We start from the raw sequence: 144179 nt of genomic DNA on the forward strand, positions 1-144179 counted from the left end.
AGTCACTGACTTATTTGGCCTTTTATAACTTTATATTCACAAAATAAGGGTAAGTCAGTATCTTGCCATACAGCAGCGAATTCTCGTTCACCAACCAGGGTTTATCAACTCCTTTATAAAATGAAAGGCCACCAAGATTAAGAAATTCTTATATTAATTTAATGATTTGTTTCTCTATTCATTAAGCACAACGATAAGAAACACTGATCTATTGACACCGAGGGAGACCGAAGAATTAACAAAGGTAAAAGAAAAAAAAGTGTAACACCCATCTAAGAAGGAGGGGGTGAGCAAATAATACACGTTCGAGAGCCTTTCGAAAACATCAGAAAATATCCCAGAAGCATTCATAAACATGAGATAACGGGAAATTGAAATGGTGACTTATTTTTTCTGCCCTTTTGGTTTTCTCTATTTCCATTTAAACATATCGGGGCAGATTTACAAGCCTCTTGCGCCACTTTTACACCGGTGGTGCGTCACTTTTGTGAAGCAACGGTGGCGCAAAAGATGCGCCATGCTGCGGGGTATTTGCAACATGACGCATCTGGGAGATGCGTGACGTTGTAAAGCCCTGCACCAGAAGGAGGCGTTCCTGTGCAGGGGGGAGGGGGGGGGGGGCGTTCAGTGCAGGAACGCCTCCTTAAAGTGTCTGAGTGTAATTTACAAGATTTCACTCAGTCACTTTTGGGGACATGCTGCGTCAAAACCCTGCGCCTGCTTGAAGCAGGCGTAAGGATTGAGGCAGCATTGTAAGAATAGGGCCCCCCAGAGCATTGGTGGAGCTGCGTTGCGCTTGCGACGCAACTCCAGCAATGCGCCGCCTTTTTGCCGTGCCGTTTTTGTACCATGGTGCGCCGCATTTACAATGCGGCTCATCCATGATGGCGGAGCCGCGGCGCACAATAACTGGCGCATCCCTGCTGATATGCAGGGATGTGCCAGTTATTGTAATTCTGCACCATCGACCTTACAGTCTGTCGCTAGCTAATGCAAACACCCCTGACATCCAATATCTTACCCAGTGTGCAGAAGGCAGTGGAAGTTTGTCATTGGTCAGCCAAAGGTACTTACATGAGAGGCTACCTCACATGGCTGCTGAAGCCATAAACACGTCAAAGTGAAATTTATTTATTTATCCCAGTAACGGAAGAAAACAATTACATTGGCGGATTGAGAGGGTGATTAAAAATGCCAAAATTCTCTGCTTTTATTAGAATATTGCAAAGTGTCCTTGTCATTTCCCAGTGGCGCATGCATATTTTTTACAATCAGTTTTGAGTAAAAATGAACGTGAGCGCCCGGAAGCGCCGTGTTGTTTTGACAAAAGCGAGCAATACCGAAGCAGGGAATGTCGATTGTAGTTTGGACCTGTAGGCCCAGTCGGGAGTTGCATTTGTACAGATTCTAATTTTACATCATGTTAACAAGCATTTTTTGTAATGAAACCGTGTGATGAATTGGTTCAGTAATTCCGAAATGTGTGCCTTTCGTGGATATTAATGTATAAGGGATATTCAATGTGATTTTTATTGTGGATTACTTACGGGCTTTTATTTAGTGTTTTTGCTATGGAAGCCTGGCTAGAAAGCAGTAAAACCCGAACAATTTGATAGAGCGTTTCACACTGTCGGTTTCAAGATTCTCTACTTTGGCAGATAAGGGACCTGAAAAAAGGTGTATTAAGTGATATGTCCAAGAACACCCATTTATGTGAAGTGTGGGACCTAGGTTTAGAAAAAACGGGTATATTCATTGACATGCCCAAGATCACACGTGGTCAAATGGGGAAGCTAGTGTTAAAACTCGAGTTGCAGCTTTCTTCAAGTCACAATGCATATGCTGAACTAATGACTACTTACAGATTTGTGTAGCTTACATGGCCTCACCAACTCAAGTCATTTTTTATTTTTTTTTACGTTAATCATGGGCAGAAAACTCGGGATTCGGTACCAAGGACAAGTGGACGATGGGGCGGTGAATCGACGGTCCGTTTTCCAGGCCGCAAAAAAGATGGCCGCCAGGAGGGTCAACACACCTCTCATCTGCCGCAGAGTTGCCTTGTACCTGCTGGTCAGCCTGGCACCCTGGTCTGCCTTCCTGAGCCCGATGCCCAAGTGCCAGCTCCAGACGGCGGAAGTGAGTGGGTTCTCGAGGGACGGGGACATTCTGATTGGTGGGATCTTCCCCATCCATGACCCCAGCATCTATCCCGACAACACTTTCGAGGTGAAGCCTGCCCTGCCCACATGTCAGACGTAAGCAGACCCGTCTTCTGTACTGTTTTGCATTTTGTGCTCTTATTTATTTCCAATTAGAACATTGGAAAGTTGGGAGCTCCATTGAAAACAATGGAGTGCCCTGGGCTTATAATGGCTGGCATAAGCCTGGAGCTCCAACATTCCAATGTTTCTTTGTTCACAGCTCTGGCTGTGAACAAAGGCTTCAGGGACCCTGAGGGGATTCCAATCCCCTCACGCTCCTAAAAGGCTTTGTTTTTTTTGTTAGAACATTCTGTCCTCTAGTGACAGAATGTTCTAATAGCCTTATAGCCCTTCGTAGATGGGCTATACCGCTATTAAAGTCTCTCTCCCTTGTTAAAGGCCCTCGCCTTCGGCTCGGGGCCTTTAACGCTGGAGAGGGCCTTTAATAGCCGGTATAGCCCTCTACGGCGGGCTATAGGGCTATATTATTTGACAAAAGGGAAACATTTACTGAATGTTCACACAACGCGGGGCAGCAAGGAAAGTTGCTGCATTGTGTGAAAGGGAGAGACCAGAAATGCCCCATATTTACAAAGATGTGCAGCAATTCTCCTTGCGCTTGCGCACAGTGTGCAGCTTAGAGCCAACACAGGCATCCGTGCACCAGAGTGCTAGGGTGACTGTGCAACCGCAGGATTTTTTTTTGTGCAGGATGGGACACCTTTCTGTACAAAACCAACCGTTAGCAGCATTTTTCACTTTCTATGTGTGCTTTAAAATGCAGCACACGCACTATGTTTCTCCAGGTTACGCCTCACTTGGGAACCGTAGCATACTGATGCATTCCTAGGTTTATAATTTTGTGTAAATCTGGGAGTTTGCCCTAATCTATGGTTGAATGCACTGGAACGCTCATGCTCCACCCATGGAACGGAACGCGAGTTGAAATGTAACCTAACGCAGCACAGGCAGCTGAGTTGTGTTACATCTCTTTGCAGAGCCATGCAAGACCACGCAAATCAAGGCTTGTGTGGCTTTATAAATATTACTGTCCTAGCGTTGCCTTCAGCGAGGCAGGGCAACTGAAATGATTCATAAATATTGGCTCTTGTTTCCACCTAGTGTCCACAGGGCTATCCTGGCCCCAACCCCACTTCTGCCTTCTCCCCAATAATTTTCCCATTTTCTCACCTTACACACATGTATTTTTACTGGGACTAAAGATCCCGACCAAGACTGGTATTTGCCTATTTTTCCATCTCTCAACAAGGGCCGCCGTCATGACAGAAGTGGAGGTCATTTAATGGGATGTGTGTAGGTCTCAGTAATGGGGACACAGAAAGTGTCACAGGTCAGGGTTGGGAGATTGGTTGGGTTGTGTGCTCCTAAGCACTGGAAACACAGAATCTGCCACAAAGGGTTGTGTAAAGGTCTCAGTACTGGCATGGCAGCTCATGCCACAGGTTAGTAACGATGATTAATGAGGTCTTGTGTGAATCACAATATGGGAATCACAGAGGGGGCTGCAGGTCAGGACTGAGGTAGATGGACAGGGCAGTGCAGATCTGAGCACAGCAATTACAGAGGGTTACCCCGGTGCATTGTAGGGCAGTGTGTGGGCCCCAGTACTGGAGCCACAGCGATTGCTGCAGGCCAAAGAAAGGTCATGTTTATTTCAGGGACTCAGGGGCATATTACCAACAATTACCGATAATTATCGCTAGGTTGGCTTAGCGGCAATATTTTTATCGCCGCGCTGCAGCGATTTTTATCGCTTAGGAACCTTGATATTATCAAGGTTTATCTCCTAAGCGATAAAAATCGTCCGAAATGCATGAATATCGCTGGAAAGTCGGCAATATTCATGCATTAGCGAGCTAATGCTCTTAGCCATGTTATCCACCTACCATTGGATAACATGGCTAAGAACTGCTCAGGGCAGGTGTTAGCTTTTGGAGATATTTGCGCTTAGCGCGAATATCTCCAAAAGTTGGTAATAGGAGATAGCGATATTAGCGACTGTTTCCAGTCGCTAACATCTTGGCATGCCCACTTTGCATCTCATTAGTGATAAATATCACTGACATGCAAAGTGGGGCCCAAGATGGTCGCTATCTCCTACTAGCTGTCGTTAACTGGTGTTAGCGACAGCTAGGTAATAGGGAGATAATTGTATCTCCGCTTTCTTGGCTTTTAAAGCCAAAAAAGCAGAGATAAACCCCCTTGATAATATGCCCCTCAGTTTCTGAGGGTGCTACAAGCTGTGCTTAATATAAGCTTCTGGGTGGCAGTGGGGCCCACTAGCTCTCCTTTTTAGGGACCAGGACTTCCTTTTTTCATTACTATAAGCTGAGGGGGTGCCCTAGGAGGGGGCAAGGAAGATTCAATGCAGGCTGGTGTAAAAACTTGTTCATGGAGCTGGGACGACTGCAGCGTGGGAGGAGAGGCTGAACATCGCACATCCAGGACACAACTTGAGATTATCCAGCGGTAAATGCATCAAATGGCAAGAGGAAAGTTGGGGTACACAGGGAAACGTATAACTTCCAGAAAAGGGAACAGCATTGGCACTGAACACAGCTCGCGTGAGGCCTTATATGAAGTTTTGTGCCACATCTGAATTTTTGTATCAATTTTTGGGAGCCACAGCTGAAATGTTGAGGCCTGTTCTGGAGTGTCGGTTCCTGGATGGTACATCTGTATGGTTGTGCTCACTTCAAGAAGCTCAGCTGGAATAGTGCTCAGAATCTGGAGTACTTCCTTCAATCACTCCTCCTCACACCTCCCCCTCTCCTCTCTCTTTTAACTCTCCCACAGTACCATGTTCGATCTCCCTTGCTCCTTGCTGTCTCAATGCTCATCGACCCTGTCTCCTACCCTCTTCGTCGTCTCTCACTCAAACGTGCCAGCTTTATTATTGGCAATATTGTCAGCTTAATGCTAGCTCTCGCCTGCAGCAACCTCTCTACCCCTCCTACCCCGTTTCATTCCTTCTCTTTCCACTCTTTCCAGCCCTCTTCGTCCTCTCTTCCTTTCCCCGCCCTCACTCCCTCCCCTGCTGTCAATGCCTCCTGAACCACCCTCCCCTTACTCTCCCTCTCTCTTCAGCCTTTCTCCAGGATGTATGTCAGTACAACGCGATCATTTTGATCGCGGTACTTTACATCACGGATTTTACAATGGCGGTCCTTACAATGACTTGCTTTGGAGGGCATGGATTGAGGAATATTATAATTTTATATTCCAACACCAGTCCACGTAACAGTAGGGAAGGTGTTGGAATATAAAATTACAATATTCCTTAACCAACAGCGCCATCCAGCGCAAGCCGCAGTAACGACTTGCGTTGTAATGGCAGCGTGGTAAAGGTCGTGCGGTGTAAACACCGCGTTGTAAATTACGTTTACCTTTCTCCCTCTATTCCAGCGCCGACTCCCTGCATTTCTTGATCACTCCTGCTCTGTTCTCTCTCCTGCATCCTTTGTTCTTCCCCTTCTCTCCCTCTTCTCCTCACCTTCACACTACCTTCTTTAACCTTTTTCCCCTTCCTCGACCTGCTTTCCCCCTTTACCTGTTCACTCTTCTTCTGTTCTCTCTCCTACTCACTCCATCCTTTCTTTCCTTCCTCTTCCTCACTCCCCCTATTCTCACACTCCCTCCCCAGCATGCCTCCCTTCACCCCTCTACCTCCCTTCCGACTCTGTCCTTCCTCCACCTGTTGATCACTGTGTCTCTCTCCTCTTTGTTTTCCTCTTTCCCCTCTTCTCTTCCTCTCCTGCTCTTTTGTTCTCCTCCTTCCCCCATTACTCGCGTTGTTGTAACCACTTCCTACTCTAAGATCGACACATACACCCACTGTCATGTTATCCACTTGACTCACATTGGAACACATAGCAAAAGTGATAAGCTAAAAACAAAATTTAAAGACATTTTAATTGCAGATTCACCTTCTAAACTCCAGTATTTTTATTTTGAGTGAACAAGGGTACCCCCAGGACCCCTACTTCCAGCACCTAAGGTTAGCAATGGTCTTCTTTGGAGAGTTAGATCCAGTTTTGGAGGCCACACCTAGAAGATATGCATACAGATTTGAGGGCAAAGCTGGAGTACAGTGTTCAGTTCTCGGGGACCCTTCTGTGGTATTGTGCCCAAGGGTCTCCCCTAGGGCATTGCATTTGGTTCATGAGGCCACATTTGAAATCGTGTGCCAGGGTCCAAAGGTCTCATCTGGACATTTGTGCCCAGTTATGGAGGCCATATCTTGAGTGTGGTATTCAGTCCCAGAGCTCTCATTTGGAGTGCGGTGTCCAGTTCTGAAGGTTGCATCTCCTTAATAAAAGGAATTCAAAAAACAGACTGCTAACAACACATTGTGCTTACTCCATACATCCTATAATGGGAAAAATAGAAATGTAAATGTTTGCTGCTTGCAGAAATAAAGGGTGTATTACTTAGACATTTAAATTCATTAAGCAGGTAAACAAAATACAAGGCAGTGCATTCTTCTAATTAAAAAGGCTTGCCATAGGACCGCCTCTGCATCTTTTCCCAGGCTGCTTTGTAAGGCCACGAAACAACCACTTAGCATAAGGTACATTTAAAACTGATTCTTTACAAAATATTCAGATCATTGGCACAGATTCAACAACACTTTCAGCCAGGTTTGTGTTTTAAAAGTGATGCAAACCCAACACAATATGTTGTTCCATGATTTACTTTGAAACGCATTTGTGTTGAAAAGTTGAGTAAAGTAACACTACTTTACATCAGGGGGCATTCCATAGGTGGTACCTGGGTGTTCCCATGCATTAACCCATGGGTTTTGATGCAAATCACTATCTACTACACATTGGTAGACAGAGAGTTGTGTCAAAAACCAATGCCTCCTCGAGGCAGGCATAAGGGTGGATCAGGTTGGAAAACTGTCCACATTTTTCCAACTTTCTTTGTGAGCTGCACTGTGCAACTCTTATACAAAGAAAGAAAAACATTAACATAGTTATTGTACTGGAAGGGAAGGGTACCTTCCATTGCAAGTATTATGCTTGACCGAAGGCGCACTCCTTTGCACTATGTTGAAAGGTGTGTTATCACCCAAAGACAATCCTCTGTCAATACCACTCATATGGGTTGGGTTGGAATATCCCAGGTGAACAACCTTTACAACGAAACTTTTACAAGGCAGTGCCTTTACAACTCGGTATTTACAACGAAAACCATTACAACGCATTGCGCTGGGGGCGCTCTATGATAGGGACTAAGTTTAATTTACTATCCAACACCTTCCCTAGTGTCCACGGGGACTGGAGTTGGAATAGTAAATTAAACTATTCACTATCCAGCACCCCAAAGCGCTATGCGTTGTAAAGGTTTGCGATGTAAAAACCGCGTTGTAAAGGCATGCGTGGTAAAAGTATGCGTTGTAACGTCATACATCTATATCTCAAGACATCCTTTCTAAGATTCCCCAAGGATATCAGCACACCCACCATTTCATGTCACAAAACCAACCTGAGTCAGGGCAATCAAACTCCTCCCTATACAGAGAACTTCATGTAGAAAAGCTCACAACAGAAGGCTGAAGTTTGCTCACTAAAGTGCCAAGACGAAGTCAGATAACTGGCGAAACTGTGTTAGGCAAATATCCAGTAACATAAACAAATATTCTTTACAGCAAAGCAACACTTGGAAGCTTCCCTAATGCTATACATGTGGACACCAGAGGCTGTTAATCAGAACAGTGTAAGCTTTAAGTATTACTGAACAGACTGCATATGTTTGAGTAAGTTTCAGTATGTGATTGTTGACCGCTTGTTGCAGGTTTGTGTATGATTACTACCTGTGGCTCCAAGCCATGGTGTTCTCCGTTGAGAGTATTAACAGAAACTCTGGCCTCCTGGCCAATGTCACCCTGGGCTTCCAAATATACACCTCCTGCCGGATGCTGTGGCCAGTGCTGGAGGGGACCCTGTGGATACTCACCGGACGAGGGCAGCCGGTGCTGAACTACCAGTGCTGGGGGAAACGACAACCAGCCGCCATCATTGGAGACTCGCTGTCGTCACGCTCCATCCTCATGGCACGGATCCTGGGCCTGTACAGGTTCCCCCAGGTAAGAGGAGGACCTGTTATGTGACATTTTTGACATTATGTTCATAGTATAGATCCTATACCCAGCAGCTTTAGGGTCAATGAGATGGACACAGAAAGTACTTCATTGTATTGACGCACAAGGTCCATCAGCTTCAGGGGCATCCCCTGATCTGCGGTGGATTCTGGCAGCACCCTCCTCAACAGGTTAGTACTTCTCCTTTATGTGGCACAGCTGCGAGCCATCCCTTGTTGGGTACATAGAAGGTATCATGCTGACAGGACCCCACAATTTATAGTAAGCAGCGACCAACCTCTGGCAGATGGGAAAAATAAAGGGAGAGAAATCAAAAAAATTCAAATTAATTTAAGGTCCTGAGAAAAATGGGGATAAGAGAGAGCAATATGCCTGTATGGGCTACACATTTCTCAGAGACAAGTATGAGATTCATAAAATTAATAGGGAGGGTCAAACTAAATATAAGCGAGGAGGAACAATTGGCTTCTCAGCGCTCAAGCCCAACTATCAAAATGCAACACTTATGAATAAAGAAGCAAACTGCTTGCAAAAACAGGATGAACATCTTTAATATTAAAAGGCATTTCATTATTTTTTGATATCTGATAACATTTCAGTGCAATATAAAACATCATATAATTGACAATTATTGAACTTCCTAAGTATTACACAAGAACTTAAAAAACAAATATGCACAATTTCCTGACACTATGCTTTGGAGTGTGAATATGCTGGGATTGGCTAAATCCATTCCCCGCTAGCTCTAGGAATACTCGTGCTTGATGCATGACTTGACTGAAGGCCACACTAAGGGGCCTATTACAATTGCATTTTTTCTGCATCGCCGGGCCGGAGGATGCGGAAAAACCGCAGCGCACCAACCAAAGACCCATCGCCACATTAGGATGGCTGGTGGGTCCTGGTTTCCATCCGCAGCTTTTCCGCCGCAGTTGCCTTACAACCGCGGCGGAAAAGCTCTAATATGATGGCGGTGTCTCTCAGACACTGCCAGCCATATTAGGATGGGCTTTAAAAAATGCTTTTCCGCGGCGGGTTTTAAGCCGTGGAAAAGCATGTGGAACTTCACTGCTGGGGCCCGTTGCGGGCCCCCTGGGTGAAGGGTGGGTGTGGGGGTGCACATGGGGGGTACCTATGGTACCCCCCTGCATTTGTATGCAGAAATCGGCAGGCACCGCACAGTGCCTGCCGCTTTCTGCATACAAATGCAATGTATGCATTTTTACCATTGCGGCGGGTGCAGCTTGAAGCGGCACCCGCCGCAATGGCAAAAATAGAGGAAGTGACCGCCAGGGTGGCGGTCACATCCTAATTGGACTCAAGTCAGTCCGCGATCATAATGGGCCCCAAAGTGTTCAAATCATGCTATCCCCTGTGGGACATGTGGCCCACAGAACCATGGTGCAGGTGACGCCATAGAACTTACTAAAGCTACCTAGCATATTTCCTTAACGTAATACAAATCCTATAGCTTTTTTTTATATGTATAATACTACTTGGCATTATATTTTTTTCAAGTACATGAGATTTATGATCTAGGTGTTCTATCTCACATTGACCTCCAAGAGTCAGCTTTAACTCTTCAACATCTCTGAACCTTGAAAGGCACAGAGCAAAGAGGGGCTGCTTACTTATTCAGAGTGCTTGAGGTAGTGCCTGTTTCCTGTGTAAACAAGGTTAGCAAGAGCTTTTACCAGGGTTGCCTAATTGTCTGTTAGTTTTACAGACCATGGAAAATTGGCCTGACAAAGATTCCTAGCAACATTGTTCTCTTCGCAGACCATTGATATGCCCGGGTGAAGGACATGTTGAGAGAGTGGTGGAGGCAAGCCCATGAAGTGAGGCTAGTTTAATGCATTGAGTGTGGATCCACTGGGCCATAAATTAGCACTCAAGTCATAGAAAAGTTGTTACACAACAAGTTCCATCGCCTTCATGTTTTGACACTGTAGACAGTCTATGGCTTTTAAACAGTGGCCTCAGTCATCAGAAACATTGAATTTAATTTGTGTTTCATCGCATACATGTTGTATCACTAGCTGTAGTTCTTAAATATATTTGTATGTGGGGTCATGTAAGTGTTAACAAACTAGTGGTGGGCGTAACTTGCATAATTCCAAGTAGTGTAATCATTGGAATTACCCAATAATTCCACATGTTTACTGCAAGAAGAGTAATGCTGCATTTAGTTAAATTCTTTCACGCAAAAATGCCCCCTCGCATCAAAAATGTTAATAAATTGTGCTAAATGCAACAGAAAATGAATAACAAGCACGAGCAGCCACTTGCACCCTGTAAATGTGTTTGTGGGGTAGGATTTTCTTCCAATAAACTACCAATGTTTAGCACTATTTTCTTAGAGCAAAATGCACCCTTGCAGCCAAAATGAACGCAAGCATGCATTTTGCATTAAGAAACAGTGAAAAATTAAACATCTCCCTAAATGTGTTCTCTTAGTAGGATTGTTATCCCCCAAATCACTCTTATTAATGTGAGCAGGAGTAATTGCATAGTTATCCATAATTCCAAATCAAAGAGCACACAGAATTAACAAACTCAGTCCAGTGTAATTAATATTCTGCCCAGGCCAATTAGAAAGGTTTGGGGCAAGAGCTGATCCTGGGTGGTCAGGTATAGTGAATGATTAGGATTGAAATGAGACTAGTTTTATGAGCCGGGACTGAGATAGAAATGGAGAAAACTACTCGAGGGTAGTTCCATCAACAACACATTTGTCCAAAAATTGATCAAAATATATGCCATAACCTATTGTGGCAAACACCACTAAAATAAATGTTTAAAACAACTTAGAAAAAGCATGTTCTTGATCCAGAGCAATGAGTGTGTTTCTTGGATGTTGAGGATGGCTCTCTGTATTTCGAGAAGGGTGGAATCTGGGTTGTGAGAAGCTTGGAATATAGTGCTGTTCCAGTATGCTCACAACTCAATCCTGGAACCAATTTCAAGAATTGGGTCCAGCAAAGAAGAGCAGATATCTGATTTTGGCTGATAAGAGGTTTTTGATCTGCACTCATGTTCAATAGTGGAGTAATTGTGGTGTGTTGGAGTGTCAGTGAGACTTTACCATATTCAGGAGAGGAATTAGTAACTTTGGTGATGATGGGATAAAAATGTTTGGGAGAGTTTGATACACTAAGTATTCCGGCTTTCTCAGTTATCAGCACAAGAACACTGATGATCTTGCTTACTTCTGATTTTTGAATGTGATGGTGAATGAGGTTTGTGTATGATTACGGCCTGTTGCTCCAATCCATGGTGTTCGCTGTTGAGAACATTACCAGAAACACTGGCCTGCTAGCCAACATCACTTTCGGCTTCCCTATTTACTATTTCTGTCGGATGCTACGGCCAATGCTGGAGGGGACCCTGTGGATACTGACAGGATGAGGCCAGCTGGTTCTGCTCATGAGGTTGGTACAACCAAGGGAGCCAGAAGAGTAAGAAAGAGGGTCTAAGGGTAGCTATTTTGTCATCAAAGTTGGTCATGTGGTCACCACATAAAGATGGGAATATTGCCATGGGAGAAGGAGTGGTATAGGAAGTTGTCAGCTTCAAATAGGCCTTGAAGAACTGTTAGGCAGGCATTTATGCTTTATCAGAGTGTGTTTGACAGTAAACGTTTTGGATCAAAAAGGGCATGCTAATCTCCTTGTGGTGAATGAGGCAAGCCGAATGACCAAAGGCAAGATTATGTTTTATAGAGTGTCTTCTAGGGAATCTACCATGTCACTTTAGGAAGTCTAAGTCATTAGGATTTTGTTTTTACTGTAAGACCCTCAGGATCTAGTCTTGGGCTATCAACATTGCATACTTAGCAGTGCAAGACCCAAATCTGACACAAACGGCTCCTGTGGAGCTTTAATGTAAGCAGCCAAGGCCTGCCGGCTTTCTATGGTACAGTAACAATGATAAACAAACAGATCTTTCAATTAATTAGAGGGCACCTGAATGATGGTTCGCAGAAATTTCTCTTTGGCCATTGGTTCAACAGCATTGTCCAGCCTCATGTTTCTGGGACGCGCCCCCTCCAAAATGACCCTTAGCTGTTATTCTGTGTGCTTTACATATTAGCCTAATACTCGAAGAGTTGTATATCCTGTTATCTTCTCTGAAATAGATGGCATCCCTTATTAGAGCTAAGCTTGAGTTATTCAAGCTCCCTTAAAAGAAGGGTGCATTAAGCCTTATTAGTTTTGACCTGTACTTCCTCATCTCACTGTTACAGTACTTATTGTATTGGTTGGATAATAATGGGAAACAAAAAAGATCCCAGTAAAACTTGTAAATACCTTGTGAATGAGCAACTATTGCATCATATGTTTGGAAGAAAGGGGAGTGGACAAAACTCATGAGATTACCTTTCTAACATTGTGGGCTATTCAGGGGTTACAGTGTGAGCTTCCCAGTATAAGATGGCACTGAAACATTTTCTTGTGATATCAGTTAGAGGACAAAGAAAATATAAAGGAGGAATCACTGAGTGATAGGAGTGGCGCAACAAACTGATCTCTTATTTTTCTTCGCATTTATCGCCAGCATGATACATGTTTGTCCCTAATTTTTGTTCCTTGCAGCCCAAATATTTTATTTGTGTTCTTTTCAATGCCCCAGCTTCATGCATTTCTCTACCTTGGTGTTAGAGAACGTTTTATCTACTTATGCATTATTCCTAATTTTCAGTCAAGAGCTGCAAGATTGCCAGAAGGGTTTTTACACTTGTAGCTTTTTCCTCCTAATTGGGGACCTCCTAAGGAGACCCATGACACCTTTTACATGTTCTATTAAGAGAAGATTGTGACAGTGACTAATGTATGGTACCTCCCTTTTTAAGATCAATCAAGAAGGAAATTTGTTGGGCCCTACAAAATCTAGTCCTTGACAGACTTTGACACTGACTCCGTAGGTTTAATTGTGGTATGGATGCTTCAAAGGAACTAGTATTAGTGTTATGCCATGAAAGCTCAATGTTAAGGCAGATCTTGGAGTCAAGATCAGCAGACATCCCAGTAGTTTCTTCAAGTGTCCCACATTTTTCTGGGACTCCATTGAAGTTGAGAGCATTTTGCACAATTGTGCAAAATTCTGTGAAGACATAGTGAAGGTGAGATACTTGATTGGATACCTTACTAGACTTGCTTAGGCCTAGGCAACTCCTCTAATTTTGGGTGCCTGGGTAGAGACTTGTGGTACCTTATTCTATTCATTTAGGTGGAGTGGACGTTTTGACTTATGAGAGCCAATTTAATCAGTTAGCAGCTAAAACTATTTGGGTGGAAAGAACTCAAATGACTATATTTGATGAGGTTTGAAAGACGAAATTAAGGACAGGTTCATTCTTTTGCAGCATTCTATTTAATTTTCTTAACTCATTGATTTAAGGCTGTTAATTGAAAATTGATTATATGGAAAATGGAATACCCGGAGAAGCCTATTTTATTTTTATTCGAGTTTCTCCATTTTTTCACCAAGATGTTCTGGTAGAGCCATTGCCTCAAGAAGAACTTATGTTGGTTGGGACTGCAAGAGGATCCTTGAAAAAGGATGAAAAGGAACAGCGGTATAAGACTGTGTTTTGTCTTTGTTGAGGTGATGATGGATATATGATTCAGATTTGGCCCAGGTGGCCATAAAGAAATGTAGGAAGATCCCACCCATCTCCCTGAAAAGAGAAGAAAACAGAAGTGCATTGGCTTCCTTTTATTGGATCCTATATAAACCTACAATCCTTTCTTTTTTTACCAAACCCTTTGACAATGAATAAAGGGAAAGTTGGTAATGCACCTGCATTCCAGGAAAGTGGTTCCCGTTGACCAGTGATTGAACTAGACAGGGCCACTAAGGATAATATTCCTATCAAACTTAAGAAAGCTCTTGAACTGATTCACACTGTTGAACTTACGGGCAACCTGCTTGCATATGTCGGAATGCCTTATATACCCCAGTGTAAATCAGATTCCATGACTTTCTATACCCTTCCGACAATCCCCCACTTTGAATCTACTGTGAACCAATAGCACCTGTATTGTGCTGTGCATTGTAATACCAGAGTGTAGAAACAACACTGTTACGTTTCCTAGTGTTCTTAGTGCATAAAGTACAAAGTCTGGTTTCCTCACTCTTAAGGTAAAGCAGCTTTATTAAGCAAAATAATGACATAACCAAAAAACAGGTACAAGAATTAGATAAAACAGTAAATTAAGAATCATTAGAACATTGGAATGTTGGGAGCTCCATTGAAAACAATGGAGTGCTCTGGGCTTATAATGGCTGGTATAAGCCTGGAGCTCCAACATTCCAATGTTTCTTTGTTCACAGCTCTGGCTGTGAACAAAGGCTTCAGGGAGCCTGAGGGGATTCCAACCCCCTCACGCTTCCAAAAGGCTTTGTTTTTTTGTTAGAACATTCTGTCCTCTAGTGGCAGAATGTTCTAATAGCCTTATAACCCTTCGTAGATGGGCTATACCGCTATTAAAGTCCCTCTCCCTTGTTAAAGGCCCTCGCCTTCGGCTCGGGGCCTTTAACGCTGGAGAGGGCCTTTAATAGCTGGTATAGCCCTCTACGGCGGGCTATAAGGCTATATAAGAAGCATAGAAATTGAAGCTGTTTAACAATTTTGAAACTATACTGAAAAGAAGGAGGAAGGGGAAGGATGGGAATAAATAACAGGGATACCAAGTTAACAGCAGTTAAAAAGGAGATAGTAAAATTATGTAATATAAACAATCAGAACAAGGCGTAACAAAATGTAGAACTTATGGCAAAGAAAAAGAAAATCAACGTGGTTTCAAATTTTCAGATGAAGTACAACTGGGATATTTATGAGTGACCTCATCCAGAAAAGAGGTCAAGGGTAACCAATATAAAACTCTGTTAGCGGAAGGAAAATATATAGAGAAAAAGGCTGTATCTAATCTATGATGATGACAAACATTATTCCACCAGGCTACATAAGTGATATTTGAAGCACATTTCCAATTAATAGCAATCTGTTGAAAGGCAAGAGTTAACATTAGGGCTAACAAGCGTAAATTAATGTGTGGTGAGTGGATATCTTCAGAGACACTACCCAAAAATAGAGTCAAGGGCGATAATTGACAATTTAGATGGAATAATAGGGATAATTGAGACCAAACCTTTTCCCAGAAGGAAGTCATAGGGGGACAATGGAACAACATATGCATAAGGTCACCAGATTGGTGATCACAGGACCAACATTTGGGAGAGGAGTCCATGGAGAATATTGCTAGCAGAGATGGGGTGAAGTAACGTCTATGATAAAGGAAAAACAAAGATTTGGAAGTGGAATTAATTACTTAGGTTTTAAAGAGTTTGCCCCAAATGTTATTCCAAAATGGGAGAGTCTAAGTACATCCCAAATCCAGTTCTCACTGTAATTCTAGCTTAGATTTGGATCTGGCATAAGCTGAAGAGCGGAGATGCTTATAAATAGGTGAAACCTTAGGAACAGAGGTGAGAAGTGAACCAAGGGAGGAATGAGAAGAGTAGGAAGGGAGAGTGTCAGGTAAAGAATAAAGAATATCAAGAAGAATATTTATAAGAAGAAGAAATTCAGGTAAAAAGAAGCAAGGATATTTGAATAAGAGTCGGAATTTTGAAAAGGTAGAGGATCGTTATTAGTGAAAAGGTCCTTGACCCAAATTATACCTCTTTGTCTCCAAGTTTTCCAAAAAGTCGGTTTGTTTTAATAAAAATAAGTTTCCTGTACCAGAGAGGGGAATGAAGAAATGAATCGCGAGTTCCAGGCTGCAAGTTTTAAATTGGTTTTAGAATATTATAAGTATTTTTAAAAAGGGAAAAGGCGTTATGGAGGTTTTAACTGAGAAGGCTATAACTTCACGAGGGATAAAAGGAGAAAAAAAACATTTAGTGTCCAACCATAAGGGGGTAAACAAGGATCGCATCAAAGAAAGCCATCTAAGGCTTGTTGGAGACAGAAGACCCTGTGGTATAACCAAAAGTCAGGAAAATTGACTCCACCACCTTGATTAGCCTTCCTGGTATTCCTCACTCTTACTCTGCAAGTATGCTGTGGACAAAGCCTTGTCTTCCCTCATAAAGTTGGTACTATGCAACAAAAAAGTTTATAAAATAAAAGGTTGTTTTACTTGCCAAGTCAGGCAAAGCTCACTTAGAAAGTGGTAGCTATGCATCCATCTCTTTAAATAATGTTGGCGCAAAATTACTTACAAACATTGCGGCATCCAGACTTGAAATAATAATTTATTATTTAGTATACAAATTCCTTTTTTTTTTTTTTTTTTTTAATTTTTTGTGTCCTCATATATGCCACCAGTAAATTGATACTCTGATTTAGCGCTCTTCAAGCCACTGACACAATCTTCTGTTGCGGCCCTTGTGATTGTGGATAGCCTGTGAAGATTGCCCAGAGGTAGGGTTGTTACCCGTCCAACTTCCTCTCGTAGTGGTGCTTGCTGTGTAGGAAGGACAGGACCACAAGACCTCTGGCATAATCATTGGACTATTAGGATTATTTTTCGATCCAAGTTTTTAGCTTCGACCATAATTTAGCAGACTTTTCACCCCCACACAAAGTATCCAATTTACTCACCCCCATGATGTTTTTGAGACAATCTGCAAACGTCGGAGAGAGCGCCGACTTCCAAGCTTTACAAATCTCTCTTCTAGCGATCACTATTACGTAAAAAATGAATTGTGTTATGTAATTATTGACAACATAATTCGGAGTTAGACCAAAAAATACCAGACTGGGGATACATATAATTGGAAAAGATAGTACATCCTCCAGAAACTTACACACTTGTTCCCAATAGTTGCTTATATTGGGGCAATCCAAAAACATATGTATGTCATTTGCATCCTGTGAGTTACATCTGGGACAAAGGTACGAGGTTACTGACAACTCGGAAAGCTTAGCTGGAGTCCAATATACTCTATACATTGTATATAGGTGGTTTCTTCTTAAGTTGGACGGTTTAATTATTTTCTGAGATATCAAGAAGGAATCTGTACACATTTTCTCCAAATTTTCCAAGTTATCAGCAATCGGGACCATACTCAGACCCCATAGCCTGGTGATTTCTAACTCCAAGTTATCTTTGTGATCTAAAAGAGTTTTATAGCATTGGGCGGTCTCTCCTTTCTTACCAGTACAGCTACTAATGAATCTCAAAAAAAGATTGTCATCTTCAGTTCCCCAATACTGGGTTCCCCACCAGGCAGAGAGTTGATAAAATTTAAATCTCGTAAGAGTTCCGCCGGTTATACCGACCAAAAAATCCCAATCTAGACTTCTTGATTCATCGCAAAAATCTCCCCATCTGAAAAGACCTGCTCTCTTCAGGGGAAGGGCCAATTGGTCCGTTAAACATTCAGGAGTGCCGGGGGAATCCCAGATTGGGGCGTATGAATGATAATAGGGAATATGCAATAACTTACAGCTCTGTGTCCAGTAATATAGAGCAGCCTTCAAGAGCTTTAATCTAACCTTTTTGAAAAACTTTTTATCACCAAATTTAAACAAAAAAAAATCTGCATCATATGGTAGATCTTGCAGCATTGCCTGAAACAACAAACTATTGGAAGTTGAGTCCAGTTTGTTGGCTAATAACCGAAAATTTTTAAGTTGAAAAGCATAACAGTAAAATAATAAATCCGGAAGAGATAGTCCACCTACTTTCAATCCTCTCCTTAACTTCTTCCAGGCTATCCTTGGGGTTTTAGTTGCCCAAATAAAAGATCCTATCCTGCTTTGCAGATTAGTAATGACTTTTTTATTAAATATTAAGGGAATAGAATTGAACAAAAACGTCACCTTAGGTAGGATAATCATTTTAACTAAATTGACTCTACCATAAATATTGAAAGGTAGTGCATTCCACCTTGACAAAAGTTTTTTAATCTCCTTTATTACCTCTTCCCAACTAGTATTAGGAATTTCCTCCAATTTCTGAGTTAGATAGATACCCAGATATCTCATCTTTGGTTTGGCTTCTGGGATGCGAACCGGGATGTTCCAACACATAACCTCAGTTTTATCCCGATTGATGGAATAACCGGAAACAGTACCAAAATCCTCAGCTAAGCTAAATAATCTTGGGATTGCTACTAGTGGATTAGAGGTGTAAAGGAGAAGATCATCTGCATATAGTGCCGTCCTAATAGATAATTCCCCAATACTAAATGAAGAGATTACGGGGTCTTGCCTTAAAACACAAACAAAGGGCTCAATATATATGTCGAACAATAATGGAGACAGGGGGCATCCCTGTCTCGTCCCTCTGCAGATATTCAACCACTCTGACAACCCCCCATTCACCAAAATCTTAGCTCTCGGGCCCCTATATAATGTTTCAATACCTTTTATATAAATCTCAGGGAAGCCAAATTTCTTCATCACTCTCCATAGATAGAGCCAATACACTTGGTCGAAAGCTTTGGCAGCGTCTATTGCCACAATTGCAAGTGGCTTTTCCTTGTAAATTGCATAATCTATCGCTCCAATCACTTGAAATGTAAGTTCATTCAGTTGTCGACCAGGAATAAATCCTCGCTGATCGGGATGAATAATAGTCTTTATAACCTTAGCCAATCTAGTTGCTAGTATGCCCGAGTAAATTTTTAGGTCAGAGTTCAAAAGTGAGATGGGTCGGTATGACCCTATTATTTCCGGGTCTTTATTCGGTTTTGCGATTAGTGAGATTGTAGCATCTAACCAGGAGGGCGGAATTTGTTCCCCCTGAATAAAAATATTGTTAAATAATGTCTGTAGTGGGCCCAAGATTTCATCTAGGTTATCCCTATAGATCTCTATTGGCAGACCATCTGGGCCTGCTGCTTTGTTCCTTGCCATCTTTTTCACTTGCAGTCTGATCTCCCCCTCAGTTATTTCTTTTGCCAGGAAGGATATGCCATCATTGGATAGATGTGGTAAGTGTTCCAAGATCATCAACTTTTCTAGGTCATCAATTGTGTTATTAATATTTTCTGAATAAAGTTCTTCGTAGAAGGATCTAGCTTCCTCCTTTATCTCACCATCTTCAGACAAAACAATACCCGTTCTTCTTTGTTTTAAAGTTTTGATATTATTCCTAGTCCTCTCTGACCTGGCTTTCCAAGCTAGCAATGACCCACATTTTTCCCCATATTCGAAATTTCTTAGTTTGCTTATTTCCCATTTGTCTCTAAGTATTTTTTCATTTCTTAACCTAAACTTTGTTTGTAACTCAGAAAGTTCTTTTTCCAATCTTGATATACCAACTTGATCATTGGGGGTGACAGAAAGAAGTTGCTGTTCTTTTAGTTTAATCGCTCTAAGATCGTTGGTATCCATTTCTTTTTTTAGCTTTCTAGTCAGAGCCATTTGGGAGATGTATATTCCCCTTAATACGGATTTAAATGCGTTCCATATTATGCAATCTGGGGCAGTCTTATGGTTAAACAGAAAGAACTCTAGTATATTCTCCTTGACTTTAATCTTATACTCTTCATTTAACAAAATGGTCCTATCCAAAGTCCACCTATATTCTAAGAAATTCTTCTGGAGACTAATATTTAACTCAACTACTGAGTGGTCAGACAACCCGGTTGGAATATAGGAAATGGATTTAATATCTGCAAGCAATGATCTGTTAACCAGAAAGAAATCTATCCTAGAAAATTGGTGGTATTTTTTGCTATAAAAAGAAAACTCACTACGGGTACCATGCTTAGCTCTCCACACATCACACAGCAAATGCTCCTTCATGATATTTTTCAAGGCTAACAAAGATTTCTTAGGGCAGTTATATTTAGATTTAGAGGTGCGGTCTACTGCAGGATCTAATAACAAATTGAAATCACCTCCTAAAATGATAGGTATAGTATATTTCAACATATGTTTTTCTAATTTCTGTAGAAAACATGGCTTATCTTCATTTGGGCCATAATAAACCCCACATAAGAATTTAACAGTACAAATTGAAACAACTACGACTAACCATCTACCTGTTTGATCTGTGGCCCAATCATGCATAACAATTCCTTTATTTGCACAGATTATTATTGCCACCCCTCTTGTGTTACCTAATTGTTTAGAACAAAAAACATCTTGAACCCATTTGCTCTTAGAAATTTTTTTCCTACATTCGTCTGCTTCCAAATGGGTCTCTTGTAAGAAAATCAAAGAAGCCCCTTTATTCTCCAAGAAGTGGAGAACATTTAATTGTTTCTTGCGATTTCCTAAACCGTTCAAATTCCAGGAAAGGATTTTAGTATGCCTAACTTGAGACATATTGAAGTTTTAAACTATAAATTGTGGCTTGTCCAGAGCATATGTATTGACAATTGAATTAAAAAAAAGTAATATTTTAAGGCACATGAGGACTTTTTTAACTGCTTTTTTCCCCTAACCCTTGTGAACCTACCCCCCCACCCCCCCCGGGAACCCTTCCCTCCTGATTGGCGAAATACGCCCTATGAGGCCCCGAACCACTAATGCCCACCCCATCCCGAAAAGTCGGTCTCTATATCCCCATCTATATCTGTTTTTATTTGTTTATTTACTTGAAGTTTTCCCCTTTTTTTTTTTTTCCCCCCCAACTTAACTGAGTCTCCCCTCCCACACTCATTATTTTTCGTGATTCTTATATATTTTTTTTTTTTGAACTCTCATTCTAACTCTAATCTGTTTTAAAGGCACTTGAAGTTAGACGAATAATAGGAGATATAATGGATACCCTAATGGGCACCCTAGATAAACTCTATTCCTCCTGTTCTTCCGATTCTTTCATCTTAGTCAAAACTGCATCAACTTCCTCGGGGAAATGGCAAGTGTACATTTTATTGTTCCACATTATTTTGAGGAGCGCTGGGAATTTCATCTGGACCTGTGCACCGTAGGAACGTAAATCTGGCATCCTAGAGCCTAATTCCCATTGTCTTTGAGCAGTTTTGCTACCAATATCCGATCTGATGTGGTAAGGATTAGCACGAAAATGTAAGGAAGTACGAGATAAACACCTAGTGAGAATCAACTCTTTTATGCTATAAGTCTGAAAATATACCAGGATCTTCCTAGGCGCCTTTCGATCTGGATGCAACCTAAATGGATCTCTATGAACCCGCTGAATTTCAGCTTCCAAATTGATGTCTGGTCTGTCTTTGAGAATATCCTCTCGCAATAATCTGCAAACAAATCCCTTGATATCTTCCACTTCTGCCCCTTCCGGAATTTTTAAAATCCTCAAATTATTACGTCGTTGTTGAGTCTCTAACCTCTCCAGATCCATTGTTAGAGTCCGATTCTGAGCCTTTAAGGCAGCTACATCTTTAGAGTTAGTTTTTGAGGACTCTGCAAGTATCGATACTTTCCCCTCTAAAGTGCTTGTCCTGACACTAATACCCTCAATTTTTGCCTCCAGAAGATCAAACCTGTCATGCAGCCCTTTCTGATTCTTTTCAGAAATCTCAAATCTTTCCAACAAATCACCTCTCAGTGAGTGAAGTAAAGAGCCCAGACCTCTCTCTCTCTCAACCCTTCCTCCGAGGCCCCCAGCCTCCTCGTTTAAGGGTGAGAAGGGACCATCGTTTTCCAATCCCGATGCATACGCTATACGAGGGACTGCCAGAAGAGATTGGGGTGCTGGTGTCTGAGGTATTTGATCACCACTTCCTGAATGCTCACCGGAATGTATATCACCCTCAGCTACCTCAGCTACCTCAGGTACCGCAGGTACCTCTGTAGAGTCAGCTAGATCCAGGGCTGTGTATTTATTGCTCAGAGGAAAAATAGCCAAGAGAGGGGAAGCTATAGTCGTGCTCGTACCCTCAGCTAGATTTCCTGCAGACTTCACGAGCCCATTCTGATTATTTATATCTCTTATCTCTCCTTCCTCTGTAATGTTAGTGTCGATATTTGCCTCTATGTTGTTGGCTCCAGATGAAACTGCTTGCTCCATGATTTTAAAATAGCTTTTAAGTGAAGGAGTCCCTTTCACAGTTTGAGTCTGCTTTGAGCCTTTAGTCTTCCCCCTTCGTGCCCCACCTTTCTTATTTTGCTTACAGGGTGAAATAGGAACCGGACCACTACTTCCACCCTCGTGCAAATCAGCTGTGTTTAGAACCCCCTTCTTCTTTAGTTCTTGCTTAGAGCGTAGCTGATAACGGTTCCTAGCCACGCTTCTTTTCTCACTACTATTAGCGGCAGAAGTCTCCTTAGCGGGCAACTCAAACAGCTCAGGTGGCTTAGGAGAGCCAACTGTGAATTCACCACTGAATGCAGCCTGTGAGTCAGGAATATTGCACTGGAACTGGAACTTCTGCGCTGCTTTGTCTGCCTCCATGCACCTAGCCAGATCACCACAAGCAGGAGACACTGTAACTATAATAGGGACGCGGCGTGTGAATACTCCTGCTGCCCGGTACCAGAAGGCTGCCCTCGAGCGCAGCCTTGCATTATAACAGCTTACCCGGACTCCAGAATACCGCTCTACTTGCGTGTGGTTGCCACCGAGTATTAGACCGTGCCCTGTCTCCCCCGGCTTCCAATTCTCCTCGTGTCTCTCCACCCGATGCAGCTGCCCCGTTCTGGGCTCTTCCGCATACCTCCGCACGAATTCTCGGTCCACCCCTCTCATTCCAATGGAGCGGGTCCTAGCGCCTCCAGCTTCTCCGCAGCCTTTGCTAGCCGAAAAAGGAAAGAAAAAGCTCAACAATTGCGGAATGCATTGTTGTTTTAAAAAGTAAACTCCATCTCACCGTGTAGTAAACTACGGTCCACCATAAAAATGCAGGATATGAGACCTGCCGAAGAGCTCTGTGGGGCTTAGGAACGGAGCCTCGCAGCAGCCGTTAGCCTACCGCCGCCATGTTCCCCCGTGTTCCTAGTATACAAATTCCTGAGGAGAAAATAATTGAGCAGGTCTCTGATTTGATTAAGTTTACTTGCGATAGGTGGGAACCTCAGCTACTGATTTTAAATATCATATCGAAAAAAAGGGCTTTTATGATGTATATTAGAGATAATTGCAATAATTGCTAAAAAGAAAGTTCCAGCGATTTCATCAGCACAACTAGCTTGCTCTCAAGTGGTGCTACTTTGGATAAGGAATTAAACACATTTTCACTCTATCTTCTCTTTTATTTAGCTTTGTACTGGTGCTTTAAGCAATTATTGTTAGTCTAACACTAATATAAAATTAGTTTTCGTTGCTCTGATAAATTTAGAACTCAGTTATTTTCAGAAAATAGAATGTTAACAATTTACAAATCTGTGTCTTTAAGTCTTGCTGTACTCAACAAAGTTATATATTAAGTATCAAACCATTACTGAAAATGATTAATAAACCAACTAATGACAACCGCTTCGATGTGAAACAAAATTTGAATTTATAGTCACAAAAATTGAAATGTAATTACATTAAATATGAACAGAATAAGGCACCAAATTTAGCATGGCTTTCCAGTGGAAGCACATTGTGCCTAAGGGCCAGATTTAGATGTTGGTGGACAGGTTACTCCGTTGCAACGGTGACGGATATCCTGTCCGCCAAACTACAAATCTCATAGGATATAACGGGATTTATAGTTCGGCGGACGGGATATCTGACACCTTGTGATGGAGTAACCCATCCACCAATATGTCAATCAGGCCCTTAGGGCTATATTATGATGTCAGGCGGAAGGCCATCCGACAGCTCGTTGGTGGCCGTCCACTAGACATCTGAGGCATCAGTGTTACCACCGTATTATGATACAGGTGGTCCAGCCAAAGCTTGCAGGGGGTCCGCTCCACCTCCGACAGGCTCAAGGAGCCCGCCGAGGTGGCAAGCAGATCATAATCTCCAAAATGGATTCAGTGCACCGCCACGGGGAATACGATGCACCATTCCGACAGCCTTTTCATGTCGGTTCTTCCGCCATGAAAAGGCTGGTGAAAAGTGTCTTTTGGGGTCCCTAGCAGGGGCCCTGCTCCCCATGCCCCTGTTGCCTGCCACATGTTGCATGGATGTTTAAAAAGTGTCAATTTCCTATGTCGCAAACCACAATAGGAAAAATAGACTTTCGGACCACAGTCGCATCATAATTTGGGAAGCGGGTTTGCTGACTCCATGCCAGGCAGCCCGTTTCCAACATGAGCATCCGACTGGCTTCGTAATGAGGCCCATAGTTGTTGAGCTACACTCCATACAGTAAAAGTTACCTTCTACACAAGATTTTTTATATCAATTAATACTCAACAATATCCTGCAATAACAAGCTCTGGAAAAAACTGTTTTTTCTTTAAGTTATCCTGCAACCAAATTGTAAACCGATTGTTTTTTGCAATAATCTAAAATGAATGCCAGTATCCTGGCTTTGGATACTTACATCTTAAAACCCATTACATGTCATCTATATTGTTCACTGCTAGACACTGGTTGAGACCCTCCACCCCGCCCAAAAAATGTCCAATTGACTCTTTATATAGAAGAAAGCCTATTCAAATATCTCCCTACACTTACAGTCCTCTTTACAGTCCAACACTTGCTCAGAATCACACTTTGACTTCCAAAGTCTATAAATGTAGGTCTCGCCACTCTTTGGTTCATCATTGCAAAGGACAGCGCACACTAAAAATAATAATAAATATCACACGTGCTGCCACATATCTTTCTGCGTAGTCCTTCCCCAGTCAGTGATCTTCACCCTCTTGTACTGCAAGTTTTTTGAGAGCACTCAAAAGCCTTCCACAAATGATGACCATGACCCCAGTAGCTCCCATTGCTGCATGCTACTGGTTTTTGCCACACCCTGGAAATTCCTCTTGGCCACAGGCAGTAACTTTGTACCTAGCTGCCATGTGGAGAAATAAAAATGGACATTTGCCCCAAGGCCCGTCCCAGCCATATTTTAACTGATGGAGGGCTCATTGGTGGCTTGACAATCAGTCCTGACAGAGACCGAATAAATTGATGGCGAGTTACCTTCAGTCTTCCACCTGGACAGTGCATTCAAAGAAATATATTTATTTATCAAGCGCAATCTGTCACCCTTAGACATCCCGGCACTAGAACTGCAGAGATGCACCCAACTTAGAAGTTCACAACCTATGGATTTATATACCAAGGTCTTGCATCATACACCATTTTGCTCAAACCGCATGTAGAAAAAGGGTAATGAGTTCTAGAAATATATTGGCAATAGCAAATAGGAAAACATACACAATATAAAGAAAGTGAGCATAATATTAGTTTATATACTTTCCTTCTTATGTAGCCTCATGCCAATTACCAATAGTTACATAATCTGCTGCAGTGAAAGATGAAATAAAGTAACTCGCATAACCGACTGCCATGGTTGGTTGAACGTCAGAATGTTGTATACAGAAACATTGTTTGGCATACATGTTATCGTCCTAAATATCATTTACAAAAATATCATCGTATTGGGTGTATATTTTCCATTTTTTACTCCATTGGTATTTTTGTAAATTATATTTAGGACACAAAATGTATGCCAGACAATATTCTGACTGCAATATTCTGGTCCCCCAACCCAAGATTTGTAGCAGAGTATCAGGGACATGTGCCAGTGCCCTTGGAGATTCTTCTCCTGGGATTGAACAATCTCTTCTGCCTGAAGTCACCATACAATGGCCTATTGGTTGATTCTGAAATGACTGAGAAAGGCAGTCTTGTGATCATAACGTGTGGTCTAAATGGTCCTATGTGATAATGTAGTTTCATAGCACTTTTCTACAACACCTATTTTGTTTGTAAAATAAAAGAGTAGTATTGGGCGCTCCTAAAAGGTAGAAGTTGGAACTACTACAATACATGCGACATAGATATAAACATTGACAAACTATTATAGTTAGTAATGATAAAACCCCATCATAAGGTTGTAGTGACTTATAATAATCATGCACAACAAGAAATACATGTCAGATAATGGAAGGCCTTATAGGCCTAGCATATTAGAACAATGTGCATGGGACACCAGGAGCAGCCTTCCTCCATATTGTCTAATACACTGGACTACTCAGAGCACGAAATCCTTTGGCTCAATAGTCACCATGAGACGAGAGAAAACACTAAGAAAATTGTTGCACAAATGGTTCACTAGTCAATAGTGTTAAGCACTGCAAAGACGCGTGTTACCTAAAATGAGTGCCTTACAAATATATTTTCTCTTTTTCAAGATCAGTTACTCAGCCTCAAATCCCATCCTAAGTGACCGGATCCAGTTCCCTTCCTTCTTCAGGACAGTCCCCAGTGATGACTATCAATCCAATGGACTCGCCCAATTAGTCATGCATTTTGGATGGGTCTGGGTGGGCCTTTTGGCTGAAGACAGTGACTATGGTCAACAGGGGATACGCCTACTTCAGGATGAGCTTATCAAAGCTGGGGCTTGCATAGCATTCTCTGAAAATATCATATCAAATAAAGCTGACAAGAATGCCCTGCACATCACCCAAGTGATCAAAAAATCAACAGCAAATGCCATTGTTGTCTTCTCATTTGACCCTGATCTGGCTGTAGTTCTGGATGAACTGCTGAAACAGAATGTCACCGGGAAAATCTGGGTTGCCAGTGAGGCGTGGTCAACATCAACAATCCTTTCCATAGAAAAATATTCAGATATCCTCGCTGGCACAATCGGCTTTGCAACCTTCAGAGGTGAGATGCCAGACTTTAAAAATTATCTCACCAGTGTCCAACCATTGCGCTCTTTGGGATTTATTACGGAGTTCTGGGAAGATGCTTTTGGCTGCAAGTGGCTGGATCACAACACCACTCTTAATGCTACTGATATGAGCAGTGGACAGTGCACTGGGGCTGAGAATTTGGAAAGTCTTGAAATGTACCAAAATGATATCACCAGCTTTACAGTGTCCTACAACATATACAGATCAGTGTATGCCACTGCGTTGGCTTTACACGACCTAAGCATCTGCGTACCGGGTCAAGGACCCTTCCATCTTGGTAGCTGTGCAAATATAACAGATTATCAGCCATGGCAGGTAAGAACTGGCACGTTACTAATATAATAATATAAATTTCTTTATTCGGTTTTTGTCAATTATAAAACCATAAAAGCAGCAATATGAAATTTACAGCATTAAAACAATTCATACAAAAAAGATTTCCTTTTAAAGATTCCTTCGATGTCTAATAATGCATTTTAAAAAGTTCAATACATGATAGCAGGTGCTAATATGTATTCTCATATTAACTGCAGTAAATACTAAATATTTTGTTCATGTGAACAGCAATGTTGGATTAGTGTCTATGTATATTGCATAATCCGCGAGTCCAAAGAAGGTTGGATGTCGGGGATGCTTTCTATACATTTCCTAGGTGTCCATCACAGACCTGATTCTGAGTCATCTCCTTATGATGTGTTTGGTGCTGGGTTTTAGTCTATCTTTAGGTTGTGTTTCTTATGCAATTCAAGGAACTGAGGGTGTCAGTGAATCTAGTGAAAGCATATCTCAGGTTGGTAACTTGTCCAGCGCCCACATATCCAAAGTAACCTTAATTTAGTGTTTCTAGTTGCGTGGCATGATTGCAGTGTGTTTTTACATGTATTGTACTGTAAAATGGAGTCCTAGTGAGCTAAAGGGGTGGGGCACCCGTGCGGCGGCTCCATACTAGTGACGGAACCGCTCCGTCACGGCTCGCGGGCGAGCAGTGCTTGTGATGGAACGGTTCAGTCATGAACCCGCCCGCCCATTAAAGTGTCAGCGCAGGCGCGAAATCAGCGCTGCGCAGGCGCGGCGAGCGGGCCGTGACGGAACCGTTCCGTCACAAGCACAGCTCACCCGTGGCTTGTGACGGAGCGGTTCCGTCACAAGCATGGGAAGGGTTAATATGTGCTCGTATGTGTGAATATCACCATTATGTTGATGTAACCAAGCTGTCTGGTGAATGGATGTGTGTTAGGTATTCAATCTATTTTAGTTTACTCTGAGTTTGTTTGGTGTATCGTGGTGTTAAGTGCTGTGGGGGTCCATAATAAACAACAATATGGAAAAACGGTCTGAATTTCATGTATGAGAAGGTTTCTCTCTAATGTGCTGTGGTTTATGTTTGGCATATGTTTATTGTAAAGGCTGTTCAGAATCACATGATACCACACTCAGTGGTGGCATTTTTTGGTTGCATTCCAGTATGGAAATGGAAAAAATAGCAAGGCATTTGTGCAAATTTTACTGCAGCTGAAACAGACTGAATTGTGTTGTATGGAATTGTTTATTTCTATTATATACAAGTGTATTGTGCACTCCTTTCTTATCAATTTCGTAAAAACGAATGTTATTAACTTTTCAGTTTTGTGCTTGACCGAAACGTATGATGTCTATCATAAGTGTATCAAAATGACAAGATTAGCCAAGAATTACTGATATCTTGGACTCAGCACTACTAGAAAGAATATATCATTCAATATGATTCCCTTTCAAAAAATAATTTATCTATATTGTACCTTTCAATTTATTTTTCATGGTTTTCTTGTCTATTCACTCATTTTATGAAAAAATAATCGTAATTTTTCTTAATTTAATAGATTGAATCTGTTACTTGTTTATGACATTAATTTCATTACATACTTTTTGTTATAACAACAATGGATTCTTGTGTCATATTCCATTCCTATAGCAATATGCCCAATGCATTTCTTCAGGGGCTGCTCTAAACAAAAAGAATACAATAATAATGCATCAATTTGGAGGAATTCACAACTAACATCTACATTTACTGTTGTTATTTGTCTAACATCAACGCTTTTGACCATCAATACAATAAAGCCATGCTGCTTAAAGTGCATAATGGTAGATTCCTTAGACTATGTGGCCCTCAATCTTGAATTCATCATGCTTGAAAGTTGAAAAGTCACAGTGGAATTAATCAGCAAAGAGAAGTGAGAAAAGAAAAAAACAAGTACCCAAATGGTATCCTTATAGTATACTGTGTCATCGAATCACCACATTAAATGAGCATAGAAAAATCCAAATACCCAAATAATGCCTTAAGAGTATGTCGTAACACCTGATCACCGTGCGGTTTTATGTCAGTGACTAATACTTAAGCATGGGCGGAAAATCCGTTTCGCTCGCGGATTTTGCGGATTTTCGGTAAATTCGCAATCCGCGGGATTCGCGAATCTCCCGCAAAATCCGCAAATCCGCGAGCAGCGGATTTTGCTCGCACTGCTCGCACTGTTCGCGTGAGTTCGCGGCTTCCCAGTACAACTTCGCGCCCCGCGAATAAGTGCAAAATTGCAGAAATACGATTTTAGCAAAACTGAAACTACTTACCAGGTTCAAAAGTTCAGGCTCATCATTAGTAGCCATTTCCTGTAGTGCTTCCTGAGGGGCCCCTCCAGAGTTCAGTTGCCAGTTGCAACTATTATGTGACCCTGCTCTGAACCTCAGAATAGTTACACATATGCCACAAAGGTCCTGAATTACAGCTAAGGGAGACAAGCAGGAGCCAGGCTGGAAGTTCAAATCCATTAATCAGCCCCTAATTCATTATTGTCAGTTGGGGCAGGGCAGGTGTTGTAACTAATTTTGCAACAATGAAAGCACTTAGCAAGTACAAAAGATCACTAATCAGGAAGCACTAAGGAAGCAGGTGCCAGCTAAAAAAATATTCTGTGACACATTAATCAGCCCCAAATTAATTCAGGTCACTTGAGGCAGGGAAGGTGTGCTTGCGTTGCCACAATAATGTACACTGACTGGACAACCAGAGGGTGCTGTGATGAAACAGAGGGTGGCATGGGTGGGCCAGAGGGTGGCATGAGTAGTCAGAGAGTGGCAGTGGTGACAGAGAGTGGCAGTGATGAAGAAGAGTGTCCCAAACAGGCTGGACACGTAGAAACAACAAGTTCGCGAAACTTGCGACCCGACAGGTAAGTTCGCAATTTGCGAAAGTGTACAAAACCCTCGCGAACTGGCAGAAACCCGCGCAAACACAAAAAAAAAAAATCCACAAATTCGCGAGAATTCGTGGATTTTGCGGATTGCGAGTTCGCAAATCCGCAAAATTCGCGAACGCGAGATTCGCAAAATTCGCCCATGCTTACTAATACTAAAGCGAATTAATAACTGACTTACTAACTTGTTCTTTCATCAAATCACCTCTCCTGCTGCTTAGCACTGCATCTATTGACATATATGCAACCTAAGTTCAAATAATGTAAATTTTCACTTCCTGCCTCATCCAGGTGTGAGCTTGTTCATACCCTGCATTTCAGCCTAGTTTGCCAATGGCAACAACAATAAGATTTGCAAAACCCATGCAAACTTCTCAACCAACCACCAACTGCACCTGTCTCCAAGCAACAACAATACTTCCTATTGTCTCCTGTGCACCACTTCCAATATAAAGCACCCTGCAAGGCTATGCAACCAAATATCAAGGAATTGTCTCTAAAGTGCCAGAAAAAATGGATTAGGAGTGGGCAACACGTTTTGCCTCTACCAAGGCCCTACCAGTTACCAGGTCACCTACCATCAAAATGGGGACACATAGCCCAATTAGACTGGTGCTATGGCCGATTTGCTCAACGCCCTACTGAAAGTGGCACAAAGACCTACAGCTGTCGACCAGACAGCAGCACTCCCCAAACATCCTGGAAGGCATACATCCCCCTATTTGTCCTCAAATCCGTATTAGGTGATAGAGGTACAGCACAGACCACTGACCAAGATTTTTGTGTGAAAAAGGATGCTTTTATTGAAACAGTTGCACATTGCACATTTCCCTAAGAATTCCACCTTGCAAAACTAATGCCTCACTATACAGAAATGTCACCTGTAAGTTATCCTACCCACATCCCTAAATGCCCCCCACCTAACCTAACCCTGTATCTATCTACATCCTACTGTAACGTTTAATCTTTCACGTCCTACCTAGCCAAGGTGCGAGCTTGTTCACACCCTCCCTTTCCACTTGGATCACAGATGGCAACAATAAAAGTAGCTAAATCCATGCAAAAGTCTAGGGCAACCACCACTCAGAAAAAGGCCTTAACCCCAGATTTGTTCTGCCTCACAATACTGCTGCCAAGAGCATCACTCAATATCTAGAACTATTTAATATCCTCTCTGACTGCCAACAACTCCCTTAATTGTAACAGATACAGATCAATACAGTATTGGGAAAGATGCACACCATCCCAGTGTAAAAATTCAGCACTATCATACTTCTGATCCGCATGCCGGCCAAACCCCTCATTCCTACAAAAATTCCTCATCTATTTATTGACCTTTCATCGAGCCTTATCAATGGCTGAGGGCCTCTGGGAACCCCACCATATCAACCTGGGAATAAACTCTGTCCAAGTGACAAAACAACCTGCCCATTGCTGCTTAATCTCTTTAGATACCTTTTAGTTGACCGCAGCAACGCAAAACCTTTTTCAACTGAGAAGTAGTTTTTCCCCAAGATGAATCACCATCACATCAGGACATCATTTACCCACCAAAAACCAGTTTAAATTTGTCAGCAATTCCTTCCATCATGTACCTCTCTTTCCCGGCCAAATAACAGAGTACTACAGAGGGTCAAAACCTAAACTGATTTCATTGCCCCTCTGCACAGCTTGACTTTTCTCCCATGTTACAAAAAAATGGCCCACGATCCAGATGGATAGATCCTCGAATTCCGCACAAGGAACCAAGCCTGCAGTAAATCAGCAACCAAAAGTAAAGGTCACGATTCCTCCCTGTCATTTCCCACATACCTCTTATAACAATCAGAGGACCACTGCCCCAGCTGCAAAATGTCCACTCAGTTCCAACTTCTCTTACCTGCCTCTATTACTACCCCAATTTAAAAAGAGTGTGTCCCGTATTCCCAAGCCGCACATCCCAATAAAACCAGATTCTTACTCAAAACTGCTAGCAGCTGAAATGCTGTCAAACTTAGACCAAAATATCCCACATTACTCTCCCCTTGTAGCCAGCAGCTTGTCCCCCCCAGTAGACTGGGCAAAACTTTTTTAAAGGATACGCCCACAAAATAACCCTCCTACCTGATGCCCTCTGATATATCTTAGACTTGTGAAACAACATTTGCAACTCAATCTGACTTCTCACAACTTCATTATAGTTCACCCCAGGACATCCTCTAGTCCCAACAATTAAGACACTTTAAAAAACCCATAACAAATCCATGTCATTTGCGTGGTAAATTGCACTGTCTCCTCATTACCCTTACACACTGCCGGAAGAATCCGTATGACCTTGTCAAGCAATTAGCATGTCAACGGCTTTCTCCTAGGCCCTGAATAGCCCGCTTCACTGGCCCAACCTTCCTGAATCCTCTTTCCCAGCTCCCTGATGGAAGGCGCATAGCCCCACAGCAGCTTACACTTAAATGCTATGCCCACTATCTTTCCTGCAATTGTGACCCTTAATACTCTCTTTTCTGTCAATGACAAAATAAACTGTACCACATCTTCTGCTCTCCATCACCCAGTTACCCTACTCTGTGCACCTGATTCCGAGGATTCTGCTCAAGCCTACGTATACATTCTCCTTGTGGAGTCAGTCAACAACCCTACCACCAGCTATAACATCCTCCTTTCCCTGTGGTCCAAAGTGCCACTAACATTGGTGTCTTGTATCAGTCTGCCTCCATGGCCAGTCCATAGTATCTCTCCCACTGTCAATAGACAAAGCATCCGCAATGTCATTGTCCACTCCTGGGACATGACGTGCCTTAAGCAAAACATCATGTTTATAAATGGCCCATCACAAAAGCTCGTAACAATCTCAACACTTGAGAATCTCTGGCCGACTGCCTGTTCACATTTTGCCCCACTGCAAATTCATCAGTTCAAATAAGCACTCTCCAATGAGCCAATTCATCAACCCATAGGGTGATAGCCACTAACAGTGGAAGAAACTCCAAATAAACAATACTACAGTCCCCATGTTTCCAATCAGCTGGCCACTCCTCTGCACACTAAAGGCCCCACCAGTACACACCTATGCCTCCTGCTGCATTAGAGAAAATCTGCACAGCTCACTCTGTCTCACATAGAATTAGCAGTGGAATGCCATTGAATGGTTCAAGAAGGAATTGCAACAACTGTAAGTCCTCCTTAACCCCTGCTGACAGAAGGGTCAACATCCCATATGTGGTAACTAGAAAGGTACATAAAAAGCGGGGGTTAAGCCTTAATATCCATGTTATTAATGTCTGTTGTGTAACTGAAACTTCCTCCCTGCTTGCCAGAGACATTTTCATGGTTTTCTGTGCAAGACTGCTATGAATTAAAAGTCACTTGCACACAGCAGTGGCACCACCAACATGATGGCAGGCTGCCCACCCTAAATCCTGAAGCTTCCCAGGAACCATTTCTGGTGGCATCAACTGTCATTAAAACAGTCTTCTCAATGTTGAAGCCAGCTGTGGCTCCACCTTAAGGAATTTTCCCTTACACTGTCCTCTAAAGGAATCAGGTGAACACCAAAGAAGGGGTGCGAGATATATGCCTCTTTTATGTTGAGTGTCTAATTTGTGCTCTGTGCCGAATTAGTCCACTCATCATCGAAACCAAAGACAGGGTAGTATAATTTACGATTGATATTTAGGTTTATCATATTAGAGCACAATAGCCTTTGAAGTGTGTAAAGCGGGTCAGTCACAATTGTGGATTTTAGTGGCATGCTTAAGGTGTCTTCTTTCATACCCTTCTTGTCGCCTATGTTTGGTAGAGTAGCTTATGGAAAATGGTCATCATTACCCATGTTGTGTCTCTGCAACCATCATAATGCAGTCACCTAAAATGTCTCAATCCTTTGTTCTGGTCCAGCTTCTTCACTACATCAAAAATATCCGCCTGCATGGAAGCACTAAGACCTTTTTCGATAGGCACGGCAATCCGCCGGCACGGTATGATGTTGTGAACTGGCAGCGCAGTCACCAAGGCACCTTCAAGCAGGTGAAGGTTGGAGAATATGACTCTAGTGCCCCAGCAGGAGCAACCCTATTCATCAACAATAGCGCCATCTTGTGGGCTGCAGAAAGCAAAGAGGTAAGAGGTTCTACATCAGTAAGAGAATGTACCTTTGGTTTTTTTGTGTGTCAGAACACAAATCCAGCTCTGTCAGCAATGAGAAGAAAAGTTCTTTTTTGTGGAACTCTATTTTGAGTCCCACTATAATAGAAATTGTGCTTGCATAGGAGAAGTGGGCTACTGACCTTGGAAGTGGATGTGTACAGTGCAGAACGTGCCCCATGTGCCCTCTGATTTACCTAATTATATTAATGAGGTGCCACTAATATAAGATTTGTAGCATGGGATGAATTTCATTGAACCTAAGTAGCTGGTATTGCAGAAAAGCTGGAGCTCCCTGGATATGCACAGGTACAGATGTGCTGCACATTTCTTTATTGGGATGTTTCAACTATGGGCATTAGGGTGGAATCCCATCTTGTAACACAATACAGAAACCAGTGATGGGGGTACATTGTGGTCCCACCCTGACCTTTTCAGACAGATGTCTTAGACTATGCGCATGCTAATTTCAGGAGTTGCATTCACTTTCTCAGCCATAGCACCTACAACACATATGAGGCATAGGTTGAGAAGAGAATATGACTTGTCTCCTGAGTTCTTCTCTTGCTATCCATATCCAGTCTCTTTCACTACCAGTGGGTGCATCCTCTAACTAGGGCAATGTGAAGATTTCCAGGGGAGAGGCAGCAAATTCATATGGGCCATATGAGACTACTCAGCACAAGATATGACCCTTGGCCACAGCCTGTGTCTATACCCACACCTCGTAACCTACTTGGCACCACCTGTGGCCATGTTCAGTGGACCATGAATGTATGGTGTGACCCCAGACAAATAATATATCCACTCATGTCGACAACATCACAACACATATCTTCAGTTATTCACAAAGCCGTAAGTGAAATCCATGCTGAAAGAATTCTGCACCCACTACTCACATCCCATAACCTATGCACTAACCTTTCCGCAGTTGGCTGCCAGTGCATTACATGACCGTCAACCACATACTGTAAATAGTCCTTGTCCCCACACCCAGAGCACGCTACCATTGGCCATGTGAAATTATCACTAGGCACAGGGTGTGAGCTCTGCCTATTCCATTTGCCAGTTTTCATGCATCCAAACCAACCTCACGTAGAATTCTGCTGAGTGCATTCAACACCATCAATCCACGTTTCTGTTTTAAAAAAATCTGTCCTGGTGTTTGAGAACAGCAGCAGACAGTTGTTTAAAAAAAAAAGATTAATGTCTGGCGCCCTACTTCCTAGGTTTCCCCTGCACAGCGCTTGTAAATAAACAAAAGCCTTAAAAAGGGTTTAGAGCCCAACCAACACTTACCTTAACTTACCAATGGTGGACTCCCACGTCACTCTCAATTCCAGTATTCCTATTGATCAGCAGGTCCTCCTGGGCTCTGGTTTCATCCTAGCCGTTGAGTTGATCCTTCATCTGTAGAGCTTGGACCAAGTACTCCTTCCGGTGGCCTGTGCCCTTACACTGGCCACTTGCTTCTGCAGATATTCTTTTTAACTTTTTGGTGCGACCCTACTCTTCTCTTCATATTTTTCTTTTCAGCACTCCCCCTTGTCTTTAACCCACTCAACATTTCAGCGTGACCCATCCCCCCTCTTTAAAACATTTTTTTTGTGGCAGCCTATATTTTACTTTTTGATGTCCCTCCCCCCTTCTCTTTAACTCACTTGTGTTTTCAAACAATGTGCCCTCTCCGAATCTTCATCTTCCCAATCCACCTTCGCTGTCCATCGCAATGCTGTCTGCTCCACAGTACCACAATCTGCCCTGTATTGTTAATCTCAATGCACAGAAGATATCAGGGAGATAGTTGCCTGAATTATTTGCAGTAGAAGCTGGAGAAAACATTGCCACAACCTGTAGATTCGACAAAGGCAAGACCTATTGGCTTTGCAAGTGCTTGATTATAATGTGTTTTTTATATAGCTCTGTGGAAGAGAGCAGCCTCACAAATTACTTTAATAAATGTTTGGGAACATGTTTCAGTATGGATTTCTGCTCCCACATTAGCCAGCAGCTGCCATGGTCCTCCTCCCACAGCAATTCGTGGGAGAGGACAGCCAGATTGCTGACCAAGTTGTTCTCTGTCTTGTTACTAAATAGACACCAAAAAACAACTATCCCTAATGCTATAACTGAGCAGTGGTTCCAATATTTAAGGGTAAATTTGATTTAATACTATTCTTTATACCATTGTGACATGGCGCCTCCTACTCCATCATCATTGGCATTTGCGCAGCCAGATTTCTAACAGATTCCACATGTGCCAGTTCTATGCAGGTTACCTGACAATTTCTCTGGCCAATACGTTATACTTCTGACAATGGGCAAGGACGTGAACCATCTTATAATGCAATGTCCAGCCCTTGAGTATGGCTGCTTGGGGGGCAGCTCAAAACTACCAGAGAAAAGGAACACTCATGTAACACTCTAGCACTTTGACCAGAATGCAGAGTTAGACATTTGTTTGGACTGAAATGTGGGGGACAATGAGAGTCATATTGATCTACAGTGGATTCGATGAGATATGGAGGTGATAAACAAATTATTGTTCCCGAGCACAACACCAACAATTTTTCTTTTAGAGTATATCAAGTCAAAGAAAAAAGATAATCCAAGAATATATCTGATTTTCAAAAGTTCAAACAGTAAATTCTTTAATTTTTCTTTATTTTTTCTTCACAATCGTTGGATTTTAAAGAATGATAATTCTTGTTGATAAGTTGATTGAAATCATACATAATGTAGCCAAAAAGCTGACACATGTTTCGTCTCGGAGAACAATCACCCAATGACTTCATTAGGGCACAATTAATCTTCATGATAGAGTTCACCACATTCCAAGTATGACATGTCTGTTGCCTCATACAGCTTGAAACTAAGTATAGTCGATTTTCCTCGTAAAAATCATGTATCAGTCATCTGTTCCAATAATAGGTAGATATCTCAAAAAGGACTATAAGTCCGATCCAATCCAAAGGGAAACACGTTTGTTTCTAGTAGAGTACTCCCGTCGGCATCTTCGGTATTCAATATATAAGCTCTTTTTTCTTTGACTTGATATACTCTAAAAACAAAATTTTTGTGTTGTGCTCGGGACCAATTTGTTTATTGCTTATTCGCTGTGTTTTACACAGAGGATTATCTGGAACGTGGGTGGCCATTGCTTTTTGTTCCCTGGAGCAATTTGTAATGGGATCTGTTACTAATGTATTGGCTTTGCGCAAGGTATAACCTAGCTTCGTAGTTCAGAGATATGGAGGTGGGTTTTGGTGAAAGCACATTTCGTAAGCATGCATGTCCCTTTGGGATACATGCCCTTTAGGTTTAACTGCTTCTTAGAACCTGCAGTATATATTTTTGCCTTTTCCTTGTCAATGTTGATAGGACCAGTTTAATTAGTATTTTTATTATTAGAGTCCTTCTCAGCTTAGAGGTCGCTCAAAGTTGCCGAGTGAGCACAACACAATTTTCAGGCAGGTCTATTTCAATGTTTGACCTAGTGTGTTTGTCCCTTGGGTTGACCTGTGAGTTTCACAGTTAAATGTCTAAAGTGAAGGGAATATAGAGGTGGACTGAATCAACAAGTATTGGGTCCTAATTTTAAATATCTGAATTATTTAAAAGGGACAAGGTTTAGGACAGTAAAATAATTGGTTAGTTTGATGCAATGTCAGGTTGGACCATTGACTTTCATGAGTCTCATATGGTTGAATACAGAGACAGGATCCTAATTGAGGTCACGATCCTGAAGAAAGATGTTGTCTTCTGAGTCTGAGAGTTGCATGGTTAACCTAAATGGCAAACACACTGTTCAACTAGTTTGTTTGGTCTTGGTTGATCCTTATGACTGGGTATTGTGTTTGACTCCTGACATTACAAATCTTGAAATTTGTGTAGGTTTATATATTTGCACCAATGTTAGTTTTGGTTGACTAATTTCTGAAGCAGTGCAGTACCATCCTAATTATTTTTAACACTTGTGCTGAATTATGGAGTAGTTCTGTAGTGGGTTGGACTCCATGGTAGTTCAAGAAGTAACAGTGACTACATTTTTTGGTCAGAATGAGGCAGCAATCTTTAAATTCCCAATAATGTCCACAAGTACTTTGTGGTAAACATGTTCTAATCTTTAGAATGTAAAACCAACCAAATGTGACATTGAATCAGGCAAATAGTCCTTCCATTACACTCTTGTGCCTCTTCAGTTAAGCAGGACAAAGAAACTTTTGTATTCAATCTAGTATGGATATTTATTTTATATATATTTCAGCTACAAACATAATATAGATTGGAAACTTTTATTCACAAGAAGTGGTTGATCCGATGTTTAGTAGCAGACCAAATCCTCATTGCCAGATCCCTTGAGAGCCGCTTGATTGTACTTTAAGACCAGCGCTGGAAAATGCCTGTAGAAGTCACAAGCCACATCTGTCACTGCATAAGCCACCTCCGCAACATTCCTGTGACCTTTCTCCACCCAGAGGAAAGCCTATTGCTCTCCCTGCCGGCTGTAGTTCTCTGATCACCAAAACATTCTCTGAGGCTCCCAATTTTGTTTATTTGCGAAGCTTAATGTGGCTGGATATCACTGCTAAAACACTTCAAGTCATAGCAATGTCTAGAGTCCCCTTTTTCCCCTGTTTCTTTGCATGCTTGACTGCTTGCATTTTCTCAGTGGAAGTCGTTGTCCTTATTTAGCTCAGCCACCAATATCTAACTGGAAAGTACGGAGGCGGCTTGTAGAAGTTTTAGAGGCTTGAGGAGAGTTTTTAGCGAGGAAGTTCCATTTAGACTCATCTAAGCCTCATATCCTGGTTTATTATTCAGCTGGTGGAAGACATCATATTGGGTCATATGATCAAACATCCATGGTGAATTAATCCAGTTTCAAAACATCAAAAAAGATTGTATTCCATTATCCATCATTATTACATTGTTACATTATAAACTGTATCCCCTATGCATTTCGAGCATAGCTCTTCTTCAGGGGAAAACTCTACAAGAAAACAAACGAAACAAACATGTATCGCTAATCCATAGGGAACAAGAATGCATGTAGAACTGAGGTATATACATGGCACATAAAGTGCTAGTTGGTATAATCATGCAGATGGAACACGGTGTGAACTACGAATAAAAGAAATAAAAAAACGAGTGCAGCTCAGTGTGCTGAGCACAAAGTTTGGAAAATGCTGCAGTATTTGAGTAAAGCAGAAATGGCGGCATGTAACCGGCTACCAGATTCATGTGAAGCACTACAAGGGAAACACAAGTGAAAGAGTTAGGTATGTGATTAAAAGAAACCGCAGTGCAACTGAGGTGCAAGAAATGTATCTAAAACCGTAGTGCGAATTGTGCGATACACGTCTATCCCGTATCAATAAGTGCCTGTCGATGCCGGTTTCAGAAAAGTGAAGGTAAAGCCCAGTGCAGTAGACGCTTACCTTAACGTAACACGGTAAACGTGTACCAAGGTGCAAAAATGTGACTGATTCCAAGTTAACTGGGGTCAGCGTGTTCTTGTAAAAACCCGGAAGACGCGAGGTGTTAATAAAGACGCGAGTCAATGAAACAAAGCAAGAGCTCAAAGTAGAAAGCGGTCTGTGCTTGACCCGATTACAGAGAGAAGAAACTGAAAAAAGACGCTACACTCGCGAACCAAAAGACTGAAGTGAAATCTTAACAAAGAAACAGGTGGACAGATGAAGGATAAAACAAGACTCGGGTGTGAAAAAAACGGTATAAAAAGGAAACTAAACTAAAAGTCGGTAGTAGGATGAAAAAGAAAAACATAGACAGTGAGCATGAAATGCAAAAGCGTTAATGTGAGGTACTGATGCAAAAAGGGATGAAAGAGAAAAACATTGACAGTGAGCATGAAACGCAAAAGCTTTAATGTGGTGTACAAATGTAAAAAGGTACAGAAAATGCAAAAAAGAAAATGCAATAAAGAAAAAGAATGAAGAAGTAGAGAACACAATGACATTTATGCAAGGATAGAGAGAAAAATAATGTCAGGATTGCAACTCTACAAAAGTATTACAGAAAACAACTGAATTCAAATCTCTCATTGAGCCCTCTCGGTTGTAGGGCATTCAGTTTGTGTATCCATTACAGTTCTCTTTGTAACAGGAACTTTTTATTGTCTCTGACTTCTATCTTATTTACAACCTCCAAAACCAAGAACCGAATCTGGATCACATTGTGAGAGTGATTAACATAATGTGCTGCCACACAGGATTTAAGATTTTTAGTGGGAATGTTGCTACGGTGTTCAGTCAATCAGATTTTTACCTTACGTTCTGTTTTACCCACGTACGGTAGGCCACATGGGCATTTGAGAAGGTATACAACGTTGGTGGTGTTGCATGTTGCATTGACTTTCAGTTTCGTGGGAGTTCCCTGGGTCAGGTGTGGTATTGTGGTGCCTTTTATAATGCTGTTACAATTGCCAAAATTGTGGCATGGAACTGTCCCCTTATATGTAGTTTCAATGGTACTTCCGCGTGCTTTCAAGAGTTGTTGGATATTTTTGGAATGTTGGTAAGCGAATATGGGAAAATTTTGGAAGATGTTATTGAAGTCTTACTCCAATTGTAACAGCTGCCAATGTTTTCAAATTGATTGCTTGATCTTCAAACTTTGCATCGAGTATTTAGAAACAAATACAGAGTGTGTTTGTGATTTCTGTTGGAACCTTGGATAATAACAATTGTGAACTATCTTTAATTTTTACTCTGTTTTCTGCCAATTGAGTAATGCTTTTAGGATAACCTCTTTAATGAAATTTGTTGACTATCTTGGAACAATTTTCTGTAAATAGTTTTTGAGTAGATGCGATTCTCTTAGCTCAAAGCAGTTGAGAATAGGGCAAGTGTTTTTTCAAACTCATTTGATGAAAGCTTCTGAAGTGAAGATAGTTATTGCGGTCAGTGGGCTTGGTGTAAATCACTAACTGGTTTTCAATAAGCTTGGTATTGATAAAGAAGAGCTATGCTCGAAATGCATAGGGGATACACAGGCACATGCATCAATGTTGGCTTTTGCGATTCTTAAATTGCGATATTTAAGGAATCGCATTTAAGGAATCGCAAAAGCCTATGCATTGCAGAAATCACTTAAAAAATTGCGATTTCTAAACATTCCCTAATTGCGACTCGCAAATTGCGAATCGCAATTAAGGAATACCTCCCCATTCATTCTTATGGGCCTAGAGTTTCATAGGAATGAATGGGAAGACATTCTCAATTTGAGATTCTCAATTAGAGAATCGCAAATTGAGAATGAAATTTCAAGGCTGTCAAAAGGACACACTGTTGCACCCCTGAAATTGATCTGTGCACATATGTTGCGCACACACATGCCCTAAGGGCATGTGTGTGGGCAACATGAAACTTTGAAAAATGCACAAAAGTGCTTTTTTCAAAGTTTTTGCAAATTACCATGAAGTTCAACTTCATGATAATTTGCTACTCCTATTAGCGAAATCGCAATTTATTTTACTTTGATGCATTGCATTTAAGGAATCTCAATTTGGGATTCCTTAAATGCAAACGCAATTTAAGGAATCTCAATTTAGAGATTCCTTAAATTGTGATTTTTGCATTTGGGATGATGCATCCCAAATGCAAAAATACCGGTCGCAAAGGGGCAGTTTCTGAGAATCTGCCCGTTTGCGACCGGTTTTTAACTTGATGCATGTGGCTGACAGTTTATAATGTAACAGTATAATAATGTAACGACGATGGATAATGGAATACAATCTTTTTTGATGTTTCAAAACTGGATTGATTCACCATGGATGTTTGATCATATGACACAATATGATGTCTTCCATCAACTGAATTAAACTTTGATTTCAACCTTGAGAAAATAACGTTTTGTTAAAGTTATCCTTAAGAATTTAGCACTTTTAACGCCTAAGGAGCGCTTGAGACTTTAACCTTACACTGCGTAACATTTTTCAGACATTTCGTATATTCAGCACCTCTGGGACTAGGAGATGATCATCCCGAGCACCCTAACCTCGAGTAATCTCCATTAACTGGCTTATACTAGGACACACTAGGAGTGCAGTGGTTCAAAAAAAAATAATTTTCGTCGCCTCTGTCCACACTGCATTGTACCCACGAAAAAATCATGTCATACACAGATATTGCTAATCTAACAAGTAACAAGGCTGACACATTTGAGTTCACTACAGAAGACACTGACAGAATATATTTGCTTATCCAGGAGCCAGAATGCATTTCATTTAGTACCGGATCTGTACAATCAAATATCCGCCAGTTGCTTTATACAGCTAAGAGAGAAATCAATCAGCGGTTGCATGCAAGTACTCTCATCAGATATCATTGAGTCCAGATAATACCAAGGGGTTTGCGTATCCCCCTCAAATCCACCTTCTGCGAAATTTATCCACACTTCTCTGAAAAATGGTATGGCATTTTAAACACATGCTCTCTTGACTTAATTCTCTTAATTGTTGAGGAATTATCCAAATTGCTTGAGGAGCTAGAGGCAGTGGCGTCACTAGGGGCATGCGGGGGGTGCGGAACCGCACCGGGTGACACCATCGCATGGGGTGACACCATTGCATGGGGTGACACCGTTACGCTGTGTAACACAGCTGAGCTCTGCAGCCTCACCTCACCTCTACTCTGCTTTGCTTTATAATCAGGAGGAAACCTGAGCCTAATGAAACGTTGTGCCTCTCTGACTAGCGCAGAGGCTGCTCTCCCAGACTCCTTGACGTCATTAGTGAGTATCAGCCACACCCCCCTCTGTTAGTTAATTGATGTTGATGGGCTCATGCTGCGCGGGATCGGATCAACAGATTAGCGCAGCCGCAGTCAGTTCCTGCAGCCACCAGCGCGCTGTACTCACTGTCACAGGGTCCCAGGATTCAGTTGCCCTGACTAGGCCTCAGAAGGACGCTTTGCCAATGTTACATTTCACGTCCACGAGTGGATTTCTTCATGTCAGCCCTGTGACGCCTGCCCACCCTAGACTCAGAACCCCTCTTGCATGCTTGACAGACGACTAATGCGCAGAACAAGCTGGTCGTTCCTGAGGTGAGACTCTGAGAGCTGAGTGAGAAGCAAGGCAAACGCCTTACTCAGTATTATAATGCAAACTAAGTTTGACTTTTAGTTAATAAGCTTCTCCTGTGTTTATATCCACTGAAAGGCGCACTATGTTTTTTGGTCACGTTTTTTCAGTAAAACCCCAATTTTAGACGTTTTCTGCCCCATCCTGGCCAGCTTCCCCCCCCCCCCCCCCCCCTGTCCCTGCTGTGCTCGAAGGTGAGGGCAAGTGTGTCTTCTGTGTCTATTTAAACTTTTTCACTCGGTTTTACGTGCACAAATTCAAAGCACATTTCATGAGTTTATTTCAGTCACTTTGATAAGAGACAAAACCTGTGGAGGAGAAACCATCGGGGGTGGGGGTGGGGGGAAGAAGGCGACGAGGAAAGGGTTAAAAGAGCAGCAGGTGGGGAGGGGGTGCAGGCAGAGGGGGTGGATGGTGCAGGCAGAGAGGAAGATGGTGCACGCAGAGGATGGTGCAGGCAGAGGGTGAGACGGTGCAGAGGGGAGATGATGCAGGCGGAGGGGAGATGGTGCAGGTGGAGGGGAAATGGTGCAGGCAGAGGGAGAGATGGTGCAGGCAGAGGGTGAGATGGTGCAGGCAGAGGGTGAGATTTGCAGGCAGGGGGGAGATGGTGCAGGTGGAGGGGAGATGGTGCAGGCAGGGGGGGAGATGATGCAGGCGGAGGAGAGATGGTGCAGGCAGGGGGGGAGATGGTGCAGGCGGAGGGGAGATGGTGCAGACAGAGGGAGAGATGGTGCAGGTGGAGGGGAAATGGTAGAGGCAGAGGGGAAATGGTGCAGGCAGAGGGAGAGAGGGTGCAGGCAGAGGGAGAGACGGTGCAGGCGGAGGGGAGATGGTGCAGGCGGAGGGGAGATGATGCGGACAGAGGGAGAGATGGTGCAGGCGGAGGGGAAATGGTGCATGCGGAGGGGAAATGGTGCAGGCAGAGGGAGAGATGGTGCAGGCAGAGGGTGAGATGGTGCAGGCTGGGGGTGAGATGGTGCAGGCGGAGGGGAGATGGTGCAGGCAGTCGGGAGATGGTGCGGACAGAGGGAGAGATGGTGCAGGCAGAGTGGAAATGGTGCAGGCAGAGGGGGAATGGTGCTGGCAGAGGGAGAGATGGTGCAGGCAGAGCTAGAGATGGTGCAGGCAGAGGGAGAGATGGTGCAGGCAGAGGGAGAGATAGTGCAGGCAGAGGGAGAGCTGGTGCAGGCGGGGGGAGATGGTGCAGGCAGAGGGGAGATGGTGCAGGCAGAGGGAGAGATGGTGCAGGCAGAGGGAGAGATGGTGCAGGCAGAGGGAGAGATGGTGCAGGTGGAGGGAGCAATGGTGCAGGTGGAGGGAGAGCTGGTGCAGGCAGAGGGGGAGATGTTGCAGGTAGAGGGGAGATGGTGCAGGCAGATGGAGAGATGGTGCAGGCGGAGGGGAGATGGTGCAGGCGGAGGGGAGATGGTGTGGACAGAGGAAGAGATGGTGCAGCAGAGGGGAGATGGTGCAGCAGAGGGTGAGATGGTCCATGCGGTAAGTCGTGAGGGGGTGAGTTACCCGCACCCGGTGACACCAACCCTAGTGACGCCGAGAAGTAACTCAATTGAAGCAAGAACTCAGCAGTAAATTATCATCTGAAGAATGGAATAAAACATTAGAACACATTAACTCCCAATTAGACTGATACACCAAGGAAATTAATGAATGAAAATTGAGAAAATTCAAAAGAGACACTGTGGACTATAAATTAGGAGAAGTCTATAATTGGGCAAAAATATACACTGCTAGAAGACAACAACGATCATTTAACAACAGATCGACAGAAGACGAATCTTCATCATTGGAGGACTCGTCCCGTAAAGATTCCCAACGAGGTAGACCACGGGAGACCCCTTTGCAAACAGATAATCAACCTAGAACTTCAACTACAGCTCAAGTGACACAGGCTTCTTTATTAGGGCAAGGTTCCGACCAATCCGTCGATTCAGGAGGACCCAGTACAAAAGACACGCAACAACCAGTGGCCAAATCGACCAGGAGTCACAAAACTTAGTGATCAACATTTCCAAAACAGGCATCACGGTCACTCAAATTAAGGTACTACAGAAGGGTATTAGTATTACCTTCGTTCCTACGTACAAATCTAATGAACTGGAGACCCAAGTTTGTTTCTATAAATTCATGAGATCACTCAGACTCAAACACTTCTTCAAGAACATCTGCGAACCTCAACCTAGTGAAGATTCCAGCACTTTGGTAGACCTACGACCAAAAAGCACTTTTGTAGCACCCATGGGTCACAAGATCCTTGACACTTACGAAATTGTTGTTCAGAAAGATCTGCACACCATTTTTCAAGAACAAAGGTCTCACAAGTCTAACTTGTCTAACCAAGAACGCCAGGATCTAGCCAGCTGGCAGCTAATGATGACATCAAGATTTGTAAAGCGGACAAGGGTTGCGCTCTAGTCATCCTTGACACCTCTTTCTGCATAGACAACCTGACAATACACCTTAGGGACACATGCCTATATATGGAAATTAACTCAGATCCTACGGTGGAATTCAAAGAGTTTTGCAAATTCTAATTGACAAGGCCGTTAACCTCAAAAGCAGAACAGAATGGGAATAAAAGTTCATAATGAGAGATCACCATCAAATTCCATACTTGCATATGGTTCAGAAAATCCATAAACATGCTACCAGACCACCATTTCGACCAATAGTGAGTACTCGCAACTCCATCCACTAACCGATCGGCATCTACATAGATAAACATTTACAACCAAGTGTAAGATGCATGTTGAGCTACATTCAGGATACCACAGATTTTTTGACAAAGATCAACAACATTGTGATAGAACCCAACCAACCTTTTTTCTTGTGTACCATCGATGTCAATTCCTTATATACCTCTATTCCCCACAATTTGGGTTTACAAGCAATGGAAGCAGCCCTATTGAACAGTGATAAACCTCAGGATGTGCAAATATTCCTTATGGAATTGATGCAGTTTTTTTTTTTGGAGTCCTCATTTCACCGTTGGCAAATGCAAATAAACACTAGCAACCCTCATTCTGTCCTGGGCGCCCAGGGCTGAAGTTTTTGCTTATGCCTAGGGCCGGCCCGGCCTGCCCCCTTGTTCAGGGCATGGTGTAATCATAAGACCCTGGGGCTTTAGACCAGCCTCATTTCTTTTTCCCATTCTATCAGAGGCTCCCACACCGTGTTATTTACATTATATGCCATGCCAGATTCCGATTGTGCAATTCTCAGTGCAGCTCTAAGCCAGTTTTCATACAGGGGGGGCTCGAATCTTTCCATATCTTACAAATCTCTCTACGATCAAAAAGAATAAGGTTAGAAAATAAGGCCACCTGTGTCTCCCTAAACCCAAAAATAAGATCAGTGTCTAACCCCAAAAAAATTCTAACTGTGTTCAAACTGAATTTAACCTTATAGAGGCCCTCCATTGCCTTCTCCACATTAGCCCAAAAGAGGCCTAAGCTGGAACAATCATAAAATACATGAATATCGTCAGCCTCTGCCAATCCGCATCTAGGGCAACAAGGTGGCGGTGTGACAAACTTTGCTATGTTTTTTGGGAGTATAGTACAACCTATTTAAAGTAAAGAAATGATTTTTCTTAATAGAGGCGGACCTAGCGTATCTGTACAGGTATTGAAGAGATGTTTCGTAAAATACGCCTGAAGCGGCCTCTAACGAAGACGAGTTCCAGACAAGATGTAGCGAGGGTGCCTGCACTTCCTCCACCTCAAGCATTTTTCTATACCAGTAACCCACTTCCCTTTTCCTATAACTAGGAGTTTGGAGGGCTGATTCAATGTCCCAGTTACCGTCGATGTTCACCTTCTCGGCGGAGAACCAGGAACAGAGTTGAATATATTTGAATCTAGAAAAGGAGTCCCCAATCCTTAACTGCAATAGCTCCCAGGGGAGAACCCCTTCTTATGTTACCAGATCTGACCAGACTCTTATTCCTGCACTCCTGATAGAAGCAGACAGGCTATCCTTAAGGAATAATGGCAGACCAGGAGACTCCCAGATTGGAGCACGCTTAGAATAACATTTTATGCCCCATCTTGCCTTTACTCTACTCCAAACCAAGAGAGCAAGTTTCAAAACCTTGAGGCGGACCTTCTTGTAGAACCTTGGAGCACCAAACTTATACAGAAAGCCGGACCCGCCCCCTTCCTGATCAACCATAATCCCCAGAATCTGCCCCCAGTTGGAATCATCTGGATTAGAGAGAAGGCTAAGGATGTTTTTTAGCTGAAAAGCAAAAGCATACCAAAGAACGTCCAGGAGGGCAAGTCCCCCCTTCAACAATCTTCTTCTCAGTATTTTCCACGATAACCTGGAATTTTTATTGGCCCAGACAAAACTTCAGATTTTTCCTTGAATTCTTCCCAGCATTTTATCAGGAAAAATCAGGGGTATCGTGGTAAATAGATATGTTAATTTGGACAGAATTACCATCTTGACCAGATTTACTCGGCCATAGATTGTTAAAGGAGAATTCTGCCATCTCAGAAACAGCTGATCAATGTCCTTGGCTACCCTCTTTATATTAATCTGGGGTATACTATTTAAATCAGAAGTTATCAGTACACCCAGGTATCTAAACTGAATACTTTGAGCTCTTCCCCAATTGTTTATCCCCCAACACATTGTTTCCGTTTTTAAGGTCTTAATCTGGTAACCGGAGTACTGACCAAAGTCAGACATTATCTCCTCCACTCTTGGAAAAACATCAACCGGATTACTGGTATAAACCATCAAGTCATCAGCGTGTAACGCAAGCTTACAGCTAGAGTCATTCACTTTAAACAGTGTTATCCCATCGTCCATCCTCAGCGCCTCCGCCAGGGGCTCAATATAGAGATTGAACACGAGGGGCGAGATGGGACACCCCTGCCTAGTCCCCCTCCTTATGCTGAAACGTGATGTCAATAATCTGTTCAATAAAATGGCAGCTGAGGCACCCTCATAACAATTTCTCAATGAATGAGTAAAAATTGTCCCAAACGCCATAGTGTTCAGGACATTCCACAAGAATCCCCAGTTGACACGGTCGAAGGCCTTCGCGGCATCGTATGCCGCCACTGCCAAGGGCTCCGACCGTGCCACTGCCAAGTCAATACTGCCAATCAGCTGTGAAGTCAGCTCAAGAATGAATCTACCAGGCATAAAGCCCTTCTGGTCAGAATTGATGAGAAGAGGAACTAGCTCAGCCAATCTCCCTGCCAAAACACTAGTGAAGATCTTATAATCCGCATTTAGCAGGGAGATTGGCCTAAAGGAGTCCGCCTTAAGAGGATCCTTCCCTGGCTTTAATATAGGGACAATTGTGGACTCCTTCCATGATGGTGGGACCCTACCCTCTAAGCTGTACACATAATTAAATAATTTGCATAGTCTTGGTAGTAGAGCATCCTGAAGTACTTTATAGACCTCCCCAGGGAGGGCATCAGGGCCAGCTGCTTTATTATTTTTTATCTTTTTTATGTGAAGTCGGACTTCTTCCTCCATAAATGGTCTATTGAGGATATCACGACCTTCGTTGGTCAATCTAGGGAAAGCCTTACTCTCCAACCACCGAAGTGTATTTACAGAGCTTGGAGACTGTTCTTCGTTGGACAGTTTGGTAAAGAAGGAGAGAAGACATTTTCCCATGTCCTCCTGTTTACAAAACACAGTGCCCTGATCATCAATAATTAGTCTAACGATATTATTCCTCACCCGGTCTGCTCTAATCTTGCTGGCCAGGATTGCCCCAGCTCTTTCTCCGTACTCATAGTTCGGAGGAATTGATGCAGTTTACACTCCATCACAGCTATTTCAGATGTCTAGATACATTTTTCATTCAGCTTTCGGGAGTAGCCATGGGCAACTGTGCCGCTCCGGTGTATGCATATCTTTTTATGCACCAATATGAAATGGATTACATTCTTTCAAATCCAGAATGGCAGGAATACCTAGGTACCTATCACCACTATATAGATGCCATCTTCCTGGTGTGGAAAGGTTCAGAATATCAACTCCTCACAGCCATTATTCATTTAAACCAAGTTGATGAGAGGATTCAATTTACGCACACCATTAGTCAATCTAAGTTAGCTTTTTTAGACATCAATATCAAGCCTATTGAAAACCAGTTAGTGACCTCTATTTACACCAATCCCACTGACCACAATAACTATCTTCACTTCAGAAGCTTTCATCAAATGAGTTTGAAAAAACTCTTGTCAATATTCTCAACTTCTTCGAGCTTAGAGAATCGCATCTACTGAAGAACTATTTTCAGAAAATTGTTCCAAGATAGTCAACAAATTTCATCAAAGAGGTTATCCACTCAATTGGCAAAAAATAGAGTAAAAATTAAAGATCGTTCACAATTGTTATTACCCAAGGTTCCAACAGAAATCACAGACACACACTCTGTATTTGTTTCTAAATACTTGTTGCAAAGTTTGAAGATTAAGCAATCAATTTGAAAACATTGGCAGCTGTTACAATTGGAGCAAGATTTCAATACCATCTTCCAAAATGTTCCCATATTCGCTTACCAACATTCCAAAAATATCCAACAACTCTTGAAAGCACACAGAAGTACCATTGCAACTACATATAAGGGGACAGTTCCATGTCACAATTGTGACAATTGTAACAGCATTATATAAGGGACCACAATACCACACCAGACCCAGGGATCTCCCATTAAACTCAAAGTCAAAGCAACGTGCGACACCACCAACGTGGTATACCGTCTCAAATGCTCATGTGGCCTACCGTACGTGGGTAAAACAGAACGTAAGGTAAGACTCAGATTGACTGAACACCGTAGCAACATTCACACTAAAAATCTTAAATCCTGTGTGGCAGCACATTATGTTAAATCACTCTCACAATGTGAGCCAGATTCCGTTCTTGGTTTTGGAGGTTGTAAATAAGATAGAAGGCAGAGACAATAAAAAGTTCCTTTTACAAAGAGAACTGTACTGGATGCACAAACTGAACGCCCTACATCCGAGAGGGCTCAATGAGAGACTTGAACACAGTTGTTTTCTGTAATACTTTTGTAGAATTGCAATCCTGCCATTTTTTTTCTCTCTATCCTCGCATAAATGTCATTGTGTTCGCTACATCTTCATTCTTTTTCTTTATTGCATTTTCTTTTTTGCATTTTCTGTAACTTTTTACATTTGTTCTTCACATTAACGCTTTTGCGTTTCATGCTCACTGTCAATGTTTTTCTCTTTCATCCTTTTTACATCAGTACCTCACATTAACGCTTTTGCGTTTTATGCTCACCGTGTATGTTTTTCTTTTTCATCCTACTCCCGACTTTTAGTTTAGTTTCCTTTTTATACAGTTTTTTTCCCACCGAGTTTTGTTTTATCCTTCATCTGTCCACCTGTTTCTTTGTTAAGATTTCACTTCACTCTATTGGTTTGCGAGTGTAGCGTCCTTTTTCAGTTTCTCCTCTACCTAATCGGGTCGAACACAGTCCGCTTTCTACTTTGAGCTCTCTCTTTGTTTCATTGACTAGCGTCTTTATTAACGACTCGCGTCTTCCGGGTTTTTACATGAACACGGTGACCCCAGTTAACGCAGAGTCAATCACATTTCTGCACTTCGGTACACATTTATTGTGTTACGTTAAGGTAAGCGTCTACTGCACTGGGCTTTACCTTCACTTTTCTGAAACCGGCATCAACATGCACTTATTGCTACGGGATTGACATGTATCGCACAATTCGCACTACGGTTTTAGATATATTTCTTGCACCTCAGTTGCACCTCGGTTACTTTTAATCATGTACTTAACTCTTTCACTTGTGTTTCCCTTGTAGTGCTTCACATGCATCCGGTAGCCGGTTACATGCTGCTATTTTTCTGTTACTCAAATACTTCCACATTTTCCAAACTTTGTGCTCAGCACACCGAGCTGCACTCGTTTTTTAATTTCTTTATTCTTAGTTCACACCGTGTTCCATTTGCATGGTTACACCAACTAGCACTTTATGTGCCATGTATATACCTCAGTTCTACATGCATTATTGTTCCCTATGGGTTAGCGATACATGTTTGTTTTGTTTGTTTTCTTGTAGAGCTTCCCCCTGAAGAAGAGCTAAGCTTGAAATGCATAGGGTAGACAGTTTATAATGTAACAATGTAATAATGAAGGAAAATGGAATACAATCTTTTTTGATGTTTTTAAACTGGATTGATTCACCATGGATGTTTGATCATATGACACAATATGATGTCTTCCATCAACTGAATTAAACTTTGATTTCAACTTTTAGAAAATCACGTTTTGTTAACCTTATCCTTAAGAATTTAGCGCTTTTGACGCCTAAGGAGTGCTTGAGACTTTAACCTTACACTGCCTAAGGTTTTTCGGACATTTTGTATATTCAACACCTCTGGGACTAGGAGGTGATCATCCCGAGCACCCTAACCACGAGTAATCTTCATTAACTGGCTTATACTAGGACACACTCGGAGTGCAGTGGTTCAAAAAACTTTTTTTATTATGCAGCTGAGCATAGCTGGAAATTCTGGCCTGGATTGCTGAAATGTCAGTGAGTTGCTGTTCTCCACTGGCATAGATTGGGTCTATTCCTTACTGCCACAAATTTGGTCTCTATTTTTGAATCCTTATACACCTCCATACTCCTCAATCCCCACTGTAGGAGAAAAGCTGTGAAGGCTAATGTGGTGTTGAGTGCCAGAAATCCTGCTCTGCTACAAATGCATAAGAAAGAGGTGCCGCCATCTGCCTTCCAATTCATAACAGCGCAGAGAGGCCTTTTTTGAGCAACCTTCATCAGCAGGCAATATATTTTTTTTAAAAACAGTCAGGAATAAATGGCATGTGCACTGCGATGCATGTGAGTCTTACCCAAAGGCAGCAGTTTTACAGTTCTGTTGAGTTGTAGTGGCCTGTTTAGGGGCTGGAGAGACCAGCAGTGGCTTTAGTATGGAGGCAGGAGAGGGGGCGAGAAAATGAGAAGAGGGCAGCTTGGTGCTTTATGAGCCAACAGCTTCACCCAAGCACTAGGCAGACTAAAGTTCCAGATTCCATGCCGGATGAAGCGCTGGATTATGAACCTGCCTGCTCTGGTTTCAGACCACCGCTGCAGTTGCTACGGACCAGGTTACAGGAATTAATCCTTTTTGTGGGCTAGATCAAAGCAGTGGACAGAAAGATGCTATACAGCACGATAGATGCCCACCATGATGGAAACACCCTCAGACCTCACAAAAACAGCCTCAACCATGGAGAATAACCAATCCTCTACCAATACTAAACTTTGCAGTCATACCGCCTTTAAGGGGAGCCAGACTTAGATTTCCTGGGACAGTGCTGCAGACAATCTCACCAGATAGAATATTGGACCAAGTAGCTCAGGAAAAGGACAGGTCAGTTCTCCAACCCATAAGGAGAGATTCTGTCATGGGAAAAGAGCCCACTTCATCCATGAGGGCTAAAAAGAAGGATCCTTAACCCCAGAAGCACTGCACCGTAACCTCATAGCAAAGGGTAAATGGCCTAGTGTAATTACAGCTGAGAGAACTCTGGATTTCTCCAAAGTAGGTGAAAAAGGGCAAAGCTATCTGCCAAACAGTGCTTCAGGGATCAAGAAGCAGCAAAAATACCCCTTGTTCTCTATCGCTGGTATCAGTGAGCAATAACAAAAGGGGGGCACCCAACACGGGAACATAAAAAGCTCAGTATGGATCACAACAGTTGTAATTCAACCACAGGCATTCAGTGAAGTGCACTGTATCTTCACCAAGCATCCATTGCCCCTGATGCACCCATGATTTCAGAAAGTCTGCAGGAGATTAACAGTGGTTCTCCATGAACAAATACTTTGACATCTGAGCCTCTACAATCAAAAGTGCAAGCGCAAACCTTTGAGGCAGGCAAATCCCAGGCTTCATCTATGAACGTACTCCTTCACCAAATTTTAGGCAATTTAAGGACAGTGAAAATCTCCCAGGACCAGGCGCATAAAACAATGGAACAGCAAGTAAGCCTAATCCAAACCAAAATGCAGCAGCTTACTACATGGAACTAGCAGAGCTCCGGGTTAAGTTCAATGACACTGAGAACAGATCGCACCGGCCGATCCTAAGGTGCACTGGGATACCCGGAGGGTGCGAGAATGGGCAGACAGTTGTTAGCTTCATAACGGATGTAATTGCCAAACATGTGTATCCTGAAGCTGCTGCTCGAAATATGGATTTAAAAGCCATGGGAGCTCCTCTTTTTCTGGTGTTCCAGTCTCCCAATGCAAAATATGCATGGATTATCTTTGTCAACTTTGTTGACTGTCAGATCAAGGAGTACATTTTTGCCAATGCCATTAGAGACAAAATATATCAGACTTCTGTGAATTATTCTTTTAAGATGTTTTCTGATATGTCAGTATTTTCTACATGGTAATGCAAAGAGTTAAATGCATGATCAGTATCTTCCAGAATTTCTGTGCCCCTGCTGGAATTGTTCAGCAGTTCAGTCTGAAAGATCTCTACAAGGGCCTTTCACATATCTTTCAGTCGATGGAGCAAGCACAGGACTTTTTGCACGCCATGCATCAGCCCAGAGGAAGGGTGTTGAGAGCGGGGTCAGGACAAGCAATTTTAATAATCAAATAGCTTGAAATGTTTAATGTTTGGCATAGCCCATGTGCCACTTTGATTTTTCAGTAATTCTACCAAGGTAATCTTTGTATCTCCACCATAACACTCTCAGGGGCCGAGGCAGCCTCCAGAAACCATGTCAAGGCACCACATAGTAGTTTCTTGGGGGCATTTAACAGTTATGGAGATGAGGGACAGGGGAGGTATTGCACAGGGGTGGCGGGGATGGAGCTGTTGGGTGGGCCCCAGGCAGGGTGGACTCCAAGGATGGAGGGAGTTCGAGGGTGGGAGTGTGACACTTGGGGAGGAATTAGGGCAAGTGGGAATCATCAAAATGTTCATCAGGTTGAAATTCTTCACATAGTTCTACTTATATCAGCACAACTACAAAAGTCTATGGACCTAGGGGTCATGCTATGCTTTGTACAGTCTAACCAATGCAAGATTGGCAGGGAATCAGAAATCTCTGGCTCATTGCCCGGAGCTGGCACCAAGGCAATGCAATTGAAAAAGGTATTATGATCTGCCTGGAGACTAGAGTTGAACTCATTAGGGTCATTTTTTGTAACACAAATGGAATTAATAACCAAAGCAAGTTTAGATCTATTTATTCATGGCTTAAGCTGGCTGGACGTCAAATATCTTTGCTTCAGGAAACGCATTTGAAAGCTTCTGATAAGCAACCAATAATGTTCAAATTTCTCTCTCACGCTTTTTATGCATCCGCAAACGTGGCGGTCAGTGGGGTGGCTATTTTGTTGATTCATAACTTTCCTGGCAAAGTAATTCAGGTGGTTTGTGATCCCAAATCTACGTGGATACTGCTCAGCTACAGGTTTACAATCAAACCATGTATCTGGTTAGCTTTAATGGACTCATAGAGGACAAGCTGGCCCCCTTAGAGGAGGTCTACAATGTTATTGTGCTCCTTACAGCGCTTGTCCTAATTAGACACAATTGGATGTCATCCTGGATGTAATATGGGACTGCTCCCATCACAATAAGCATCAGAGTAAGCCAAAACTAACCCCGGGCGAAGTACTATGCTACGCTCGCGTAGTTTGCGGAGTTTGCGCTATTTTGCACTACACGAATTGCACGTTTCACAGTGCAAACACGCATTGCGTAGCGGTAATTTTTTGCTTGCTCGCAGTCTTCAACGTCAAGTTGGCGACCGTGAGCGAGCAAAATGATATCCCCGCGAGACTTTTTCCTCGTTCACGATCAGCAACATCATGTTGCTGATCGGGAGCGTGAAAAATAAACCTCCTGGCAAGATTCTCAACCCGGGAAGGTCAGGTTTCTCATTGCGAGTGGTCGCATATGCTTGCGACCGCTCGCGATGAGAAATTACCAGTCTGAATGAGAAAGCTGTCGCTCGAGAAGAAATCTACTTGAACGGCAGGAAACGACCGCTTGCACTGTGCAAGATGCGGTTTGCACTGATTGCACAGTGCAGACAAGCATCCGGCACTGTGCAATCAGTGCGAACGCATTTTGCCAAGTGCACTACGCAGTTCGCGTAGCTCGCGTAGTGCTATTACGCGAACTACACCCAGGGTTAGCCAAAACTAGATTGGGCTCAGGCTGATCTGTTACAAGATCTTGCCTCGTTAGATACCTGGCACACTGACCATCCCACGGGGTGAAGATTTACCTGTTTCTCCAGACATCTTAACTCAGTGTCACATATTTATTTTTTCTTAGCATCGCATAATTGGGGAAGAGCTTGATTCAGTATACTCTCGAACCCTTCTCTGACCACTCTGTCCCTTTTTTAGATCAAAGACTAAGCATCCCTTCAAAAGAGTGATCACAGTGGTCATTAGACAAATACTTATTAATGTAGGAGGGTTGGATTGCAGTCATGCGTGTGGCATCAGAGGGACCTTTATGGAGAAACAGTGGCACAGACTACAGCTTTACTGTTTGGGGGGCCTGTAAGGCCATCATTTGGGGACAATCGATCTACCATACAGCTCAAGTTAACAAATTGAGACAAGAGGAAATGTCTGCCCTGCAACAGGATTTAGAGCAAGCTAGCAGGGAGGACTCCATTTTTCACACTGCTGAGTCCAAAGCTAATTTTGTGTCAGAAAGTCAAAGACTCAAAGACTTCTTCACCTCCAGGGATTTGCTCAACAGAAGTCCTGCTTCCACGAACTCTACAAAGAGAGGGAACATGCAGGGTGCTTCTTGGCATGGTTAGCCAAAACGAAACGGAACAAGGGAGCCATTAAAGCAATCTTTGATGAGAAGCAGAATTGCAATGTGACGGATGCTGATCAGATTGACAGGGTGTTCTTAGATTACTATGCAGATCTCATTGCTTCTACTATCAACCCCTTGCCTAGGTCAATCAGAGCACACCCGATAAAGCTACCCTCACCGAATAGTGAGCTTCGAGAAAGGGTCGGGGGCCCTATTATGAACACAGAAACCAAAGACACCATCAAACTCTTGCCCCATGCAAAGGACTTCTGCAACGACAGCGTACAGGCTAAATGAATAAACATTTTGCAGTGTACCTAGTGAACGTTTAAGCTGTACTATTCAATGAAATCCTGGAAGGATGCAAAATCCCTAAGAAGTTTACTCAGGCAGTTATTGTAAGGTTCCTTAAAAAAGACAAATCTGAACAACTTTTTTGTAAGGTCCCATTAACCTTTTAAATTGCAATTACAAACTGTTCACCAAAATTATGATGTGAAGAGTAGCTCCTGCTGCACTCTCAGGAGTCACGGTGACTAAAATAGCTTCGTGTTTGGGAGATCAATGACATTAAGGCAAAGAGTTTGATTTTGGTCGTAATGCCTCCGACCGACATCTTCGGTTTCAATTCTGACTGCCATATTATGAACACAGCGGGCTGAATTTAAACCGACTGGTCATTCCGGCTGGCTTCTGATGCGCTCAAGGAGCCAGTGGTCCAGTCGGAACTGGCACATAGTTCTTTAAGAACGGCGTTTCCTCCGTCGGGACTACGATGTCAGTCCTGCAGGCTTCTTGTGTAGGGCTTTCCAATATGAAAAGCCTGTTGGAAAGCAACTTTAGGGGCTTCTAGCAGGGCTCCCTTGCAACAGTGGGTTCTATTTAGAGGCCTGGGGGGGCACATATGGTTCACCACTGTCAATCCCTGCTCCGAGTGGCAGACACCATGTGATGCCTGCCACACAGTGCAGGGATTAACAGTAACTCCCATTTCTCTTTGGGAGCTTGTGCTGCAGCCAGTTTCTGACCACATCACAGGCTTCTATAGAGAAATGGGAGTGTGCAAGCACACCTTGTGTAGTCCCATCCTAATAATACGGTTTGGACGCCGACCGGAGGATGGTCTGTCCCGATTCTGCAACGGTGTCCTGCCTGACATAGTAATGATACATCAAGTATAATGTGGCGACCCAGTGTCCCTCAGAACCTGGGCGTCTAGAATATGTGCTACAGTGCGTTCTGTCGGGTATACATCATAATGAGGCCCTAAATACGAACTTCCTTTTGCAGGCAAACAACTATTGTTCTACCAATAAGACTGAGACAGCAATAACCATGCTCAGTGCCGAGAAGGCATTTGACCGTGAGCAATGGGATGCATTGTTTGCCATCCTCCTTCACTTTGGATTCCTCTCTAAACTAGTGGTAATGTTGAATAATCTATATGCCAAGGCTAAGGCTAAAATGATGATCAATGCCCAAACCATACAGCTATATCCTATAGAGAGAGGCACAAGACAAGACAGTCTTATGTAGCAGTGCTATTTGGTCTTTTTTTTAGAGCCTCTGGTGACAGCTCTTAAACAAGAATTCGAGATTTGGCCACTGTGTCCAGATGTTTGCTGATGATATAATTCTCATTATAGCCGGCACAGCTTGCACTATTCAAAACACCTTTGCCAATTTACAATTTTTTAAGATATTGGGGACATTAAGGTGCTCCAGGTCAAATCAGAACTTCTTCTATATCATTGTTCTCCTTCACTTTTACCCATGGATATACAACACCACTTTTCTGCTATTTGCCTTTTATGGTATTTGGGCATCTTTGTCTCACATGATTTTTCAGATTTTTTTTAAGCTAATTTACATCCCCATGCTTAATAAGGTGAATCTATTACTAATTTGCACAATTTAATACTAACCATTATAGGGCGTTTAGCACTCATTAAAATGTCCTTCCTTACCCGGTTTACCTTTGTCTTTTCAAATGTTTTGGTCAAAAATCAGCAAACATTTTTATTGAGATTGACCTAATTTGTGCCATGTTTTATGACAAGGGAGGACTACCTGAGCTTAACTTACGGCAATCCAGGTCAACATTCAAGATGGAGGTTTGGCCTTTCCAGATATAAGGGACTCTTGTGCATCCTTGATCATCTTCCTGCAGACTTTCGTCCAGCAGCAGGAAGCACCCAGCTCCCCTGAGCCAATCACCCAAGCACAATTGGTGCTCAGACAGGGATAGGGAGGCTTCGCATGTTCCTCACCAGGCTGTGTAATGCAGCCTGGTGGGGAACATGCAAAGTGTGCATGACTGTTTGGGCCGGCCAAGCAGTATGTGCTCTAAAGTAGTACAAACAACTCCTCTCCCTGCTCTGCCAGCCCTAGCCCGACCAAGAGGCACTGACAGCTATAGGAAAAATAAAATGACATAACAATAGTAATATATTATAATTGTATTTTTTCTTTTGATCAGAGGAGCTACCACTGAAACTTTAAAAAAATGGCCGTCTATTCTAAACGGGCATTTTATTATACCCCGAATAGCTTGCAGCATATGTTCCCAGGCAGATTAGTGATATGCTTTTGTTGCGGGTACTCTTGAGGTAATTTGCCCCATGTTGTGTTCCTATATCCTAAATTATTCACCTTTTGGACTAAGACCTATGCTTCAAACAGTGAAAAGCTACAAGCCTAAATAGAGCCATACTTGTTGGGAGCTCTATTTGGGATTTCAACTTCCAACCCCCATTTACTTCTAAGACAGCAACAGTATCTTTTTATTGGGTCTCAGGTCACCAAGTCATTAATTCTTCAAAGGTGGAAGTCTCCTATTCCCCACCAACGTCAAAGGGTGAGTAACAAAAATTTGTCATATAAAACAATGAGAAGCGCTTTATACACTAAGCTTGGGTGCATTGAAAATCATGGATATTTGGAATAATGTATGAGTTGAAATCAATTCTCCCTGAAGGTCCCCAAGCTATCCCCTTTTAAGAGGAAGACTAAGGCAATAAATCAATCAATCAAAGACATTTGTAGAGCGCACTACTTACCCGGAGGGTCTCAAGGCGCTTGGGGGGGGGGGGGGGTGCTGCTACTGCTCGAACAGCCAGGTCTTGAGCTTCTTCCTGAAGGAGAGGTGGTCTTGGGTCAGGCGCAGGTCGGTCGGGAGGGAGTTCCAGGTCTTGGCGGCCAGGTAGGAGAAGGACATTCCTCCTGTTGTCGCTCTTCGGATGCGGGGTACGGCGGCGAGGGCGTGGTTGGTCGATCGGAGGTGGCGTTTGGGAGCGTGGAAGTTGAGGCGGTTGTTGAGGTAGCTCGGGCCTTGGTCGTGTAGGGCTTTGTGTGCGTGGGTGAGGAGACGGAAGGTGATTCTCTTGTTGACGGGGAGCCAGTGCAGGTCTCTCAGTTGTCCGGAGATGTGGCTGCATCGGGGGATGTCGAGGATGAGTCTGGCTGAGGCGTTCTGGATCCGCTGGAGTCTCTTCTGGAGCTTGGCGGTGGTTCCGGCATAGAGGGCGTTGCCGTAGTCCAGACGGCTGGTGACGAGGGCCTGGGTGACCGTCTTCCTGGTCTCGGTGGGGATCCACCGGAAGATCTTCCGTAGCATGCGCAGGATGTTAAAACAGGACGCGGAGACGGCGTTGACTTGTCTGGTCATGGAGAGGGAAGAGTCCAGGATGAAGCCCAGGTTGCGTGCGTGGTCTGTCGGTTTGGGTGCGGTGCCCAGGGCGGGGGGCCACCAGGAGTCGTCCCAGGTGGAGGGCGAGGAGCCCAGGATGAGGACTTCCGTCTTGTCTGAGTTCAGTTTCAGGCGGCTGGTCGTCATCCACTCGGCTACGTCTTTCATCCCTTTGTGAAGGTTGGCTCTGGCGGCGGCGGGGTCGTTGGTCAGGGAGAGGATCAGCTGGGTGTCGTCAGCGTAGGAGATGATGTTGAGGTTGTGTTGGCGTGCGATGGCCGCGAGGGGGCTCATGTAGACTAGGCAAGCGACCAAACTCTTTGCACTTCTCTTATGCATTTCTGCACTGTAATTGATTTGAATTAATGTGCTAACCAGAATGTTTTGAAATAAATAAGTTGATACCTGATTAGCACAAATAAAATAAAAAAATCAATAAAAATAAGTAATTGATCCTTCTTTTCAGCTTGAGAAGGTATGTTGATGCCTTAGACCTTTGTTATCGGACCTTTGTGGCATTTTTATTGCTCCTATAACTTGGCCGTTCGACGACTACTGAGATTGAATTTTATACTTGGAAGTTACTTGCACATATACTGGACTATTGGCAAAAGGAACTTACAGTTGTGAGCAATTTGTACATGTAACTTTACCCTTACACCTTTAAGTAACTTTGCTACCTTTGGCTAGTCACAAAATACAAGTATAAAGTAACTCAAAAGTTTATACTTACACATTTCAACTCCCTGAAAAAGGGTGTGGTGCTAAATATACAAGTGTAAGTTGCTTCTAAAAAAACTGTAGTAAGTCCAACACCACACCTGGCCATTCATTGGTACTGCAACACCATCCCATAGAAAATAATGGAGACAGGGACTTAAATGTAAATCCCAAAGGAAAAAATATTCATTTAAATTAAAGTAATACATATAATAATCATACATATAATTTAATGGTAAAAACAGGTAAAAAGATTTTAAAATTCTGAAATTTTAAAATAATGCACATCACTTAAAAAATATTATTATATAATCAATAAAATATATCTTTACTTTAGGTGAGAATTTACGTTTTACTTCAAAATGAGAATTATTTTTTCAATTTAATAAAGTATATTTCTGTTAATTACATGTAACTTATGAAGTGAAAAGGTTTATCTCAAGTTGATTTGTATTAATTGCATATAGTTCTGTGTTAATAGTGTTATGGAAATATATGTCCTTCTTTTTCATAACAATTTATTTATAGTGTATGTGTTAAAGGTTTGTTAGGGATTTTAACTGACACTAATTAAAATTGGCCTACTGAGTAGTTAAACAAGCCAACCCTTTTCTGAAGTACTGGTACCAAAACCTAAGATAAGAAAAAGTGTCCAATCTAAGATTACTTAACCAGAAAGCTGTTTATATTTGTCTGAAGCTAACATCACTGTCTAAATAAAAACCCACACTTCTCTATATTTTCCTTTGTCTCCAGTTACCGCTCTCTGTGTGCAGCTCTAGCTGTCGATACGGTTTTAGGAAAGCCTCCAAAGAAGGAGAACCTATCTGCTGCTTCCAATGTGTTCGGTGCTCCCAAGGAGAGATTTCCAATCACTCTGGTGAGTTAGTATAACAAAATCCATTGAATAATAATTCAACTAAAATGTTAAATGAGCTCTTCAAAATCCCCAACAATTTTCTCTTTCAGATTCTATTGAGTGTTTCACATGCCCCTGGGACCAATGGCCAAATGTAGAACAAGACTTATGTCTACCAAAGACTACTGAATATCTGTCCTACGATGAACCTCTTGGTGCAGTGTTGGCAACTATCAGTGTTCTTTCCTCATCGATTCCTATTGCAATCCTGGGGATCTTTATATGTCACAAAGACACAGCTATTGTCAAGGCTAACAACCGCTCCCTCAGCTACCTCCTGCTCATCTCACTCACTGTCTGCTTCCTCTGCTCTTTGACTTTCATTGGTTTTCCGACAGCAGACAAATGTTTTGTGCGGCAGGCTGCCTTTGGTATCAGTTTTGCTCTCTGTGTCTCTTGCATCTTAGCAAAAACCATCATGGTGGTTATCGCCTTCAATGCTACCAAACCCAACAGTAACTTAAGAAAATGGGTCGGACCCCAATTGTCATATACAATAATCAGTGTATGTACATTGCTCCAATTTATTCTGTGTATCTCTTGGCTAACCATCTCTTCGCCAATTTCTGTATACAACATCTACTCACAGCCTGGCAAGATAATATTTGAATGCAATGAAGGGTCTCCTTTTGCTTTCTGGTGCATGTTAGGATATCTTGGGCTTCTAGCAACCATAAGTTTCATAGTAGCTTTCCTGTCCCGAAAACTACCGGACAGTTTTAACGAGGCAAAGTTTATCACCTTCAGCATGCTCGCCTTCCTCAGTGTCTGGATTTCATTTATTCCAGCTTATCTCAGCACTAAAGGCAAGTACATGGTAGCCATGGAGATATTTGCCATTTTGTCATCTAGTTTTGGTTTGCTTTTCTGTATATTTTTCCCAAAATGTTACATAATACTTCTAAAACCAGAGATGAATACAAAGGAGCATTTAATAGGAAGGGGGGCAGGTCACAAAAGCAGGTAAAAATGTAAAGCAATTCATTAAGCTAATGTTAGGTTTATTGTCATCTCCTTAAGATAGACTAAAGGAACAAAAAACTTTATACAGCACTAAAAAAAGGGGAACAAAATTAGATTTTTTAACGTAGCACATGGCGTGGGCTGAAGAAGAGTAAGGATGAAAAGAGTGTGAGTATATATGTTTTTTTTATTGTTACTATTTTCAAGTTACCAGTCTGTTAGTAACAACACTGAATGTCCTGGCCTTGGCATTTTGTTGGTTATTATTTACTGTTTACTCCCGGAAGCCTCCCTTTGCATCTCAATCTGGCCCTAGGTTTAATCTCTCAAACATATTCTGGAATTTCTTGCACCAGCAGTACTTATCACCATTAGAAAGTGTCACATGCTGGGTGGGTATGTTTTTGTTTGCTAATACAATATGCACTATAATTTTGAAACAACCAAACCACATAATTTTTTTCTAGCATTGATACACCTGTATGCTAATAAAATAAAAAACACTTGCCTATTATCAGTGTGCAAACTGTTTTGTGTTTGCAATTTACTCTGCAGTGAGCTTCCACATCACCCTCTAACATTCAAGTGAAATAAATGCATTTTGTTCCTTTAATCAACCCATTAAAACTATTTATTCTCTTCCATAGTACAATGTTTCACTTACTTTCCTGATAGAGTATTGGTTGGTTGTCTGACAGAATACTGTGAAAAAAATATCAAAAGACAACAAGATTGTGTCAAAAATATGGTTTAGCAATATATTGTGTTCCTATACTAATAATGGGAACAACCAAAATATTGTGGCAAAAGTATTGTGGGCGAGAACATCGACCAGAAAGAATTAAGCAAATAGCTTTTTACCAGATAAAGACTTTAAAGTAATTTATTTAAAGTAGTTAATTAGTTAAAAATAACATGATGTTAAATAAAGAGCTTTAAATATTTATTAAATCCATATATATATATTAGGTATGTATGTATATATATGTATATATATATATATATATATATATATATATATATATATATATATATATTACCTACTGGCGGTCGCCAGTAGGTATATATAGTTAGGATTTTTTCTCTATGGAACTTTTGAAAATTCTATGTCTAATAACTTTGGCGTTTGTGGACGGAATCGGCTGAAATTTTCAGGAAAATGGCACATTTTGTTTCTGAGCAGCCCATGAAAATTTGGGGGGGGTTCGGCAAGGGGGGGCCGAGAAAAAAGGGGGGTCCCAAAACACGTTTTTCCCATGTTAATTTCCATAGGGCGGTTGGCCTCACTTTTAGCTCGAACGGCTGAATGGATTTCCACGAAACTTGGCAAAATTGTAGGGACTGTTAGCCCGATGTGCCTTTGCTAGGTCTCAATATATGTGCTTCAGTGGATTTTGAGAAATTAACGTTTAAATCAAGATATATATCTGTAACAGCGCTCCGGGCAGCGATCCGGTTAGCGAACTTTTCGCGTATCGGAACTTTGCGATGCGAAGCTGATTGGCCCTCCGGTGTCTGTCAACATTCTAAACAGTCCGGAGCGGCCGCCATCTTATCTCTCGGTAGGATCGAGAGAGAAGAAGAGGTGAAAAACGAAGGGGGAATTTAATGAAAGGGGGCAAGGTATACCTCTCTTGACCCCCTAGGAATGATGTTGGGGTTATTAAAGGGTCTCGTGGGGAAAATAATAAAATATATATTTTTCACGGTAGAAGCGCTTCCCGAGCCGCGAACTGGGCCGCAAACTGGTAGCGAAACGGGAATTCGCCATTTTGTGTTTCGTTTTAATTAAATTACTAGGTATAAGGGGGTGCGGGAGACGTATCCTGACCCCTTATGTTTTCTGAATATGTTGATACATGTCTTCCAGCGGCTGTGCGTGAGCTTTTTTTTTTTTTTTTGCTGCGTGACGTCTGTTAACGTTCGATTCGATGGAAATCAGGAAGTGTTGACCACCATTTTGTCACTGCGAGTAAATATTTTGTTATAAATGAATCCTTATTGATAAACATTGTCTGCGCCATCTTGCCTTTTTGTCCAATGCCACAATTTTGTCGTGCACGGCAGCCATTTTAGATGCCTTGACCAGACCCACTCTCTGCACGCCGTCGATTCTCAGCACGGCTCCCCACCCTCGCAAGCATCTCCCCCACGCACTGGTCACCCCCGCTCTCTCTCTCATGCATGGGCCATATACTTCCCCCCATCTGCGCTGCTCTTCCCTGAGAATCACACCCTGTGCCCGCCCGACACCTCCCTTTCACCCTATTCACTACCGCACCCTCTGACACTCCTCTTCCTCTGTGTCCGATTGTCCAGGCCGGACCCAGGCTATCACCTAGCCCTGCGGATGTAGTTTATGGCCCCAGCTGTAGAGAATCCAGACATGCCAACCCTCCCGATTCAGGCGTGAGACTACTGATTTCAGTGCTAGTCTCCCGCCTCCCGATTCCTGCAAGCAAAAACCCGGGGGCATATTACCAACAACTAGCGATAATTTTTGTCTCTAACTTGTTTAGAGACAAAAATTATCGCCGCACATCGGCGATTTTTATCGCAGATAAACCTTGCTATTAGCAAGGTTTATCGCAAATGCGATAAAAAACGGCCGCAATGCATGAATATCGCTGAAAAGTCAGCGATATTCATGCATTATCGAGCAAATGCTCTTAGCCATGTTATCCACCTCCCATTGGATAACATGGCTAAGAACTGCTCAGGGCAGGTGTTAGCTTTTTGAGATATTCGCGCGTAGCGCGAATATCTCCAAAAGTTGGTAATAGGAGATAGCGATGTTAGGGACTGTTTCCAGTCGCTAACATCTTGGCACGCCCACTTTGCATGTCATTAGTGATAAATATCACTGACATGCAAAGCGGGGCCCAAGATGGTCGCTATCTCCTTTTAGCTGTCACTAACTGGTGTTAGCGACAGCTTGGTAATAGGGAGATAATTTTATCTCCACTTTCTTGGCTTTTAAAGCCAAAAAAGCGGAGATAAACCCCCTTGATAATATGCCCCACGATTTCTCGGGGGTTTCAGCTGACAAGGCTTGGTATTGTGTTACGTGGTAATTCTTTCAGGAAACGTCAGAGGGTCGATGCAGGGGTTCTAGAAGGGGTGATAAACCATTTAAGCCTCATGAACAAGCGCATGGTCTTTTAAAGATCTGTGAAGTACTCGGGGCGGCGGTGTGTGTGTGTCCTCTTTCAGGAGCGGGCGGGGTGGGGGGGGGGCACTGCCAGCAACTTGCCAGGCCAGGCAGTGTTCAACACTTGCATCACCCTTTCTCTGCCTGCTATTGCGCTCCATGCTTCAGAAAGGTAAGAAAAAGAACGTGCATTTGAGTTTGAAATGTCCGATCCTGTAGCAGTACACTTGCAAAGCCCACACATGACAATAACCCGATTCAAGGCCCCATTCACCCGATTTTTTAAAAATATATAGCACTCCAACAAAGTAGGATTATAAAACTTTATTAACTTTTAAATATAACGAACGGAACAAAAACTGTAACAAACATTTAAACATTTTTGACAAAAAAAAGCAACAATGGTCAGAAGCTGTCTTTTGTGCGAATAGTCCCAAGGCAGCACAACGTGCTGAGTTCTGGACGGCACCCAGGTGATGTCACCTGGGTGCCGCACTGGTTTTTGGGATCCTACAATGCAGCTCAGATAAACAGCGTGGGGCGTCCCGGGTGGTGCGGGGGGAGGCCTCGTCAGTAGCGGTCTGTTGTGCGAATAGTCCCAAGGCAGCAGAACGCGCTGAGATGTGGATGGCACCCAGGTGATGTCCAGTAAACTGCCGCACTGGTTTTGGTATCCTACAATGCTGCTCCGAAAAATGGCGTGGGGCGGCCCGGGGGGGGGCGTGGGGGAGGCGGCGTGAACGGGCCTCCCCAGGTGGCGGCCATCCAGCTGAGTTGCGCCCGCTCTTGCGGCTACAGCGTCTCGCTCACCATGTAGTTGAGTTGCTCCCACTCTTGCAGTGCAGCGATAGGCGGCTGCCACAGGACTCTTAAAATGGCGGCCGGCTCTTCGGTTTTGGGCCTGGTCCACTAAAATGGCCCTGGGACACCTTGGAACTCGGACACTTGCCTGCTAGGGCTTGGGCTCAATTCTCGAAAGCGTCCCCTCAGCCGTGAAGATTCTACAAAAGTCTTGGGGGCCCTCGACTCCTGCAGGCTTCCGGTGGGGAGCGGCTGCCATGATTGCTCGCGGAATGACCACGACGGAGCCACGAGATGGTGGTGCTCTCATGCTGACGCCAGCTTCAGTCTGAATCATCCAGAAACAAGGTGGGGCTTTCATCGTTTGGGAAAAAAAATGTTCTAAACCAATGAAAAGTGTTATTTTTAGGTCATATGACCAAGCCTTCCATCTTTAGGAAACCAAAAGTAAAATGAACCAATGAAAAGTTTTATAAACAAGTCACATGACCTGTTATGCGGCATAGGGCTACAAAAAGCGTAGAAAATCCGTTGGCACGTGAGGCGGCGTCAGTAGCGGTCCGATGTGCGAATAGGCCGAAGGCAGCACAACGCGCCGAGATCCGGATGGCACCGAGGTGGTGTCCAGCAAATTGCCGTACTGGTGTGGCCATCCTACAATGCTGCGGCGAAAGACGGCGTGTCCAGCTGAGTTTCGGTCACTCTTGCGGTACAGTGACTCGAACGCGCCGAGATCCGGATGGCACCGAGGTTGTGTCCAGCAAGTTGCCGCACTGGTGTGGCCATCCTACAATGCTGCGCCAAAAGTCGGCGTGGGGTGCCCCGTTGGCTTATGAGGTGATGTCAGTAGTGGACCGATGTGTGAATAGGTCGGAACCAGCACAAGGCGCCAAGATCCGAATGGCAAGTCCTGGATGTTGAGTGCCATAGTTGAGAGTTCTGAGCAGTGCTTGTAAGACTATCTGAAGCTTATTTGCACCTGCTGCAGCTTCACTATTGCCCGAGGTGGTGTCCAGCAAATTGCCGCACTGGTGTGGCCATCCTACAATGCTGCGCCGAAAGACGGCGTGTTCAGCTGAGTTCCGGTCACTCTTGCGGTACAGTGACTCGAACGCGCCGAGATCCGGATGGCACGCAAAGATTTAGCTAATTTGCTAAAGGGGGGAGTCGCTATTTCTTTTGATAATTTATTTATCCATCCGTAGCCTCTCTAATCTCCATTACAATATGTTTCTTGCTGTCGCTAGCTGATGAAAAAACTAAAGTGATAATTTCCTCATCCTTATTTTGTCTTTCTTTGTTCCTTAAGATGTTATCTGTGTCAATCTCTTCCGAGAATGCTGATGCGTTAGGGATTTCCTTGTGTTTCTTAATAGCATTGGTGTCTGCTCAAATGACATCACTGATAGTAGCCCTGGTGTGGCCAAAGATCGCCCATGACATAGGCGGCCGGCTCCCGAGGTCCGGCGGAACTTTTTTCCTTTTCCTTTCTGCATCTTGTCCCACAATCCGTTTGACCTGAAGACACGACCAGGTCCCTGAATGTGTGCAGGGGGACGTTATTGATTGAATCAAAATGGCGGCTTCACACAAAGCTGACTCAAGCGTTGCTGTTGATGCTATACAGACAAAAATTGGTTTTCAGTTTGTACATTCTTCAGGATTTTTTTTTCCATCCAAGGCTGATTGAGAGTTTGTAGAAAAATGGCTTCAGATTTTCAACATACTACTCTTCAACATTCTTCCTAAATGTAACAATGTGAGACTCACTAGGAGAACGGCTGTTTATCTTTCCTTTCAAAATGCTGCCAACAATATTTTCTGAATGGAAGACACCATCTTGTAGCATAAAGGGCCGAAAGGGGTTCTGGTCTGGCCGATGGTTGGTGGAGACATTTTGACTATATCTTGGACCTGCCCGGCCTCGCCTAAAATGGCGCCGGTATAAATGGGACTCGTAACTCCTTGTTGTGTACTGGTTGAACAACCTTGATATCACGAGATATGAATGCAGTTTTGATGCTCATGGCGGGCGGGGACGAGAATTGATTGAATATTTCGACATCCCTATTGATATTAAGTTCTGATGTGTTATTGATTACTGTACTATTGAAAGTTCGAATTAACGTCACCCATGGTACTTGCACGCAAATGTATATCTAGATAACTTTTTTATAAGTGGCCCTGTCGTATTTTAATTACAAAATCTACGTCCACCGATTCCGCAACTGTTAGACACCTTAGTTCTTGCAACCTAATTCGTTACGTTCCTCTATAATGTAAATGTCTCCTCATCATATACGATTTCAGTTTGCTCCGTGGCCGGCCCACGTGGTTATAGGCCCGTATTTGTATACTGACATTTTCACAATAAAGGTTTTTAAAACAAAACATGGTAGTAGTATTTACATTGGTAAAGTTTTTACTTTTAGTCACTGTTTTCGAATCAGTAAAAGGCAAGTGAAATAAAGCAGTCCAATTACATGACGGATAAAAGGTATAATATGTAGGAACGCAGTAAAGATAAATGGTCAAGGGCAGTTGTGTTTTCCACTCCTGCAACATAAAGTGATCGATAAGAATCTGATAATCAGGCGTATCGGCGACTAAGACAGCAGGCCGAGTCTCTTTTACTCAACGGCTCCGTCATGGAACGAAGAAACGCCCTTTTTCTCGAAAAAGGAATATATTTTACTTGCAGGACAGTTGAAAATTTTCCGGGAAAGTACATTAGCCTGGAATATTATAACATATATGTTATAAAAAAAAAAGTTCGAAATCAATAAAAAGCGTATTTTTTAGGTCATATGACCAAGCTTTTCATTATTAAAATAACAAAAGTAAAATGAACCAATAAAAAGTTTTATTAACAAGTCACATGACCTGTTATGCTTACGTTACGCGCTGCGCGCCGCGCCCCGGATCACTTCCGGGTGCGCTAACGCGGCGTGTCATATAACGCATTACGCGACAACGTAGGTCAAGAATATAGTCAAAATGTCTCCACCAACCAGCGTTCGGAACACAACCCCTTTCAGCAGTCCAAAAAGTTCTGTAAAATGACAACAGAGGGGACAGGCAACAAGAACCATCAGTCAAAGAGGGGAGGGCAAGTTCTTCTCTACCGGGTCATGTTGGGGCGCTACCGGAACTGATCGAATTGGTAGTCTACAGTGTTTCTGGATGTTTCAGACTAAAGCTGGCGTCAGCATGAGAGCACTACCATCTCGTAGCTCCGTCGTGGCCATTCCACGAGCAGACATGGCAGCCGCTTCCCACCAGAAGCCTGCGGGAGTCGGGGGCCCCCAAGACTTTTGTAGAATCTTCACGGCTGAGGGGACGCTTTCGAGAATGGGACCCAAGCCCTATCAGGGAAGCGTCCGAGTTCCAAGGTGTCCCAGGGCCATTTTAGTGGACCACGCCCAAATCTGAAGAGCCGGCCGCCATTTTGAGAGTCCTGTGGCAGTCGCCTATCGTTGCATCGCAAGAGCGGGAGCAACTCAACTACATGGTGAGCGAGACGCTGTAGTCGCAAGAGCAGGCGGTAAACAGCTGAATGGCGGAAGAGGCACAGTGTAGCAAAAGCGGGCGGAATGGCAACTAAAACGGTAAAGGGGCGCCCCACTACAGCGTGTCTTCAGGTCAAACGGATTGTGGGACAAGGTCCAGAATAGAAGAGTCATCAAAAGGCAAAAAGTTCCGCCGGACCCCGGGAGCCGGCCGCCTATGTCGGGGGCGATCTCAGGCTAAACCGGTGCTATAAGACTTGGGGAGGGGGTCGGAGCCAAGCGTCTTCTCCGAGTCCGTGCCATCACACCGCCCCTCCTGGGCCTCCGTCAAGCGGTTTAGGGAGGTACCATATCACATTGTTTTCAAATGCAGTCAGGTCCACAAACGACACTCACTTACTTTGAGAATAGTGAAGCTGCAGTAGGTGGAAATAAGCTTCAGACAGTGTTACAAGCGCTGCTCAGAACTCTGAACTATGGCACCCAACATCCAGAACTTATGCCATTTGAGAATGGCAGTGATATTGAAGCAACTCAGGGACCAAAACCATTAACGTACTTTCACGTATGAAAATCTTACTTGGGGAGGGGGCAGGAGCGAAGCGCCCCCTCCCAGTCCGCGCCACCACACCGTATGTTGAAAATCTGAAGCCATCGTTCTACAAACTCAATCAACCTTGGATGGAAAAATCTAGGAAAATGTACAAACTGAAAACCAGTTTTGGTCTGCATAGCATCAGTAGCAACGCTTGCTATCAGAGTGCATGAGTTTCATGCTCGATCGATTGAGCTAGCCGGATCGGGCAATAAAAAGTATAAAATAGTTATGTAAATAGTTATTTAATAAAATGTTTTACCCTGTTTCTTTGCTGGTGTGTTGTCTATATTTTTAATATTTGCATAGGGTTTGTCGTTATTTTGGGCGGGGTGGGTGACGGAGCCGAGCTGTCTTGCAGCCCTCATGGTGTGGAGCTCAGTTCATCTCACTATTTTCGTATTTCTCATGAAGGGTTGTTCCTAATATTTCTATTTTAGCGAGGTCAAAAAGAGATCCAATTAGTGGCCTACTGATTTTGCTCGATTAATTTTATTTTTTTACACGATTTTTCACGATTTTTCACTATCTGCAAAGACTAAACAGAGTATTGCGACTTTGTGCTTGTTTGTAAATAGAGAATGAACCAAAGAGAATCAATTGTAAAACAGTAAATGCTTGGATAACAATCAATCAAATGGAGAGACAAGCAGGCACGACGGATTACAACGGGGGTAAAGGCCTGCGTTAACTACTCTTCACTATCTGCAAAGAGAGAGTACTACTAAGAGAAAAGAGGGGAGGGGGGCAGCGTTCAAAGCACATCAGCGTGCATAAACACGAAAAAGTTTTTACCTATCACGTACTTGACATTTTACAGCTTTTGATATTTGCTATTAAAAAACCAATGAAATTCACTGAAAAAACCATAGGTTATAGGCCATATATAGTTAGGAATTTGCATTTACAAAACCTTAAAAATTCAATGAAAAAAACATTGGTTATAGAACATATATAGTTAGGAATTTTCATTTACAAAACCTTATTTTACTCGCATAAAACCATTGAAATTCCATATATAGTTAGATGCGCTAACTATATATCGCGCACCCGCAATCCACTGCTGATGATGTCACATATTACATCATTCATGACATGGTCAATGACATCACTGATGACATCACTGATGACATCTCAAATGACATCACTGATGACATCACTGATGACATATCAAATGACATCACTGATGACATCACTGATGACATCTCAAATGACATCACTGGTGACATCACTCATGATATCATTCATGTGATAATACAATGAACCTCTTCAGACTCTAATATAACCTTAGATACAATCAGTGTAAACAGACACTCACAGACTGTCACTCATCCATGGAGTTACTCACACAACTAGTCAGTCATGCAAACAATCAATCACACCTCCATTTCTTGAACTATACAGTTATACAAACTTTACTTATTCAAATATATACTAACACATATTTTCTCTCTTATACAATCCCTGATACAAGTTCACAATGATCCATACAGCCACTCACACATTCACTGGCTCTTATGCACAGTTATTTATATATGTCAACTCTCACATGTACTGTCTTTTACATATGTACTTACTTTGACATGTAGCACTGAGATATCCATTCACTCACCAATACACTCATACACACAGTCAACCACCCATACAGTTGTTTCCACATGCAGTTTTGAACCCATACATCTAGTGAATCAGCTGTTCACACATCTATGCACAGAGTCACACACCTCCCAGCCACTCACACACACACTCACTCTCCCATTCAAATATTTGGGCAACCAATCAATAACCCATATAGTTACTCATATAGCTACTGATCAACACATGCAGCACTTTACAGAACAACAGATATAATGATGCACAAATTAATACAGTTTAATCACTAACCCATGCACTCAGTGAGACACATTTAATCACTCCCTCATACAATCAGTCATGCACCTACTAAATCCTTCATCCAGACATGTATACATCCACTCATTCTTCAATATGTGAGACATATTTTAACTTTACAGAAACATACAGTCACTGGGTGTTGTCATCAGTGATGTCATCAGTGATGTCATTTGAGATGTCATCAGTGAAGTCATCAGTGATGTCACTGACCATGTCATGAATGATGTAATATGTGACATCATCAGCAGTGGATTGCGGGTGCGCGATATATAGTTAGCGCATCTAACTATATATGGAATTTCAATGGTTTTATGCGAGTAAAATAAGGTTTTGTAAATGAAAATTCCTAACTATATATGTTCTATAACCAATGGTTTTTTCATTGAATATATATATATATATATATATATATATATATATATATATATATATATATATATATATATATATATATATATATATATATATATATTCAATGAAAAAACCATTGGTTATAGAACATATATAGTTAGGAATTTTCATTTACAAAACCTTATTTTACTCGCATAAAACCATTGAAATTCCATATATAGTTAGATGTTTTGTAAATGAAAATTCCTAACTATATATGTTCTATAACCAATGGTTTTTTCATTGAATATATATATATATATATATATATATATATATATATATATATATATATATATATATATATATATATATATATATATATATATATATATTCAATGAAAAAACCATTGGTTATAGAACATATATAGTTAGGAATTTTCATTTACAAAACCTTATTTTACTCGCATAAAACCATTGAAATTCCATATATAGTTAGATGCGCTAACTATATATCGCGCACCCGCAATCCACTGCTGATGATGTCACATATTACATCATTCATGACATGGTCAGTGACATCACTGATGACATCACTGATGACATCTCAAATGACATCACTGATGACATCACTGATGACAACACCCAGTGACTGTATGTTTCTGTAAAGTTAAAATATGTCTCACATATTGAAGAATGAGTGGATGTATACATGTCTGGATGAAGGATTTAGTAGGTGCATGACTGATTGTATGAGGGAGTGATTAAATGTGTCTCACTGAGTGCATGGGTTAGTGATTAAACTGTATTAATTTGTGCATCATTATATCTGTTGTTCTGTAAAGTGCTGCATGTGTTGATCAGTAGCTATATGAGTATATATATATATATATATATATATATATATATATATATATATATATATATATATATATATATATATATATATATATATATATATATATATATATATTATATTATATGAATATAAAAGATATATATATATATATATATGTGTGTATGTATATCACTAAAAAAGGTTAAAGTAACATTATAATTAGGTGTGATAAAAAGATCTGTTTTCATTTTTTTAAAACTTAGAAATTCACTGAAAATAGGCAAAGGATAACCCGTTCACTACGGGCGTCGGCCAACAGCCGTTGCAAGCAATACCTGGCTAGTGCTGCACACTTCCGTTGGCCGACGCGGCCCTGCACACTCTTCAGAACTCCCGCACTGTGGCAGAATTTGTGCTGCGGTTAAGGAGTTAAAGTAATGTTATAGTAAGGTGAATATGTTAGTGACAACATAAACTTTTTGAATTAAAAGAGCCAGAGACTTTCACCCTTTATGGTTAGAAGAGCTAACTATACCTTGGGCTCCTCAATGCACTGCTTATGACCTCACATACTACAACTCTCATTACATGTCCAATGACATCATTTATGACATCACTAATGACATTTCAAATTACATCACTGATGACATCAAAAACAGATCTTTTATCACACCTAACTACAATGTTACTCTAATCTTTGTATTTTTTTATTGAATCTCTAGATTTTTTATTAACGTAAAGTAATATTTTATTACCATATGGAAAGCCAACAGCCCATTCAGCATGGCCTTTGGCTGTGCACAGCGGGGAGTTGTCAGCTGGGCAGAGGCAGCCGACCCCATATGGCCATTGGCCCTGCACAGCAGGGCGTTTAGCAACTGGGCATGGTAGCAAATTGGCCCAAAGGAAACATAGCTCCCTGGACAAATCAGACTGATCCAATTTTAAATTGGTGCTCCTGAACCTCCCGCAGACCAAACTGACCAGATGTACAATTTGTTTTGTACCTTCATTTCTCAAAACAACTGAATGGATTTCCACCAAATTACAAAAAACATCAAAAAGCACAATCTCTCTTCCAAGATCGAGCTTCTTGCCAAATTTGGTGTCCTTCTGTAAATAGTTTTTTGCTATAGCCCTGCCTAAAGAAAATCAATGGAAATTTTACGTTTTAGGACCCCCATTTTTTCTTGGCCCCTGCTTTTGGGACCATCCCTAAACTCTCCATACACATACTTAGGCAAACAAAGGCCACTTTTTTGGGAATGTTTCGTGGTGATTCGTCAACTAATGCCAAAGTTATTAGCATCACAAAAATCTATTTTCTATGGAAATGAAGGCAGCCAGCAAAGTGGCATGAAAGGGCGAGAGCAGAAATTCTCCATATTTACAAATATAGGGAGCATTTCCGCTCTTTCTGGACTGCCTAGTGCCAATGCAGGCCCCCTTGCACCATAGTGCAAGGGTCTTCCATTACAGGCAGAATCATTTTTGTGCATGCAGGCATACCTTACTGCATAATAGAAATCCTTGGAGGCATAATCCTCTTTCCGTTTGTGCTGCAGAATGCCATGGAATGCCTCCCAAGTTGAACTAAATGTAACATATTTCTTTACAAAGCCATTCAAGGTGATACAAATAACCCCTGATGTGGCTTTGTGACTAATAGTGAAGCCTTAGCGTTGTCCTTGCATTACCTTGCATGGATAATGCAAAGGCTTGATAAATCTGAGCTGTAATTTTAAGCATTAATAGTAACAAAAAAAGACACATTTTTCCAAAAACACATGCAATCAACAAAAATATCCAACCTAAATCATATATTAATATAAAAACATAAACATAGTTTTATCTATTACTCCAAACTAAATATAGATATAAAAAGCACATACATTTTTTGAAAACATAACATGATAATATTTTAACAATTTACAAAAATACTATTAGCACAAAAAAAAATACAATGATATAGTAAGGAGAAAGACAGAGAGAGATAGAGAGAGACAAGAGGTATAGAGAGATTATGTACCGTAATATAATATATATGCAACAATAATTAAAGATATTATTTTAAACATAATGTAAACATTTAAAAAAACAAAATATTATACAATAAAATTAAACAGCAGTATTAAAAATAATTTGGATCCACTCTAACCATCTTTAGGGAAGCTGTTAGAGCTCTGACACTTTTGATTTACAATTCCCATTCCAGTTTAAGCAACAGTAGGGAAAGTGTCGGACTTCGGAGGAGTTAGATTTACTATTGACACTCCAGTCCCAGCAACAGAAGAGAACGTATTGGACAGCAGGGGGTTTAGATTTACTATTCCCATTCCAGTTTAAGTAACAGTTGGGAAAGTGTTGGACTTCAGAGAGGTTTGTTTACTATTCACGCTCTAGTCAAAGCAATAGTATGCAAAGCATTGGATTTCAGAATGGTTAGCTGCACGATTCCCACTTCAGTCTTAGCAACCGTAGGGAAACGGTTATAATTCAGAAGGGTAGAGTTACTATTTCCATTCCAGTCTAAGCAACAGTAGGAAAAGTGTTGGACTTCTGATGGGGTTAGTATTTTTAATTCCCATTCCAATCTAAACAAAGTAGGGAAAGTGTTGGTGTTCCGGTTATGGCCTGATAGTTCAGGTTGCACTGTTCTCAGTGGAGCAGGGCCAAGTCTTATTTGCATATGTATAGGTCCAAATTGAAATGGCATGGGATGCAAAATAACGATAGACTGGGAGATGTCCTGAGTGCCAGTGGCTGAGAATAATTCAAGCATTCCTTCCATAATTTTTACGCCTACTTTAGTGTGTTGCTCTAAGTGGGAGGGGTATGTCCAGATGTGAGTCCAGTGCACACTGTGCCACTGGAACCATGCTTTACCTTACGGATAAGCTCCAGCTAGGGCAAAACTGACCCTAACAATAAATGTTTGAATCACATTTTATATAACAAATGCACACAAAATAAACTTGTAAACATTCAAATACAATATAATGTAAAAATGAAAATTAAATTCACATCCCTCCTAACAATTCCCCAAAAACCAAAACACCCAAAAAATAAAAACATATGTAAATGAAATAACTTCAATTAAACAAATAAAATCTGTTAACACATTTAAAAAAGTCACCAATATTAATATTAAACACAAGTAACAATACATTAAATATTAAATAAAATACAATACATAATTTAAATATTAAATAGACAATTGAAAATATGTATAAGTAATTATCGATACAAATTAAATATAACAATAATTTAAAAGATAGATATTTTAAACAACTTCTCACCCTATTCCCATACAAATCACTACTAAAATTTAAATTAGATGTCTAGCAAAAGTATAGAAATGAAAATATATATATATATTTTAATTTATAAATTATGTATGAATAAATTCAATTAAACTTTAATAATTAAACAAATTAAAACCCATTGATCAATTAGATATTTAATTTACATTCAAATTACATTAACAATATGAATTAAATGAATGATAATTTAATTGCATGCCCACCCAGTTCCACTACAAACCCAACAACCTGCTACTAAAATATAAATGGTTAACATAAATTAAAAATAAAATAATCATTATTAAATTAAACTTAAACAAATAAAATAACGCATAATAAATCAACTAAAAAATATACCTAACATCTCACTACTACAATCTAAATGACAAATAAGTAAAAATATATATATATTGAAATTAGAAACTATATTAAAAAAAATATTGCAATGTTTGGAATAATACTAGTCGTAATAGTAATATACTAATTATTATAAACTGAATTATTAAAGAACAATATAGATCACAACTATATGAAAGTAAACTTATTTAATGCTACAGTATTACTAAAAAGGACATTATATTAAAAAAAAGTAATATACTTTCCATAGATGGTCTGTTCCACAATGTATTGTTAATCATGATATTTTTGACACAATGGTCATATCACATAAAAATTTTAATCCAATACGTTGGTCATTCAACCTTCTCACCGATATCTAGTGAAATGGTGTCCTGTGGAACTTAGTAACCCATACAATCCTAGGAAGCTGCTATTCATGGATGAACAAATGAGGCAGATTTTCATCACGTTGCCACCCATTTTTAGCTTGATTAGACGCCACTACATCATGTAATTGGTACTCTGACTGTTTCACCCATACAACCACAGTGTAGTGGATCAAGGCCTTATTGCCCCTTATGTTGTTAGACAAAGCCAGCTCAGAGCTGCAGTGGACTGTCTAGATGCATAGTAACATCTGTTCCTGAGAACTCCAGGGGCTGGACTCTCCAGGATCATCTCTGCTCTAGACAGCCAGCCCCTTCCTGCATACTTTACTTATTTATGAACACCAACATTCAAGGCCTGCATTAGCCACCGCCAGTAGGCTCCATCTTAGAAACTGACTTAGGTCCTCCATGGCACTGCTATCTCACCTTTGCCCAGGTTCTACACCCTAGACTCCATATTGTCATGCTTTCACTTCTCAACTACTAGTCCTGACCATTCTCCGGCATGAGCACTCTTCAATGTTGTATGCTGGTGGCTCTCTGACACTGAAAATGCTACGTCATGTCTTGGTAACCCCAATAATCTGGTCACCCACAGAGAGCGCCCTTCACTGCGTTTAGTGCAAAGCCTGATATATGTGGCTAAACTTACTCAATGGGGATGCTTACCCGCCATGTGCTACATTGTGCTATTCACAATCAGTGCTGTTCTGCCAGACCCTCCAGAATCTGGTAGAATAGTATATCTACTTTGGAATGGGAAAATATTTTTAGTAAACACTTTTTTACCATAGCGTGAACTAGATTAATGTGGCATTTATCTAATTTGATCACTGTGTATTTAAATAAATATAATGATGTGATGACATATTGCACTGTGATAACATTAATAAAAAAAACACAAAATGGTCTGAAACAGTAAACGAAAATATATCAATATTACACTAAAGAAAGGAGCAACTAGTCATGCTGATATTCTAATCCTATCTCCAGGTGGGGGGCTAGATCGAGGCAGACCTTTGGTAGGAAATCCCTATAAATGTATATTGTAAAGAACATCCAGCAGATCACAGCGCAAACATACTTCTGTTAGTAATTAGATTGCAAGCCTTTATTCAACTGCAAATATTTAGCCATATACCAAATATTGAACATATTCTATTGTAGGGTGACAACTGTTTCACTCCGATTCTTACCTGCAACTGGGCCCCAGACTTAAGTGACATACTAAGATGCAATTATACATAAAAATAAATTAACAAAAAGCATTGCATAATTGGCAAACTTTGTCATAAAATGTTGTTACGAGTTATATGTAAGAAACATTTGCCCAACGAAGCAAGCCACCTAGTTGCATGATAGGGAGAGGGTTGGAATTCTCCATATTTAACATTGTGCGGCACATTCCTGTTCTCTGCCTGAGCTGCTGTGCAATGTGCTGCCTAGCGCCAATGGAGGCACCCTTGCAATATGGTGCAAGGGTGTCTGCTTTAGATGCAAGATTTTTTTGTGCACAAAAACAATCCTCAGAGGCAATCTCCTCTTTCTATAATTGCTGCAGAATGCAGCGCTCTTAGAATGAGGAAACAATAAGAAGAAATGAAGATATTTCTCCTTGTAAGGTCTGTGACTCCTGGGGGCCCCCTCCAGGACTGTGCACAGGCAGTGGGCCCCTGGCCTGAGAGCTCCATACTGTATCCGAACCTTGGGGTTCCCCCCGCTCTGCTGCTGCATTGTTTGGTGAGGGAAGTGAAGCTGCTGTTCCAATACAGAGCTAAGGGGCTGACAGTCAGTGAGTGGGTCACTGAAAGGCAGTTGACCATGCTGCCATTCCATTTAGCGGCCTCCCTGTACTCCTTTCCAGTCCCCTATGATCATCCTGGGCCAGGGGGACCCGCTGCTCCTACTGTCGTGCTGCATTGGCCCCTGCTGTGAGGGACTTCTGTTGCGGAGTTAACTGGAGGCCACTGGGTCTCAGGCACCTAAGGAGAGTGTTACCCACATTGGCAGGGGCCCTGCATGCCCGTGAAGGGAATTATTACCCTTCTTTAAATGGTCCATGAATAACCTCGATGTACTTGAAAGCAAGGTGCGCCCCTGGATGGATGTGGGAAACTGAAGATGGCTGGACTGCCTCTGTCCATTTATCTTTCCAACACTACCATTGGATTCTCTGGAGGTGAGTTATGCATCTCCCTGATTACCAGTTGTGCATCCTCACACTATATTAATCTCACTACAGAGGGCTTATATATAAGAACTGCACTTACTGTGCTGCATGGATGGTGCTGCTGGCTGTACAGTGATTGTAGAGTGACTTGCCTTGATTCTTGAATAAATGACTCATCATTGTGGCTCTATGTCCTAGGTTGTGTGAATAGATTCAATTTAGACCTACTGATACTCCTCTTATCCTTGTACAATGCACAAGTGTGCATGATGGGAAAGGTGAACCGCATGCACTTAAAGCTCACTTTTGATGCTTGAGAGAGAGTGAATTCCCATCAAATACACAGAGGCTTACGCTTCATACAGAGTAGGGTGACCTGTGTGTAATACTTAGAAAAATGCAACTGAGCTCGCATACAGTTGACAGCAAGATCGATGTGTTGTCATATCACATTAATAACAGAGCCCTGTGGTGAGCTGTGATGCAGAAGATGCAACAGCATGCTCTACTTGACTTACAGTTTTGTGATTTTCTTCCCCTCTATGTGACCAGTAGCTGAACACTAGAATAGATTCATTTGTCTAATGTCAATAAATGAACACAATATTGTTGATTTCATTGATAAATGCAATTGCAACCCAACATTAGACGCACTACAGTAGAGGTGCTTAAATATGATAAATATGAGCTGCATTACCTAGTAGTGGCCACCACCACTACCCTCCCTAGATGGTGGTTGAAGCCCACTGTGTTCCACTCCATGTGTCCTCTTCCACAGGTTTGTATATTTTTCTTTTGTTGGGGAAGAACAAGGTGGGTTATATCTCACTGATAGAAGGCAGGGAAGGGTTGACATATTGTAAAATGTTCTAGGCGACATTTGTGTACCGGGACACTAAAATATAGTTCAAGGATTAATTCTACTGATGAGCACATCACATAGGGATAGTAAGATTACTCTTAAATTGATGACCTGGGATGTTTGACTCCCAAATTACCATAGTAGTATGTGCAAGGTACAGTTCTATTTTAAAAGACATTTTACAGTAGACACTTCTGTCACAATTAGATGCTGGCAGTCTCACCACTTACTTAGAGGTGCGTGCAACCTCTTCTCATTTAGTACAAGTGCTAGAGGTGTACTGACTTGGATCAGTAGGGATTGTGACATAAGGACACTGGATTCAGATGGTAGATATATAATGCTCCTGCATACTATTGATAGCTGACGGATGGTACTAGCGAACACCTATTGTCCTAGTTACACTAACCCACAACATTTCAGCCACTTGCAGCATACTATAACCAGATTTCAATGTGATATAATTATTTGGAGAGATGATTTACAGTTTATTCCACACCTGATACATTAAGATCTCCTGGGCCTCCCAGGAAGTTATAACCTGAAACACATACCATTAATAAAATGATGCAACAGGCAGTAGCGGTCGGTGGTGGGAGTGCTGCGGGGTGCTGACCTGGGGTGGGGTAGGGGTAGGGCGGGGGATAGTAAACTATGGAATACGGCCAAATACATATAAATGAATAAAACTAATTTCGTTGCGCGCGCTGCATTGCCAAATGCTCCGTAAGTAGAAAAGAGAAATCCCTTGGTGAAGATGTATACTGATACTGGATCTCTAAATTCCTAGCAAAATTGTAGCCCATATATTAGAAAATGCAGAGTTAAAAATATTCCTACACAACTATGGATTGTATATTAAATATTTTATTTAAAATGTATCACTCTAATCCAGGCCTTCCAAGCATATTTAACGATAATACTGCACGTGGCTGGCTTAGATCAGGTATAGTTGTTTTAGGGGACCTATATGGCACACAAGGATTTCTGGAATTTAACACTCTGAAAATACTATACGATCTGCCTGAAAACATGAGGTACAAATATATACAAATACATGATTATTTGATTAATAAAAAACAAATTTTGGAGGCTACTGAATGTGACATATGGACTTGTCTATATTCACTAAAAAATAAATCTGTAATAAGCGAAGAATATAGATCTCTTAACAACTATAAATCAAACGACTGTATCATACTGGCCGGCAAATGGAGCAGAATATTGGGCACAAATATAACATCTAAACAGATAGAGAGTTCTCTGACAAACATCAATAAACGAGTACGATCATCTAGCTTAAGACTTCAACAGTTTAGAACAACTTGTATGCTGTATTACACCCCGGAAAGAATTTCTAAATGGTCATCTAACAACACCCACAGTGACCGCACAAAATGTCCCAAATGTTTTACAGAAGCAGCTGATTTGGCACACATGTTATTTTCGTGCCCCAATCTCAGGACCTTTTGGTGTGAAATTGAAAATGTCTTGAAAATGAAACAGATTCAGTTACCTACGTTAACGGCCACTTCGGTTTTATTAGACACTTACTCTGTTTCCTTTCCACAGGCTGCTCTGGCCACGATACTTATGTCTTGTGCCAAGCTAACTCTGGCCAGAGCTTGGACCACCTCAGAAACACCTAAGGTTTGGGACTGGTGGGCATTGGTAACCGAGATACATTCTATGGAATTAGCTTTAGCAAATATTAGAGGTATACGTTCTTTGAAAAAGTATGAAAAAAATTGGGGAACTTTTATAGAGCGATAATGGTATATTTTGATCTTTCTCTGGATTTAGTGGAAATATTATTATGAATTGATGTTGGATAATACTTCGTATCACTGCTAAAAAGAATTTCTATAACTTTTTTATTTTTACAGGTGGCTTATCCTCTCTTTTTTTTCCTTTTTTCCTTTCCATAATAACTTATGACCTACTTGCTTTATTATATGCTTTATATGATTCATATATGTTAAACTTATGTATTTATGTTTTATGTACTTTTGCCTCGTCAGCCTGTTTACAATAAAAAAAGAATAACATTTTTTTTTTATCACTTAATATGAAAATGCTATAAAACTGATTACACTGAAAATTACATCAAATTCACATACGGTTGTAATGAGGCCCCTAATGTTCAAAAGCTAAAAGCAATGCCAAGAATAATTGTAAATTAAATTATATTAATTGCCTCATTCCCTCTTAAAATCAAGTGAAAAGACAAATTTTGAAATTGTAGTAATCTCCCAAGAATAAGTAAATCAAGTGACTATGTGATTCAATCTTCCTGAACCAAGATACCAATGCTGGACCTGCCTTGGAACCATTAGCCATATAAATTAACAATTTTAATCATTATAAGGACAACGATGCAAGGGAATTGAAGGGAAAATATTCTTTTTTATTGATAACCAAGTTTCAACAAATCATTTTATGCTAAATAGATTATGCAGATGTGTTCCAAACAACACCAGAAAAATGTAGGAAGAATGGATTCATCCACAGAAGTGTGTTGGCTTCATTTTATTTGATCCTCTTGCTAGCACTTGTTTCTTTCAACAATTACCTTGAGAACAGAAGAAGGGAAAGTTATTAACACATCTGTGTTTCAGTGAAGTGCCCACCTGAAATATTCATTGATCTGGACATACCGCCCGATTCATCAAAGAAAATAGCGCTCGCAAAGGGCCAGATTCTGAGAATCTGGCCCTTTACGAGAGCGATTTTTGCATTTGGGATTCAGCATCCCAAATGTAAAAATCGCTAATTGCGATCTCGCAATTTTGCGAGGAATTACATTTAAGGAATCTCTATTTGAGATTCCTTAAATGCAATTCATCATCCAATTTTATTTTGCGAATTCGCAATTTCTAGCCGCAATTTACCGCGAGGTCAGACCTCGTGGTAAATTGCGAAAACTCAGAAAAATGCATTTAAAAACATTTTTCTGAGTTGCATGTTACACACACACATGTCCTTTGGACATGTGTGTGTGCAACACCTGTGTAAAATTTCTTTTGAGGGGTGCTACAGGGTGTCCTTTGGACACCCCTGGCACCCTTCAAATCGCTATCTTATTTGCGATTAGCAAATTGCTAATTGCAAATAAGGAATACTCCCCAGTCATTCCTATGGGCCTTTTGGCCCATAGGAATGAATGGCGAGTTATTCCGTATTTGCGATTAGCAATTTGCTAATCGCAAATAAGGAATATGTAGGAATCGCATATCTTCATGCAATTTCTACATGAATCCCGTTTTGCGAGTCCTTAATAGCGATTCGCTATGAATCGCTATTAGTGCCTCGCAAAACGGGAGAATGATGAATCAGGCTGTTAGACACTAACCGCCCGATTCATCAAAGAAAATAGCGCTCGCAAAGGGCCAGATTCTGAGAATCTGGCCCTTTGCGAGAGCGATTTTTGCATTTGGGATTCAGCATCCTAAATGTAAAAATCGCTAATTGCGATCTCGCAATTTTGCGAGGAATTACATTTAAGGAATCTCTATTTGAGATTCCTTAAATGCAATTCATCATCCAATTTTATTTTGCGAATTCGCAATTTCTAGCCGCAATTTATCGCGAGGTCAGACCTCGTGGTAAATTGCGAAAACTCAGAAAAATGCATTTACATGCATTTTTCTGAGTTGCATGTTACACACACACATGTCCTTTGGACATGTGTGTGTGCAACACCTGTGTAAAATTTCTTTTGAGGGGTGCTACAGGGTGTCCTTTGGACACCCCTGGCACCCTTCAAATCGCTATCTTATTTGCGATTAGCAAATTGCTAATCGCAAATAAGGAATACTCCCCATTCATTCCTATGGGCCTTTGGGCCCATAGGAATGAATGGCGAGTTATTCCTTATTTGCGATTAGCAATTTGCTAATCGCAAATAAGGAATATGTAGGAATCGCATATCTTCATGCAATTTCTACATGAATCCCGTTTTGCGAGTCCTTAATAGCGATTCGCTATGAATCGCTATTAGGGCCTCGCAAAACGGGAGAATGATGAATCAGGCTGATAGAATGCTATTTTTTCACAGAGTTAAGACTCCTGAAGTGAATAAACTGTTTATGGTTGACAATTAACTTAAGGTCAGGTATGACAGGCTTTATATTGAAGTGCTTTTTGGCAGTCCTGGAGCGGGGTGGTGGTGTGAGCGATGGTATAGTGGCAAGCCCAAGGACTGCCAAACCTGTAATCAGGCAGATAGGGCCACATTACGATTGCAGTGGGACTGCCACCACCATCAGGCCACCGTTGGCCATCCCACCGCCATCGGACTATGCAAGGCCGCCTGCCACATTAGGAAGGTGGGCGGGTCGTCGATGGGTGGAGAGACCATCTGACAGAAATACAACTGGCTCAAGGAGCCCATTGGACAGTCTGTAATCCCTACCATGGTGGCAATGCCTGTTCAGGCACCGCCATAGGGATTGCAATGCCAGTTTCATGAGGCAATTTCATGGCAGTTAACCTGCCATGAAAAGGCTGGCGGGAAGTTATTTGGGGGCTCCTAGACCCCCCCTTTCCCCTGGCTCTCCAATGTGGTGCACCATACATATTACTGCAACATGTGGTAGGCAGGCTGATTTAGAGTTTGACGAAAAGGGTACTCTTGGTCCACTCGCCTGATTAAGAGGTGGGAGCACCCACAGTATGTTGACGACAAGACCCTACTGCAGCTCCCTTTCTATTATAATCCACCAACAGCCCAAGGGAATATAGGCCAATAGAGGTAGGCCATCGGACCATCTGCCCTTTTTAGAGTGGGTGGTGGGCTTACTTATTTCGCATGGTGTGGTGACCATTAGCTTTATATATTTGAAAAAAACAAACTCTCCCTTTGGGAGTTTGTTTTTGAAAAACGCAACAGTTCGGCGGTTGACCATCATCTGCGATAAAGCTGTCTGTCAAATGTTTACAACATCAACAGGAGTTCCTGCCAGTGTATAGAGATGTCCACGGGGCCGTCAGAAATCTCCCATTGTAGAGTAAAATACACCATTGACACAACAGCTGTTGGGAGGTTAGGAGAGGGGTATGGCAGGGGTACATTTTAGCTCCTTTGCTGTTCACACTCTATATCAATAAACTAGGTGTCCTCCTCTCATCCAGCAATAAAGATATCCCTAGAGCCAGGTCCAAACTGATACCTGCACTTCTGTACGCTGATGTTGCAGTGCTGTTTGCCAGGACGTTTTATGTATTCACTTGACTTGGCCACTAATTTTTCAAAATCTCACACCATGACGATAGGTAGTAAAAAGGCTGCTAAGTGGAACTTTTTTTGTAGAGGGGTAGAATTAACAAAAGTGTCTACTTTCCTTTATTTGGGGGTAATGTTTGATGATCGAGGGACCTTGGTGGCGCAAAAACCTCTCAAAAAGAATGTTTTGGCAAGAGCAGTAGGGGCTATATGGGACTTTGCAAAAAGGCTTGGGACAAAACCTGCACCTGCCCTGCTTAATGTGTATAAAGAAAAAAGTATTCCTATGGTCACATACGGGTGTGATGTCTGAGGCTATAAGGATGTGAGTGGCATTCAGGGGGTTGGCAATAAATTAATCTGTGGCATTCTTTCTTTCTCCTATAGCACACAATCCTTTATTTAGCATAAGGAGCTTGGTCTGGAGTACATTTCTAACCTCATTGCTGCGGCGCCCCTGATACATTGGCTGAGAATCTGATCGAGTCCAACTACCACCTAGAACCAGCTTGTTATAGCCGACTGTAATGCCCTCAAGTAAGCCCTACGCATTTCCTGTTGAAATACATAATGGGCCAAATGAAATGGCTAAGCTGCCCTGACATTTAAACTAAACCCAGACACTTATGTCCGGTAGCCATCAGGGATGCTAAGCAGTGGGTGTTCAGGGAGGGCATGGAGTTAGCCAAGCCGTCAGTGACAAGGTATTTCATATTGAGTGTGTGCTCTCAGATACAGCCTTATTTGTCACTGGTCTCCAATGCGTATCATTGTTTTGTTTTAAGCAGGTGCAGGGATTAACAGGTGGGCACCATTGGTGTCCCCTCGGTCACCAACCGGAGGTGGAAAGGAGAAGAGCGCCCTCCTAGGGGCCCGCAAAATGACTTTCCAACTGGCTTTCCATATGAAAAAACCCAGCATGGAAAGCATGTCAGAAACTGATCACTGTAGTCCCTAAGGTGGAAATGCCATCCATGGTGATTACGGGCTCGTCTCTGACTCCCATTGGAATCCAACCAGAATGACCGGCCAGTTTCAATTCTGACCGCCTAGATGATAATTTGGCGGTCGGAATTGAAACCGCGCTGAGGCCTGTGGTCGAAGGCTTTCCAGGCCTCATTGTATAAGGCCCCCAATGTTTCACATCTAGGGTATGTGTAGTAAATGAAGTTGAGAGACCAATAAAGGAATATAAGGCATTTATTATGCACTACAGAGAATAACTGGTGTTCCCATCAGAAAGCAGGGAGCTAACTGACCAGAGAGAACACAGTAGAGAATGACATCAGGAACATGGAATGTAAGACTTAAAGGGATACAGCAAAATATAAGTGCAGAGAATACAACATATCCTCTTCCCTTCGCATATAAAAAAAGGAAATTAAAAAAAAAAAAATACTAAGCACATGCTCTCCATTACACAGAGAAACCTCACTTGCAAACAAAATCATGTAAGTAACTCGGAGGTCTTCTCACTCTCTGAGCTCTACCAGCACCAATCTCACTATTAGACACCAACCTGCGGTTAGACAGAGACAAATCGACCCCACACTCAGCCTTCTTATACAGTGCCACACGCCTCAAATTCCAACTCTCCCCGTTAAATAAAGTCACAAACCTTTTATGGACAGACTTGACCTTAAATGGTCCCCTGAACTTCGTCAACCCAACGCCAACTCGACCAGGTTTGACTTTCACCCAATCATTCACTGCAAAATTACACCTTCCGGCCGGTTCATTCACATTGTCAGGGCCAACAGGAACGTCAGCGTTCAGATACTCTTTCATCCATGCAGCGACAAGTTTGGTACCAGCTGAACGCCCCCTCATGACACTGAAAGGAATCTTCCCAGTCACACCATTTTCAGTAGTTCTATAGGCCCAAACCAGGTCATTAACCAATCCTCTCACATCCGTCCTAGAAGAAATGGCCATCTGAATCGCACCTTTAACCATCCGGTTCGCCCTCTCAACTATTCCATTCTCCTGGGGGTTGTAAAGTCAGGTCCTTGAATGTGCAATACCGCATTTACCCAAAAAATTAGCCATCTCCAGGGAAGTCAATTGCGTCCCATTGTCAGTGATAATCCTTGTTGGAAAACCTTCCTCTCTGAAAATGTCACTCAACATGGTAATAGTGCTGCTCGTAGTGATCTCCTTCATAAATTTAACTACCAACCACTTTGAAGAAACATCAACTACTACTAAACCAAACCTCATGTCTTGACTCAACTGGTAAAACGGGCCAATGAAATCAAGACATATGGTGTGCCAAGGACACCCTGGGTCTACTATTGTGCCACAACCAGCATGACTACCGACTTTAAGCCTCTTCTCGCTCTCCAGACAGTCCGTACATTTTTCCACCCACTGAGAGATTTCCAAGTCCATTCCGGGCCACCAGAAATTCTCCCTAACTCTCCTCTTAGTGAGGGACTGTCCTAGGTGACCCTCGTGAGCTAACTTAAATAGAGTAAACCTCACCTCCTGTGGAGGAATACATTTATCTTCCATTAAAATCATGAAACCATCTTTGTCCAAGACAGACAACTGTTCCAGAACTTTCAGATATGGACGAAGAGCAGGGGATAAGCAACACTCTCTCCTTGGACCCTTCACAATTAGGTCTTTCACTTCTTTCAACACCACGTCCTTAGCCATGGAGGTATTCCACCAACTCTTACTAATTGCTCCAGCACACATATCTACTACCTCATCCACAGCAGCCACAGACCCTTCTGAATTGAGTGATTCTACCCCCAACTTGTCTACCATCTCCCAAGGTAGTGGAAGTCTAGAGAGTCCATCAGCTTGGCAGTTCCTCCAACCCGGAATATACTCAACAGTGTACAAATACTCTTGAATTCTCGCAGCGAGCCTAGCTAACCTCGCAGAACCCTTGCCAGCCCCGCCAGGTGATAGGATTTTAACTAAGGGTTTGTGATCTGTCAACAACGTAAACTTGAACCCCCACAAATACATTCTGTAATACTCACAACCCCACGCTGCAGCTAGAGCCTCCCGCTCAATTATAGAGTAATTCCTCTCTGCCGTTGTGAGCGTCCTCGAAGCAAATGCTACTGTCTTGAGTCCAGACTCATGTACTTGAGCTAATACCGCACCAACCCCCACAGCACTCGCATCCACTGTCAAAACTGACTTACGGTTGGTATCAAACGGTGTTAAGATACCTGCTTCACAAATTTCTGCTTTGATCTTTTTAAAACACTCTTCTTGTTCCACACCCCACACAAACTTGCATCCTTTCCTCAACAACACCTTAATCTTTTCAGTTTTCTCTGCAAAATCTCTTACAAACTTAGCATAGTACTCAATGAGGCCGAGAAAAGACCTCAACTGATCTTTATCAAACGGAGCTGGTGCATTCCTGATAGACTCTAATAAATCTCTCTTGGGTTTAACCCCGTCAGCAGACAGAGTATATCCAAGGTATTCAACTTCCTCCACCGCAAATTTACATTTCTCTTTCTTTAGGGTCAACCCAGCTTGTTCCATCCTCTCCAAAACAGTTTTCAAAATCAAATTGTGTTCTTCAACAGTCTCTCCAAATATCAAAACATCATCCTGGAAATACACAACGTTGTTCACACACTTCAGTACAGCCCCCATCATTCGTTGAAATACTCCAGCTGCAGAGGCAAGTCCGAAAGGCATACGTGTGAATTGATATATTCCCTCAGTTGTTATGAAAGCTGTCAATGCCTTGGAGTCTTGATGTAGCTTTATTTGGTGATAAGCGCTGCGGAGATCCAGCTTAGAGAAGTACTTTCCCCCTTTTAGTGACAAAACCAACTCATTGATATTCGGTAATGGGAAGTTGTCTACTACAATGTTTTGGTTCAGAGTGCGAAGGTCCACACAAAAACAGAATTTTCTGTCAGATTTGGTCGTGATAACCACGGGAGAAATCCAGGGTGACGTTTCGATCTGTTCTATCACCCCCTGGTCTAGCATCTCCTTCAACATCTTCTTCACTTCCTCACGTGCAATAAATGGAACCTTCCTCACCCTGTGTTGCATAGGTACAGCATCATCACGCAGTACAATCTTATGCACATAACCTCTCAACTCCCCAATGTGCTCATCAAACAAACCATTCATCCCTTCAACAATTGACTCCGTGGTTATACTATCTACAACCATCACCTGTTGTACAGCCCTAGGATTGATGACTATACCGAGGTCATACTGTTGCCCCCACCCCAAAATCGCAGGACCCGATTTGGCTACATACACCTTTCCTTTTGCGGAACGGTCCTTAAATGATATTACACATACCATATATCCGATCAGTTCTATACTCTCTCCCTGATAACCACAGGGACTAATATCACTTGCAAATTACATCTTGTTTCCAACCAACCAGCAATCGATAGGACAGTGGTCCGCCTTGTTTTCAAATAAAGGTACAGTTCTTTAAAAAGGTATCAATCCTCCGCTACTCTTAAGTGACATGACCGGACTTGAAATACTCAAAAAGAATAGGTCAAAAAGTCTCTCAAACTCACCACTAGTTTGAGCAAGGCGTCAATACCATAGGTCGATTTCCTTTTCTCTGTTACAGTTCTTTTGTTTACCAAAAACGTCTCTTTCTTCACTGGTACTTCCCCTTGAAGTTGATACACTTTTCCTCGAAGTGACTTGAAATAATTCCCTTGAGATTTTTCCTCTGGTAATTTTCTTTTCTTTCAATTTCTTTTCAACATGACATTTTTCTCTTTTGTCAATTTCTTCGCCAGTCAAATTTTGCGTGGTTCTTCTCTCACCAGTGGAGTTCTCCTCCCTCTGTAGTTGTTTAGCTCGCTCTGCTCATCGTCGCCATGTGTAGTAAATGAAGTTGAGAGACCAATAAAGGAATATAAGGCATTTATTATGCACTACAGGGAATAACTGCTGTTCACATCAGAAAGCAGGGAGCTAACTGACCAGAGAGAACACAGTAGAGAATGACATCAGGAACATGGAATGTAAGACTTAAAGGGATACAGCAAAATATAAGTGCAGAGAATACAACAGTATTCATGCTATATTAAACCACCCGATTGTTAAAATCCACTTTAAAATAGATAGTAGAGTTAAGAGAAGGATTGGCCATCTAAAAATATTAAAGTGCATTCAAAAGCAGTTAATAGTAGAATGGTGGAATTTGGCAATTACTCAGTTTTACTCCCGTCTCTTGATTATCCCTCTCAGTCCCTTTGTTTTACATGTTGCACTGTGACCATAATAGGGGCTAGGGACCCCAAGGCATAAAGCACATATGTAACAGACTTTTTTAAATGCTCGGTAAACACTGAATTATAATTAAAAACATGTTATAAAATCATCTTTGACCCGCCTTGTGAACTCTTTTCCTAATGGCCCACACATGGCCAAGAAATTTAGCAACCATAAAAACAGCGGGCTTGTGTTGGATCTTAAGATTTGAAGAGCTTCAGTGTGGTTGGCGGTTTTCAGCTATTTTCAGATGGGGCTTAGCCAGTTTGCTCTTGGAAGTGCATATGCTGGGCAGGTAAACATTACACAAGCAACAGAATCTGTAGAGGTTTTACAGCTAAAACGGCACTGAGGTGACAATGTGTTGCTGTGCCACCTACCTTTAGGTCTTTCAGGGGAAGGGTGCCAAACATAACGTGGATGTATAATTTCGTATCCTTTGGTATTTGTATAGAAATGAAGTAGTCCTCCAAAGACCTATCCAGTTTGTGGGCAACAAATTCTAGTTTTAACTTCCCCCAAGTAAAAGATTGATTAACTCAGCTTGTGCTTCCCTGTCCCAATATTGTGCTTTTACCTGGCTTTTTTTAGGAGGAACGCAGAGGGATCATTATCTTCCCAAATATTCCGTAACCCAATATCAGATAAAAGCCTCCTCAAATTACCTAGCCAGCTAATTTTATTGAATGTATTCAAGCTGCTAACTTCTGCCAGGGCATTAGCATATGGGAGCAATTAAGGAGTGGACCTAATCCTTATCCAAAATAGCAAAGGACGGAGCTTGGCTTTACCAGCCATCCCAAGGCCAACTTTAAGGGATGGAGTGGGGTACTCTGGGGCAATATCATTAGACTCCTTAAAAAGGAAAAGAAGAAACTCTCTTGAGTGACCACATACACACAAAAATATCACCCAAAATGTACTATTGCATCACTCAAACATATGCATCCATTAAGAAGAGAACATAAATCTGAACCCAAAAAGCAACCGCGTATTTCACAAAGATAAGAGCTCACAATTCAAATACAAATTCAACATTTATTGAAATTCATTAAAAATTGAAAATTCCAAAATTTACATCAGTACATACACTTAAAAACACATTAAAAATACATTAAAAAACCATTATGAGAGACAAAAACATGTATGTGAAACAATCAAATTCACCAAATAAAGTTTATTCCCAACTGGAATCTCATTTATAAACACCATCAGTCCATTCACATCTTAGTTGTATTAGCCATATGGCTGTTCCTGGATATAACCCACTATACAAATGCAGGCATCGGCGCGTTTCGGTGGTCATACATTATTGGAATACCACCTTCATCAGGATGTACATAGAGCTTGTCTCTCACTTGTTGAAACCTCAACAACGCATCAGAATATATATATTAAATAATTAAGGATTATATTCCCTGAGTAGGTGGGGACACGGTGGATTGAATCAGACCACCCATATAGAAAGCTGAAGTTGATTGGATAAGACTGATTACATAATCATTCTTCCGTTGTGATACCAAAAAAGCGGTGTTTTTAAATTCTAAATTGTTGAGAGAGAGATATAGCTCTATGTACATCCTAATGAAGGTGGTATTCCAATAATATATGACCACCGAATTGTGAGCTCTTTATCTTTGAGAAATACGCGGTTGCTTTTTGGGTTCAGATTTATGTTCTCTTCTTAATGGATGCATATGTTTGAGTGATGCAATAGTACATTTTGGGTGATATTTTTTTGTGTAGGTGGTGTCCCAAGAGAGTTTCTTCTTTTCCCTTTCCTCTCAGGGTAGGCCTGCCCATGTAAGTCTTGTGGGGATTCAATGTCATGAATTTTGTTTTAGACGTATTTATTAACTAGGTCCTGATTGTCGCAAAAATCTTTGAATTAATAAAGGAGCAGCTGGAGCCCCCTCTGAGTTTCAGACACCTATAAGGTGCCATCTGCAAAAAGGTAGGTCACAGATGATTCCTGATATAAAAACGCCATTAATCTAAAGCGAGAAAAGCATAGATTCCAATATGCACCCTTGGCATACTCCCCTACTAACATGAATTGGGTCTGTAATCAGCTCGTGAGTGCCCCACTGTACCCTGGCATAATTAAGTTCATGGAAATGGATAACCAGGCTTAAAATTTCACTTGGCAGTTCCATGTCTTTGAATATTTGCCACAAGTTCTTTTTGGGAACTAGATCAAAGGCTGTCTTTAAATCAACAAAAGCGACATTTAAACTGCCCTAGCCAATAACCGGGGTTTTCCAATACAAAAGGAGGAGGTAAAACACCTGATCTATTGCTCCATTTTTTCCTCTAAAACCCCCTTAAAAGTGTGTTAAAATTCCATTTTCCTTGATCCAAGCATGGACCTTATGAAAAAGCGCACAACAGACACTTTTTGGATTGAGTCGATTAGGCTGATTGGCCTACAATTGCAGGGTTTGTCCCCGTCGCTTTTCTTAAATTGGGGAATCACCTCTGCCCCCTCCAAGACCCTGGAATTGGGGCACTGCCCCTTATAGCCTTGGAAAGAAGTAAAATATATTGACCAGCTGAGCCTGTCACTAAGAAAAAGGTCTCCAGTAATGCCATCAGGGCCGTGGGCTTTTGCTTGAACCATTGAGCCAATAGATGTCTCGATATCACCCAGGGTAAATAAATCCCTTTTGACAGACTGAAGAGATATTAAAGACCTGTCAGGAGAGCGGACATATCAGGGTTAGCATGAAGGGCTTTAAAATCCACATACCAATCAAAGGCCAAGAAATGTATTGCAGGCGGAGGTCCCCCGATTGGTCGCCCCACATGAACAAAAACCAAAACTTTTTAGTATCCCTAGCATTGTGAGCTTTCTTAATGAGCTGCCATCTAGAGACATTCATCTATCTGACTCTTTGCTTTCAGGAGAGCTAGCTTACACATTTTTCTAGAGATTCTGATGTTCTTAATGTCCTTGGATGTGATTGCCTTAGAGATTTGGGTCCTGGAGTTCCTACATTCCGAATTAAACCATGATTTTACTTCCCTATTATTATGTCTGAAATTGGTCTTACGCACAGGCACAGTGAAGTAGGAACCCTAGCGCTCGAAAATGTTCCAATGGGCATCCGTAGCCTTTGCCATCTCTCCTAGCTTCTCGAGTCGAAAGCTCTGCCGTCGAGGCTAACAGGTCTTTGGGCATATTTGTGACTTATCTTCATGCAGAATTTTTTGGTTATTGTTGGGTAAACCTCCCTTATTAGCTGCTGGGATGGGATCTGATCATCTGAGCCTCCCCGGTCAGACACCAGACTTAAACAGAGCGGATTATGATCATTATCAACAGTTTCACCCTGTTTGATTTATTAAAGATGTTAGATTAGGTGATGACATTTGCCACCCTCAGCCCAAACTCCATGGCCAGGGCTTTTACTTAGGACCCTCTCTTGACCTGGGGGAGGAGTACGGGGTAACTGACCACGGGTTCTCCTCTTTGCTTTGGTGACCTCGTCCCTAACTAAGGGGCTTGAAAGTGACATTAAAATCACCCTCTCCTATCAAGAGGGGTGGGTTTCTTTCAACCAGGAGCTCCTCGAGTTTTAGTATTATGTCTGAAGATCTGCCCCTGCTGGTTCCTCTTGAGTATACATTATCAATGTTAATAACGTTGCCTGAACTGCACTAAAGATGAATTCACAGAATATCCGGACTATCTGAGGGGAGTAGCGATATATCATAGCAAAGAGCTAACTTAACCATATCAACAATCCTGTTTTACTTGAGGTTGCAGTGAGACAATAGCCGGCATGACCAACCATGTGCACAGGTGCTACACTCCAGGTTCCCAGTAACAAACAAATATCAAAACCTATAAAATTGTTCCAGTGGGGGAGAGAAAATTAGCTCTTTAGCCCCGCCACATTCTGAGAAACTATTGAAATCTTGGAAACTGGTTCAATAACATGCGGGGTAGAGCATGACATTGTGATATTCGCTAAAGTAATGTCTTCTAAACATTATTGCTAGGAGACTTGTTGACTATTGGTATTGAAAGGATAGCCCACTATGTCCCACCCGGAACTGCATATTCATTCTGCCACTGTGAAATTAACACCCCACTCTTTCCTTAATAATGCCACTTGGTAAAGTCCAGGCATTGAGAGATGCATCAGGGGAGGGCTTCAAAGGTGCTATAGAAGGATGCGCATCAGCCAAATAACATTGAGTCAAAAGTCAGTCATTTTACCCCAAAGATGAGTCGGACCTAAACATTCTATTCGGCTGCGAGCAGCAAAGACTGATGGTCCAGTTGTTGGACAACATTTAAATTGTATTTTGGACAGAGCAGGAACACAAGTTTGGAGTGGTTCCTGGATTCTGAGACCTCAAGTGGACTCCCACTGTGTCATCATGCTCTTTCAAGAGTTTTCTCTTCTGGTCTTTCCTAAAATTGAGCAAGGTTGGGGTGGTCCTGATGGATTTGGGGGTGTTGTTCCAGATCATGGGTGCATAGATGGATAAGGCTTTTGCCTTGTTTTCATTGTTGTGCACTTCCTTGTCAGTCATGGTGACTTTGTAGATGTTGTTGCTGGTTTTTAACATGGAGAAATGGGAGCCAGAAGAGTTGATTGCCACCATCCAGTTATGACTATACGAGGGTTCAACAGCAATTTTTAGGTTGCTTTCTGGCAGGCACAGTTTCCTTCTCTTCAGAAGAGAGACTGGTACTAGACCATCTCAGTGTTCTTGATGAGGTTTTGTCGCAGGGATTCTGATCCTACACAGAACTGTGCATAGATACTCGGAACATCAGTGAATTAGGGTGTGCCAAAACTCACCTTAGTAGCCAAAATCCCCTACCAGACTAGCAATCAGTGTCTTATTGGTTTTTACACACCCCCAATGATTAGACAACCCAGAACATGAACTTAGAACACCTCAGGTCACGTGGAACACATGAACATTCTTTCGTTATACTAACATATCAGTCCAGAACGAGGAGTAAATGATGACACGTGCAAATTTGAAATATGTATTTCTAATGCAGTGTTCTTAAGCGCAGTATCTTGGCTAATACAAGCAAACATATTATAAGCAACAAGGTTATCAGCATAGTTACTAGTCCATAAAATACAAAGGGTGAAAGCATGTTAAAATGCTAAAGGGAAAAGGTCTAAAGAGAACCTCAGTCCTACCCTCCCTTGCTAGTATATTATATTATATTATAGAAGGTCACTTTGGGTTTTTGAAGGGCGGCCTCATACCTCTGGTCTTAGTAGAAAGGGATCACATCATCTTCTATACCAAATCACTGCATGCGGATATTCATCAAGTGTTCGTGCATTCTCTGCGCATTGCATTATTAAACGAGCCAAAAGCCACATTTGGCCCCAGCTGCCTATGTGTTATGTCTAAGAGGTGCGCTGATCAAACTGACCAACAACCGCTGTGTTGAAATAACCTTGAAGGCCTCGGCACTCACTGTTCAGACATAGCTTACCAAGCAAAGCTGAGACTATAGGAAAACATATTATTCTCGTGTGAAGCAAAATATTCTACTAGGCTCAAAGCATTAATAACAATATGTGCCGTGTTCAAGAGCAGTAGAGAGGTAAAATGGCATTTAAACTTCTAATAAGCTCATGCTAACTTAACACAGTGTAAAGGCAAAGCCTACCTACATGGCAGTTTACATTGAGCATGTTCTGTTGTTCTCTTTTTTGAAAATGCGTTGTGTTGGTGTTTTGTGATGTGCTTGCATTTGTTGTTGTGTAGTAGTTTCATTGTTGGGATTTGCAGGATTATATTGATGCTTTATGTGTTGTGATTAAGTTTCATTGCTGTTGTGCTGTTATGTTTTTGTAAAGTGGTATAGTATTGTTGTGTTCGGGATTAGTATCTTTGTTGTATCACAATTGAAGTTCATCGGCCTAAATATGTACCTGCACTCTAGTCATATGTTACCACTACTGCAGAACCACTCTCATGATGCAGCAGCAAAAACCGTTTGCACTTAGCACTGAGATTTTTACCATCTAGTCCAAGACTTTATAAGGCCAGTTTCATCTGTGTCTAAGTTGGCTGTAGGTCAAGGGCGTAGGGTAGCATCCGCCATGACAGCTTAAGAAGGGGTGACACTTGGGCAGGACAAACTGTTGTACGACCCTTTCTAACTTTGATCTGTGCCTCCTACTGCTGCAAGAAAAATGACCATGACAAAGCTGTGGGATGGGGCCGAGAGTTGCCAAAGACAGTTAAAGACAAAATGAGTAATTATTTAAATGTTAAAGAAAAAATAAGTGAGAGGCAAATAGAGTTAGAGGGTGAAGGAAAGTAGAATAATAGAATGCAAATAAGGAGAAACAGATGGAAAGCAAAAAGGAAGCAGGATGGAGAAAGGCAAGAAAGAAAGAAAGAAAGAAAGAAAGAAAGAAAGAAAGAAAGAAAGAAAGAAAGAAAGAAAGAAAGAAAGAAAGAAAGAAAGAAAGATGGAAATAATGTCAGTATAAAAAAAAGATGAAAGGAACAAATCAACAAAATTAAAAATAGAATGAGGGAAATACATAAGGAGAGCATGAAAATCGAATTAAATAAAGGAAAAGGAAATGGGAGGCAAAAGGAAGGTTGGTGGAAAGAAAGAAGAGAGATAATTAACAAATAGAGATAATAAAAAAGAAGGATGGAATGAAGGGGAGAAGGAAGGACATAAGGGTAGGATGAAAGGAAGGAACAAGAACATATATTAAATAATTAGATAAAGGATAGAAAGAAAATTAATATAAAGCAGGATAGACAGAAAGAATGGGAGAGGGGGTGAAAGAAGGATGGACAGATGGAAAAATACGGAAAGAAAAGTGGAGGAAGTATTAAAGAAAGCACAACAGAAACCAAGATAGAAAGTTGGATAGAAAGGACACAATGAAAGAAGAATAAAACGAAATGAAGAAGATAGAAGGAAAGAATGAAAGAAAGAAGTTAATATATGTAATTGCATTTTTTGACCAACTTCCTTTAGATCCAGCTGTAAAATGCACTATTTTGCACCATTTTGTGCACAATTTACTCCGTGTTTTAATGTCATAGGGCTCAAGGTCCGGGGTGTTTTGTTTTCCCGGATTATCACTTGCTGCAGGTCATACAGGTTCCGGTGAAGGAGCAATGATTCTGCCCTGGCTCTATTCTCTTGATGCTTGAGTGTGCTCACTAATCACCACCCGGGAGCACCGCGCACTTGCTGCAATTACTGCAACACTCTGCGCTCCCCTCACCCTCATGGGGCCAGGGGGGGATATATAGGTGAGGCTGCTGCTCGGGCACTGGCGTCTGCAGCACATTGTGAGACAGAACAGCCAGTGCTGGAGGAGGCGAGAACAATTGAGAACGACCGTATCCCAGAGAAAATCAGGGTTTTTGTGCCTCCCATTTCACCACAGCCCAGCTACAGAGAACTCCCCATTTTCCCTCAGGTCTGAGGGTGCACTTGATATTGAAATGCCAGCTTTTTCATCAAGCACAGACCTGTGCACCCATAGACTAGTCTCACCCACCCGCCTGTGCCTCCCTCCTGCTCCCAGGGATGTGTGGCTCAGCCATGACTGTGAGCTAAGCTGCTAACTCTTGCAGGACCTCTGAGACCCATAGACCTGCAGGCCCAGCACAGGGGCTCAGCCTTTCATCTCTTCAGAGGCCAGTGAAAAAAGTCCTGATGAAGATCAAATGAAGGGACATGTTTGGGCACCAAGATGCTATGAAGGACATCTTTTTGCGCCTTCCAGACTTTTTAAATACATGATACTATAGCACTTTGACTTATATTTGGTGGATATATTCAAGAGAAGCCATAATAACATCCATCAGTCATTGCTAAATGTTGCTGTGCTTTGGCACCACTAGTTAGTTACGCTTGAGTTCAACAAGGTGCAGGCTGCAATAGGCTTTAATTTGAACTCTGCTCTGCATCTGTTTTGCTATCTTGTGTTTTAGTGTTCTATGTGGCGATGCTGCATGTTGATGATCCTTTGAGATGAAGCAATGCTCTAGAATGGGTACCATTTTTGTTTGATGATAAGGGAGGGATGATATGTGCTGGATCAAAAGAAGGATCTACCTGTGATGCAACCCTTTCAACAAAAGTCTCCAGAGCTACTCACTTGGACACATTCCTGCCCCATGACAGAGAGGGCTTCAGTTCCCCAGATCAGAAGGACTGTGAACAAGGTGCCTCCTCCCACCTTTGGAATAATGCATGGAAGGGCCTTCAGCAGGCTTCTCTGCTTCCAGAGGTTCACGGTGATCCTGCTGTCCTCCTCTTTGATGCCAGTGTCTGTCTCCCACCGAGTGATGCCCGGATGTGAGCTGCAGAGATCTGAAGCTAGTGGATTCTCAAGAGATGGAGATATCCTGATCAGTGGGATCTTTCCTGTGCACGATGATACAGTTCAAGAGGACATCACTTTCAGAGCGCCACCTCTGCCGGTAGAATGCCAGACGTAAGCGCAACTTACTATATAATAACTATGGGGCATATTATCAAGAACGGCGATAAAATTATGGCTGCTTTAGCGGCAGGAAACTGCCTCTAAAGCGGCGATGATGGGCTTGATAAAATATGCCCTTGAGAATTCCAATAGAAGCCCATGTTCTGTTGTGAACATGGGTTTCTATGGGAATCCACAAGGGCATATTATCAAGCCCATTATCGCTGCTTTAGCGGCAGTTTCCTGCTGCTAAAGCGGCGATAATTTTAACGCAGTTTCTTGATAATATGCCCGTTGTGAGTCTTGTACGCTTAACAGGATGACAAGCATATAGGCCTTAAAGAAGCATAAATAGGTAAAATAAAGTACTGCACCCTTTTATCAATATTGTATCATGACAGTGCCATAGCATGAGCCCACGCAGTCCTCATGGTGCGGGGGGACTGAACTTCGGGGGCCCCCCTCAGCATTAGTGGAAAGGTGGTGGGCTGGGAAGGAGGGCCTACTCAGTGTACCTTGCAGGGTGCCCCCTCAAGTTTTGTTATGCCACTGTATCATGGATGCGAGCAGAGCGAACTGAAGCACTGGACCATCTAAGTAAAGCAGTCGGGTGAGCATTAAGGTCCACATGCATGGATGCATAGGCACTCAATGTGTGCAGCATGGGGTTGGCAGATCAGAGCTTTAGGTGCACTGCTGGATTCAGGGCTTGTCCTCCAGTAGGCAGGGGCAGAGCTGGGCTGTACCACAGGTCCGGATGGAGGTACACTGGCTGACTCCTATGGTGACCACTCCACTGGCTAGCAAGAGTGTCTGCATGACTGCACTTAAATGCACTAATCTGCACCAAATGCGGATCAAAACAGACAACACAGCACAGATATGCTACTTCGGTGGCCGCAATAGTCAGCAAACATAAGAATACAGTCACTGCCAACACAGCACAGACAGGACACATCGTTGAATACCACCATCCACAGTGCTCTGAAACAAGCCAATCACCCCTCCTGCATTAGGACACAGGGCCGGATCTCTGATCACACATCCAGCTCTGCCCGAATATCCAAATAACTACCTACGAGGGCAACTAACATCATATTCCTCTGCTAACTAATAAATATGCTGCACAATTGGCATAGGTACTGAAAGAGACCTTTATACTTACACTTACACTTTGGCCCTGATAAAGAATCAGGTTTGTGAATGCTTTATTGTGTGATTATTTAAAATGTTCACAATAATAAAAGTGGACTTACAGTATACAACATAATAAGTACCATTAAAAACTGCAACCTGGTTAAACATTTAAACTCACATTCACAGATTACAGAAAGAAAAAAAGTGTGCAAATTTAGCTCTTAGGTGCCAGTTTTAAAACAGCATGTTGAATTTGACTCCTGGTCGATGCCACCTAGTGCACAGCAGAGGAGTGATTTGCCAGATTAAACCTGAGACATGGATATTATGACCACATTTAAGTTCAAGCCAAAGTGTAAGATGCCTAAGGTGTAAAAAAGTACAACCAAGGTGTGGCACGCCAAAACTGCAAGTGATTAAACAGCACCTTTTCTGCAGCCACCTTTTCAGTGTCACTTTAATACATGTCTGGATTGTTAAAGTGCAAAGATAGTTTTAAAGTGCAAATGTTATGGCTACATGTTGAGTTCCACCTTCAGTTTCATATTTTCTAATGTGACATTGAAAAATGATAAGGTGCAAGATTAGATCTAAGGTGCAAGCATGGGATAACGGTATTTCAAGTTCAGTCCAGAATGAAGTGCGCCTTGACGTGGCTAATTCCAACCAAAATGTCATGTGGTAGATATTGTAGTCACTAGCAGACAATCATCAAGCGTTGCATGCCATTAGCCGTTCTCCCAATCAGGAGTAATATTTTGCCATTCTTGCCAGTTCCATTGTGACATCACAGGTATGAGCATTGGTTTCCCTACAGGGACCTAATTTATACTGTAAGACTAGTTCATTCAGCAGGATGCGTCTATCGGTTGTCAATGCAGGGCAGCAGCATATAGATACCGTAGGCACTCATTTCATATGGACGCAGTCGGCAGCGTTGCTGACCCCTACATTTGAAATTCCCATAATGGTAGGGCCAACAGTCTCATATAGAGTATATTTTTTAAGGCAGTCCTGCCAAAGGAGTACTTCAGGAAGGGCTGAAGAGCTGTGGGCTTGTGTGATTGAAGCATGCCTTGAACCCCTATGGTACATGAAACTTCTGCAGGTCAAGTGTTTTGGACAGCAGCCTCCCAAGAGATTTTAGGATGCATTTCACCCGCTGGTAGGTTACTGCCGTGTGATTGTAGAGTCCGTAGTTCAGGTAGCCAAAGCCTTGTCCAGATAACTTGACCAGGGACTTCACTCTGGTTTGAAAATGTTCTGAGGTATGCTTTCCATTGACCCTTCTAAGTAAGAGGAGACCTGATAACATTAATTTAGAATAGCCGTTTTGCACTACATTTCTTGGTGTACCAGGCTGAACTCCAGTTGCTGCAAAGTGCATCGTGTGTGCTTTGGTAGAGTAAACTTCTTTCTATAGGCTGCAGATTGGCAATTCTCAAGGAGAGTTGATATTATCCTAGGAAATTCAAAATGCCCATGATTTATGGCCGGGAGCAAATTGGCCCCAATAGCTCTACAGGTTCCATCTGTGGTAGGACCGTGTAGGTTTCTTTGGAGTTTTACCAATGCGAGTGTTGTTTTAGCTGGCTTTTCCTTTATTGCCCTGGCCCTTAAGAATTGTTTACTTGTGTTGGACAGCCAAACACCAAGTTAGTTATAACTTTTTCTTGTTGTTATGTTGAGTAGCCTAAGGTTCCTCCCTGTTGATATTTCTTTTTACGCTGCCCAATGTTAGGAACCTTGGTTTTCGTGCCGTTCAATGTTAGGCAATTCTTGATACTGTAAGAGGAAAATATACTTAGGGCCCTCTGCATCCCAACACAGGTGTGATCGAGAATAACAAGATCATCAATATATTGTATGATTGGAAGTTTTAGTGCTCCCATTTTTCGGGAGAACAAGTTCCGTTTGGCTAATGCCGGCCCTAGATCGGCAGTGTAAAGATTAAGCAACTTGGGCAATATGACACAACCCTGTTTTAAGGCCTTTTGTATTTTCTTTTTCTTGGCACTTGGTTTTGGGTCAGTTCAATTCGGACACCCAGGTGTCCATGTATAGTACGATTATAGTATTAAACGGGAGGATTGCTATCCCCCACTCTCGGGGATAACCTTACAATCCACCTCCCATAGGCATTAAAGGTAAGTCAGGTTTCAATCAGGCAATAAAATATTGTGATGATGGGGGCTTAGCACGGCTTTTGTCATCACGGGACAGCTTTGCTAAAAGAGCGAAGTTGTTTTAGCAACCTTTTCCGTGTGCTTTTTGTAAGGAACGCCTACCTTGCATGTCTTTAGCGATAGTTATCGCTGGCATGTAAGGCGATAGGAAAACCGGCAGATAACGCTGGAAAGCTGGCGCTAATGCATGTTAGCGCTGGCTTGCTAAGAGGGCGATAAAAATATCGCTGCTTTATCAGTAATAAAGGGCGCTAAAGCGACGATAAGGCCCTTGCTAATATGCCCCTACGTCTCTAACTAGGATGGAAACACGAAAATCTCTTGGAAAGTCATGGCGAAGCTCCCAAAAGTGTTCCCATGTCTCACAAATGTCCCAATATTCTCTGTAAACAAGCCACACACACTATCAGCAGCATATGACACATGTCAGAAGTGACTCTAAAGTTTATTGTCAAGCATACATGTTACTGTGCCACTGGCTTAGTGGGCAGCTCTGTAAAGCAGCAATAATATGCATTTTCTGCCCAGACCGGACTGGGGAATCGAAGGCAGCAGGTAACAAAGCATAAAGAGCTCCTCTCCCTTCATTTGCTTACAAACTCTTGCACTATATTTCTCTCCCTCTCTCTCTCCATTTTTTCTTTGTCTCCTTCTCGCTCCTTTCCCTGCTCCTTCTCTGATCTCTGACTCTATCTCCATCCCTCTTTGCCTTTCTTTCCCTCTCTTACCTCAAGCCCCCTCCGCCTCTGCAAATAATCTGGTGGAGCTGATAAAAGTGACAGAGACACCAGAAGTGGCCCTGGGCTTTCAAAACCAACCTCCTTGGGGTCCAGCCCACCGGAGAAAAGCCCGATGGAACATAAAGCCACTGCAGCCCTGTTGCTCTCCACTTCTGAAAGAACAGAGCTCTATGATGATGGGCTGCGCGTCCGTGGCCAAGGCGTGCAAGGGGTCGGAAATGCAACTCTAAATATTTCTGAGCGAAAGCACAACACACAACAAGAGAAGCTGAGGTCTCAACGCAGTAAAGTACTGTACACTGCTTAGCAGTACAAACTCCATACCTTTGTTTAACTCAAGGCGAGAGTCTGTATTTAAAAAAAATGAGAGAACTATCATTCCACATCAATTAATCTTGCTGCTAGGAGAGAAAAACAGAGAGCGAATGTCTTCTGAGCTGAAGGAAACGGCACACAGACACGTGCACGCTCCCACACATGTGCACACATACTCATGCATACATGCACTCCCACACTCTCTCTTTTCTGCTTACACTGGTGCCTGTAAGCAGCACACAACCATGGTAGATTCCGCACAACCACACCTCAAACTCATGCAGATTCTTTGTAATGCACTCTTTCATCTTTACCTGCCATGAAAGGTGCGAAGGCGATTGGTCAGGGGCGCCCCCCCCCCCCCCCCCATTGAAGAGCTCTGAAAGTTCTACTGAATAACCCCAATGGTTACAGATCTTCACTGCCTCCCACAGCCAACATTCTCTCCACAAAGGATTGCACCATCAACAAGGTGGTTAACAATGGTACTGCAGCCTACTTGGCTTCCTAAATCAAAACTTCAGAAGGAGGCAACTTAATATCCACAGCAACATCATCAACAGTCCTAGAGTCCATGAACATCAAGAAAAAGAAAAACACATGCCATGCTATTCCTTCTAATCCTTGTAGAAGGTCTTGCTTGTGGAAGTCTTCTAAATGACATCCACTATCTGCTTCATAAAACACTTGAGACTCTCCTTTGAAGCAACAGCATATTGATGCTTGGGTCTACATGACCTACCCTATGCTCCCTTCCTCTTGTACACTCACACACTAACACCATCCCTGGGTTAATTACTAATTTGCTCCACCACCTCTACCTTCCCACCCATATTAGCCCAGCGCCATTTTTCCAATGTATTGTACTGTTGGATTTGTAAAGCAACCTAGTGTAAGTAGCTAGCCACATACTATGAAAACCACACACACATATATCCCAGTCAAAAACCACAGGAGCAATGTGTAATAATCCAGGTGCTTATTAAACTTGGGTTGTAAAAGACTGTAGACAGGTGTTTCCAAAAGCTAAAGTAACTAGTCAATATACAGGTGAGGAGGTAAACCCCTCAATGTTGAAGACATCTATAATTTTAAAATACATATAATGTTGCAAGGACAAACTACACATTTTCCTTAAGTCCCCAGAAGCTCACTGTATTCCCTTTTACTATTGGCATTAAAAACCAGTGCTGCATTTCTACAGCTGAAGCATTTTGATCTGATCATTTTCTGATTATGATATAAATCATGCCAATTCCTACCTGTTGAGTGACAACTACACAGCACACATTTCCTACAATCAGGGGCACTTGAATCTGACATCTGAGGTCTCTCTCTACATTCCAGATTTGGGATCCAGAATTATCAATGGGTCCAGGCTATGGTCTTTGCCATTGAAGAGATTAATAACAACTCTGACCTTTTACCCAACATTACTCTGGGATTCCAAATTTATGACTCCTGTACAGTCCTTCAGCGGGCGCTCAAGGGAGCCTTGTGGATTCTTTCAGGACTAGAGGAGCCAGTTCCAAACTACTGGTGCCGGGCAGGTCTGCCACCAGCAGCTGTTATAGGAGATGCTGGTTCAACACGTTCAATTGCTCTTGCAAGGATTCTGGGTCTGTACAGATATCCTCAGGTAAGACAGTCTTAAGACACTCTTAATATAATCAGTGATGAGTAGGATTTGTTTAGGCATGATGACATACTGGATCTTATGGCTATGGAAATATGTCATGGTCTTTGGAGCCCTAGGGCTAGATGTAGGTCACCAAATACCGGTCGGTAACGGCCGATTTTGGCGGTTAACGACCGGTATTCGGTGATTGAGATGTAGGGGGCCTAAATTTTACAGAATCGGTAAATTTAGCAATTCGGTAAATTTACTGATTCTGTAAATTTACTGATTCGGTAAATGTAATGATTCGGTAAATTTACCGAATTGGTAAATCTATATGAAGGTGGCACTGCAAACAGTGCCACAGGCCCCTAAGAATTCGTTATTTACCATGTAATACTATTGCATGGTAAATGATGAATTCCTGTGTACATGCACATCTGTGCATGTACACCTGTGCCATGTGGCACACAGACATGCCCTAAGGGCATGTCTGTGTGTCACATGGCACACAAGCATGAATCAGGGGTGCAACAGGGTGTCAAAGTGGCACCCTGTCCCCCTTGTCAATTCGGTAATTTTACTGATTCGGTATTTACCGATTCGGTAATTGCCATTGGTTCCTATGGGCCTCAAGTCCCATAGAAATCAATGGCAATTACCGAGTCGGTAAATACCGATTCGGTAATTACCGAATTCCACAGATTCGGTAAATTAATCGGTAAAAATACTTACATAGCATTTACCGATTTGTAAATACTGAATCGGTAAAATTCGGTATTTACGAATCGGTAAATGCCATTTACCTACATCTGGCCCCTAGTATGTTAAAACAGTCACTCAGTGGTCAGCTTTTTATTAAGGACTTTGCCTCTACCTATAAAATGATGGGGAGAAGCAGAAGACCCAGATAGAGATTGAGAGAGAGGACGATAGCACTGCTACTGCAAAGAGAGGAGAAAACATGAACTGCTTGGTAGAAAACACAGTGGGTCCAGTTGGTTTGGTGCAATCTAAGAGATTTTGGAAGTAGAGATGGAATGAGAGAAACTTTGCCCAGGTATTAATGAGCATTTGGGACAGTTATTATGTAGCTGTGACTTACATGTGCAAGAAAATCACTAGGGAAGCTGTGAAGCATATGGAGGTCAGCATAGTGAACTCACCAAAAATGACAGGATTGGTAGAATTGACATCACCCACACTTTGACGATGATGATATTACAAGGTTATCCCAATCCCATCCTTAGCCTTTTAATTATTCTAGGATGTATAGCGGATCAGTAAGGGGTGGATAGTGCACACATAATTGGGATCCAAGAGCAACATGTATTTTCTTCTCCTACCAGTGCTTTCAACACCAAGTGTGGGAAAGGTGAACAAAGACATACCGAGACTGAAGTAAGTGATAGCAGTTGCCAATCCTAGTTACCCATAGTTGGGCCCAGATTTACTAACACTTTGCGCTGGGTTTACATCATAAAAGTAACATAAACCTGGTGTAAAGCACTAGGGTCAGATATATTATCCAACATAAACAAGGATTTGCGTAGGAAGGTTCCCCAAACTAACACAAAGTTGTGCAATGCAATACTTTGTGGTACTTTGGCCAAATGGGTTGTTCCATGGGTGGTACGTGGCATTCCCACGCAACCACTCATAGTTTTTGTTTCATAGATAGGGACTTGGGCCAAAACTTTACGTATCCTCAAGGAAGTTGTAAGAAGGGAGCATGTTTTTATTCTCCTTACTATAACAACTTTGCATGGGTGCTGCATTGTACAGTACACATAAAACTGGAAACATTTCAAATTATAGTGTTTGTACCAGGGGTATCCACTTTCAGTGCAAAACCTATTCTTTAGAGAACTCGCACACCCTTACACTATGGCACAAGGGTGTATGTGATGGTGCAAGGCACCCAGAAATCTGTTAGCCCTGTGGGAGAGACAACATGCACCATATCTTAGTAGATATGACACATTCCTAGTCTCTCCCTGCAATTAGAGGCAGTTCTGCAAGTCTGGCAGCCGCACTGTGTGAAATATTAGCTAATGTGCCCCCTGAAGAAAGGAGACAGAGCCGTAAGATTACAATGCAGAGTTAGGTGGCAGAATAGTGGTAGAGTCCATCAATTCAGATATTTTTTGTTTGTAGAATGAACAACAAATATAAACCCAATGATGAAGATGTTTATTCATAAGGAATGAAGTGAAATTTCCATTTCTATTTATTTCTATTTTGATTTATTTATATCTCTACCTACCAAACCCACACATTTCTGAAAACTAGACATGCCAGGGAGGTCCAGGAAGGTATGGCTTGCGTGGATCCCCCAACGTTTCTTTAGCACATTGATAAAAATAAAGTCTGTGTCTAAGGCTTTCTTCCACCATGGGGGGGGGGGCAGAAGACTGTGGCTATTTTGGGTGGGAGTGGGGGCATTGGTATACCCATTCTGGGCAGCCCCCACGCATAAAAAAAGCCAGCGTAATCGCTGGCGCCTAGTGGGCAGGCCAGTGGGAGCCACCGCCCCGATCTGCCCCCCGGGGGGCAGAAAGACTGGAATTTCTCGGGGTGGGGTATTGTCATGCTCGTAGGCAGTCCCCACCCCTACATGAATAAAAAAAAATCCCTGGTTCTGGGGGGCAGATTGGGGGCTACTGCCCCCATCTGCCCACCAGAGGTGATAGAAAGCCTCTCATTTTTGCAGGGGGGGGGTGGAGGCATTGGCATGCCAATTTTGGGCACCCCCCACCCCTAATTGTAATTGCCCCAAAAAATTCCTTGTTTCTAGTGGGTTTTCTGCCCCCCCCCCGTGGGAGCAGATTGAGGGCTACATCTCCCATCTGCCTCCCAAGGGGAGCAGAAAGACTGTAATTTGTGTGGGGTGCCCTGGGCACATTGGCATGTCTCTTTTGGACAGCCCCCACCCTAATTCAAATTTCCCCCAAAAAATCCTTGGCGTCTAGTGGGCTTTTTGCCCCACCCCGGGGGCAGATTGAGGGCTGGGTGGCAGAAAGGCTGTAATTGTGGCGGGGGCATTGACGTGCCCGTTTTGGTCACCCCCCCACCCTAATTAAAAGTGCCCAAAGTCTGGGGAGATTCTTCCATTTCCAATGATACCTCTCCCATCTTTCTACGTTCTCATGGCACTGAGATAGCTCCCTGATCACGTAGAAAGTGAAACTGAAATGAGCCTAAAGACTCATTTCAATTTCGGTTTCTACGAAATGACGTCAGCGCAGCGTGCCCGCTGATCGTCATTTCACAGAAACAAGGGGGGGGGGGGGCCTCGGGAGCTGGGGAAGGTCTCGAGGCTTTAGGGGAGAAAAATAAATCCCTCTGGTGCTTGCACCAGGGGGATTTTTGGTGCCATGTGCCAGGACGGCCGATAGCCATCCTGCACACATGAGCACTGTTGCGCACGAAGGCTCCCGGCTCCCGTGCGCACAGAAGGAGTTAAGCAATGCAAAGTGGCTTAGTGCTGCATTGTAAATATGGGGCAGGGCATTGCGCCACCGGAGTGTCGGGAAAAGTGACACCCCAGTGGTGCAACCACCTTGTAAATATGACCCTGTTATTCTTTAATCAGTCAATAATGCAGAATTTCACACCCATCACTTTCCACTTGTAGTCAGTAAAACATCTAGCAATAAAAGTTATTCTTCACGTATCACTTTTCTTCATAACCCTTGCGCATGTGCCTATGCCAGCCACTATTTAATCTATTTTCATCTTCGTATATATGGATATGGTATTTCTATTCTATCGTGTAAACCTAACCAAAGAACAGTGGAGCGCTGTACATTGTCAAAAACAAGTATAAAGTAAACGAGTAATACTTTAAGAGCTGAAGCTGGGTTGTAGACAGTTAATAGGAAGATGCGGCCTGAATGCAAGAACTGCCAACTTTGGGTTTGGGGATCCAGGTTCGAGCCTTGGTGTCTGCTCAGCATCCTGCGATTCTGCACTAATCACTTCATCTCTCAATGCCTAAAATAATAATAATTAAAAAAACAATCTGACCTTCTGCAATATAATGTGATGCGTTTGAAAGGCCTCTGATTCTATTGGGTCACGTTGTACTATATAAAAAAAACACAAACAATGCATTGTAATATACTGTTCTTTAAAGAGGCAAGTCTTCAATTCCTTCCTAAAGTGCAGCTGCATTGGGGTGGTCTTGGGGGATAAGGAGATGTTGCACATTTGAGGTATTACTTTTTTTACAAAATGTTTTACAGCTTTCGAATTGTTTATTTTATGGTTGTATTGACCTTATTCATTGTTCTGTGCCAACGTAGTGAGTCGGTCTAGTTTAAGTATTTCTGTGAGTCGCCTATAGTTAGGTGGATGACTTAAATGTTCCACTTTAGGTGACTTCTCCCCTCTTGGTATGCATTAAGGAGACACTCTAAGGGTGGCCCCTTCATAGCATGGCTGAAAGCAGCAGGAGGCAGTATATCACAGACATTATCTCTAACTGCCCACACTTCAGATGTTTTTACTCTTCTTAGGCACAAGTCTGAGGAAAAGAGAGACCTTTGCCAGACCCACGTCCCCAAGATAGACCACCTTCCTGGGAAAACCTGAAACCTAAAAGTAGACCTCCAAAGAATTCGGAAACCAACACTAGTGAAAATAAATAACCTATTTGCACATAGAACTTCAGACCACTATTCTAAATTTTCAGAGCTATAAGTAACGCTTGGTTTTACCCAATTTATGGGTAGTTAAACTGTTTCAGAAAGATGGAAAGCAAAGTTTGTGTTGTTAGTAATTACCTCACCACATGCTAATGGCGAGCGTTCACTCACTGAATCATCTTTTCAGCAAGGACAACTTCTTCATGCAAAAAGATAGAATTTAACTTCTTCATGCAAAAAGATAGACAGAAAGTGTTCTCAGAAGACACCGGCATTGGCAAAAACAACAAGCATTGCCACAGAACATCACACACATCCTTGCACATGATACCTACAGACACTCATGCACGCAGGCCACCAGATGCACAGTTGCCTATGCAAACTATCAAGATAAACATGTGCATAGCCCAGCAGATAGACACCCTTGTCTAGAGAACTACAGACAAACAGCCTTGCCTAGAGAACTACAGACCCCCTTGCAGGTTTTAATATACCACAGATGACCACACTGATCTACAACCACTCATGCTCACCGACCACCAGACTTCCACCCACAGGTATACAGCCAGACATGTCATGCTGATTGCTTCTACAGCGCTTGATTCCAATTGCAAGCTCTCAAGGTGGTAGGAGAGCAAAAAGAAGATAAAAAGAGTGAATAAGAAAGAAGCCTGGTGTTGGCAGTGGGGTAGCTAGGGTGCCAAAGACCCTTGTAAAAACTGGGAAAATTGACCCATAGTTGCACTAAAATACAGAATATTCAGGGTTGAGTGGACTCCCTACCCTGTGGACCCCGGGGTTAATGCACCTGCTGCTCCATTGATAGCCACATCCCTTTGTGGTGAGAATGAGACCTTTCATAATTGAATGCTAGTGAGGAGCTGGACGTAGGCTCCGCGTTGTCATGGTGGGAGTAAGGCAGGTTCTGACAGTGATAAGATGTAGCAGTCAAGGTAAGGGCACAGGCATAATAAGGAATCAGGACTGACAGGGAGGTATTGACTTGGAAGTGCACACTGCGTGACAATTCAGCCACCTAAGAGTGTAAAAGACAGGGAAAAACTGCCCTGTCTGGAGAAAAATCAGTTCATCCAATCAGGTAGAGTAGTTGTCCAGAGCTGATGTTTTGCAGCCCCAGGTCATGTGGAAGGCTCATTAGAAAGTGAATGTTAAAACTTCTATTTTCAGGAGTTTCCTAAAAAGCATGTTGCTGGGTTGAGATTTGTGTATGGAACCGCCATTTGGTAACATGTATGTGCTCTCTTTGTTGCAAAAGATCAGCTATTTTTCAACAAGTTCCCTCTTGAGTGATCGAAACCAGTTCCCATCTTTTTTCCGCACGATCCCCAGTGATGACTTCCAATCCAGAGGCCTGGCCGAGTTAGTGATGCACTTTGGATGGACATGGGTGGGCATTCTGGCTGCGGATGATGACTACGGACAGCGGGGAATCCAACTGGTACAGCAAGAGCTAGTCAAGGCGGGGGCTTGTGTGGCCTTCTCCGAGACAGTCCTCCCCAGCCAAGCTGCCAAAAACGCCTTTCATATCACTCAAGTTATCAAAAACTCCACAGCCAGGGCTATTGTCGTGTTCTCTTCTAGTGCCTATCTGGCTCCTCTTCTGTATGAGATGGCAAGGCAGAATGTGACCGGAAAAATCTGGATTGCAAGCGAAGCCTGGTCAACATCATCTCTGCTTTCCATGGGGAAATACTCAGAAATCCTTGTCGGCACAATTGGTTTTGCAATCCACAATGGAGAAATGGCAGCCTTCCAAAGATATTTTACAGGACTTCGCCCTTCAATAGCCCCAGGGGATATTTTTATCAGAAGATTCTGGGAAGAAATGTTTGGCTGCCAATGGCTCAGCCATGAAATATCCCTAAAGATCAAAGGTAATGAAACCAAGGCAAGCACTGGGGATGAAAAACTCAACAGTCTTCCCTTTGGTCTCCTGATGGACTTTAGAATCACCCATAATGTTTACAGTGCAGTTTACGCCACTGCATTAGCTTTACAAGATCTGAGGACATGCATGCACAGTAGAGGACCTTTCCTTCAAGAGACATGCACAAATATGTCAGACTTCCACCCATGGCAGGTTTGTATTAAGTTCCTTAACATAATGTAGATTACAGTTTGTGAAAGTAAGACAAATGATCCTGTCTTGGCTTATATGGTGCACATATTATAATTTAATTGTTTGCTGTTTTCCTACCACACAAATCATTGCCCAACCACCATAAATGTTTTATATTTGGATGTATTGTTGCAATTTAGGTCAAAATGTAATGCCTTAAGTTTTGTTTTTGAAATGCATGTTTAGTATGTGCCAGGAAACTGGAACTGAATACCAACTGGAATGCAAAATAAAAATGTTGTACGGCTCCAAGATTGCTGCCATGTAGCAGCCATTTTGAAAGCATATACAGGAACTTTCCACGATGGCCTTACAGCACGCTAGCTGCTCCCCAAGTTTACAAACTCAGCAAAGTCAGTTCTAGCAGTGAATACGTTTTGGCAAACAAGAGTGCTAGTGTTACCCGTTGCTAGTGCCTAGTTCTCATTAGGACAGGCCTTTGAGTTCCCTAAGAGGCTTTCGTTCATGAAGGTGTTGACTATAAACATGACATCCTGCTCCTCAGTGATTCCCTGATCCTCCATTTCCTTTGCTGACTCTGGGAGTCACTGAAGCAGATTGCACATTTTAGCACTATGTTTGACGAGGATCACAACACTTTTACCACTATCAATGATTTTGAAACCAAAGATGATCATACTGTCACAGTTGATATTTCCAACATTTACTCTACCCTGAAGAAGAGTCGTGAGGGCAAGGCTGCAGACCCTGATGGGTTACCTGTCAACATTTACAAAGAAAACAGTAATCTCTGGTCCCCTCTGTTAACAAATGTTTGAAAGTTAATTGGGCATGGGGAATAACTTCGACATGGCTTGAAACCATATTAATCTCCATATTTAAGAAGGATACTCAATCAGACCCAAAATACTATTCTCCGATCGCTCCGCTTAACTGTTAATAATCCACATTTATAAAGCACGAACAATCACCGTAAGGGTCTCTAGGCACTGGGGGCCGTCAGGAAGATTAAGCAAGCTACTGCACAGAGTCACATGGTACTGGGCTAATCTGCCGCCGGTAATCACACACAGAGTCAGTCGCCCTGGCCACGGCGCCACACCTCTTCCTTTCTGTCAAATATCTTGACAGAGTCTCATTAGAATAATTGGAAATTTCGGGAGAACAGAATTCAGTCCTATCAGACCTTCACAACTTCTTTACAAAAGGGCTGGGCACGATGAGCAGTGTCCCAACCTAGAATTATTCATTGAAATATGAACTAAGAGAGCTCTTTCTCAAAGGTTTTATAAACCTTACCAGTGCATTTGACTGTGTCAATCATATAATCATGAATCACTAAGGGTGGATGGGTCTATTGTATACTTCCTTAGTTTTATATACCAGCACCCCACTGCCCAGGTGTTTTTGGCCCTAATGCTCCAAACTATTCAGGGTAAAGAGAGGGGGTCAGCTGATGGTGTGTTTTGGCTCCTTTCTATTTTATCCTATACATCAATGGTCTTAAAGGGGTACTCTTGCAAGCCAAAGTTGATGTGCTAAGGATTGGTCGCCGTTCAGTACCAGTGTTATTATATGCTGACGATGCTGTCCTCATGGCAATAACCCCAAATGTCTACAACAGCTCCCAGACTCCTTTGTGCACTGTATAGAGGGGCAAAGCCTGAAAATTAATATGAGCAAATCTTTCATGATGTCCTATGAAAAAAGATCATTTAAATCACACAGTTTTCAAAAAAAGCCTCCCAGATATAGAGCTGATACTTTCTCCTATTTAAGTATCTAATTTGATCAGATGGATAAAGAACAACAATTGGACGAAAATGCTGGGGTAATCTTTAGAAGCGCCTCAAAATTAGGACATAGATTGTATTGTATTGTATTGTAATTGCATTTATATAGCGCTTACTACCCCTGACGAGGCGTCGAAGCGCTTTTTCAGCGAATAGCACGCTACTGCGGGACTCATAGAGGATTAGTGTTGAATTATTATAGTGAAACATGCAAGTACATTTTAAGTGGTGGATAGGTTAGTCAGTTATTTGGATTTGTAATGATAGCAAAAGGATAGAGAATCAAGAAGGTTTGTAATTAAATAGCGCTTGTTACCCCTGATGGGGTGTTGACGCACGCTATTCAGGAACCCCATAAAAGATTGGTGGTGAATTAATATGGTGAAATATGAAGTAATTTCAGTAGTGGATATTAGTCAGTTATTTGGAGTGAGAAGGAGAGCGGAGGGATAAAAGGGGAAGAAAGGTTTGCATTCATATAGCACTTGTTACCCCTGATGGGTGTGGAAGCGCTTCTCTGGCGAGTAGCATGCCTTTCCGGAACTCATAAAGGATTAGTGTTGAAAATTAGAATAGAAAAATATGAAGTAATTTGAGAAGGGGATACGTTATTCAGTTATTTGGGTAGAGAAGGGTAGGTGGCAGTATAGAAGAGGGAAAGAGGTTTGTATTTATATAGCGCTTGCTACCCCTGATGGGGTTTTGTAGCACAAGTATGTTATGTTATGTTATGTTAACATTACTTGTAAAGCGCAAACAGCTGCCCCAGAGAAGGGGCATCCCAGCGCTGACTGCAAAGCAACTGACATGATGGATGGGCCAGAGATAGAAACTATGGTAAAAGGGTGGGTTTTAATGGCCTTCCTAAATTCTAGATAGCTGTTTAGGCCCTGGATGTGGGCTGGGAGTGCGTTCCAAAGGAGGGCAGCTCTACTACGGAATGAGTGGCCTCTAGCGCAAACTCTCAGTGTACGGGGAACAAAAACCAGATGTTGACCCTGTGAGCGAAGATGGTGAGAGGGAACATAGGAGTTGCGCCTGAATGTCAGGAGAAGGCAGTTTCAAGGCTTTAAAGGCAATACAGAGAGCCTTAAATTCAATATGCCTGGCCACAGGCAGCCAGTGTAAGCACTGGATGGCGCTAGACACAGAGCAGGACCTGCGCAGACCTAGAAGGGTTCTTGCTGCCGTGTTCTGCACCCTTTGAAGCCTCAGGATTTCTGCCTTATTAGACCCTAGATAAAATGAGGAGGCATAGTCTAGTCTGGATAGAACAGACGCCTGAATGATGATCAGGCGAGTAGAGGCGTAAGAAAAAAAAAAAAAAGGTCGAAGGCCCCGCAGGAGTCCAAAGCAGGTACCTGCAACTTTTTTGGTTTGGACTCGGAAGCTGAGGGATGAGTCAACCCACACTCCCAGATTTTTTGCAACCGCCTTAGGAGGGGGGGCACAGCCTAGGCTTGCACGCCACCACCGGTCACTCCACTGACCATGGTCCTTCCCCACCAGTAGTACTTCCAACTTACTGGCAGTAAGTTGGAGACAGTTGGTTGTCATCCACTCTGCAACTGCCGCTAGGTCACCCTGAAATTTAAGGGCGTCCCGCTTGGTGTTATTGGAGAGTGTCACCACCAAACTGGGTATCGTCAGCATAGGAGACCAATGTCAGTCCTCTGCTCTTAACTACAATGGCTAGAGGTTGCACGTAGAGATTACATAGCAGAGGACTGAGAGAAGAGCCATGTGGCACCCCTTGTTTGATGGTGTGTATGCCTGAGGCGAACTGGGGGTCTGTCATCACAAATGACCTTTCCCGGACTATAGTATGGTGAAACATGAAAGTAATTTTAGTGGTAGATATGTTAGTCAGTTATTTGGATTGAGAAGGGTTGGGGAGGGGAAGAAAAGAGGGAAGAGTTTAGAAAGGTTGGTTTCAGGGGATCGGTATAGTAAAAGAGGTGTCAGATGATGTAAGGAGGGGTAGAGTAGGAGAGAGTCTAGAAAGGGTTATTTTGGGGATTATAGTAGTGGTATGGGGTTTGGGATAAATGAGAGAATGGATGTAGAGGATATATTAATAGATGTATAGGATGAGAGATAGGGTAGTTCATTGGAAAGAGTAGTAGAAAGAAGTTTGAGATGAGTCAGAAGGTTGGGCTAGAAGATATATTGAGCGAAGTATAGGCTGAGAAATAGAGTAGTGCATTGGAAATGCTAAATTAGAAGAAAGTGATAAATATATTGACCCATAAGTACATTGAAAGTATATAGATACATAAAGGAGGTAAGTATATTGGGCAGCATTTCTGGCCCGGTCCTGGGCAGTCTCGAACAGGCTCAAACAGGCAACTGCCCTTGTCCTCTCTGCCCTTAGCCTCAAGGCCCGGGCTGAGACGCCCTAACCCTGGCCTTTTATAGCCTTAGTAATCAGGTAACCCCTTCAGCAAATAGGAACCCTAGTCCTAACACTATCCAATCACAACACTAGCCCTAACATCTAGAACCAACAGGAGACCAGGACCTTACAGCCAATCTTAGCCCTAGTCCAAGCACCCTATCAGTTAAAAAACCCTGATCTCTACGTCCAATAGAGGCCCTAGCCTTACCAGTAGTCCCAAACCAAGTCCAAGCAACCAATGGCACAGCAAGTCCTAGTCCCTACTTCCAATAGAAATCCTAATCCGAATCTTAGTCCCACAGCTAGTCCAGCAACCAATCACACCAGAAACCCTAATCGCTACTTCCAATAGAAGGTCTAGCCCTAGTCCCACCCTACTCCTAACAACCAATAACATAGGGAGGCCTAGTCCCTACTTCCAATAGAAATCCTAACCCTAGCCCTAGTCCCAACCCTACATTGATTGAATCACAGACCCAGAAACCAATCAGAACCCTCCAGTACCCAACCAATGAGGACACCAACCATAATCCAATAGAAACACCAGATACAACCACCAATCAGTGTACACATGTACCAACCACTAGCAGGCTATATAAGGTCCCAGAGACCTCAGGCAAGGTTTGCTGGCCAGGGAGTTCGAAGATGCTTCTCCTGTTCAGAATCTCCTAGGAGACAGACAGGCTCAATCCACACTTTGGACTTCTGCAGGTAAATGCCTCACTAACTTGAAATCTAACAATACTGTTTGAATAAAACTCTACTCCCTCTCCTGGCCAAAAAACAAAGCGCACAGTCCCTAGTAAACACAGCTTAAACAGCTCACAGAAGCACCCTCTGATGTACAATACCCCTGTTGCTGGGGGGGGGGAGAGAGGCAGGGGGGCTGCTTTCACTGGCTTGTAAACACAAAATGGTGGCTGGGGGTGCACTGTTTTAACATACAGGTCTTAGCACAGAGCAAAGGAGAAATTTGGAGGGAAAGCTGAATTGTCACCAGGAATGAAAGGGATAAACTACAAAGTTTGGACTGCAAATCCCACAATTCAACACGTTAAATGGACGCAATCATGGGCAGGAAAAACCACACGTTTAAAAAAAAAAAAAGGTGATAAAGTATGCAATCACAGGCAGGTTAAAACTACATTTTTAAATTGTAACAATCACAGGCAAAGACAGTAATCACAGAAAGGGAAAATTGTTTTTTATCAACTTTTGGTTTGGCCAAGAGACAGCACTAGTCTGCCTTCTTACCAGTTCCTGGACTCCGCTCACTGCAATCTGGGGCACAGGTAGGCTGCAACTCACAAGATGGAGGAGAATGATTTGGGGTGCACCAAGCAAAGCATTAATGGGCCTGGGCAGGTGTGAGGTGAGGGCTCAGAGTTGCCTGGTAGCTGAATAGCCAGTCCCCAGTCCTGGGTCTGCTGGCCTGGGGGTGGGGGCTAGGGAGCTGCTTCTCCTGTTCAGAATCTCCTAGGAGACAGACAGGCTCAATCCACACTTTGGACTTCTGATTGATTGATTGATTAGAGAAAGATTGCAGACCCTGACTCCCCAGCTATACTCTCAAAATCTCTATTAAAATGTAAACTAAATTTGATGATGACATAAAAAAAAAGTTAGGGCCTGATTTTGACAGGCCAGAGAATCGGTGGTCGGTAGAAAACTGCCAAGCCGGCTGCATCCAGCTCACCGGATTTTGAGTTTATCGCCAGGTTGGTGGTGTGCTAGCGGCAGTCTTGCGGTGGCAGTATACAGAGCCTGAAGTCAATGCTACCGCACTGCAGCACCTCCACTGTCTTGCATGCACTACTGACATGCCCCCTTTCATGCATGGCACACAGTGCAAGCATCAACAGTGGAAACATTGGGGGCGCACATGTGCATCCGGCCACCATCCACACCACACAGAATCGCCCTGGTGTCCCTTACCTTCCTTCCCATCAACCTTTTTATGGCAGGTTGCCCGCCATGAATAGGTCGGTGGAAAGGAAGGTCAAGATCTGCAGTGCGTTGCCTGCATCGGACCCGCCGCCACAGATCACGCCTTTCCCCACTGCTGCACTCGTGGGATCCTAGATCCTGGCGTAGGTGGCAGTCTTTCGGCTGTCTGACCACTATGGTCCTAATCAGAATGTTCGACTGCAAAGGACGCAGCGGTCTGACAGCCACGAGTATGGAGGTCTTGGGACCACTGTACTCATAATCAGGCCCCTGGTATTGACATGATTTAACCAACAATCATTGCCCTGATTGCTTTTAAAAAAGTATGGTCTACAGCGCTATCTGCTTTCTATTTTAAATTCCTAGCATTGTTTTCTGCTGACACGATTTTACCTTAACATGATTCATTTTGTGGTAGCTTACCCAGAATTGTGGAAATGGTTTAAGATTTTCAGATTTTTTGATTAGGTCTGTGTGAAGACATTTCACTATAAAACACAATGCTTTCATCATTTTTTGTAAATGTTATTTAAAAATAATAAGGGTGTATCTTTAAACACTTTTGACATAACTTTCAATAACTTAGACCTGGTTTTATGTAGCTCCAAAAACTAGACTCTCTGAGCATCTGACTGTCATTGGATGAATCCATAAATAAGGCACTTAGAGGTTTTTTTACAAGGCCCTTGAGCCACTTTCGCATTATTTTTAACATGGGAACGGTGACGCAAAAGTGGTGCAAGGAGCTTGTAAATCTGACCCTTAGAATCAGATAATCGCTGTGTAATTACGTTTTAGGAATACTTGCTTGATCTGCTGAACTGTTGTTATTATTTATATTGTTATGCGCCTATTGTATTTTATTAATATAATGTATGATTTATGATTTTTCAATAAACCGAATAAGGAAAGATTTGGCTTGACTATGTCAAGTCAAGTCAAGTCAAAGATTTATATAGCGCGCTACATACCCGGAGGGTCTCAAGGCGCTTGAAGAAGGGTGGGGAGTTACTTGTCGAATATCCAAGTTTTAAGTTGCTTTCTGAATGCTAGATGGTTCTGAGTGAGACGAAGGTGAGTGGGGAGTGAGTTCCAGGTTTTAGCTGCGAGGTAGGAGAAGGATCTACCTCCCATGGTGGTTTTATTGATGCGAGGTACGGTAGCAAGGGCTTGGTTGGAGGATCGTAGCTGGCGGGAGGGGGTGTAGAAGGAAAGTCGTGTGTTGAGGCATTCGGGTCCAAGTTAGTAAAGTGCTTTGTGTGCGTGGGTTAGGAGGCGGAAAGTAATCCTCTTATTGACGGGGAGCCAGTGGAGGTTTTTCAGGTGACTTGAGATGTGGTCTTTACGCGGGATGTCTAGTATGAGTCTGGCTGATGCGTTCTGGATGCGTTGGAGTTTTTCTGGAGTTTTGCGGTGATACCGGTGTATAGGGTGTTTCCGTAGTCCAGGCGGCTTGTAACCAGAGCATGGGTGACCGTTTTTCTGGTGTCGGTGGGGATCCAGCGAAATGTTTTTTTGAGCATGCGAAGAATGTTGAAGCAGGATGATGAAAGGGCGTTGACTTGTCTGTTCATAGAGAGTGAGGGGTCCAGGATGACGCCCAGGTTCCGTGCGTGGTCCGTCGGGATGGGTGCTTTTCCGAGGGCCTCTGGCCACCAAGAGTCATCCCAGGCGGAGGGGGAGGTACCTAAGATAAGGACTTCTGTTTTGTCTGAGTTCAGTTTCAGACGGCTGTGCTTCATCCACTCGGCTACTTCTTTCATTCCTTCATGTAGGTTGGTTTTGGCGGTGTTAGGGTCTTTGGTGAGTGATAGGATCAGTTGAGTGTCATCCGCGTAGGAGATGATGTTGAGGTTGTGTTGGCGTGCAATGGCCGCGAGGGGGCTCATGTATACGTTGAAGAGGGTGGGACTGAGTGAGGACCCTTGGGGTACGCCGCAGATGACTTCAGTGGCCTCTGAGTTGAATGGTGGGAGGCGGACTCTCTGGGTTCTTCCAGTGAGGAACGAGGTGATCCATTCCAGTGCTTTTCCTTGGATTCCGATGTTTCTGAGGCGCTGTAGAAGGGTGCTATGGCAGACTGTGTCGAAGGCTGCGGAGAGGTCGAGGAGGATGAGGGCGACTGTGTCTCCATTGTCCAGTAGAGTTCGAATGTCGTCTGTTGCTGCGATGAGGGCGGTCTCCGTGCTGTGTTTGGCTCGGAAGCCGGACTGTGAGGAGTCGAGGGATTTCTTGGTTTCTAGGAAGGCGGCGAGCTGGTTGTTGACGGCTTTCTCGATGACTTTGGCCGGGAATGGAAGGAGCGAGATGGGGCGGTAGTTTTTGAGTTCGGTGGGGTCCGCTGTGGGTTTTTTCAGAAGGGCGCTAAGTTCTGCATGTTTCCAGCTTTCTGGGAAGGTGGCGGAGTTGAGGGAGCAGTTGATGACGTCTCGGAGGTGTGGTGCTATGATGGAGTCTGCTTTGTTGAAGATGTGGTGAGGGCAGGGGTCTGTGGGGGATCCTGAATGGATGGAGTTCATCAGGCGGATTGTGTCCTCAGTGGAGATTGGGTTCCAGTCATTAAGGATATTCAAGGGGGGTGAAGGTCCTGCAGAAGGTTGGGTGGGTTGGTCTCCGGGTCGGTTGTCGAAGCTGTTGTGGATGTCTGCGATTTTGTTGTGGAAGAACGAAGCTAGGGAGTCGCAGAGGGTTTGAGAGGGGGTGATGTCGTTGGAGTTGGCTGAGGGGTTGGTAAATTCTTTGACGATGTTGAATAATTCCTTGCTGTTGTGGGCGTTGTTGTCTAGTCGGTCTTTGAATGCGGCTTTCTTAGCAGATCGGATTAGTTGGTGATGTATGCGGGTGGCGTTTTTGAAGGCGTCCCTGGTGCTGGTGTTTGGGTCTTTTTTCCAGGCCTTCTCGAGGGAGCGGCAGAGTTTCTTCGATTTCTTAAGATCATCGTTGAACCAGGAGGCGTTTTTGCTGCCTAGTTTGATTTGACGTTTTTTCAGCGACGCTAGGATGTCGGCGCTGTTGGATAGCCATTGGGTGAGGTTAATGGCTGCTTGGTCGGGGTTTGAGGAGTGGGCAGGGGGTTTTGAAGAAGCGATGAGGAGATCTGGTCGATGGTGATTTTGTTCCAGTTTCTTCGCAGAGTAGGTTGAGGATGGTTGTGAGTTGTGGTCTTATTGTAGATAAAGTGTACGCAGCTGTGGTCCGTCCAGTGGAGAGTAGTGGTGTGACTGAAGGAGACATGTTTGCTGGAGGTGAAGATAGGGTCGAGTGTGTGACCTGCGATGTGGGTGGGCGTAGTGACAAGTTGTTTGAGTCCGAGGTTGGCGAGATTGTCCAGAAGGGAGGTGGCGTTGCTGTCATTGCTCTTTTCCAGGTGAAAGTAGAGGTCTCCCAGCAGAATGTATTCCTCGGAGGGGAGGGCGTGTGGGGTGATAAAGTCAGTGATAACGTCGCTGAATTGTGCACGGGGTCCTGGAGGTCGGTAGAGGAGTGTGCCTCTGAGTGTGGTCTTGGGGTCGGTGTGGATCTGGAAGTGAAGGTGTTTGGCGCTGGTAAGGTTGACGCTAGAGCTGGTTGAGATGCGGATGGAGTTCTTATGGACGATGGCGATGCCTCCTCCTGTTTGGTCGGTGCGGTCCTTACGGATGATCTTGTATCCTTCCGGGATGGCAATTGAGATGTCTGGGGCTGATGAGGCGTTCATCCATGTTTCTGTTAGGAAGGCGACGTCGGGAGAAATGGTGTCTAGTAGGTTCCAGAGGTCGATGGCGTGTCTGTGGACTGAGCGGGTGTTGAGCAGGATGCATTTTAGGTGGTTGGAGTCAGATATCTGTTGTGTGATCGTGGATGAGGAGTTTTTATTGGTGCTGTCGAACTTGCAGGAGTAGCATGTGAAGGGTCCATGGGTGTGTCCAGGAGCGGCTTGGACGCAGTTGGAGAGTCGGCCGGGGTTAAGGGCTGAGTAGTACATTTCCCTTTCTAGTTTCCATCAAACCTTCTACTGCCTCAAGGGCGCGGATGAAGGCAAGAAACAAAAAGACACTTAATCACGCCATTTTGAGGCAGAGTGAATTTAATTCTTATGTTATATGAATCGTGGCTCGCTGCTTCTCCGCCCTGTCATTTAAGAGTAAGCAAGGCAGCCATTAACTCATATAATCAATCCTAAATTGTTCAGCATTGGTGTCTCAGGAAACTGCATGAGACATTCTGGAATAAAATAGCAGATTAAACAGTATACACGGCATGTGTAGTAGGATACACTAAAGTAATAAAAAAGGAGAAAAATAATAGAAATGTGCAATCACTGTTATAACTATGTATAAGGGTAAACTGCTACTAGTGATCCTAGAAAAGAAAGCTTTTCAAATAACTGGGACGATATAACTAACAGAAAGAAGGTCGTTAGGGAAAATCTGCCCAATTAATCCGAGTTAACAGTCCTACCACTGTCCTGACAGCCACGCCTACAAAATAATATATGCCAAACTGCTTATGCCTATGATAATGATATTCACTTGAAGATTGTGATATAGCAAGCACAATCAAAAGTTCTGCCCTACCCTGTGATTTTTTTTTAACATTAAATGAGGCTGTGTATGTGTTGTGAAGCTCAGTATACTATCATTGTAAACTGATGCCCTGTTTAGTCAGCCACTATCACTCAGGAAGTAATTGCAGGTGATTTTCTATTTCCATGGATGCCGAGTCATCTTATTTCACATCACTTCCGGGCCATGGGCTTTGCAGGGCTAATATGAAGCTGAAAGCCTCAAGTGGCTTTGTCCGCCTCAAGTGGTTTTGTCCACCTCAAGGCAGTCGAACATTTCATTGGACCAAGACTCCCATGGAATAATAATAAATATGTACCACATCTATGTTACACGTTTTTTAAATTGCATTCCACAGCAAGCAAAATATTACAGTGTTTCACCTACACTCCATGTTTCGAATGTTTCAATATTCTGTACATATTTAAATACTGGTTACGCCAAACTTGGGCCTTGTCTTGCTATCCAAGTTCAGCTCTGATGGTCTTTTATTTGCCTGCTAAAATTTGTCGAGGGGAAGAAACACATCGAAATTATACTTACAGTGTAGTCATGCTGTAAAGACCACAAACTCCGAATTCACTTTATGGATTTTATTATAAGGCGAAAGACAATTGGATATAAACACACCTCAATATCAATGAATATAGATACAGGAATATCAATACGGAGCCAAATCTGCACATATAATTGATTCAGCAAAAGAGACACAAAACTATAAACTCCAAGATTAATACACAACCCAAAATGGAGGCGGAGTCCAAATCCCTTTTCATTAGGAAAGAAAGCATGAAAAATCTTTCCCTACACTACTCTCATAAATGATGATTCTAGTTGGCTCCCCTATCTCAGTTCTCAAAGGTCTCAGCACGTGTAGACTTCCTTAGAAGTACTCACGTCAAATGGGTCAAATAGCTTAAGGCTATGGAGCTCACTCTTAAGGTGCTCTCTCTTCTCCAAAAATCTAGAAAGTCTGCCTTTTCTCTGTCCCTGCACACAATACAAAAAGGATGAAATTCAGCCCCCCTCCCAAATGTATCATGTGGCAATGAGTTCATTGTAGCCCTCAGGTAACTTTCCACAATTCCTTTAATTAAATCTTCTACGCTCCTTTGTGACCTTGGAGTGTGGATAGGCCAGGCACAGACGATATCCTCCCTTCTTGCTTCTCCGACTGTTCAAAGGCATTCCAGTTATCTCCCTATAACTAAAATAATGAGGAGGCCTTTCTTTTCCCTACAATGGGATGAAAACATACTGTTCTGGCACATTCAAAGATACATTTAAATATTTCTTTAAGTAGCTGGAGAATCGAAACAGTAAACAAATTCTTACTTTGGGCCTAAACTGCAGGCAACTTTAACACATACAGGTACAATATTTTGAATATAAGGTCTCCTTACACAGCAGCATATGGACATACTGATATATTCTATTACATGTGAGTGCAATATTACGTGAACATTACATTGCTTGGTTAACATGTAGAATAAATGCATTTCAAACATAATACAGAGTGATACTAAAACATATGCAGGGGCGTTAAATCATGAGTATAGTGCACCCCTACAATTAGAGTGCTACATGCGCTTTATCAATACTCTTCCCAAGGAGGGCCTCCATTTGGTAATGTTGTAACAGATATATGGCAAGCATGTGTGCAGAATCATAGAGTTCTTGTTACCTGAAGTTATGTCTTCCTCTCTATTCCTAAAGCTCCTCCAGTACATCAAGAAGGTGCACTTTCGAAGAGACGACCAGGAGAACTTCTTTGATAAATATGGCAACCCCCCAGCACAATATGACATTGTAAACTGGCAGGGGGATCCGGATGGCACCATCAGGCTTGTAAAGGTGGGCAGCTATGACTCCAGTGTCTTTCCTGGCAAAACACTGGTCATTGATGCTAGTGGTGTCCAGTGGGCTACAGGCACCAGAGAGGTAGGAAAACGCATGTTTTTCAAGTGCTGGGACTGGGGAGATGTGAGACAAGGCTGTTTTTCATTTTAAAATGTGATGCCAATAACTCGGTGTGGTGTGTATGTCACCTAATAATTGAGAAGCACTGTATGTATAAACTGGATCTAAAAGTGGTAGGTTTTATTCAGTATCATGGATCCTATGCTAAAGGACACCAATGCAGTCTATCAGATGGTAATGGGGCAACTGGCAAATATTAGTAGAGGCTTCATGCACAGAACTAACGTTTGCCCAACCACATTAAGAGGTGAGGAATCACTGTTTCCAGAGGCAGTAGCACTGGTGACTCCACCATCAGAAACACCATGATCACCAGAATACCACCAATATTAGTGGTATTGGAAGCCCTGTCCTACTAAAGGCAGACCTACCAACTCAATTTCTACCATTCGTGGTATGGACATTCATATTTTCTTTTTATGTTTCTAGCGCCTAACATGGATGGCAATCCAGTTGTATGCCTTTCCACTGAAACTGTTCCCACCTTATTACTAGAAGTATTTTCAGGAAAGGAAAATAACTACTGGTAAACAGACTGAAAACTGTGTTTATGGCAGGCCAGCCACCACTGGGCAGGCAGAGGAGACCCAGCTATTTGACACCTGTCCAACCTAAAAAGTTTTAGAGCCCCAAATGTAACACTTAAGAATCCCAAACTACTTCTGCCTACAAATAGCTAGAAATAGTCTGATGAACTTCAAAAACAGACTTTCATCCCGTGGATCATTCGTCTTTCTACAAAGCAATATACTAGAACAAGTTATTGACTTAAGGATTCTAGAATCATCTGTAGGACATGTAGACACTCCAAGTAGTCCATCATTTATGGTACTGAGTGTAGGATACCCTAACAGCTGCTACCTACCCATCGAGTCCTGCATCCCTCCTCATGCAGGCAGACATAAACATGTAGATGCAATAATAACAATACTTCAAAATCTTGCCTCCTTTCAGTGTTCATTGCTATACTGATGCCCGCCACCACACACTATACACCCTAAGTGGCACCCAACCCTGAAGTCACAGGCAATTGCTGCTGATGACCATAAAGATGCAATAATAACAATATTTCAAAATCTTGCCTCCTTTCAGTGTTCATTGCTATACTGATGCCTAACACTCCGCAAGGTGCTGTGGAGTGTTAGGAATGTAGATGGTTCCTCTTCTGTGGGTTCAAATGAGAGCTAAAGTGCAATGGAGCAGAACTCTGATTTTCTGCCCAGCTGTAGGAACTAAAATAAAAATATAGAAGGCATGAAAAACTGTGGAGGAAACACTACGGAAATGAAGAAAAAGTTAATTATAATGAATTCATCAAAGAATATACAAATGTGATTATTATTGAGAAAACTATCTATTTCTCAGAAACAATTGAATCAGCAAAGAATTCCACAAGAGAACTCTTAAAAACTGTTGAGATTCTTTTTAGTCTATCCTCAAACCCAACTATGGCCCCTTGCCAACTGTTCTGTGATCATCTTGCGGATTTCTTCAAAAATAAGGTGGAGGAAATCCATGAGAAATTAAATATCAATGGCAGATCATTAGCCTCATCCATTGAATCTAGTAGTACAGTTCCTGGTAAAAATACATTTGTTAAGTTTATCCTGCTCACAGAGGAAAGAGAAGCTTTACTCATTGGCCAAACTAAATCTAGGGATCCCTCTGACCCCTGCCCCCGAGACTGACTCATGAGATCGCTGGAATAATTACGCCCCCCCCCCCCTCACTTTGCTATTCAACTCCATTTTGGAGTCTTGACTCTTTCCTATGGAAAAAAGGCCTCCATTCTCCCACCACTGAAGAAACCGTCACTACATCCAAAAGAGGTAAAGCCATATCGCCCTGTTTCTCTGCTACCTTTCCCAGCTAAGATCCTTGAAAAACACATGAATATTCGTGAAGGAGAAGGAAATCCTAGATTCTGCAGAATTTTATTTCAGGCCAAATCAAATCACTGAGTCTGCTTTGGTTGTGGCTACTGAGGAGCTGAGAAATTTCCTGGATAACTGATGGAAGGCAGCGTCTATCCTGTTGGATCTATCGGTAGCCTTTTACATCATTAATCATGAGGTCTTGTTAGACCGCTTGACAGACAATGGAATTGGAGGATCTGCCCTGAAGCCGTTTGACTCCTTTCTTTCACACAGGGAACAAACGATTGCCTCGGCGGACTTTGTTTGTAAGCTCATCACTCTGCCATGTGGGGCCCCTCAAAACTCATCACTGAGAACCACGCTGTTTATTATTAATGCGACCCCCCTGACAAAACTAACTCAGTCTTTTGGCTTCACTCCATTAGCATATGCAGATGGCACACTCATTGCTGTGTCTTTCACAAACAATGTTGTAGAGATGTCACACCACTACAGTGGATGGATGGGCCCAGGGGCCAGCACACAGGGCACTCAAGCAAGAAGACAACCCCCATGGTGGTCCCTCCTGGGCCCCACCATCAGCAAGCCCACCTCTGTCAGGATTCAGAAAGTAGAAGGTTCCTCCAGGCATCCAGGGGCAGGGCAGGTTCCAGGGAGGCAAGCCTTTCCCTGGGCCCCAGCAGCAGCACGCCCCTGGTAGATTCAAGTCAGGAAACAAGAAGATTTACTTGGGGTCACAGCCCCGCTTTTATACACAGCAATCCTTTGTTGTCAAAGGTGCAGGCAAGGGGCGAACCAGATGCAACTGGTTCTTGAGCACTTTGTTTTACTCAGCCCCTCTGCCTATTCACAGAATGAGTCAGGGACATCAGACACACCACAGGGGGTGAAGCCAGCATTGTGGAGGGAAGGCCTACCCTATTCAGGTCCCAGGTGCACTCCTCCCTCCCATCAACATGCAGATCTCTCTATTCACCACCGGGGCAGACCCATCCTTACTCCTGGAGCCAGGCACACCAGCCAGCTCCAGCCAATCACAAGCCAGACAGTCAATTCACATTCACTGCACAGATATGCCAACTTCTAAAAGTGGCACTTCCACACTAGACACATTAAATCTGCACATATCATCACGCAGCATTCAATCTCACAAGTCCACACATACTAAACTCGCCCCTGCACTCTCCACACATCAGGAACTACCATGGACACACATATCCCCCATGCATTCCTGTGGGAGGGCAGGCCAGTCTCACCACACGCACTCAGACTGCGCACGCACTTTACACTGGGACATAGTGTAAAAGTGCGCAAAGACCAGAAATCACTATAATTATGTAATATTAAAAGGCAAAAAGTTCAGGGGGGAACCTGTCAGAAGGGCCAAGTCCAACATGAGGTAATAATCACTTTTTAAAATATCTACAAAGAAGGGATTTCCTGGCTAGGAAATTCGTTGCAAAAGTTAGTTGTTTTAAGATACATCTGCTGGTCATTCTGTTGGGACCTTAGCTGACATTGTCTGTAATTTATAAACGACTAAATAAAGAAATTTGAGATGATTTATTAAAACACACAAATCGCCGGCAGGACCTCTTACAAGCGGGGACCGGAGAAAATGAGGACTTGCTCCAGTTGGGTCAGCCCGCATTTATCTCGGCTAACCTTCAAGTACAATGTTTTAAAGCCTGGCTCAATTTTTATATTACATCTGCACGAATATCTAGGTGGGGGGGTCCTCTGGTGTGCACTGTTCACGGTGCGGATGTTTAGATGCTGACAGCATGCATATGTTTGCCACAGGTCCGAATCGCGATTCTCTCAAAACGGAGATTGGTAAATTGCTTGGAAATATGCTGGGATTCAGACTGGATCTAACCCCCAAGTGATAATTCTTGGAGTGAGTAATCATGATATGGCCTGGCTGATCCAAACCTATGTGTTCACAGCCATGACTGTACTTAGGCTCTGCTTGGCCAGTGTCTGGTTAGATTACGATAGTCCTTCATTACATTATTGGCTTGGCAAACTGCTTGCAGGATACCGCTGGGAGATGGCTGTGTACAAATGGAGGGAGCATAGGGCAGCAAAAAAAGAATTTGAAATGTGGGCGCCATTAAACAGATGGATTAATGGGGCTGATTGATCGGTAGAATCCAGCTTGGGGTAGAAGTGCAATACAATGTATATATTATAATCATGTTGCCCCTTTAGTCCGCTGACCCTTTTCTCTGAAAGTCTTATCGTTGTACTCAAACCTAGGTGGTCTATAAAGAACTGTCAAGTTTAATTGTCTTTTGGATCAGGAGGGTAAGGGGAGGAAATCCGCAAAGGGGGAAAAATAAATGGATGTAACTAATGTATCTTTTTTTCTTTTCTGTTGGATTCATGTCTAAACATCTGAATAAAAATTGTTTAAAACAAAAAGAAAAAAAAGAAAAAGCAAGCTTGCCTGCCAGATACACAGGGATGGTCAGGTTGGCTCTGTAAGTGCTGATGTTTTAGATCAGTTTCATCAGGTAGGGGTGATTTGATCCTAGTTCTTCACATGCTCTGGTGTGCAAGATACCCTTGGAGAAGTGTTAGTGCTTTCACCATCCCAATGAGATTGTACAAGGGTTTGACATTTTGAGGGAGGAACATGTTTTCCATTATTTAATAGAGAGAGCTGGCATCAGGCCTTTTTGTTTTCAAAGCAATGTATTCTTTGAGGTTGAGTTTGGTGTCCAGGGTGATTCGAAATATCTTGGAACAGGGCAAGTTGGTGTAGTGGCTGGTAAATAAAAAAATACTTGAACTCTCTTGGTTCTCACTGTACACCGTAGGCCTGTGACATAAGTGTTAGAGAGATGAGTTGAAGACAGGCTTAGAAAGTTAAGTTCTAACTTACACCCATCAGAAAAAAAGATGTTTTCAACTACTCTACGTGTGTGATGTATTGGTGACTACATGGGCTGGCAGGACACTACAACTGGTGATGAGGTACGGGATAGGAAGCCAGTACATTGAAAGTGCTCTTCCATAGTGTTTGCCATGGTCTAGCAAACTGCTTGTGTGCACCCCATGTGCTGCAGTTGAACTGCCGAATTAACGCTGGCACTGGTAGAGTCTCGGCACAATGCCAGCCTTCATAAGACACTTAAGGATAAAAAAGCAACATCAAAAGCCTGTGTGTCGCTGGCCAGGGACTAAACGAAAAGGCTGCAAGTAAAAGGTACTGCTCCATCATGCAAATTAATGCCATATGCTATGCAGAGTAAGAAAGCTACAGGCATATGTGATCTAGTTACAACAGCAGGACACAGCAATAGTTCAGTACAAGTCAAACTGAAATTCATATGCTATGTAGCAGAGATTAAGCAGGTGTTTGTGAGGAAAAATTTAAGTACAAAGCTGACCAAGTATCATAACGTTATCTATGTTCATGGACTTGTAGAGTAGAGAGATTTATTTACGTATACATACGACTAATGACACATTGTGCAACAACGCACTGCAGAGCGACCCCAGTAAGAGGGTCAAGGGTTTTTCTAGCAGAGTTGTCTCTATACAAAGTGGCTCACCACCAAAGCTGCCGCATAGGGACCCAGAACAACTCCCTAGACCACCATCAAGTAAAGAGCTCCGATGGAGAAACAGGGCGATGCAGTGCTTTGTAAATAAAAGAAGGTTGTAACTCTTTTGGTTCCCATTGTACATCGAAGGCCTGTGACGTAAGCATTAGAGAGATGAGTTCAAGACAGGCTTAGAATGTTGAATTCTGACTTACAAAATGCAGAATAAAGACATGTACAACTTTTCTCCGTGTGTGGCATGGCTATTGGTGAGGACCAATCAAAAGGGGGACCCCTGTAGACTATAACTAGGCAGATAGCGCAGGGGAAATGAAGTAGAACCAACAATAAGGATAACACTCCTGCCTATATTTAAAAATACCCAAGGCCCAAGGAAGGGTCACAATATTATACATTGATCACTGGAGCTGACCAAAACATATTTTCAAGCCATGTAACCACAAACTGAATTAGCAAACAATATCATACTTTTTATTGTCATAATATCAAGACATACTTAACAGACTAGGGAAATGGATAAATATATACACAATAGACATCAAAGATAATCAATAGAGTCCCACACGTCACTTCATTCATACTAACATTCATTCATACATTCATTCAACAAATCCAAAAAGTCCTAAAACATCACACATCAATCAAGGTGGTACAGCTGCCAACTGATGTTGAGATGACAAGTTTCTCGTGAAATCTCCCGATGGTATATGGGAGCAAGGTCCAAGAGACAAGGAAAAATTCAAACGCCTACGCGCGTTTCGGTGTGTAGCCCAGGACAGGGCCACACCTTCATCAGGGCAAAATGTAGATAGTGTGTGGGACACAAACACCTCTAGAGAATAAGAATATAAGCTGGGGTTCTTTTAAAGAAATCCGAAAAGGAACTAGGTGAGGGCAAAATCTATAATCCACAGTATTACATGAGGATCAATAATATATCAAATCCGGCGAAAAAATTGGCTTTTGGCGGTCTCAATGGAGATTGAGACAGTGGAAAAATCACTCACTGTCGCTGGTGCAGGCGTAAATAATTCCAAGGTCCTCAGTGTTATATAGAGATCTATAAAGGATCCTCTCCGATGGCATGTAGACTGACAGGAGCCTCAACACAGCAGATGCAGCCAGGGGAGGGTCACTCGAAATCCCAGAATCAGGTGTCAACAGTTCTTTCGATTTACAACGTCCGTCCGATAATAGATATTCTGCAGCATTTGATGGGGCAGGTGGTTATTGGTGAGGACCTGAGCCGGCAGAATGCTACACTTGGGACTCGAAGCCCACCACTTGCTACAGAATTCAATCAATCAATCATGTATTTGTTAAGTGTGACTACTCACCCGTAAGGGTCTCAAGGCACTTGGGAGGAGGGGAGGTGCAGGTTCCAGTCCATCAAGAAGGGGGTCTGTCAAAGAGCCAAATGTTGAGGTTTCTCGTGAAGATGGGGAGTGATTCTGTCTGTCTGAGGTGGAACAGTAGGTAGTTCCAGGCTCTGGCTGCGAGAAAGGAGAAGGAGCGGCCACCCGATCTGGTCTTTCTGGCACAGGGGACCACGGTGTAGGAGAGCTGGGCTTATCGTAGGGGCCTTTGGGGTGGGTGGAATTTGAGTTGGCTTTTCAGGTATGCTGGTCCGGTGTTATGGAGGGCTTTGTGGGTGAGAATCTTGAAGGTGATTCTAGTCTCGATGAGGAGCCAGTGGAGGGTGCTGGGAGATATGGCAGTGTCTTGGCAGGTTGACGACCAATCTTGCAGCGGCGTTCTGGATGTCTGTAGCTTGCGGTGAGGTTTTTGTTTATTCTGGCGTAGAGTGCGTTGCCATAGTCAAGTCTGCTGGTGACAAGGGCGTGAGGGATGGTCTATCTGTGGTCAAGGGGAAACTATTTGAAGGTCTTACGTAGGAGGCAGAGGGTGTGAAAGCAGGAGGATGCGACGGAGTTGATGTGGCCGTGGATTTTGAGCTTGGATTCCAGGATGATTCCAAGGATGTGTGTGTGGTCTGTGGGGGTGGATGGGCTTCCGAGGTGGGGTGGGCAATAGGTATTGTTCCAGTCATCGGGGTGTGGGCCCATGATGAGTACTTCTGTTTTGTCATTGTTGAGTTGTAGGCAGCTGCTTTTCATACATTTGGCGACAGCTTCCATCCCTTCTTGAAAGTTGTGTTTGGTTACGTTGGGTTTGTTGGATAGGGAGAGGATGAGTTGGGTGTTGTCTTCGTATAAAAAAATGTTGAGTGCGTGGGTTCGGACAATGGGGTCAAGCGGAGCCATGTAGATGTTGAAGAGTGTGGGGCTGAGGGATGACACCTGGGGTACTACGCAGGTGGTTGGTGTAGGGTCCGAGAGGAAAGGAGGGAGTCTGAGCTGCTGCGTTCTGCCGGAGAGAAAAGAGTAGATCCAGTCAAGGGCCTTGTCCAGCCCTACGTCGTGGAGTCTGCATGTTAGGGTGCGGTGGGATACGGTGTTGAAGGCCCCTGAGAGGTCGAGGAGGATGAGGGCTACTGTTTTTCCTCTGTCCAGGAGTCAGTGGATGTTATCTGTTGGGGCGAGGAGGGCGGTTTCTGTGCGGTGTTTTTTTCGGAAGCCGGATTGGGAGGAGTCGAGGATGCTTTCCACTCGACGAAGTGGGGTTCGCCGAGGGCTTCTTTGGGAGGGGGCTGATCTCAGCGTGTTTCCAGTCATCGGGGAAAAAGGCTTTCACCCGGGAGCAGTTGATGGTGTGGCGAAGTATGGGTCCCATGGTGTCAGCGGCTCTGCTGAAGATGTGGTGGGGGCAGGGGCCTGTGAGGGCCCCGGAGTGCATTGTCTTCATTGTCTTCAGTGGGTCTTCTGTGGTGAGGGCTGTCCAGCTGTCAATCGTTGGCTTCAGGCTGTCCTGCGCGACTGGTGAGGGTTCAGTGTGTTGGTTTTCTTAGTCGAATTTGTCGTAAATGTTCTTGATTTTGTGGTGGAAGAAGGTGCTGAGTTTGCTCCAGAGGTCTTGTGAGGGACGAATGTCAGTAGCCTTGTTGGTGGGTTGGGCGAACTCCTTCATGATGCTGAAGATTACCTTGCTGTTGTGCATGTGTCTGTAGATTATGTCTTTGAACGCTGTTTTTCTTGTATTTCTGATGAGTTGGTGGCGGCTCTGAATTTGTTGTGGGCTTTTGTGGATTTGGAGTTCCTCCAGGCCTTTTCAAGGCGGGGGCATGTGCATCTGGACTCTCGAAGTTCAGTGGTAAACCATCTGGCTTTCTAGGCATGTTTGTTGTCCTTCTTGAGCAGGGCTATGATGTTGGCACTGCTGGAGATCCATCTGTGCAGAGTTCGGGCTGCGGTGTTGGGGTCGTCGTCTTCCACGCTGGTTGGGGTGGAGTTGCCGCGTGAGGAGGTGAGCTGGTTGTCTGTGATTTGGTCCAGTTTCTTTGTGGGAGCAGGTGCTGGTGTCTGTGGATAGTGGGTGTTCTGAAGGTGAAGTGGATGCATCGATAGTCTGTCCACTGGAGTTCAGTGGTGTGGCTTAAAGTGATGGAGTTTACTGTTGTGAAGAGGGGGTAGAGGGTGTGTCCTGCTGAGTGAGTGGGTTTGGTCATGATCTGGCAGAGTCCAATGGTGTGGAGGTTGTCCAGAAGGGATGTGGTGTTTTGGTCTAGTTGGTTGTCGAGGTGGAAGTTGAGGTCTCCCAGCAGGATGTAATTGGTGGATGCGATGCCTTGCGGGGATTTGATGTCTGTGATGGAGTTGGTGAAAGGTCAACGGGTGTCCGGGGGGGTCGGTAGATGAGAGTTCCTCGGAGGTTGGTGGTAGGGCCAGCCTGTATCTTGAAGTGTAGCTGTTCCATCAGGTCTTTGGGCTCGTCGAGGAGTGTGCTCAGCTGGAGGGTGGATTTGTGGACGATGACAATTCCTTCTCCCGGGAGGATGGGGCGGTCCTTCCGGAAGATCTTGTATCCTTGGGGAATGGCAATGGCAATGTTCGGTCCCGAGGTGGTGTTGGTCCAGGTTTGGGTGAAGAATGCTACGTCCGGGGTGGTGCTGTTGAGGAGGTCCCAGATTTTGGTGGCATGTTTGTGGAGTGTTCAGACGTTGAGGAGGATGCATTGTAGGGTCTTCGGTTGTGTTGTGTTCTTGCAGGATGGTTGTGCTGGGTCCGTGTTCCTGGCTGTGCTGCAGGTGTGCCAGCATCGGTGACAGCTGAAGGGTCCGTGGGTGTCGACTGGTGATGCTAGCGTGCAGTTGTTGATGCGGCTTGGTTTGAGTGCATGGAGTGCCGCTGGGATGTAGCGTTGGCGGTGTGGAGGTCTAGGGTTCCTGGCACTGGTCATGTTCGGGTCACAGAAGGGTGCAGACAGGCTTGCCTTTGGCAGCATCCCCCATGAAGTAGAGGTCAGGAAGGGCTGGACAGCTGGGAGGCAGGAGCGGGGAGGAAAACTGGCTTGGGCAGGTCGTGCTGGGGGGAGGGGCCACAGGGGCAGCAGCAGCGGGAAGAAAGACGGGTGCAAAAGTGGGAAAAAGTAAAAGTGAAGGAAAGTGGAAGAAAGAGTGAAAGGGTGAAAATAAAAGAGAGTGACAGGGTGACAATAAAAATGAAGATTGAAAAAGGAGCAGAAAGGAGAGAATAGAGCGGAGAGAGAGAAGGAGTCAGAGGTCCACTGGGCCACCCTGGATGAGGCGATGGTATAACCTGCGGGTGAAGGAGGGCCTCGAACACCAGCACTGAGTGCAGGGGCTCAGGAGGGTCTCACTCAGTAGTCTTGCTCCAAATGTGTCATTAGGCCCTCAACCTCCAACTAATAGCAGGGAGATTTAAAATAAAAGTGAGAAAGTGAGAATCTGTGACTTTGGATATGCTTATTTTTGGTATGATGATGAAGACTTTAGGTATTATTATAGACAGAAAGGTACTCAGGACACCTAGCATGCAGCCCCAGTATTGAAATAATTGAACTTATTTAAAGTTCAATGGCAAAACCAGTCCTAAATTAGAAAGAAAATGTTTGTAGGCATTTCTGTAATACCTATGTTTATAATACAATTCAGCAGTTCCTACACTGGCCAACAAGTATGTACTGTCCTACATGGGTTACTTAGACACAGTGCAGCCAGCAAACAAAATCATAGGCTGCTACTGGTAGGAGTCTCTGCCCTTCAATTGCTCTTTGGTACTGCATGCTACACTGATATCAGCTGTGATGAGATCACCGACAAGCACAGAAAAAATATAGGGCTCTTAAATTCAAGGTTACTATCTTTATTTTCTATGCTTTTCAATGCCCCTGGTCATCAAGAGTGCATAGTAGACTGTTGAGCTGTTAAATGTTGAACAGGGGATCAGAGATGTGGAGTAAATAGTGTCCATGAATGCATGATTGCACTTCTGCTACTGATGATATTTTTATGAATGGAAGTCGGTGCCTCACACCCTCAGTAGCACACATCAGATGTGTCTCCTGGGCATCAGAATTTGTGACTGTATTCACTAAACTTGTTGCACTTGGACTTGAAACAATGTTCATTGTAATAGCAAGAGTTTCAACAGGACAAAGTTAGATCGGGAGAAAATATTTAGAGTCAGATAGTGATCTTAAGAGAAGAGACAACAAAGTGGAGGGCCTTTAATTTTGTGTGTAGTAGATAACCATCCATTGACATACAGTAGTTAGATAGTATGAGACTCCGGTGAGGGCAAAAAGATGGAAACGAGAATATTATTTGAGATGTTTTGCACAAAGAGTTAAATGAATAGGTCAAATGAGATATTATATTTCCTGTGGATGTAATGTAAGGGGAGCAGATATAACCCAGGATGAACCTAACCAGCTGGCAGAGGGTTAAGTTGTTAGTGTGTGAGAACACAGGAGACTGATAAACTTCAAACAGACAGGCAGGACGAGACAAGAGTCAAGTGCTGTATCAGTAGTAGTAAAAGTGTTGCAAGTATGATGGGCTGATCTTTGGTTCCAAATGCCACTGTGGACTGAAGCAGAACAGAGCTAGAGAACACAAAGTATTGGAGAACCGAGAAAATAACTTTCCACATATAAGTGGGGATCAATTTCTCTGCAAGAGGTGCTTAGGAAATCTAACAAATGTGAGCTAAGTAGATTGTATTTATGGATAAAGTGAGGTCTAAATATAAACATGGGATGCTCAAGTTGTGAAAAGGTGGTTTATTGTATGGAATGGTGTTACAACCTCACCATGTAACAAAAAACACAATTCCTTATCAGGTCCAGTCAGGGTTGTTTGAAAAACCTTAGGTCAGTCCTGGATAGCTGTGGCTCAGAGCAGTTAGGCTTCAACAAAGGAAAATGTATGAAGCATTAAGGAGTGTCAAAGCAGTGGAATAGACAGAAAACAAAACACATTTACTATTAAATACCAATTTAGAAAAATAGGTAGGTATTTCCTCTAAATAGGCACCTCTATGACAAAAATCCATTGGAATATTCTGGAGATATGAGTCTTTAAAGAATTAAATAAATCACAGCGCTTCACTGAGCACGATAAATCATTGTAAGCTATTGCAGCTCGCGGTTTTGGGCTCGCCGTGACAAGTGTCTGTCAAATGAAACAGCTATAAGGTTACTGTTGTGGGGAGCAACTCTGACAGGAAGCCAGTCACAGGAATCAATAAGGTCCTCCTGTTGAACAGTGGCCTCAAAGTTAAAGGAGTCTCCAGTCCAGTTCCAGTGGCAATGGGTGCACCGTCAGAGGACTCAATGGAGGGGTCCTGATGCAAGGGATGCAGGATATTGAAGATGCTCAAGGATGCTGTGGATGCTAAGCCTAAGACTTCTTGGTCCAAAAACATGGAGGGGTGACTTTAGCCTTAGCGATCAATGTCCCACTAAGTCCGGGTGAAGTCCAGTCAGAAAACCAGTTTCCACTGGTGTACTGATCTGCAGTTACAGTGAAATCAGCATTGCCCTTTAACTGTCAGCAACTTCCTTGAGGGGCAGCAAAACTAGACTCCAATGACTCTTCCAGGTCCAGCAGACTCAGGTGCAACTTTTGACGGTAGGGACATGGCCTCCCAGGAAGCAACTTGGCGTGCAGTGACAAGCAAGTTTCCTAGCACTGAGCTCTCTGAGGAGCAGGTAGCTCTGCTTTTATTGACTTGTGACTGTAACAGGGAAACAGCCAATTGACTCTTGGAGTCACCTTTTCAGTCTGGGGCTCAAGGAAGACTTTTCTTTGAGTGGAACAACACATGTACAGTCCTTCTTTTGCCAGCAAAGGTGCAGCAAGTGCAGTCCAGTGTTTGGTGCAGCCTCTCTCTTTGCTGGATCAATGGGACAGCAAGGCAGTCCATCTTTGGTCCTCTCTAATACAGACATGATCTGAAATGTGTGTACCAGGGGTGCTACTTTTATGCCAGTTCCATGTCCTCAGAGGGCAGCTACTAGCCAATAGACAACTAGGTCTCCTCCCACCTAGTGATGACTTATGTCAATGTGTGGCATCTAACAAGCACAGAAAGCACTATCCGGCCCACTCGCAACAGAGCAGAACACTTCTCTTAGAGCTCCCTGGACCATCCCAGGTGTCTGGCTACACACCTATAGAAAAAATGATTTGGCAATGAGTTCTCCCTCTCTGTCTAAGATGCCAGCCTATCTGCTAAAACAAAAGAGCAGCCCCTCTTGTGTGCCACTACACTGCTCTTCAAAGGTGCCTTGCCCTTTGAGGCTCAGCTTTTGGAATAACACTGGGCTTGGCCATTCTGCCATGAGGAGTTCACACCTCTTGCCTCAACAGGCACATTGTGTTACTTCCTGTTAGACTTGGCATCTTTTGGTGTGTTTCCCCTGTCTTTTGACTCCCAGTTTTGACACTGTTTTTTGTTTTTGATGGTTCAGAGTCTCTGTGTTCTTTCTCACTGCTGTTCAGTGTTAAAGTGCAAGGGCTCCTGGTACAGTGCACCATTGATTGTGCGACCCACAGAAGTAGCCCTGAAAAGGTAACTGAGACCTGCCACTGCCGGGTCTGCGCCCAGTTTGTAACTGCCTGGAAAGTGTACCCACTTGCCATGCCCTTATCTTCCCTTTTCTTACACAAAAGTCACCCCTAAGGTAGGCCAAAGGTACCCTTGTGGGTAGGATGCTGTGTATGTTAATGTATGACATGTACTGATGTGTAAGGCATGTCCTGGTAGTGAATCGCAGTGCAATTTGTTTTTCAATATGGAAAGGCTATCTGTCCCATTGGGTAGAATGGGAGTTTTACTTATCGCATCTTATAAGCATGGAGTTTAGTATGCCTGGAATAAGAATGTAAAAATGCATCTTTTCGTAAAGCTGATTTTTATGTTCTGGTTTGAAAATACCACATCTAGAAAGGAGGCATTTTCGTGCTTAGTCATTCTGTGTACCTCTGCTGGGTTTGTGGATTGACTGTCTGGCTTTGCAGTGACAGGGGCAGGGATGTGCATTCTATTCAGACAGCCTCTGGGGGGATCAAGGTGTGTCCTGACTTTATACAAAACAGGATGGTGGTATGATTTATAGGGAAATGGGATCCCAATGGTGAGTCTCCTCTATATATTTTTCAGATCCTAACTATCACAGTGCTGAAGGTTGGAGAGAACCACCAACCTCCCCAAATCCTGTGGCCTGAGCTTTAAACAAACGTAATAAAAAACCCCAGCACACGTTAAAATTGAGACAGGAAAATTGCCAGCAGTAGCAAGTGTAAGTCAAAACAAATGTAAAACAGCATTCAGAATGGCTACTTTATTTCTTTATTCCTTTTCATCTGGTTCCTCATAAACAGATCTTAGCCAACACGTGTTTCGTCGCCACAGTTGGTAGGCACATGCAACTTTTTCAAGGCTCTACTGTCTTCAATTTGGAATGTTTGATATGTGGTGATAATTCCAACCCACTCAATCCTCCGTCGTAGGAAAAAGTAATTGTGGTAAGTTTCAATTAATTTGTCTCATCAAATATTATGGTTCAGTCCCATCTATCTTCTCTTGGGAATCATCCTACGCCAAACACTGGCACCTCAAATGCACAGAGCTCGCACTCGAGGTACCGGTGTTTGGCGTTGGATGATGTCCTGACTTTCCTGGATGAGTCAGGGCTGGGCTGAATAGACCTCAGCTGCATTTAGAGTAGGGGGAGAAGATTTCTCTGCACCTGAATTGGCTTGGTCTGATGTGGACAATGCTGTCTCCACCTCCTGCCGTGAAGCTGGGCCCGAGAGGACCAAACTGGTTTGGACTAAGCACAGAGACTCCCTGCATGAGAGAACAAAGGAATCTTGAGTATAAAAATTGGGGCCATATCCCAGAATTTTAGAACTTGCTGGAATCAAGGAACCTGCCAAGAAGAAGAGCTGGAAAAGCTGCTGGGAGGAATACTGTCCCTTTGCTGTGTTGTTGTTTTGTTGGGTTGGCCTGCAGTTGCTGCGTCTGCCTTGGGCACTGAAAGGACTAGACTGAACATTCTATACTTGTACTGAGTATCTCCAAGGGCTTGAAGTACAACTTGCCTCCTGTTCTGAAGTCTCAGGGACTGCAAAACTTCATCAACCTCTGGGTACCGCTTCTGGAACTGCTGTTTCGGTTGCCACAGAGAAGGGAAACACAGCTGACTCCATCACTGACTCTGTCGCTGGCTCTGTGTCCTGACAGCACTGCAGAGGGCACAGTCCGCATCTCACACCAGAACCCTGGTCTCACTGATGACACCGACTGACACAGTCACCACTGAGCCGCTGCTTGTACTGTAACCTTTGGGCATCAAACTCCAAACCGCCTTGCTTCACTTCAATGGACTCATCGATGCCATAGCTGCTGCTGACTTAGACACCAGTGACCGCATTGTGGCTGGGGGCACTGCTTGTAAGTTTCACAATGCACGGCCTCGTCCCACACAGGGCCGACCAATGCCAGCTTCCAACAACCGGCTCCGTCGCTTGCCCCGCAACTTGCCAGCACCACATCGAGCACGGCTTAGTCTTGCATCGTAAGCCTTTGTCTCACCGAGCCGCTGCCTGCACCGCATAGTGAGGGCACCGCACCCTGCACCGCTTCCATTTTGCAAGCAAACACAATGGTTGCCACGATCGGCTCATGCCAACGTGCCAGCCACAATGAGAAAGGTACTGTTCACATGTCTGTCCATGATTTTGCTGGCCAGTACAGACGCGGTCGGCTGGAGCTGTTAGACTCTGTTGCTTTTAGCATCATGATAGCTCTAGATGGAGCTATCGACTCAGAGGAACAGTGTTTTTGAGATATTTCTGCAATTTGAAGGATATCTTGCAAAGTATATATTTCTAAGTACTGTATGTTGGATTCTTATTGTGTTGGTGTTGTTTTGGATATATACAAATATTGGATATTTTTCTAAACTGGTATGGTGTCCTTTTGTAGTGGTTTAACGATATTGCTGTTGGTTATGTGCAAATGCTTTACACACTGCCTCTGGGATAAGCCTGAATGTTCATGCCAAGCTACAAACGGGGTGATCAGGGGTTATTGTAGGAGTGTAACTCCCTTATGCTGACTAAGAAGAAGGGTCCCTACTTGGACAAAGGTACCTACCTCTGCCAACTGGAGACCCCAATTTCTAACACTTCCTGAGAGTCACTTATGCATCTCCCTAAGAAGACAAAAGGCTGTCACAAGAACAGCAGCTTTTGTGCAACTCCAAACTTTCACAGAAAACTTTGAACAACAATGTAGCAACTATCTAAACATGCCATTTGTGCAAAGGTTATATTAAATTCGACTTCAACAACACTTCAGGTTTAATGCAACACTTCTTTTCATACATTGTAGTACCATATTTAGTAGTTCCATCCAGACGTTAGCCCTGCTGTGTTGTCAACATGTAGCTCTGGCCTTGCCAATGGTGCTACTAACCTACCCACACTAAAATTTACAATGCAGGACTTTTACTGTTAGATCATGAAAGCTATTAAAACACATGCCCACCTTTCTAATATAATGGCTCTGTACGCCTGCCTGGGGGGTGACTTACAAATATTGAATAGGTAGGCTTTTCAAATAGCAAGGTTGAGTTATCAGTTTAATAATTGCCTTCCAAGCTAGCAATGGTGGTCTGAGAATCATGCTTTGCTTTGTCACAATAAGTGCAGCAGTCTGTGGGGGACACTTTAACATCCAGGCCCTGGATTCCTGTAGTAACGTGTGCTATAAGGGAATTAGAAGTAAGCTAACTCATGCCAATAGCATATGAGACAATTAGAGCTATACCTTTGTACGGGTCAGATCACAGGCATTGAGGCCTTTTTGGCAGTACCAAGTGCACTTACAGAGTCGGGAACCCAGCAGTATCAGTCCAAAATGGGGGGTGATCATGAAAGAAGAGCATTTCCTCCGACAAGTGCTCCTAAAATGAAATGGGATTGAGAGACAGGAAGAGCAGTCTGCTCAAAATCAGTAAAAGGAAAAGGGAAATAAGGGCTTAAGCAGGAGATTAGTCAGGAAAAAAACTCCAGTAGAAACATCCAGGACCTGTAAAGTTTGTAGATGTCAGGACTCACAGTAGGTTTCCTCCTTATTTAACTCGGGCCACCATTTCTCCCTCACAAAACCATCAAAAAGCATTCGATAACTAGAGTTGGAGAGCAAGTTGGCATCTGTAAAGCGCGCTCCAAGATTCTATTGCAGGACCGGAGGCTCCAGACTATGCTTCTCAATCTGTACTAGAAGCTCACAGCAGCCAATGAAAATGCTTGCTTTTCATATTAATAACGTTAAACACTACATATCCCATCATGACTAGCATATAGGCACGCCCCCCTAGTTCATAAGAGGGCTCTGCCTGCCGCCATCTTCCTCTTTCTTTGCTGCTCACAGCAAGCGCTAAGTGCACTTTGTTTACTCCCTCTGCTGTTGACAAATGTTACTTGAGAGTACTTATATTAATAATGATCTAGCGTATTGCTTAAGGCTATTTAATAAGATTACACTGCTTAGGCTGTGGTGTTATGGGCAAAGGATTGTTCATCAATGTTTACCTTTTGCGAAGTAATCTGAATTGTGAGGGAGTGTTGGGAACGATCGCTAGCGTCGCAGCGCCTAGTGAGTTTCAAATCATTCCTCTGTGGCTTTGAGACGCCTGCGTGGCGCGAGGTAGCTGTGGTCGCTGACCAGGGGCAGACGGGCACCGAATTTACACACAGTGAGCCTTTCTCCCGGCTGTGTTCCCCGTAGGCGCGTCTCGTGCATGCGCATCGGCATCCCTAATAGGCCGATGACGCGAGTAGGGTCCGGGTGGCTCTCGGCCGTGGCGTGCGCCTAAACGCGCTGAATTTGGGCTGACTTCTAGTAGGTTTTCAGTCGCGTTTGGGCTGCACGTCACGGCGCGAACCCCGAACTGTCAATTTCAGTGTCAGTTACAGCATTTTTGGTGCAATTAGACAACGGTGGTCCCTCTGCTCTAGCAAACGCCTGAAAAGGTTGGAAAATATTGTGGCCAGTGTTTAGAGTGTGCACACGCTCTGTGGATCTTTGTTTGGCCTGGGTCTTTGGCCCCTGTGACTACAGCTTTGCTGAGGGGGTTTTGAACTGTGTTGAATTGAGTGTGCTTCAGGGCTGACCCCCCCCCTTGACCCTCCTGGTGACTGGACAGTGTTCCTTGCATATCTTCATTGAGGTACAGTTCAGATCAAGCACCACTGCAAACTCGGAGTGGGAGCAATACAATGAAGGTTATGCTGAAGAGGAGGTGTATTATGGACGGCAGGAAGCGTCCTTGAAGACAATTTAGTCAACGCTTTGGGCGCATCAGTTCAGTCGTCCGTCAACAGGGCTCTGGAGACTATGGTCCCACAGACAGTGCAACAAGCCCTAGCTACAGCCCTTCGCCCAATCAGAAAGCAATTGGAGGGCTTTGCCAAGAGGCATGGCTACGACAAGCCACTAAAGAAGAAAGCTGTCACTTCCACTTCAAGTCAACCGTCAGTTGACACTGCCACATGGCCTCATGCACAGGCCCTAGCTACCCTTCCAGACACGGCGGAGCACTCCTATTCTGGGAGCAAGGCCAAGTCAAAGCGTAAGGTCCATGCAGATGTGAACACGGACACGGACACGGACACTTCCACAGGCACTGACACGGATACCTCTGAGGAGCATCCCCCTCCAAAGATGGCGAAAATGGCGCAAGTTATTGCTCCTCAGGTGATTACACCATTTACTTTCGATCCATCTGACATCATGCATCCCAGGTCACAGGACTGGGTGCCACCTCCAGCAGTGGCAGCGTATATACACGACAACCTTAGGCGGAGTTTCCCTAGGGAAGTCAGGAACCGCCTCAAGTCGGAATGCCCGCGTCCGGACATCCCGGACAAAGTGGCGGAGACGCCAGAAATCGACGCGAGTCTCTTGACCTTCTTAAAGAAGTTCTCAAAGGACCCCAAACGAGGTCTGGATAGTCCATGGTCAGGATGCCAGGACAAGATGTTGGATGCCGTCGGACCTCTGGCCAAGATTTTGGAAATGGCTCTAGCAGCCAAGGAGGGTTCCTCTCCTGTGGACCCTGACGTGCTGGCTGGTTGGACCCAGCGAGCCATCTGCTTGCTGGGCAACGCAAATTGTGCTATTTCTTCCGAAAGGAGG

The 144179-nt window shown here is 43.1% G+C and overlaps 2 protein-coding genes across 2 annotated transcripts in view; both read left to right on the forward strand.

Moving 5' to 3' along the window:
- The first annotated feature begins 2124 nt into the window (after positions 1–2124).
- Positions 2125–62652, forward strand: LOC147678553 (extracellular calcium-sensing receptor-like). The gene is made up of 6 exons (XM_086945688.1): positions 2125–2258; positions 8025–8316; positions 26513–27337; positions 34147–34368; positions 61523–61646; positions 61736–62652. The coding sequence occupies exons 2-6, from the start codon at positions 8059–8061 to the stop codon at positions 62650–62652; spliced, it is 2346 nt and encodes a 781-aa protein (XP_086801814.1). The 5' UTR covers positions 2125–2258; positions 8025–8058.
- Positions 62653–99647: 36995 nt separating this feature from the next.
- The window catches only part of LOC147678554 (extracellular calcium-sensing receptor-like), a 59188-nt gene continuing 14656 nt past the window's right edge, over positions 99648–144179 (forward strand). The window contains exons 1-4 of the mRNA XM_086946597.1: positions 99648–99757; positions 105471–105762; positions 111667–112491; positions 124890–125114. Coding sequence (XP_086802723.1) covers positions 105505–105762; positions 111667–112491; positions 124890–125114 — 1308 coding nt within the window. The 5' untranslated portion in view covers positions 99648–99757; positions 105471–105504. The remainder of the gene's footprint in view (positions 99758–105470; positions 105763–111666; positions 112492–124889; positions 125115–144179) is intronic.

The sequence above is a fragment of the Lissotriton vulgaris genome, chromosome 12 (assembly GCF_964263255.1).
Source record: "Lissotriton vulgaris chromosome 12, aLisVul1.2, whole genome shotgun sequence".
Classification (NCBI taxonomy): domain Eukaryota; kingdom Metazoa; phylum Chordata; class Amphibia; order Caudata; family Salamandridae; genus Lissotriton; species Lissotriton vulgaris.

What these genes read in the sequence shown, in the direction of transcription:
- LOC147678553 (XM_086945688.1), top strand. Translation starts at nt 8,059, where the DNA reads ATGGTGTTCTCCGTTGAGAGTATTAACAGAAACTCTGGCCTCCTGGCC. An exon ending in GGGCTGCAGAAAGCAAAGAG is followed by an intron (nt 34,369 to 61,522) that starts GTAAGAGGTTCT and finishes CTTTGTCTCCAG; the next exon opens with TTACCGCTCTCTGTGTGCAG. An exon ending in AGAGATTTCCAATCACTCTG is followed by an intron (nt 61,647 to 61,735) that starts GTGAGTTAGTAT and finishes TTTCTCTTTCAG; the next exon opens with ATTCTATTGAGTGTTTCACA.